The following is a 144,179-nucleotide window of genomic DNA, read 5'->3' on the forward strand; positions in this document are numbered from 1 at the left end:
TACAGTACCATTAATATTACACTTAGACATGAGTTTGTGTATGCAAACATTTGAATAGTGTAGGGCCAAGGATTCCTCCCTGTGGAGTTCTCAGAGCCAACAGCCTCTTTATAAGACGTTGGAAAGACGATTTGATAGGTATTCCCTGATTTATTGGATTGTAAGACCTGTAACTCAGATTTGTGTTAATATAGGATGATATCCCTGTTAGCAACATTATATATGAACTAAAGGTCTGGACGTGTTTGTTGACAGATTAGTCCTGACGGTAGACCACTTCATTCATGTATATTACCCATAAACATTTTTCAGTAGACATATTGCACATTTCATGAGCCGAGTTTAGAATATGAGGAATAATAAACACGCCTTAATTAATGTTCCAGGAAGTGTAGATGAGGAGAATCATCACCCGTGGCCCAGCCAAGTCAGAGGAACTCATCATTAACCCAAAAGAAACTCATGCCTCCCCAATTTGGGAATCTGGATATGAAGTTATTGTCATGAAGACTTCTAATAGAAATGAAGGTGAGAATACCAATTGTGAGTTAGAGTGGCCACCCCCTTGAGGGAGTTCCAGACTTCAGAGACACTGATTGATAGCTAAGCAACAGGTGATTGTTGTATTGGTTTATATGGTTTGCAACCTGGTTATTTTCCTTTTGAGAGGATGGGTGACCATTCAAGGTGAAAAGGTGAGACAGGTGAATTAAGCATAGGAGACAGTAGGGGATTTTTTTATCCGAATAAGTGTTGTTAGAGCATCTAGTTTTTTCATTGCTTTTGTGGTGTGAGGATTGGGAGTCATGTGCATGTCATATGTGGTGGAGATTTACAGAGAGGGAGGGGTTAACCATCCAGAAAGACTTGTGGGTTCACCATTTAGAAAGACTTATTGGATTCATGTCCATCAGGGACATAAAGAGAGTGGTGGTAGACTTTTGTGGTGATGCAGACATTCTGTTTTAGGTGAACTAGTGTTCTAGTTCTGTAATGTACTGCTACATGTTTACTATTACTTGGGCAAAGTTAGAGCACCTCCAGAAAAGCCTGTCCTCGTATAATTGAACATGATTATAGGTGGTTGAGCTAGACTGGTCGTGGTATGCCTATATTGCCTCTGTTCTAATGAATATAGAGTTCATTTGAAACATGATGGTGGGAACACTTTTACAATCATTTTCCTATTTTTCACTGCATTGTTTATGATCAGCATTGCGAAATTTAGCCTTGTTTTTATAAAAACTGCATTGTTTATGGTCAGCATTGCAAAATTTAGCCTTGTTTTTAATCTCGAATAACTTTTTTTTATTATTTTGCCTTGTCGCTGTCTCCCGTGTTAGCGAGGTAGCGCAAGGAAACACACAAAAGAATGGCCCAACCCACCCACATACACATGTATATACATACACGTCCACACACACAAATATACATACCTGTACATCTCAATGTATACATATATATACACGCACAGACATATACTTATACACACATGTACATAATTCATACTGTCTGCCTTTTATTTATTCCCATCTCCACATCGCCACACATGGAATAACAACCCCCTCCCCCCTCATGTGTGCGAGGTAGCGCTAGGAAAAGACAACAAAGGCCCCATTCGTTGACATTCAGTCTCTAGCTGTCATGTAATAATGCACCAAAACCACAGCTCCCTTTCCACATCCAGGCCCCACAGAACTTTCCATGGTTTACCACAGACGCTTCACATACCCTGGTTCAATCCATTGACAGCACGTCGACCCCGGTATACCACATCGTTCCAATTCACTCTATTCCTTGCACGCCTTTCACCCTCCTGCATGTTCAGGCCCCGATCACTCAAAATCTTTTTCACTCCATCTTTCTACCTCCAATTTGGTCTCCCACTTCTCCTCGTTCCCTCCACCTCTGACACATATATCCTCTTGGTCAATCTTTCTTCACTCATTCTCTCCATGTGACCAAACCATTTCAAAACACCCTCTTCTTCTCTCTCAACCACACACTTTTTATTTCCACACATCTCTCTTACCCTTACATTACTTACTCGATCAAACCACCTCACACCACATATTGTCCTCAAACATCTCATTTCCAGCACATCCACCCTCCTGTGCACAACTCTATCCATAGCCCACGCCTCACACCATTTTTGCTTTCTGAGATATTGTTCTCGACTTGCAAACATTCTTCAAGGCTCCCAGAATTTTCGCCCCCTCCCCCACCCTATGATTCACTTACGCTTCCATGGTTCCATCCGCTGCCAGATCCACTCCCAGATATCTAAAACACTTTACTTCCTCCAGTTTTTCTCCATTCAAACTTACCTCCCAATTGACTTGACCCTCAACCCTACTGTACCTAATGACCTTGCTCTTATTCACATTTACTCTCAACTTACTTCTTTCACACACTTTACCAAACTCAAGTCACCAGCTTCTGCAGTTTCTCACATGAATCACCCACCATCGCTGTATCATCAGCGAACAACAACTGACTCACTTCCCAAGCTCTCTCATCCAGAATAGACTGCATACTTGCCCCTCTTTCCAAAACTCTTGCATTCACCTCCCTAACAACCCCATCCATAAACAAATTAAACAACCATGGAGACAGACATCACACACGCCTGCCGCAAACCTACATTCACTGAGAACCAATCACTTTTCTCTCTTCCTACACGTACACATGCCTTACATCCTCGATAAAAACTTCACTGCTTCTAGCAACTCGCTCCCACACCATATATTCTTAATACCTTCCACAGAGCATCTCTGTCAACTCTTATCATATGCCTTCTCCAGATCCATAAATGCTACATACAAATCCATTTGCTTTTCTAAGTATTTCTCACATACATTCTTCAAAGCAAACACCTTATCCACACATCCTCTACCACTTCTGAAACCACACTGCTCATCCCCAATCAGATGCTCTGTACATGCCTTCAACCCTCTCAATCAATACCCTCCCATATAATTTACCAGGAATACTCAACAAACTTTTAACTCTGTAATTTGAGCACTCACTCTTATCCCCTTTGCCTTTTTACAATGGCACTATGCAAGCATTCCACCAATCTTCAGGCACCTCACCATGAATCATACATGCATTAAATAACTTTACCAACCAGTCAGCAATACAGTCACCCCCTTTTTTAATAAATTCCACTGCAATACCATCCAAACCTGCTGCCTTGCCGGCTTTCATCTTCTGCAAAGCTTTTACTACCTCTTCTCTGTTTACCAAATCATTTTCCCTAACCCTCTCACTTTGCACACCACCTTGACCAAAACACCCTATATCTGCCACTCTGTCATCAAACACATTCAACAAACCTTCAAAATACTCACTCCATCTCCTCACATCACCACTACTTGTTATCACCTCCCCATTAGCCCCCTTCACTGAAGTTCCTATTTGCTCCCTTGTCTTACGCACTGTATTTACCTCCTTTACCTTACCTTCTCCCTAAAATTTAATGATACTCTCTCACCCCAACTCTCATATGCCCTCTTTTTCACCTCTTGCGCCTTTCTCTTGACCTCCTGCCTCTTTCTTTTATACATCTCCCACTTATTTGCATTTTTTCCCTGCAAAAATCGTCCAAATGCCTCTCTCTTCTCTTTCCCTAATAATCTTACTTCTTCATCCCACCACTCACTACCCTTTCTAATCAACCCACCTCCCACGCTTCTCATGCCACAAGCATCTTTTGCGCAAGCCATCAATGCTTCCCTAAATACATCCCATTATTTTGAAAAGGTTAAAGTACCCAAAAAAGTAGTAATGTCTACACACCTTTTCCTTCTGTTCACAGAAAGAACAGAGGTATCCTTTAAAGTCTTCTTGGTTTTTAGTTATTATTGGTGAGGATTATTCACATTTCTGTCGGTCCTCAAAACAAATTGAGAATATAATTCCCTTAGCACTATCTAGAATACGAATGCTTATAAAATGTACAGTCATAAGCCCTTATAAAAGTTTATGGGAGCACGATGCAAGAGAACATGTGTTTTAGTCAGGTAAGAAATCTCATGTTGAGCAAGAAACTAATATATTCATGATGTTAGCTAGTCTATTAGGTATTAGGAAGTTTTCTCTGGTATAAATCTGGCCCCCCCTTTGAATCTATCAAGTTTTATTATAGGTATTGCATCCAAGGTTTGTGTCTCCTTCTTGGTTATTCCCTTGGTTTTCTTATGCTTCTGAAACGTATCCTATTTCTTTATTCTTAAGCAGATCACTAAAGCATAGAAGGTGTTGATGAATTTGTTAAAGCATCTGTCAACCTGTCGTAGCAAAAAGTATGGGAGACATTGATGTTTAAACAGAGAGCTTATGTCTGTGTCTCTTTTCAATGTTGCATTTGAAAATTCTCTGCATGCCTTCCCTTTATTTTGCTGAGTCTTTTTGGTCAGACTCCCTTTTTTTTTTTATATATATGGAACCAGATATTTAATTTTACATGAATGTGGTTTAAATTTCATTGTTTAGAAAAGGAGTGCCATTTCCAACAGTACCTCTAATGGTTCTCCTTTACAATGAAGAATTACTTTGCTGAACGTTCATTAGAGTTTATATCATCAGTTGTTGACATCCCTCTTCCTGAGATAAGGGTTGAGTGTCTTACCCTTTAGTTCCTCAAATTCCGTAGCTTCATTTTTTTTCATTCATGCCTCCAACTTGGCTTGGAAACTTTTCCTCTGCTGGTGGTACTCTGCCTCAATTTACACTTAGACTACCTCAATGTACTCTGAAGTAGTGCAAGTGAAAATAGATAATTACAAAATGGAAATAATCAGCAAAATTAAGTGTGACCCACTGGTGCTGATTAGTCAGTAAAATAGCCATTACATGAAGGTTTACAGTATGTTTGATTACAAGAATAGACTGAGTGGCAGAGTGTATGTACTGATCAAAGAGACAGATATTGTCAGCATAGCTAAGGACAGTATCATCAGCATCAAAATTGGACAGGGGTTTGTGTATGAGAACATCTGAATAGTTCAAGGCTGAGGACTTTGTGTTGATAATGGTGTAGAGATTGAAAATCATGTGCAGGTTATTTGCAATGGAGTTCTATGTAGAGGCAGGATAGATTCATGTCCAACAGGGACGTGAAGAGATTGGCATCAGACCCATGTGGTGATGCAAGACCTTCTATTTTAGGTGAACCAGTGTGCTAGTTTTCTGATGTACTGTTAGATGTTTGTTATTCTTGAAAGGCCCATTGTTTTTGATCCACCATTATTATATATAGGAGGTCAATTTGAGCTAGTGGTAAAATGCATGAATTGCCTGTGTTGTAATGGATATAGAGTTAGTATGAAACATGATAGTGGGAACACTGATAGAATCATTTTCTTAGTCCAGAAGACAAATTAAGTATATTAGTCCCTTAGCACTATCTAAGATGTAAATGCCCATAAAGTGTACAGTCAAGCTTTATATAAAGTTTATGGGAGCATTATACAAGAGAACAAGTTGTTTTAATGAGGTAAGAAATCTCAGGTTGAGCAAAAAAGATTTTTTCATGGTTACCTAGACTGTTAGGTATTGGGAAGTTTTCTCAGGTATAATTGTTGCCTCCCCTTTGCATCTATTCAGAGTGAGGTTTATGTTTTGCATGTACATATCAGAGAGTTCATAAAATGGGCTCCCACTTCATGGTCATTCCTTCGGTAAAGTTCATGAAACCTATTTTATTTCTTCACTTCTAAGCAGATCTGTAAAGCTTAATTTGTTTAAACAACTGTCAACCAATCGTAGCAAACATTATGGGTAATGTCAATATCTAATCAGAAAGCATATTTCCCAGCCCCTGTTCATTGGAATTGAATTACTTCCTTGAAATTCTTTTCGGTCACTCTCCCCTTTTTATCAAATTATGCGACCAGGTATTCTATTTACATAATTTTATTGTATTTGATTGCCATTTACCACGTCGGCAAGGTAGTGCCAAGAAACAAAGAACAGCTCATACACTCATATACAGATAAATGCCCATTTATATTTTATTTATTTTGCTTTGTCGCTGTCTCCCACGTTAGCAAGGTAGCGCTAGCAAACAGACAAAAGAATGGCCCAACCCACCCACATACACCTGTATATACATACACATCCACACACACAAATATACATACCTATACATCTCAACATATACATATATATACACACACAGACGATGCTTGTGGCATGAGAAGAGTGGGAGGTGGGTTGATTAGAAAGGGTAGTGAGTGGTGGGATGAAGAAGTAAGAGTATTAGTGAAAGAGAAGAGAGAGGCATTTGGACGATTTTTGCAGGGAAAAAATGCAATTGAGTGGGAGACGTATAAAAGAAAGAGACAGGAGGTCAAGAGAAAGGTGCAAGAGGTGAAAAAAAGGGCAAATGAGAGTTGGGGTGAGAGAGTATCATTAAATTTTAGGGAGAATAAAAAGATGTTCTGGAAGGAGGTAAATAAAGTGCGTAAGACAAGGGAGCAAATGGGAACTTCAGTGAAGGGCGCAAATGGGGAGGTGATAACAAGTAGTGGTGATGTGAGAAGGAGATGGAGTATTTTGAAGGTTTGTTGAATGTGTTTGATGATAGAGTGGCAGATATAGGGTGTTTTGGTCGAGGTGGTGTGCAAAGTGAGAGGGTTAGGGAAAATGATTTGGTAAACAGAGAAGAGGTAGTAAAATCTTTGCGGAAGATGAAAGCCGGCAAGGCAGCGGGTTTGGATGGTATTGCAGTGGAATTTATTAAAAAAGGGGATGACTGTATTGTTGACTGGTTGGTAAGGTTATTTAATGTATGTATGACTCATGGTGAGGTGCCTGAGGATTGGCGGAATGCGTGCATAGTGCCATTGTACAAAGGCAAAGGGGATAAGAGTGAGTGCTCAAATTACAGAGGTATAAGTTTATTGAGTATTCCTGGTAAATTATATGGAAGGGTATTGATTGAGAGGGTGAAGGCATGTACAGAGCATCAGATTGGGGAAGAGCAGTGTGGTTTCAGAAGTGGTAGAGGATGTGTGGATCAGGTGTTTGCTTTGAAGAATGTATGTGAGAAATACTTAGAAAAGCAAATGGATTTGTATGTAGCATTTATGGATCTGGAGAAGGCATATGATAGAGTTGCTCTATGGAAGGTATTAAGAATATATGGTGTGGAAGGCAAGTTGTTAGAAGCAGTGAAAAGTTTTTATCGAGGATGTAAGGCATGTGTACATGTAGGAAGAGAGGAAAGTGATTGGTTCTCAGTGAATGTAGGTTTGCAGCAGGGGTGTGTGATGTCTCCATGGTTGTTTAATTTGTTTATGGATGGGGTTGTTAGGGAGGTGAATGCAAGAGTTTTGGAAAGAGGGGCAAGTATGAAGTCTGTTGGGGATGAGAGAGCTTGGGAAGTGAGTCAGTTGCTGTTCGCTGATGATACAGCGCTGGTGGCTGATTCATGTGAGAAACTGCAGAAGCTGGTGACTGAGTTTGGTAAAGTGTGTGAAAAAAGAAAGTTGAGTAAATGTGAATAAGAGCAAGGTTATTAGGTACAGTAGGGTTGAGGGTCAAGTCAATTGGGAGGTGAGTTTGAATGGAGAAAAACTGGAGGAAGTGAAGTGTTTTAGATATCTGGGAGTGGATCTGGCAGCGGATGGAACCATGGAAGCGGAAGTGGATCATAGGGTGGGGGAGGGGGCGAAAATTCTGGGAGCCTTGAAGAATGTGTGGAAGTCGAGAACATTATCTCGGAAAGCAAAAATGGGTATGTTTGAAGGAATAGTGGTTCCAACAATGTTGTATGGTTGCGAGGCGTGGGCTATGGATAGAGTTGTGCGCAGGAGGGTGGATGTGCTGGAAATGAGATGTTTGAGGACAATGTGTAGTGTGAGGTGGTTTGATCGAGTAAGTAACGTAAGGGTAAGAGAGATGTGTGGAAATAAAAAGAGCGTGGTTGAGAGAGCAGAAGAGGGTGTTTTGAAATGGTCTGGGCACATGGAGAGAATGAGTGAGGAAAGATTGACCAAGAGGATATATGTGTCGGAGGTGGAGGGAACGAGGAGAAGAGGGAGACCAAATTGGAGGTGGAAAGATGGAGTGAAAAAGATTTTGTGTGATCGGGGCCTGAACATGCAGGAGGGTGAAAGGAGGGCAAGGAATAGAGTGAATTGGAGCGATGTGGTATACCGGGGTTGACGTGCTGTCAGTGGATTGAATCAAGGCATGTGAAGCGTCTGGGGTAAACCATGGAAAGCTTTGTAGATATGTATATTTGCGTGTGTGGACATATGTATATACATGTGTATGGGGGTGGGTTGGGCCATTTCTTTCGTCTGTTTCCTTGCGCTACCTCGCAAACGCGGGAGACAGCGACAAAGCAAAAAAAAAAAAAAAAAAAAAAAAAAACACAGACATATACATATATACACATGTACATAATTTATAGTCTGCCTTTATTCATTCCCATTGCCACCCCGCCACACATGAAATAAAAAAAAAACCCTCCCCTCATGTGTGCGAGGTAGCGCTAGGAAAAGACAGCAAAGGCCACATTCGTTCACACTCAGTCTCTAGCTGTCATGTAATAAGCACCGAAACCACAGCTCCCTTTCCACATCCAGTCCCCATAGAACTTTCCATGGTTTACCCTAGACGCTTGACATGCCCTGGTTCAGTCCATTGACAGCACGTTAACCCCGGTATACCACATTGTTCCAATTCACTCTGTTCCTTGCACGCCTTTCACCCTCCTGCATGTTCAGGCCCCGATCACTCAAAATCATTTTCACCCCATCTTTCCACCTCCAATTTGGTCTCCCACTTCTCCTCGTTCCCTCCACCTCTGACACATATATCCTCTTGGTCAATCTTTCCTCACTCATTCTCTCCATGTGACCAAACCATTTCAAAACACCCTCTTCTGCTCTCTCAACCACACTCTTTTTATTACCTCACATCTCTCTTGCCCTATTATTACTTACTCGATCAAACCACCTCGCACCGCATATTGTCCTCAAACATCTCATTTCCAACACATCCACCCTCTTCCTCACATCTCTTATCTATAGCCCACGCCTCGCAACCACATTACATTGTTGGGACCACTATTCCATCAAACATACCCATTTCTGCTTTTCAAGATAATGTTCTCAACTTCCACACATTCTTCAGCGCTCTCAGAACTTTCGCCCCATCCCCCACCCTATGATTCACTTCCGCTTCCATGGTTCTATCCGCTGCCAAGTCCACTATCAGATATCTAAAACACTTCACTTCCTCCAGTTTTTCTCCATTCAAACTTACCTTCCAGTTGACTTGTCCCTCAACCCTACTGTACCTAATAACCTTGCTCTTATTCACATTTACTCTCAGCTTTCTTCTTTCACACACTTTACCAAACTCACTCACCAGCTTCTGCAGTTTCTCATACGAATCAACCACCAGCGGTGTATCATCAGCGAACAAGTGACACACTTCCCAAGCTCTCTCATCCACAACAGACTGCATACTTGCCCTTCTTTCCTAAACTCTTGCATTCACCTCCTTAACAACCCCATCCATAAACAAATTAAACAACCATGGAGACATCTTACACCCCTGCCGCAAACCTACGTTCACTGACAACCAATCACTTTCTTCTCTTCCTACACGTACACTTGCTTTACATCCTCGATAAAAACTTTTCACTCCTTCTAACAACTTGCCTCCCACACCATATATTCTTAATACCTTCCACAGAGCATCTCTATTAACTCTATCATATGCCTTCTCCAGATCCAATAATGCTACATACAAATCCATTTGCTTTTCTAAGTATTGCTCACATACATTCTTCAAAGCAAACACCTGATCCACACATCCTCTACCACTTTTGAAACCACACTGCTCTTCCTTAATCTGATGCTCTGTACATGCCTACACCCTCTCGATCAGTACCCTCCCATATAATGTCCCAGGAATACTCAACAAACTTATACCTTTGTTTGTTGCCCATATGCACACATATACATAACAATATTTACATATGCATGCACAGACATATACGTATATACACATGTACATATCCATACTTACTTGCCTTCATCCATTCCTGGCACTTCCCTGCCCCACAGGAAACAGCATTGCTACCCCCTGCTTCATTAGGGTAGTGCCAGGAAAACAGACAAAAAAAGGCCATATTTGTTCACACTCAGTCTCTAGCTGTCATGTGCAATGCACTGAAACCACAACTCCCTGTCCACGTTCAGGCCCCGCAGACCTTTCCATGGTTTACTCCAGACGTTTCACCTACCCTGGTTCAGTACGTTGACAGCATGTGGACCCCAGTATACAACAACATTCCAATTTACTCTATTCCTTGCACACCTCACACCCTCCTGTATGTTCAGGCCCCAATCGCTCAAAATCTTTTTCATTCCATCTTTTCACCTCCAATTTGGTCTCCCACTTCTTGTTCCCTCCTCCTTGGACACATATATCCTCTTTGTAAAACTTTCCTCAGCCATTCTCTCCATATGTCCAAACCATTTCAACACACCCTCTTCTACTCTCTCAATCACACTCTTCTATTTCCCCACATTTCTCTTACCCTTGCACACCTCACAACCTCCTGTATGTTCAGGCCCCAATCGCTCAAAATCTTTTTCACTCCATCTTTTCACCTCAATTTGGTCTTCCACTTCTTGTTCCCTCCTCCTTGGACACATATATCCTCTTTGTAAAACTATCCTCAGCCATTCTCTCCTTCCACACATTTTTCATCACTCCTAAATGTCCAAACCATTTCAACACACCCTCTTCTGCTCTCTCAATCACACTCTTCTATTTCCCCACATTTCTCTTACCCTTTCATTACATACTCGATCAAACCACCTCGCACCGCATATTGTCCTCAAACATCTCATTTCCAACACATCCACCCTCTTCCTCACATCTCTTATCTATAGCCCACGCCTCGCAACCACATTACATTGTTGGGACCACTATTCCATCAAACATACCCATTTCTGCTTTTCAAGATAATGTTCTCAACTTCCACACATTCTTCAGCGCTCTCAGAACTTTCGCCCCATCCCCCACCCTATGATTCACTTCCGCTTCCATGGTTCTATCCGCTGCCAAGTCCACTATCAGATATCTAAAACACTTCACTTCCTCCAGTTTTTCTCCATTCAAACTTACCTTCCAGTTGACTTGTCCCTCAACCCTACTGTACCTAATAACCTTGCTCTTATTCACATTTACTCTCAGCTTTCTTCTTTCACACACTTTACCAAACTCACTCACCAGCTTCTGCAGTTTCTCATACGAATCAACCACCAGCGCTGTATCATCAGCGAACAAGTGACACACTTCCCAAGCTCTCTCATCCACAACAGACTGCATACTTGCCCTTCTTTCCTAAACTCTTGCATTCACCTCCTTAACAACCCCATCCATAAACAAATTAAACAACCATGGAGACATCTTACACCCCTGCCGCAAACCTACGTTCACTGACAACCAATCACTTTCTTCTCTTCCTACACGTACACTTGCTTTACATCCTCGATAAAAACTTTTCACTCCTTCTAACAACTTGCCTCCCACACCATATATTCTTAATACCTTCCACAGAGCATCTCTATTAACTCTATCATATGCCTTCTCCAGATCCAATAATGCTACATACAAATCCATTTGCTTTTCTAAGTATTGCTCACATACATTCTTCAAAGCAAACACCTGATCCACACATCCTCTACCACTTTTGAAACCACACTGCTCTTCCTTAATCTGATGCTCTGTACATGCCTACACCCTCTCGATCAGTACCCTCCCATATAATGTCCCAGGAATACTCAACAAACTTATACCTTTGTTTGTTGCCCATATGCACACATATACATAACAATATTTACATATGCATGCACAGACATATACGTATATACACATGTACATATCCATACTTACTTGCCTTCATCCATTCCTGGCACTTCCCTGCCCCACAGGAAACAGCATTGCTACCCCCTGCTTCATTAGGCTAGTGCCAGGAAAACAGACAAAAAAAGGCCATATTTGTTCACACTCAGTCTCTAGCTGTCATGTGCAATGCACTGAAACCACAACTCCCTGTCCACGTTCAGGCCCCGCAGACCTTTCCATGGTTTACTCCAGACGTTTCACCTACCCTGGTTCAGTACGTTGACAGCATGTGGACCCCAGTATACAACAACATTCCAATTTACTCTATTCCTTGCACACCTCACACCCTCCTGTATGTTCAGGCCCCAATCGCTCAAAATCTTTTTCATTCCATCTTTTCACCTCCAATTTGGTCTCCCACTTCTTGTTCCCTCCTCCTTGGACACATATATCCTCTTTGTAAAACTTTCCTCAGCCATTCTCTCCATATGTCCAAACCATTTCAACACACCCTCTTCTACTCTCTCAATCACACTCTTCTATTTCCCCACATTTCTCTTACCCTTGCACACCTCACAACCTCCTGTATGTTCAGGCCCCAATCGCTCAAAATCTTTTTCACTCCATCTTTTCACCTCCAATTTGGTCTTCCACTTCTTGTTCCCTCCTCCTTGGACACATATATCCTCTTTGTAAAACTATCCTCAGCCATTCTCTCCTTCCACACATTTTTCATCACTCCTAAATGTCCAAACCATTTCAACACACCCTCTTCTGCTCTCTCAATCACACTCTTCTATTTCCCCACATTTCTCTTACCCTTTCATTACATACTCGATCAAACCACCTCACACCACATATTGTCCACAAACACATTTCCAACTCATCAACCCTCCTCCGTACAGCCCTACATATAGCCCACACCTTGCAACCATAAAATATTGTTGGAACTACTATTATTATTTTTATTTTGCTTTGTCGCTGTCTCCCACGTTAGCGAGGTAGCGCAAGGAAACAGACAAAAGAATGGCCCAACCCACCCACATACACATGTATATACACACACTTCCACACACGCAAATATACATACCTATACGTCTCAGCGTATACATATATATACACACAGACATATACATATATACACATGTACATAAGTCATACTGTCTGCCTTTATTCATTCCCATTGCCACCCTGCCACACATGAAATAACAACCCCCTTCCCCCCTCATGTGGGCGAGCTAGTGCTAGGAAAAGACAACAAAGGCCACTTTCATTCACAGTCAGTCTCTAGCTGTCATGTAATAATGAACCAAAACCACAGCTCCCTTTCCACATCCAGGCCCCACAGAACTTCCCATGGTTTACCCTCAATGCTTCACTTGCCCTTGTTCAATCCATTGACAGCATGTCGACCCCGGTATACCACATTGTTCCAATTCACTTTTTTCCTTGCATGACTTTCACCCTCCTGCATATTCAGGCCCCAATCACTCAAAATCTTTTTCACTCCATCTTTCCACCTCCAATTTGGTCTCCCACTTCTCCTCGTTCCATCCACCTCCTTCAAAAATACCCATTTTTGCTTTCCGATATAACGTTATTTCCTTCCACACATTTTTCATCACTCCCAGAATCTTTGCTTCCTCCTCCACCCTGTGACTCACTTCTCCCATGGTTCCATTCACTGCTAAATCCACTCCCAGATATCTAAAACACTTAACTTTCTCCAAATTTTCTCCGTTCAAACTTGCATTCTAGTTAATTTGTCCCTCAACCCTACTGAACCTAATAAACTTGCTCTTATTTACATTTACTTTCAACTTTCTCCTTTCACATATTTATCCAAACTTAGTCACCACCTTCTGCAGTTTCTCACTCACTCAAATCAGCCACCAGTGCTGTATTATATGTGGAAACATCTGACTTGTTTCCAAGGCCCTCTCATCCTCGACAGACTGCATACTCGCCCGTGTCTTCAAACTCTTGCATTTACCTCCCTAACTACCCCATCCATAAACAGCTTAACTATGGGGACATCACACGTCCCTTCCACAGGCCTACCTTCACTGGGAACCAGTCACTGTCCTCTCTCTCTACTTGTACAGGTGCTTTACCTCCTTAATAAAAAGTTTTCACTGCTTCTAGCAGCTTACCTCCCATACCATATAATTTTCAGACCTCCCACAAAGTATCACTATCAACCACATCATATGCCCTCTCTAAATCCATAGATACTACATACAAATCCATCTGTTTTTCTGAGTATTTCTCTACATTCTTCAGAGCACACACTTCTGAAACCACACTGCTCCTCCCCAATCTAATGCTCTGTACTTGCCTTCACACTCTCAGTCAATACCCTCCCATACATTTTACCAGGAATACTCAACAAACGTATGCCTCTGTTGTTTGAGCACTCGCCTTTATCCCCTTTGACTTTGTACAGTGGCACCATGCATGCATTCTGCCATTCCTCAGACACATCACCATGAACCATACATACTTTGAATATCCTTACCAACCAGTCAACAACAGTCACCTATTTTCTTAATAAATTCAACTGCAATACCATCCAAACCCACCGCCTTCCTGGATTTCATCTTCCGCAAAGCTTTCACTACCTCATTTCTCATAACCAAACCATTCTCCTTGACCCTCTCACACGACCCCGACCAAAACACCCTACATTTTACACTTTATCATCAAATACATTCAACACACCTTTAAAATATTCACTCCATCTCTTTCTTACTTCATCACTGCCTTTTATCACTTCTTCCCTTGAACCCTTCACAGATGTTCCCATTTGTTCTCTTGTCTTACACATGTTATTTACCTCCTCTTGACCTTCTGCCACTTTCTTTTACACATCTCCCAGCATTTGCACTCCTTTCTTGTAAATTTTGTCTAAACACCTCTCTTTCGCTTTCACTAATCACTTTACTTCTTTATCCCACCGCTCACTACCCTTTCCAATCTGCCCACTTCTCACCTTTCTCTTGCCACATGTATCTTTTGCCCATGCCATCACTGCTCCCCTTTTTTTTTTTTTTTTTTTTGAACCAAATATAATGTTTTATGCAAGATGGATGTAGATTTCATTATTGAGAAAATATGGGACTTTACCAACAATGCATCTACTATACCCTTTTAAAGTTTCAACTTTTGTGTATGTTCAACCTGTCGCCTTGAATTACTTTTGCTAAACGTTCATCAGAGTCTGAAAGAGGGTAGGTTCACTCCTCTAGAACACCAATTGTTGCGACATCCCTTTCCATGAGATAATTCTGTTTGTGGTGCCTTACTTCCTCAGGTGCATATTTTGATTTTAGGGGATCTTTACGTCTGTGTTCAGGTGGTAGGAATTTTCTGTATCACGTATGGAATAGCTGACATCTACAATGCATTTTGCTGGAGACCATGCTGTTCTTCCCAGAGAAGAACCATATTTTGTTTGCATTTGGTGAAATGAATAATGTGGATTCTTAAAAATTATGTGGATGCCTGGAACATGTAAACAGTGGAAGGGATTCCAACTGTCACAGATCCAGTGCAGTTTATAATTTTACTCGAGACTAGGATTTCCATATTTCCTCTGCATTTCAGGGAAAAAATGCTATGGCAAGCTTTATATGCTGTGTGAATTCTAGCTTCTCAGACTAAAACCCAGATTATTTCTGTATAGTTAGAATGTTTGGAACAATTTTAGGTAGATTTGTTTGCCTATAGGGATTACTATGGAAAATCTACGTCAAGAAATAATTGCATGTCAGTTATTGTAGTACACAACTCATTAGTTCCTAAGATTTAGTTTTCAGTAACCTTGCTTGGTAGTGGTAGCATCCAGTTTGTGGTTTCCCATGACATTCAAAGTCCCAAAAAGATTAATCAAATCAGTTACCAAAAGTTGTATGACATCAACAAATAACTGGTAGTAGAAGTCTGGTTTAGTCTACAATCAGTAAACCTAGCTTACTTCGACATAAATCTAGCCTACCCTACCCCAAAGAATCTTACAGGTGATATATAGGAAAGCAAATAATGACGAAATGAAACTAATTGGCAAATAACATCTGACCCACCGATACCAACTATGCAGAATGACACTGCGTAAAACTGTGTTATATTAGTTTGCATACTACAATGAATTTACAGCGTATTAACGGGTCAAAGAGAATTTGAAGTCTCTCAGGTGTAGAGGTGCATAGCATAGCTAAATACAGTACCATTAATATTATACTTAGACATGAGTTTGTGTATGCAAACATTTGAATAGTGTAGGGCCAAGGATTCCTCTTTGTGGAGTTCTCAGAGCCAGCAGAAGCAAATCGATAATGGCGCCTCTTTATAAGACGTTGGGAAGACAATTTGATAGGTATTCCCTGATCTGTTGGATTGTAAGACCTGTAACTCAGAGTTGTGTTGATATAGGATGATATCCCTGTTTGCAACATTACATATGAAGTGAAGGTCTTGACGTGTTTGTAGACAGGTTAGTCCTGACAGTAGACCCCTTCATTCATTTGTATTACCTATAAACATTTTTCAGTAGACATATTGCACATTTCATGAGCCGAGTTTAGAATATGAAGAACATTAAACACGAGAACATTAAACACGCCTTAATGTTCCAGGAAGTGTAGATGAGGAGAATCATCACCAGTGGCCCAGCCAAGTCAGGGAACTCATCATTAACCCAAAAGAAGCTCATGCCACCCCAATTTAGGAATCTGGATGTGACATCGGTGTCATGAAGACTTCTGATAGAAATGAAGGTGAGAATACCAATTGTGAGTTAGAGTGGCCACCCCCTTGAGGGAGTTCCAGTTGGGTACAGGCTTCAGAGACATTGATAGATACCTAGGCAACAGGTGATTGTTGTATTGGTTTATATGGTTTGCAACCTGGTTACCTTCCTTTTCACAGGATGGGTGACCATTCAGGTGAAACAGGTGAATTAAGCATAGGAGACAGTAAGAGATTTTTTATCCGAATAAGTGTTGTGAGAGCATCTAGTTTTTTCATTGCTTTTGTGGTGTGAGGATTGGAAGTCATGTGCATGTCATATGTGATGGAGTTTTACAGGGGGGGGGTTAACCATCGAGAAAGACTTGTGAGTACAGGTTGGATTCATGTCCATCAGGGACATGAAGAGAGTGGTGGTAGACTTCTGTGCTGATACAGACATTCTGTTTTAGGTGAACCAGTGTTCTAGTTCTGTAATGTACTGCTACATGTTTACTATTACTTGGGCAAAGTTAGAGCACCTCTAGAAAAGCCCATCCTCTTATAATCGAACATGATTATAGATGGTCGATCTAAACTGGTGTTGGTATGCCTATATTGCCACTGTTCTAATGAATATGGAGTTCATTTGAAACATGATAGTGGGAACACTTTTACAGTCATTTTCCGATTTTCACTGCATTGTTTATGGTCAGCATTGCAAAATTTAGCCTTGTTTTTAATCTCGAATAATAATAATGCAATTTATTTTGAAAAGGTTAAAGTACCCAAAAAAATAGTAATGTCTACACACCTTTTCCTTCTGTTCACAGAAAGAACAGAGGTATCCTTTAAAGTCTGCTTGGTTTTTAGTTATCATTTGTGAGGATTATTCACATTTCTGTAGGTCCTCAAAACAAATTGAGAATATAATTCCCTTAGCGCTATCTAGAATACGAATGCTTATAAAGTGTACAGTCATAAGCCCTTATAAAAGTTTATGGGAGCATGATGCAAGAGAACATGTGTTTTAATGAGGTAAGAAATCTCATGTTGAGCAAGAAACAAATATATTCATGATGTTACCTAGTCTATTAGGTATTAGGAAGTTTTCTCTGGTATAAATCTGGCCAGTTTTTTCTTGGTATAAATCTGACCCTCCCTTTGAATCTTATCAAGTTTTATTTTAGGTATTGCATCCAAGGTTTGTGTCTCCTCCTTGGTTATTCCGTTGGTTTTCTTATGCTTCTGAAACGTAACCTATTTCTTCATTCTTAAGCAGATCACTAAAGCATAAAAGGTGTTGATGAATTTGTTAAAGTATCTGTCAACCTGTCGTAGCAAAAAGTATGGGAGATATTGATGTTTAAACAGAGAGCTTATGTCTGTGTCCCTTTTCAGTGTTGGATTTGAAAATTCTCTGCATGCCTTCCCTTTATTTTGCTGAGTCTTATTGGTCAGACTCACTTTTTTTTATATATGGAACCAGATTTTCAGTTTTACATGAATGTAGTTTAAATTCATTGTTTAGAAAAGGAGTGCCATTTCCAACAGTACATATAATGGTTCTCCTTTACAATGAAGAATTACTTTGCTGCAAGTTCATTAGAGTATAGATCATCAGTTGTTGCGACATTCCTCTTCCTGAGTTAATGGTTGAGAGTCTTACCCTTTAGTTCCTCAAATTCCTTAGCTGCATTTTTTTTTTTTTTCATTTGTGCCTCCAACTTGGCTAGGAAACTTTTCCTATGCAGGTCATACTCTGCCTCAATGTACACTTAAGTACCTCAATGTGCTCTGAGGTAGTGTAAGTGAAAATAAATAACTACAAAATGGAAATAATCAGCAAAATTAAGTGTAACCCACTGGTGCTGATTAGTCAGTAAAATTGCCATTATGTGAAACTTTTACATTATGTTTGATTACAAGAATAGACTGAGTGGCAGAGTGTATGTACTGATCAAAGAGAACTTGGAAGTCTTTCAGGTGTAAAGATGCTAAGACAGATATTGTCAGCATAGCTAAGGACAGTATCATCAGCATCAAAGTTGGACAGGGGTTTGTGTATGAGAACATCTGAATAGTTCAAGGCTGAGGACTTTGTGTTGATTATGGTGTTGAGATTGAAAATCATGTGCATGTTATATGCGATGGAGTTCTATGGAGAGGCAGGATAGATTCATGTCCAACAGGGACATGAAGAGATTGGCATCAGCCCTCTGTGGTGATGCAGACATTCTATTTTTAGGTGAACCAGTGTGCTAGTTTTCTGATTTACTGCTAGATGTTTGTTAGTACTGCTAGATGTTTGTTATTCTTGAAAGACCCATTGTTTTTAATCCACCATTATTATATATATAGGTGGTCAATTTGAGCTAGTGGTGAAATGCATGAATTGCCTGTGTTGTAATGGATATAGAGTTAGCATGAAACATGATAGTGGGAACACTGATAGAATCATTTTCAAACCCACCGCCTTATCGAATTTCATCTTCGGCAAAGCTGTCACTACCTCATTTCTCTTAACCAAACCATTCTCCTTGATCCTCTCACACCACCCCGACCAAAACACCCTACATTTTACACTCTATCATCAAATGCATTCAACACACCTTTAAAATATTCACTCCATCTCTTTCTTACTTCATCACTGCCTGTTATCTCTTCTTCCCTTGAACCCTTCACCGATGTTCCCATTTGTTCTCTTGTCTTACACATGTTATTTACCTGCTCTTTACCTTCTGCCACTTTTTTACACATCTCCCAGTCATTTGCACTCCTTTCTTGTAAATGTCTAAACACCTCTCTTTTCTCTTTCACTAACCACTTTACTTCTTTATCCCACAGCTCACTTCCCTTTCTAATCTGCCCACTTCCCACCTTTCTCTTGCCACATGTATCTTTTGCACATGCCATCACTTGTCCCCTAAATATATCCCATTCCTCACCCACTCCTCTCACGTCATTTGCTCTCAACTCTTTTCATTCTACACAAAATCTCTCCTGGTACTTCCTCACACAAGTGTCCTTTCCAAGCTCACTTTCGCCAATCTCTTCTCCCCAACATTTTTCTTCTTTTTTGAAAACTTTGCCTCCACAAGATACTGATCAGACATCCCACCAGCTGCCCCTCTCTGCACATTAACATCCAAAAGTCTTATCAGTTAACATGCAATCTGTTTACATAAATGGGGTGTTCTTTGTTGAGAAAAAACAAGGGCTTATGCTAACAGTCCTTCTACAGGTGCTCTTTTAAAGTGAAGTCAACAATGTTTAGATATGTTCAACCCATCATTTTGAATTACTTTGTTAAATGTTCATCAAAGTCTAGCTCACCAATTGTTGTGACATCCTTCTTCCCAAGATTATATATGTTTATGTAGGTCCTGAAGACAAATCAAGAATATTATTCCCTTAGCACTGTCTGAGATACAAATGGTCATGAAGTGTAGTCATAATCCTTTATATAAAGTTTATAGGAGCCCTATGCAAGAGAATGTTTTAATGAGGTAAGAACTTCCAGATTGAGCTAAAGAATATTCATGTGTTACCTGGTCCATTAGGTATCACGAAGTTTTCTGTGATACAAATGTGGCCTCCCCTATGCATATATTCAGAACGAGTTTTATGATATATTTTTCATCAAGTGCGTAAAATAGGCCTTCAGTCAAAGGTTGGTGACTCCATGGTCATTCCTTTGGTTTTCTTATACTCGTGAAAGCTATCATATATTTTCACTTTTAAGTGCAAAGGAACAATAGCCTGTCATAGCAGACAGCATGGGTAATTTTGATATCTAACCATAGAGCCTATTTTCATATCCCTGTTCATAGGAATTAAGGATTCTGTGCATATTTTCCCTTTGAATCATTTCTCTGCAGTTCTTTTTAGCCAGCATCTTTTTTTTTTTTTTTTTAACCAAATATGTTTTATGTAAGATGGATGATAGGGGAGAAAGGATACTTCCCACGTATTCCCTGTGTGTCGTAGAAGGCGACTAAAAGGGAAGGGAGCTGAGGACTGGAAATCCTCCCCTCCCTCTCTCTCTCTTTTTTTTTTTTTTTTTTTTTTTTTTTTTTTTGAAAAGAAGGAACAGAGATCGGGGCCAGGTGAGGATATTCCCTCAAAGGCCCAGTCCTCTGTTCTTAACGCTACCTCGCTAATGCGGGAAATGGCAAATAGTTTGAAAAGTATGATTTCATTAATGTGAAAATACGGGACTTTACCAATGCATCTACAATGCCCTTTTAAAGTTTCAACTTCTGTGTATGTTCAACCTGTCGCCCTGAATTACTTTTGCTAAACGTTCATCAAAGTCTGAAAAAGGGTAGGTTCACTCCTCTAGAACACCAATTGTTGCGACATCCCTTTTCATGAGATAATTCAGTTTGTGGTGCCTTACTTCCTCAGGTGCATATTTTGATTTTAGGGGAACTTTACGTCTGTGTTCAGGTGGTAGGAATTTCCTGAAATCAAGTATGGAATAGCCGACATCTGCAATGTATTTTGCTGGAGACCATGCTGTTTTTCCCTGAGAAGAACCATATTTTGTTTGTATTTGGTGAAATGAATAATGTGGATTCTTAAAAATTGTTCCTGCCTGGAACATGTAAACAGTAGAAGGGATTCTAACTGTCACAGATCCAGTGCAGTTTATAATTTTACTCGAGACTAGGATTTCCATATTTCCTCTGCATTTCAGGGAAAAAATGCTATGGCAAGCTTTATATGCTATGTGAATTCTAGTTTAGACTAAAACCCAAATTATTTCTGTAGTTAGAATGTTTGAAATAATTTTAGGTGGATTTGTTTGCCTACAGGGATTACTGTGGAAAATTTACGTAAAGAAATAATTGCATGTCAGGTATTATAGTACACTACTCATTAGTTCCTAAGATTTAGTTTTCAGTAACCTTGCTTGGTAGTGGTAGCATCCAGTTTGTAGTTTCCCATGACATTCAAAGTCCCAAAAAGATTAATCAAATCAGTTACCAAAAGTTGTTTGACGTCTACAAATTACTGGTAGTAGAAGTCTGGTTTAGTTTACGTTGTGTGCTTAGGGGCAGAAGATATTCAGATCAAGCGACCAAAATCTTAAAAAAGCTCATAGGATGTTTTTTCCATTTCCAGTTTGGTGAGCGAGCTGGGCCCTTGGTTCTGCAACCCTCAAATGCTGCATTACCCCTACACGTTCAGTCCAAGTAAAACTGGTACGTTATAGTTAATGATAGACATAATGATGATAAGCAAAAAACTCGTAAGCAATTTCTTACTTTGAATGTCAGTTGATCACAGAATTTGGAGCATTAGTGTCAACTTTTTCTTGTATACTAAAGCCCTTTTTTTCTCTCTCTCTCTCTCTCTCCCCAGCCAGCACTTCCAAAGAGACACTCATGTTTTTCAGTCCTTCACTCAATACAAGAAGAGCAACACTTCTCTCAAGGATGAGTAAATATTTTGAATAATCGGAGGAGCAGCTTGGAAGTGAAGTATCGTCAATATCTGAAGAAGAAGATCCCTAGTTTTGTAGCAGACTTATAGGCTTTTGATTTCGTTCTCCCACCCTTACCATTAGTTGCCACTAAGCATCTGTAGTGAGAGGGGAGGGGAGGATTTCCAGCCTTCTGCTCCCATCCCCTTTTAGCCACCTTCTACGACATGCAGGGAATACGTGGGAAGTATTCTTTCTCCCCCTATCCCCAGGGATAACTATATATATATATATATATATATATATATATATATATATATATATATATATATATTAAAAGGTGGGAGCAGGGTGCTAGAAATTTTCCCCTTTAGTTTTACATTTCCAGCTATGTTGCTAAAGCGAAATATGGTCATCATAATTGAATTTGTTTTGCTGAATTTTTAGTTTTGTAAAGCTTAGGTGTATGTCAGTATAGTATGAATGAAAAAATACAAATTGTAGTTACATTTTCTGTAAATGAAGACTATATATATATATATATATATATATATATATATATGTGTGTGTAAACCTTGCCCTATAGTTTTTCCAAAAAATTGGATCGAGAAATTTTTCCCTGCAAGGTTTGCTCACTTTTAAAATGCAAAAAAAATCAAATTCTAGATATTACATTGCCAATGAATACCTCCGTCTATATAAATATAAGGATGGGAACATGATGCTATAAACCTTACCCTCTAGTTTTACATTTCCAAAAATGTAGGCCAAGAATTTTGTTTTCCTTGAAATGATCAGTAACCTGTTCTTTAAACTTTCAGTAATGCAAAAATGGCCAATATGCATTCTATACATGTACACCATTCTAATTCTTAAATTTTACTTTCACTGGGTATGTAAAGCTACTTTGGTGTATATTACTATAGTACTTATTACATTATGAATAAATACCTAAATATATTTTATGTTGCACTTGATCACAGTATCCTATGTCAGAAAGATAGCAACCTATATATACATGACCCTTCTTAGGTGTATATTATCATGTCATTAAAAACATCAAATTACAATTGTGTTATTACATTCTTTGTGAATGAATACCTTTATATATATTTATTCAATATACTTTTTCGCTGTCTCCTGCATCAACAAGGTAGCACAAGGAAAAAGACGAAAAAATGGCCCAACCCACCCACATACACGTATATATATATATATTGAGTCCACTGAAAAATGAAACACAAGTTCCCAAGTGCACTTTAGATAATAATCACATAATTGGGATATAAAAGGAGAAATATAAGTCAATTAACATACTACGAAGAGACATAGCTAGGTGTCCTAGCTATGTCGCTTTGTTGTATATCAACTGTTATATTTCCTTCAGGTATCCCTGATGATGTGATTCTTACATAAGTCCACTTGGGAACATCATCTTCCATCTCCCCATGGACTCTGGAATATATGTGATCATGCACTCAATTGTAATCCTTTCCAGTATATATATATATATTTTTGTATTTATTTTGCTTTGTTGCTGTCTCCCGCGTTAGCGAGGTAGTGCAAGGAAACAGATGAAAGAATGGCCCAACCCACCCACATACACATGTATATACATACCTATACATCTCAATGTATACATATCTATACCCACACAGACATAGACATATATACCCATGTACATAATTCATACTGTCTGCCTTTATTCATTCCCATCGCCACCCCGCCACACATGGAATAACAACACCCTCCCCCCTCATGTGTGCGAGGTAGCACTAGGAAAAGACAACAAAGGCCCCATTCATTCACACTCAGTCTTGAGCTGTCATATAATAATGCAGTGAAACCATATATATATATATATATATATATATATATATATATATATATATTCCTATGAGTTCATGGGGAAAATGAAACACTATAAGTTTCCAAGTGCACTTTTGTGTAATAAATACATCATCAGGGGAGATACAAGAGGGAAATACAAGTCAGTTGATATACATCAAAGAGACGAAGCTAGGATGCCATTTGGTAAACATGTGATTGTCCAAAACAATCACATGTTTACCAAATGGCGTCCTAGCTTCATCTCTTCGATGTATATCAACTGACATATATTTCTCTCTTGTGTCTCCCCTGATGATGTGATTATTACACAAAAGCGCACTTGGAAACTTATAGTGTTTCATTTTCCCCGTGGACTCATATATATATATATATATATATATATATATATGATTTCAGTGCATTATTACATGACAGCTAGAGACTGAGTGTGAACGAATGGAGCCTTTGTTGTCTTTTCCTAGCGCTACCTCGCACACATGAGGGGGGAGGGTGTTGTTATTCCATGTGTGGCAGGGTGGCGATGGGAATGAATAAAGGCAGACAGTATGAATTATGTACATGGGTATATATGTATATGTCTGTGTGTGTATATATATGTATACATTAAGATGTATAGGTATGTATATGTGCTGTGTGTGGACATGTATGTATATACATGTGTTTGTGGGTGGGTTGGGCCATTCTTTCGTCTGTTTCCCTGCGCTACCTTGCTAATGTGGGAGACAGCGACAGAGCAAAATAAAAAATATATATATATATATATATATGTAAATGGAGTATATATATATATATATATATATATACTCCATTTACTAATATCTGGAAAGTACTACCACGGTGTTTCATACCAAACAGTAACATTTTATATACTGATACATACTATTCATAGCTAAAATGCAGAAAATTCTTTTGCTCTTTCAGATAAAAGTACTTCCCAATATCCTTTCAATAAATCTAATTCACATTTACAAATTTGACATCTATCTGATCATTACAAACATCACTTCTTGGAAGGATATAACTCAGTTTTAGTAACCTCATTTACCTTTCTGAAATCAGTGCAAAATCTACAATAAATACAATATATATATATATATTTCATTTTCTTTCATACTATTCGCCATTTCCCGCAATTAGCGAGGTAGCGTTAAGAACGGAGGACTGGGCCTTTAAGGGAATATCCTCACCTGGCCCCCTTCTCTGTTCCTTCTTTTGGAAAATTAAAAAAAAATGAGAGGGGAAGATTTCCAACCCCTCGCTCCCTTCCCTTTTAGTCGCCTTCTACGACACGCAGGGAATACGTGGGAAGTAATCTTTCTCCCCTATCCCCATGGATAATATATATATATATATATTATCCCTGGGGATAGGGGAGAAAGAATATATATATATATATATATATATATATATATATATATATATATATTCATATTTATTTCCATTTATTATACATAATCGGTTTCCCATGTCAGCAAGATAGCTCCAGAAAACAGAAGAATAGCCCATCCACTCATATACACATATATGTATGTATGTGGGCATTTATGCCCACATACATACATACATAAACATATCAATATATATATGTACACATAGCCAGACATTACATATATCAACATGTACATATTCATACTTGTTTTCCTTCATCCATTCCTGTCATTAACTAGCCCCACAGGAAAACAGCATTGCTATCCCATGCTTCTGCAAAGTAGTGCCAGGAATATAGACAAAGGCCCCATTTGGTCACACTGAGTGTCTAGCTGTCATATGTAATACACTGAACCCACAGCTCCCTAAACACATCTACACACGCACACACAATATAATTATTTATTTATGGGGAGTGGGGGAGGAATGGGATGTATTTAGGGAATCAGTGATGGATTGTGCAAAAGATGCTTGTGGCATGAGAAGAGTGGGAGGTGGGTTGATTAGAAAGGGTAGTGAGTGGTGGGATGAAGAAGTAAGAGTATTAGTGAAAGAGAAGAGAGAGGCATTTGGACGATTTTTGCAGGGAAAAAATGCAATTGAGTGGGAGATGTATAAAAGAAAGAGACAGGAGGTCAAGAGAAAGGTGCAAGAGGTGAAAAAAAGGGCAAATGAGAGTTGGGGTGAGAGAGTATCATTAAATTTTAGGGAGAATAAAAAGATGTTCTGGAAGGAGGTAAATAAAGTGCGTAAGACAAGGGAGCAAATGGGAACTTCAGTGAAGGGCGCAAATGGGGAGGTGATAACAAGTAGTGGTGATGTGAGAAGGAGATGGAGTGAGTATTTTGAAGGTTTGTTGAATGTGTTTGATGATAGAGTGGCAGATATAGGGTGTTTTGGTCGAGGTGGTGTGCAAAGTGAGAGGGTTAGGGAAAATGATTTGGTAAACAGAGAAGAGGTAGTGAAAGCTTTGCGGAAGATGAAAGCCGGCAAGGCAGCAGGTTTGGATGGTATTGCAGTGGAATTTATTAAAAAAGGGGGTGACTGTATTGTTGACTGGTTGGTAAGGTTATTTCATGTATGTATGACTCATGGTGAGGTGCCTGAGGATTGGCGGAATGCGTGCATAGTGCCATTGTACAAAGGCAAAGGGGATAAGAGTGAGTGCTCAAATTACAGAGGTATAAGTTTGTTGAGTATTCCTGGTAAATTATATGGGAGGGTATTGATTGAGAGGGTGGAGGCATGTACAGAGCATCAGATTGGGGAAGAGCAGTGTGGTTTCAGAAGTGGTAGAGGATGTGTGGATCAGGTGTTTGCTTTGAAGAATGTATGTGAGAAATACTTAGAAAAGCAAATGGATTTGTATGTAGCATTTATGGATCTGGAGAAGGCATATGATAGAGTTGATAGAGATGCTCTGTGGAAGGTATTAAGAGTATATGGTGTGGGTGGAAAGGTGTTAGAAGCAGTGAAAAGTTTTTATCGAGGATGTAAGGCATGTGTACGTGTAGGAAGAGAGGAAAGTGATTGGTTCTCAGTGAATGTAGGTTTGCGGCAGGGGTGTGTGATGTCTCCATGGTTGTTTAATTTGTTTATGGATGGGGTTGTTAGGGAGGTAAATGCAAGAGTTTTGGAAAGAGGGGCAAGTATGAAGTCTGTTGGGGATGAGAGAGCTTGGGAAGTGAGTCAGTTGTTGTTCGCTGATGATACAGCGCTGGTGGCTGATTCATGTGAGAAACTGCAGAAGCTGGTGACTGAGTTTGGTAAAGTGTGTGGAAGAAGAAAGTTAAGAGTAAATGTGAATAAGAGCAAGGTTATTAGGTACAGTAGGGTTGAGGGTCAAATCAATTGGGAGGTGAGTTTCAATGGAGAAAAACTGGAGGAAGTGAAGTGTTTTAGATATCTTGAAGTGGATCTGGCAGCGGATGGAACCATGGAAGCGGAAGTGGATCATAGGGTGGGGGAGGGGGCGAAAATTCTGGGGGCCTTGAAGAATGTGTGGAAGTCGAGAACATTATCTCGGAAAGCAAAAATGGATATGTTTGAAGGAATAGTGGTTCCAACAATGTTGTATGGTTGCGAGGCGTGGGCTATGGATAGAGTTGTGCGCAGGAGGATGGATGTGCTGGAAATGAGATGTTTGAGGACAATGTGTGGTGTGAGGTGGTTTGATCGAGTGAGTAACGTAAGGGTAAGAGAGATGTGTGGAAATAAAAAGAGCGTGGTTGAGAGAGCAGAAGAGGGTGTTTTGAAGTGGTTTGGGCACATGGAGAGGATGAGTGAGGAAAGATTGACCAAGAGGATATATGTGTCGGAGGTGGAGGGAACAAGAAGAGGGAGACCAAATTGGAGGTGGAAAGATGGAGTGAAAAAGATTTTGTGTGATCGGGGCCTGAACATGCAGGAGGGTGAAAGAAGGGCAAGGAATAGAGTGAATTGGAGCGATGTGGTATACCAGGGTTGACGTGCTGTCAGTGGATTGAATCAAGGCATGTGAAGCGTCTGGGGTAAGCCATGGAAAGCTGTGTAGGTATGTATATTTGCGTGTGTGAACGTATGTATATACATGTGTATGGGGGGGGTTGGGCCATTTCTTTCGTCTGTTTCCTTGCGCTACCTCGCAAACGCGGGAGACAGCGACAAAGTATAAAAAAAAAAAAAAAAAATTTATTTATTTATTTTGCTTTGTCGCTGTCTCCCGCGTTTGCGAGGTATCGCAAGGAAACACACAAAAGAAATGGCCCAACCCACCCCCATACACATGTATATACATACACGTCCACACACGCAAATATACATCTCAATGTACACATATATACACACACACACACACACATACACATGTACATAATTCACACTGTCTGCCTTTATTTATTCCCATCACCACCTTGCCACACACAGAATAACAACCCCCTCCCCCTCATGTGTGCGAGGTAGCGCTAGGAAAAGACAACAAAGGCCCCATTCGTTCACACTCAGTCTCTAGCTGTCATGTAATAACGCACCGAAACCACAGCTCCCTTTCCACATCCAGGCCCCACAGAACTTTCCATGGTTTACCCCAGACGCTTCACATGCCCTGGTTCAGTCCATTGACAGCACGTCGACCCCAGTATACCACATCGTTCCAATTCACTCTATTCCTTGCACGCCTTTCACTCTCCTGCATGTTCAGTCCCCGATCACTCAAAATCTTTTTCACTCCATCTTTCCACCTCCAATTTAGTCTCCCACTTCTCCTCGTTCCCTCCACCTCTGACACATATATCCTCTTGGTCAATCTTTCCTCACTCATTCTCTCCATGTGACCAAACCATTTCAAAACACCCTCTTCTGCTCTCTCAACCACACTCTTTTTATTTCCAAACATCTCTCTTACCCTTACATTACTTACTCGATCAAACCATCTCACACCACATATTGTCCTCAAACATCTCATTTCCAGCACATCCACCCTCCTGCGCACAACTCTATCCATAGCCCACACCTCGAAACCATACAACATTGTTGGAACCACTATTCCTTCAAACATACCCATTTTTGCTTTCCGAGATAATGTTCTCGACTTCCAAACATTCTTCAAGGCTCCCAGAATTTTTGCCCCCTCCCCCACCCTATGATTCACTTCCGCTTCCATGGTTCCATCTGCTGCCAGATCCACTCCCAGATATCTAAAACACTTTATTTCCTCCAGTTTTTCTCCATTCAAACTTACCTCCCAATTGACTTAACCCTCAACCCTACTGTACCTAATAACCTTGCTCTTATTCACATTTACTCTTAACTTTCTGCTTTCACACACTTTACCACACTCAGTCACCAGCTTCTGCAGTTTCTCACATGAATCAGCCACCAGCGCTGTATCATCAGTGAACAACTGACTCACTTCCCAAGCTCTCTCATCCACAACAGACTGCAAACTTGCCCCTCTTTCCAAAACTCTTGCATTCACCTCCCTAACAACCCCATCCACAAACAAATTAAACAACCATGGAGACATCACACACCCCTGCCGCAAACCTACATTCACTGAGAACCAATCACTTTCCTCTCTTCCTACACGTACACATGCCTTACATCCTCGATAAAAACTTTTCACTGCTTCTAACAACTTGCCTCCCACACCATATATTCTTAATACCTTCCACAGAGCATCTCTATCAACTCTATCATATGCCTTCCCCAGATCCATAAATGCACATACAAATCCATTTGCTTTTCTAAGTATTTCTCACATACATTCTTCAAAGCAAACACCTGATCCACACATCCTCTACCACTTCTGAAACCACACTGCTCTTCCCCAATCTGATGCTCTGTACATGCCTTCACCCTCTCAATCAATACCCTCCCATATAATTTACCAGGAATACTCAACAAACTTATACCTCTGTAATTTGAGCACTCACTCTTATCCCCTTTACCTTTGTACAATGGCACTATGCAAGCATTCCGCCATTCCCAGGGGATAGGGGAGAAAGAATACTTCCTACGCATTGCCCCATGTATCGTAGAAGGCGACTAAAGGGGACGGAAGCAGGGGGGTTGCAACCCTCCCCTCTTTATATTTTAACTTTCTAAAGGGAAACAGAAGGAGTCATGCGGGGAGTGCTCATCCTCCCCAAAGGCTCAGATTGGGGTGTCTAAATGTCTGTGGATGTAACCAAGATGAGGAAAAAGGAGAGATAGGTAGTATGTTTAATTAAGGAAAAGAACCCGGATGTTTTGGCTCTGAGTGAAACGAAGCTCAAGGGTAAAGGTGAAGAGTGGTTTGGGAATATCTTGGGAGTAAAGTCAGGGTTGGTGAGGGGACAAGAGTAAAGGAAGGAGTAGCACTACTTCTGAAGCAGGAGTATGTAAGAAAGTAAACTCTAGATTGATATGGATTAAACTGAAAGTGGATGGAGAGAGATGGGTGATTATTGGTGCCTATGCACCTGGTCATGAGAAGAAAGATCATTAGAGGCAAGTGTCTTGGGAGCAGATGAGTGAGTGTGTTAGTAGCTTTGATGCACGAGACCAGTTTATAGTGATGGGTGATTTGAATGCAAAGGTGAATAATGTGGCAGTTGAGGGTATAATTGGTGTACATGGGGTGTTCAGTGTTGTAAATGGAAATGGTGAAGAGCTTGTAGATTTGTGTGCTGAAAAACAACTGGTGATTGGGAATACCTGGTTTGAAAAGAGAGATATACATAAGTATATGTATGAAAGTAGGAGAGATGGCCAGAGAGTGTTATTGGATTACATGCTAATTGATAGGCAAATGAAAGAGAGACTTTTGGATGTTAATGTGCTGAAAGGGGCAACTGGAGGGATGTCTGAACATTATCTTGTGGAGGCGAAGGTGAAGGTTTGTAGATGTTTTCAGAAAAGAAGAGAGAATGTTGTGGTAAAAAGAGTAAGTGAGCTTGGAAAGGAGAACTGTGTGAAGAAGTACCAGGAGAGATTGAGTACAGAATGGTAAAAGTGAGAGCAAATGACGTAAGGGGAGTGAAGGAGGAATGGGATGTATTTAGGGAAGCTGTGATGGCATGCACAAAAGATGCCTATGGCATAAGGAAGGTGGGAGGTGGGCAGATTAGAAAGGGTAGTGAGTGGTGGGATGAAGAAGGAAGATTGTTAGTGAAAGAGAAGAGAGAGGCGTTTGGACGATTTTTGCAGGGAAGTAGTGCGATTGACTCAATGTATAAAAGGAAGAGGCAGGAGGTTAAGAGAAAGGTGCAAAAGCTGAGAAAGAGGGCAAGTGAGAGTTGGGGCAAGAGTATCATTAAATTTTAGGGAGGATAAAAAGATGTTTTGGAAGGAGGTAAATAAAGTGCGTAAGACAAGAGAACAAATGGGAACATCGGTGAAAGGGGCTAATGGGGAGGTAATAGCAAGTAGTGGTGAAATGAGGAGATAGAGTGAGTATTTTGAAGGTTTCTTGAATGTGTTTGATGATAGAGTGGCAGATATAGGGTGTTTTGGTCGAGGTGGTGTGCAAAGTGAGAGGGTCAGGGAGAATGGTTTGGTAGTGGAAGCTTTGCAGAAGATGAAAGCCAGCAAGGATGCAGGTTTGGATGATACCTGCAGAGGAATTTATAAGAAATGGGGGTGACTGTGTTGTTGACTGGTTGGTAAGGATATTCACTGTATGTATGGTTCATGGTGAAGTGCCTGCACTGCATGCACAGTACCATTATGTACAGGCAAAAGGGATAAAGGTGAGTGTTCCAATTACAGAGGTATAAGTTTGTTGAGTAGTCCTAGGAAATTATATGGGAGGGTATTGATTGAGAGGATAAAGCCATGTACAGAGCATCAGATTGGGGAAGAGCAGTGTGGTTTCAGAAGTGGTAGAGGATGTGTGGATCAGATGTTTGCTTTGAAGAATGTATATGAGAAACACTTAGAAAAACAAATGGATTTGTATGTAGCATTTATGGATCTGGAGAAGGCATATGACAGAGTTGATAGAGATACTCTGTGGAAGGTATTAAGAGTATATGGTGTGGGAAGTAAGTTGATAGAAGCAGGGAAAAATGTGTACGAGTAGGAAGAGAGGAAAGTGACTGGCTCCCTGTGAATGTCTGTTTGCGGAAGGGGTGTGTGATGTTCCCATGGTTGTTAGGGAGGTGAATGCATGAGTTTTGGAGAGAGAGGCAAGTATGCAGTCAGTTGTGAATGAGAGGGCTTGGAAATGAGTCAGTTGTTGTTTGCTGATGATACAGCGCTGGTGGCTGATTCGTGTGAGAAACTGCAGAAGTTGGTGATTGAGTTTGGTAAAGTGAGTGAAAGAAAGCTGAGAGTAAGGGTGAACTAAGAGCAAGGTTACTAGGTTAAGTAGGGTTGAGGGACAAGTTAATTGTGGGGTAAGTTTGAATGGAGAAAACTGGAGAAATTGAAGTGTTTTTGATATCTGTGAGTGTATTTAGCCACAGATGGAACCATGGAAGCGGAAGTGAGTCACAGGGTAGGGGAGGGGGTAAAGGTTCTGGGAGCATTGAGGAATGAGTGGAAAGCGAGAATGTTATCTTGAAAAGCAAAAATGGGTATGTTTGAAGGAACAGTGGTTCCAACAATGTTACATGGTTGTGAGGCATGGGCTATAGATAGGGGTGTGCTCAAAATCTTTTTCACTCCATCCTTCCACCTCCAATTTGGTCTCCCACTTCCCATTCCCTCCACCTCTGACACATATATTCTCTTTGTCAATCTTTCCTCACTCATTCTTTCCATGTGAACAAACCATTTCAATACACCCTCTTCTGCTCTCTTAACCACACTCTTTTTATTACCACACATCTCTCTTACCCCTTCATTATTTACTTGATCAAACCACCTCACACCACATATTGTCCTTAAACATCTCATTTCCAACAGATCCACCCTCCTCTGCACAACTCTATCTATAACCCATGCCTCACAACCATACGACACAGTTGGAATCACTAATCCTTCAAACATATCCATTTTTGCTCTCCGAGATAACATTCTCGCCTTCTACACATTCTTCAACATTCCCAGAACCTTCGCCCCCTCCCCCACACTGTGACTCACTTCCGCTTTCATAGTTCCATGCACTGCTAAATCCACTCCCAGATAACTAAAACACTTCACTAACTCCAATTTTTCTCCATTCACACTTACCTCCCAATTAACTTGTCCCTCAACCCTACTGAACCTAATAACCTTGCTCTTATACACACTTACTCTCAACTTTCTTCTTTCACACACTTTACCAAACTCAGTCACCAACTTCTGCAGTTTCTCACCTGAATCAGCCACCAGTGCTGTACATTAGCAAACAACAACTGACTCACTTACCAAGCCCTCTCATCCACAACAGACTGCATACCTGCCCCTCTCTCCAAAACTCTTGCATTCACCTCCCTAACAATCCCATCCATAAACAAATTAAACAGCCATGGAGACATCATGCACCCCTGCCGTAAACCAACATTCACTGAGAACCAATCACTTTCCTCTCTTCCTACTTGTACACATGCCTTATGTCCTTGATAAAAACTTTTCACTGCTTCCAGCAACTTACCTCCCACACCATATACTCTTAATACCTTCCACAAAGCATCTCTATCAACTCTTATCATATGCCTTCTCTAGATCCACAAATGCTACATACAAATCCATCTGTTTTTCTAAGTATTTTTCACATACATTCTTCAAAGCAAACATCTGATCCACACTTCTAATACTTCTGAAAACACACTGCTCTTCCCCAATCTGATGCTCTGCACATGCCTTTGCCCTCTCAATCAATACCCTCCCATATAATTTCCCAGGAATACTCAACAACCTTATACCTCTGTAATTTGAACACTCATCTTTGCCTTTGTACAATGGCACAATGCATGCATTCTGCCAATTCTCCATGAACCATACATACACTGAACATCCTTACCAACCAGTCAACACAGTCACCCCCTTTTACATTAAATTCCACTGCAATATCATCCAAACCCACCACCTTGCCGGCTTTCATTTCTGGAAAGCTTTCACTACCTCTTCTCTGTTTACCAAGCCATTCTCCCTAACCCTCTCACTTTGCACACCAACTCAACCAAAACACCCTATATCTGCCACTCTATCATCAAACACATTCAACAAACCTTCAAAATACTCACTCCATCTCCTTCTCACTTCACCACTACTTGTTATTACCACCCCTTCACAAATGTTCCCATTTGTTCTCTTGTCTTATGCACTTTATATACCTTCCAAAACATCTTTTTATTCGTCTCTTTCACCAACAATCTTACTTCATACCACCACTCAGTACCCTTTCTAATCTGCCCACCTCTCATGCTACAAGCACCTTTTGTGCAAGCCATCGCTGCTTCCCTAAATACGTCCCATTCCTCCCCCACTCCCCTTATGTCATTTGCTCTCACCTTTTTTCCATTCTGCACTCAATCTCCCCTAGTGCTTCCTCACACAAGTCTCCTTTCCAAGCTCATTTACTCTCATCACTCTCTTCACCCCAACATTCTCTCTTCTTTTCTGAAAACCTCTACAAATCTTCACCTTCGCCTCCACAAGATAATGATCAGACATCCCTCTAAATGCCCCTCTCAGCACATTAACATCCAAAAGTCTCTCTTTCACGCACCTATCAATTAACACATAATCCAATAATGCTCTCTGGACATCTCTCCTACATACATATGTATACTTAGGTGTATCTCGCTTTTTAAACCAGGTATTCCCAATTACCGGTCCTTTTTCAGCACACAAATCTACAAGCTCTTCACCATTTCCATGTACAACACTAAACACCCTATGTACACCTATTATACCCTCAATTGCCACATTACTCACCTCTGCATTCAAATCACCCATCACCATAACCCAGTCTCGTGCATCAAAGCGGCTAACACACTCACTCAGCTGCTCCCAAAACACTTGCCTCTCATGATATTTCTTCTCATGACCAGGTGCATAAGCACAAATAATGACCCATCTCTCTCCATCCACTTTTAATTTTACCCATATTAATCAAGAGTTTACTTTCTTACACTCTATCACATACTCCCACAACTCTTGCTTTAGGAAATGTGCTACTCCTTCCTTTGCTCTTGTCCTCTCACCAACCCCTGACTTTACTCCCAAGACATTCCCAAACCAATATTCCCCTTTATCCTTGAGCTTGATTTCACTCAGAACCAAAGCATCCAGGTTCCTTTCCTTAAACATACTACCTATCTCTCCTTTTTTCTCATCTTTGTTACATCCAAACACATTTAGACACCCCAATCCGAGCCTTCGAGGAGGATGAACACTCCTCGCATGACTCCTTCTGTTTCCCTGCTTCCCCTTTTAGAAAGTTAAAATACAAGGAGGGGAAGGTTTCTAACCCCCCCCCACTCCCATCCCCTTCTACGACAACATACATATATGTTGTGGATGAGAGGGCTTGGGAAGCGAGTCAGCAGTTGTTCACTGATGATACAGCGCTGGTGGCTGATTCGGGTGAGAAACTGCAGATGTTGATGAATGAGTTTGGTAAAGTGTGTGAAAGAAGAAAGCTGAGAGTAAATGTGAATAGGAGCAAGGTTATTAAATTCAGTAGGATTGAGGGACAAGTTAATTGGGAGGTAAATTTCAATGGAGAAAAATAGGAGGAAGTGAAGTGTTTGAGATATCTGGGAGTGGATTTAGCAGCTGATGAAACCATGGAAACTGAGGTGAGTCACAGTATCCGGGAGTGGATTTAGCAGCTGATGGAACCATGGAAACTGAGGTGAGTCATAAGGTGGGGGAGGGGGCGAAGGTTCTGGAAGTGTTGAAGAATGTGTGGAAGGCGAGAATGTTATCTCGGAGAGCAAAAATGGGTATGTTTGAAGGAATAGTATTTCCAACAATGTTATATGGCTGCCAAGCATGGCCTATAGATAGGGTTGTACAGAGGAGGGCGGATGCATTGCAAATGAAATGTTTGAGGACAATATATGGTGTGAGATGGTTTGATCTAGTAAGAAATGTGGTAATAAAAAGTGTGGTTGAGAAAGTAGAAGAGTGTGTTGAAATGGTTTGGACACAAGGAGAGAATGAGTAAGGGATGACTAACAAAGAGGATATATGTATCAGAGATGGAGGGAACAAGAAGAAGCGGGAGACCCAGTTGGAAATGGAAGGATGGAGTGAAAAAGATTTTGATTGATTGGGGCCTGAACATACAGGAGGGTGAGAGGCATGCAAGGAATAGAGTGAATTGGAACGATTTGGTACACTGGGGTCGATGTGCTGTCACGAATGAACCATGACATGTGAAGTATCTGGGGTAAACCATGGAAAGGTCTTTAGGGCCTGGATGTGGATAGGGAACTGTGGTTTCAGTGCTTTCCACATGACAGCTAGAGACTGAGTGTGAATGAATGTGGCCTTTTTTTTAATGTTTTCCTGGCGCTACCTTGCTTAAGCAGGGGATAGCGATGCCATTTTCCTGTGGAGCGAGGTAGCGCCAGGATCGGATGAAGGCAAGCAAGTAGGACTTGTATATATATGTGCGTATGTGGGCATTTATGTATATATACGTGTATATGAGTGGATGGGCCATTCTTCGTCTGTTTCCTGGCACTACCTCGTTGACACAGAAAACATCCATTAAGTACAATAACAGTAATAACATACATGTGTTATAGCTGCTTCCCAAATTCTGGCTTCAAATTTACAGTACTTCCTATTTTCATGTGAAAATGGCTAAGCCTACATAACATGAGCAATAATAATACTAAAATAATCTATTATCACATTATAATTCATCTAATTTTGAGTATAATTCTAAAAATGTAAAAGAGAAAAAATCAAAGTCTCTTTAAAATAAGAATATCGGTGAGCATTCCATAAAACCAACATATTATCTTCAAGACATCTGGATACTGACCTGTGTACGACCAGCATCCACTGATGTCCACAATTGTATATATCAGTATAATAGTAATTTTGCAGTTAAATTCTGGACATTGCTTTTCTCCCTTGCCAGATCCTGAAAGCTCTCCTTTTTAATTTATTCATTATCATATCTATTTATCTATCTTTCTAGCAATATCTCAAACACTAAACAATTTTATGATAGTATCATTTACCTTTAATTCAGTTATTTTCATTCTCATACACAATATCATCTACCTTGTCTGATTTACTTTTTGATACTCATCCCACTTTTATCTCTCATACTTCATTGTGTTTCACATGTGATCCACGTAAATCACAAAAATCTTTTAAAAACAATAAGCACAATTAAAGATACAGCCCTGAAATTTCTACAAGGACTTCAATACGTAAACTTCTACAAAATTTACATTTCTATCGTGGGAAGCTAACATTACCAGTTTCATGTCAGTAAAACCGTACAATTTAACAAAATAAACAAGGTTAAAGCTGAGCTTCAGCTATAAAACAGCAAGATATTCATCAACAAGATATCCAGACTCATTAGCAGAAGCTACAGATGCAAACTGTATCCTAATATTTATCACTTTCTTTCAGTACACAGTTAACCGCAATCTTTTCCCAAATATTTCAGAAGAGAATATATAAACAATGAATTTTACTACTTGAAAAATAAGAAAAAAAAATCCCAGAATTCTGGCTGAAAAGCAAGAAATTATAGAGCCATTATATATTCTATATCTCTTATGCCTGTTTTCTTCAGGAACTCCCTTAAGGGGGTGGCCACAGCAAAAAGCCCCCACGACTGATAAACTCGAGTGCACTTAATACAGAGATTTAATATATTTATTTTTATTATACTTTGTCGCTGTCTCCCATGTTAGCGAGGTAGTACAAGGAAACAGACAAAAGAGTGGCCCAACCCACCCACACACGCACATATACATACCTATACATTTCAACATATACATATATATACATACACAGACATATACATATATAAACATGTACATAATTCATACTTGCTGCCTTTATTCATTCCCATCGCCATCCTGCCACACTTGAAATAACCCCCTCCCCCCGCACGTGTGTGAGGTAGCACTTGGAAAAGACAACAAAGGCCACATTCGTCCACACTCAGTCTCTAGCTGTCATGTATAACGTACCGAAACCACACCTCCCTTTCCACATCCAGGCCCCACAAAACTTTTCATGGTTTACCCCTGATGTTTCACATGCCTTGGTTCAATCCACTGACAGCACGTCGACCCCGGTATACCACATCATTCCAATTCACTCTATTCCTTGCACGCTTTTGACCCCCCCTGCAAGTTCAGGCCCCGATCGCTCAAAATCTTTTTCACTCCATCCTTCCACCTTCAATTTGGTTTCCCACTTCTTGTTCCCTACACCTCTGACACATATATCCTTTGTCAATCTTTCCTCATTCATTCTCTCCATGTGACCAAACCATTTCAACACACCCTCTTCTGCTCTCTCAACCACACTCTTTTTATTACCACACATCTCTCTTACCCTTTCATTACTTACTCGATCAAACCACCTCACACCATATACTGTCCTCAAACATCTCATTTCCAACACATCCACCCTCCTTCGCACAATCCTACCTATAGCCCACACCTCACAACCATATAACATTGTTGGAACCACCATTCCTTCAAATATACCCATTTTTGCTTTCCGAGATAATGTTCTCGCCTTCCACACATTTTTCAACACTCCCAGAAATATTCCTTTCCAAACCATATTCTCAAATGTCTGTCAACTTGCTCTGCCCCTTTAAAAGCGTGCATTTCAAGAAAAAAAGTGCTAAAAGGATCTGTATGGATATATGCCAGTTTTCATCATCTTTCTAAGTCACGTTCAAGCACAGAGCTTTATCCCTTCAGAAACAATGTATCTACAAACATACCTAACAACAATGCAGGTCACTACTGGTCAATCATCATGCCAAAGAAAATCTTCCACATTGAAAATTTAGAAGAAATTATACAGTGGACTTAACATCTTGAGTGTCTTACAGTTCACAATATTAAATTCAGTGATTCCATCTGGTTCAATGACATTACTGTTTCATCTATAACATTCAAATTAATACTGTGTATGTCTAGTACACTGAAACAAAAAATAAATAAACTGAATATCAGGCTGAACAGGCAGTAATACTGTATATAAGTGACCATACAGAAGTTCAATGTAATAATGAAACAGTATTTCAAAACTCAAAGTATCTTGTGAAACAAATAGTATGTTTCTGCTACCTCTCTATCATTCAAATGGTTAGCATGTGTAGTACAGATAGTTTCAGATAAAGCATCTGTTTTGAGTATAACATTTACTACATACTTTTGACTTTAACATACAGCAATGTAAGTAACATTACAAAGTACATGCATACCCTTGTATTAATTCGCCATAAAAGAAGTATACAACTAATCTAGAAAAATGATGCATCATAATAGGTCTTCCTCATTCATTCCAGTTAATGTTTTATTCTTCAGTCATTCAAAAAGTGTGTCAAATACAACACATTATTGTTTCTAACCAACCTGAGCTTCAAAGCCCCAAAGCCATATGACTAGACAAGGACCCTAGATTTCACCCCACAGAATAAGGAAGGCCTTCATTTCTGACTGGTAGTCATTTGTACACTTGACTGCTGGCCTTTAGCTTCCCAGCAATTCAATAAAGGTAATACTTAAGGTTCTGAAGTTCACTGTATAAGCCTTTCAGCAAATACGGCTTACAAACTGGTAAACTTCCAAAGGTCAATCATCATGGATTCTCTGCATCATCCTGGTTACCTTCACTCATAACTTTGCCACATAAGGGTTTCCAAAGGTAACACTGTCAGGTGCTGTGGTTTGCAATCATAGTCTTATATTCAATGACAAGTCTTATATTCACATCTTTTTCAAACCTAATCAGATCTATTGGGGTGATTATTCTGATAGTCTTAAAGGGGAGTTAATTTACATATAGAATATGAGCATCATTATTTCTAAAGACTTATGATTTAAAAAATCACAGTATGAACTTTGAAATATATATAATCATCCAAAAAACTGCCTCAGATAATAGTGAACTTTATCTTTTTTTTCACGATCTTTTGGAACATTTTCTCAGGCCCTAATATCAAAATTCAGATCATGAACCAATCCAACAGCTATTTTTCAGACTTTTCAGGCCTGAATTTCAAATTATGCAAAAACCATGTTTCTTCCAATTACTGCGTACCCATACGAATCTTGTCTTCTTTGCCAGGGTAACTTGGTAAAAATGGAATAGTTTTAGCTTGTGCCAACCTGCAATCCTTGTATCTGTACCATGATTTGAGTTTCAGCCAATCTGTAAAATGAATGGGCCAACATAAGGTTACAAATTTCATCTGTAAATTAAACTATTTCTAGGATAAGTTAACATTCATGGAAATAAAACTTTTTTCTTTATTTCACCAAGAAAACAAAAGACTAAATACTGACTGCATACTGACTTGCATCTTTATTCTTACATATGTCAAATCTATATAAGTGTATTAGATAACTGTCTAGACACTCCTCAACTTACATAAGGGTTACATTTCCAATAACAGAGCATAAAATGAAATTTCCACAAATTGAAAGCCACAAAATTTCACCCAAAATCCCATCACATGGAATAGTCAAGCCTCCACTCCCTGCTAACTAGTTCATTTTCTCTGGTATCGCATAGTACAGGGACCTGTTTTCTATTGCTGTCATGTGCTGCACGCTGTACTATACTTGTCCAAGACACTTACAACATCCAAATTTTCAGACTACAATACCATCAAAACTTAAAACACCACCACACTGAGTGACAGAAATATGAGAAAGAAATTCTCTCTTATTCTCTGATGCCCATTCCCTAAAGGTACTCCATCAAGGAGGCAGCCATGACTAAAGTTTCTCAATTACTGGTGAACTCTAGTGCTACTTCTTAGCCTTTAGTGCCTAACACTTAACAGGCTACCAGCAAAGGGCAACTCTAATGGTGTTTCCAGAGGTTCCTATCTAATGTTCCTATTCACTACTTTTACTTATGAAATTCCTAACTACAAAAAAGCAACAAGAAAAGAATTAATTATGCTCATACTTTATGAAGGAGGCATTTTTGTGATGGATGACAAAGAACTTAAATGCTAGATAAAAAAGAAGTGAGTCAGTTGTTGTTCGCCGATGATACAGCTCTAGTGGCTCATTCGAGTGAGAAGCTGCAGAAGTTGGAGACTGAGTTTGGAAAAGTGTATAAAAGGAGGAAATTGAGAGTAAATGTAAAAAAGAGCAAGGTCAATAAGTTCAGTAGAATTGAGGGACAAGATAAATAGGATATAAGTTTGAATGGAGAAAAATTGGATGAATAGAAGCGTTTTAGGTATCTGGGAGTGGACTTAGAAGCAAATGGAACCATAGAAGCAAAAGTGAGTAATACGGTGGGGGAGGGGGTGAAGGTTCTGGGAGAGATGAAGAATGTATGGAAGGAGAGAACATTATCTCAGAGAGCAAAAATGGATATGTTTGAAGGAATAGTAGTTGCAAGGTATTTGCTATCAATACAGTTGTACGGAGGATGGTTGAGGTGTTGGAAATTAAATGTTTGAGGACAATATGTGGTGTGAGGTGGTTTGATCGAGTAAGTAATGATAGGGTAAGAGAGATATGTGGAAATAAAAAGAGTATGGTTGAGAGAGAAGTAAAGGGTGTGTTTGTTTTGACATAAAGAGAGAATGAGCAAGGAAAGATTGGCAAAGAGGATATATGTGTCAGAGGTGGGGGGAATAAGAAGCAGGAAACCAAATTGGAGGTGGAAGGATGCAGCGAAAAAGATTTTAAGCGATCGGGGCCTGAACATACATGAGGGTGAGAGGCATGTAAGAAATACAGTGAATTGTAACGATGTGGTATACCGGGGTCAATGTGCTATCAATGGATCGAACCAGGGCATGTGAAACGTTTGGGGTAAATCATGGAAAGGTCTGTGGGGCCTGGATGTGGGTAGGGAGCTCTGGTTTCAGTGCATTACACATGACAGTTAGAGACTGAGTGTGAACGAATGTGGACTTTGTAAGTTTCCCTTGCACTACCTTGCTGAAGCAGGGGGGTTCCAATGCTGTTTCCTGTGAGGCAGGGTAGTGCCAGGAATGGATGAAGGCAAGCAAGTATGAATATGTCTATGTATGTGTATGTATATGGTTATATTAATATGTATGTATATGTGCGTGAATGGGTGTTTATGTATATATATGTGTATATGAGTGGAAGGGCCATTCTTCATCTGTTACCTGGCACTACCTCACTGACACAGGAAACAGCGATCATGCATAATAATAATAATAAAAAATGATGGAGCAGAGGTTTTTAGAGGTTGTAGGTTGGAATGGCAGGTCTGAAGTTAAGAGGTGGATGGTTGAGACTTGGATGGAGCAGGCTATTCAATTTTCCCCACAAACCTGTCGAGAGATATAGTGATGAAGTGAGGAGAGGGGGGTGAGTATTTTGATTGCCTGCTAAATGTGTTAATGATAGGGTGGCAGATGGAGGGTGGATGGTGGCCCTTATTTCTCTTTGTATATTACTTTATAACTGGCCAGCATCTTAATTCCTGCCTACTTTTAAAAATTGTGAGGAGTCTCAGATCCATCTCAAACTGTGCCATTGCCAATGCTATTTCACAAAATGCAATAACCTCCTTAGTGCTGAATCGTAGTGATTTGATTCGTCAACTGGTTCATCTTCATCCTCCGCTGTACCCTGAGTCAACTAAGCTATTTTTAGAGTTCTCTAGAGGAAGCTAGCCCAAGCTCATGTCAGACTGAAGAGAGTGTTTGCCCGCTTTTGCACTTCTTTATAATTTCCATCTTCATCTCTAAATCAATCACTCTGTGTTTATGAGAAAGTCTTCTACTCTTATCATCACTTGGTCATTTTCCAGTTTTCCTTTCAATACGAGTCAGAATTTCGGGCAATATTTACACTAAAAATGATTGGGAGTTCTGAAACAATGGGGTAGAGATGCACGCAGTACAAATGTAACTGCATCACTGTGTACCAGGGGGAAAAGGCTGCACACCTACAGATCCCTCTAACATATTGCTTCATGTGCACTACGCATTTCCATTACTAAAGCAAAATTTTTTGGTTCTCAAAATAATATGGTCCTTCAAGTTATAGGAAACTTTGTGTAAAATCAGAAATCCATATATCAAATCTTTCGTAAATCGGGGAGTGTCTGTATAAATAATGATCTTACTCACTGGCTACTATCCATAACTTTCTTCTATCATTCTCTTTCTCTAAGCTTCAGATTCCCCTTGTCCAGCACCTTCATCTTCTAGGATGGGAACGATAAGATTGTCACGAGACATCAGGTTGTACTTAGTCACAAAAACAGTGAACCGACGACATAAAGTGGTTTCTGCCTGTGGAACGAAAAAAATAATTATTTCCAGTTCATAAATAGTTCATAAATCTATTAAAACTTTACAAGAGGATAAAAATTAACCTTTCTAATGAGATCTGTAGATACAAGTTAAAATAGTTAAAAAAGGATGTATGTCAATAACATTACTAGTTCACTGAACTATAACCAGCATCAAGTTTGTATTCATGAAATATAAACACAAATGAAAATAAAATGACTGTTAGAGACTATTACAATTTTCACTATGTAATAAAGTTTGGTTTATCATTTCTAATACATAAACACACAAAAAAGGAAGAGCAATAGTAATGAATGTAGTCACGATAAAAAAAGAGGCCTGTAATGAAACCATTGTCCTGCTGACACAAACCCTACACTTGTGAATGAGCACATCTGAGACAGAAAAGTTTAGAACCCTCTTCGCCCAATGAATAAATGAAGCAGTCAGAATGTTGCTAGATATGAGAGAGAAACAAAACTGAAGAGTAGGGTATATTTGGTTGCGAGCAAATGGTAATTCCAATGGGTGATATATGTAAATGATAATTCTGATGACTTAAGTCAGTAAGAGTACCCAAAAGATTCTCCATGGATCCCTAATTCATTTATTGCTAAGAATATATAAAAATACTAAGGAAATGAAGGATTCTTAACCTAGCAACCAATACAAATGACACTTCATTAATACATCATACCTCGAATTCATCAAAGATTTGTCTGTGATGAAAGTAAGCATGTGAAAATATCCTGTAAACCCGCCGACACACTGACCCTAACTTGGCCACTGATGATTCTTTGATGCTCACTCTGAAAAAGATTAAAAGGAATTTTCAAAACAAATGCAGTTTGCATACATGTATACAAACTGTCCTTTGATCTCTGCTCCAATGGAAATCAGCTTTGGAATAGGCAACATGAATGATGGGATAAATATCTTCTCCCTTTTCCTTCTTTGGTCTCATTCTCATTACAAAGTACTTGACAGTTTAATAAATATTCTCTAACGCCATACCAAAAAAAAAATATCTCTAAGCCATATCTCTAACATCAAACTATTAAATTCTTCCTCATTTCCACCATATCTTCAGGATTGAACCATACTTATGAAATTAGTTACATGTGTAGCTAAAGCCTTACGAAGTAGAATAGGAAATATCATACTTCTTAAAGCACACATTATACCTATATTTCATAAAAATCAAGACAACAAATAAATGTTTCAATTAATATTCTGAACTCCATCACACAGTAACTCATTTTCAATTCGACAATTTCTTTTATGCCTAGCTACCTTTCCCATTTCAATAAGAGTCAATTCATTTGCGCACATCCAGTTTTATGCTAATATATACATATATATGATGTACAAAAACAGGTACTACCAAGCAAGCACCAATCACAGACCGTGTGCCCTAAAAGGTTCAGCCAACTGACAGCACACTGCCCTCCATATACCATATCAATCCACTGTAAACCTCCTGCACTCTTGAATGCTTAGGCAGTGATACCCCAAAGCCTCCTCTAGTAAACTACATCCTGCAACTTCTCAGTCTATTCTCAGCGGAAGTGAGTCACAGGGTGGGGGAGGGGGCAAAGGTTCTGGGAACTATGAAGAATGTGTGAGAAAGAATGTTATCTCAGAGAGCAAAAATGGGTATGCTTGTAGGAACAGTAGTTCCAACACTACTATATAGTTGCAAGGCATGGGCTACAGACAGAATTGTACAGAGGAAATGAGATGTTTTGAGGACAATGTGTGGTGTGAGGTGGTTTGAGTAAGTAATGAAAGGGTAAGAGAGATGTGTGGAAATAAAGAGTGTGGTGGAGAGAGCAGAAGAAGGTGTGTTGAAACGGTTTGGACATGTGAAGAAAATGAGAGAGGAAAGATTGACAAGGAGGATGTATGTGTCACACATAGAGGAAACAAGGAGAAGTGGGAGACCAAATTAGAGGTGGAAATATGGAGTGAAAAAAATTTTGAGTGATCAGGGCCTTAACATACAAGGGGGTGAGAGGCATGCGAGGAATAGAGTAAATTGGAACAATGTGGTATACTGGGTCGACGTGCTAATAATGGACTGAACCAGGGTATATGAAGCATCCAGTATAAACCATGGAAAGGTCTGTGGGGCCTGGATATGGAAAGGGAACTGTGGTTTTGGTGCATTACACATGACAGCTAGAGACTGAGTGTTAAAAAATGTGGTCTTTCTTGTCTGTTCTCATGGCACCACCTCGCTGAAGCAAGGGTGTAGTAAAGCTGTTTCGTGTGGGGTAGGGTGACGCCAGGAATGGAAGAAGGCAAGCAAGTATGAAGACGTACATGTGTATATGTATATACACACGTACATACTCATAATTACTGCTTTCATCCATTCCCATCACCATCCCTCCACAAATGAAATAGCAACCCCCCTCCTCCAGCGAGGTAGCGCCAGGAAGACAAAAAGACCACATTCGTTCACACTCAGTCTCTAGCTGTCACGTGTAATGCACCAAAACCACAGTTCCCTCTCCATACCCAGGCCCCACAGACCTTTCCATGGTTTATACCAGACGCTTCACATGCCCTGGTTCAATCCATTGACAGCACATCAACTCCGGTATACCACATCGTTCGAATTTATTCCTTGCATGCCTTTCACCCTCCTGTATGTTTAGGCCCCAATCGCTTAAAATCTTTTTCACTCTACCCTTCCACCTTTGACACATATATCCACTTTGTCAATCCTTCCTCACTCATTCTCTCCATGTGTCCAAACCATTTCAACACACCCCCTTCTACTCTCTCAACCATTCTCTTTTTGCTAACACACATCTCTCTTACCCTTTAATTACTTACTTGATCAAACCACCTCACACCACATACTGTCCTCAAACATTTCATTTCCAACACATCCACCATCCTCTGCACAACCCTATCTATAGCATATGCCTCACAACCATAAACAATGTTGGAACACTATTCCTTCAAACATAACCACCTTTGCTCTCCGAGATAACATTCTTGCCTTCCACACATGTATATATGTGTGTATGGGCGTTTATGTATACACATGTGTATATGAGTGGATGGACCATTCTTTGTCTGTTTCCTGGTGCTACCTTGCTCACGCAGAAAATGGCAATCAAGTACAATAAATAAATAAATATAAACATAACATATTGAGGTGCCTGAGGATTGGCGAAATGCGTGCATAGTGCCATTGTATAAAGGCAAAGGGGATAAGAGTGAGTGCTCAAATTACAGAGGTATAAGTTTGTTGAGTATTCCTGGTAAATTATATGGGAGGGTATTGATTGAGAGGGTGAAGGCATGTACAGAGCATCAGATTGGGGAAGAGCAGTGTGGTTTCAGAAGTGGTAGAGGATGTGTGGATCAGGTGTTTGCTTTGAAGAATGTATGTGAGAAATACTTAGAAAAGCAAATGGATTTGTATGTAGCATTTATGGATCTGGAGAAGGCATATGATAGAGTTGATAAAGATGCTCTGTGGAAGGTATTAAGAATATATGGTGTGGGAGGCAAGTTGTTAGAAGCAGTGAAAAGTTTTTATCGAGGATGTAAGGCATGTGTACGTGTAGGAAGAGAGGAAAGTGATTAGTTCTCAGTGAATGTAAGTTTGTGGCAGGAGTGTGTGATGTCTCCATGGTTGTTTAATTTGTTTATGGATGGGGTTGTTAGGGAGGTGAATGCAAGAGTTTTGGAAAGAGGGGCAAGTATGCAGTCTGTTGGGATGAGAGCTTGGGAAGTGAGTCTGTTGTTGTTCGCTGATGATACAGCGCTGGTGGCTGATTCATGTGAGAAACTGCACAAGCTGGTGACTGAGTTTGGTAAAGTGTGTGAAAGAAGAAAGTTAAGAGTAAATGTGAATAAGAGCAAGGTTATTAGGTACAGTAGGGTTGAGGGTCAAGTCAATTGGGAGGTAAGTTTGAATGGAGAAAAACTGGAGGAAGTAAAGTGTTTTCGATATCTGGGAGTGGATCTGGCAGCGGATGGAACCATGGAAGCGGAAGTGAATCATAGGGTGGGGGAGGGGGCAAAAATCCTGGGAGCCTTGAAGAATGTGTGGAAGTCTAGAACATTATCTCTGAAAGCAAAAATGGGTATGTTTGAAGGAATAGTGGTTCCAACAATGTTGTATGGTTGCGAGGCGTGGGCTATGGATAGAGTAGTGCGCAGGAGGGTGGATGTGCTGGAAATGAGATGTTTGAGGACAATATGTGGTGTGAGGTGGTTTGATCGAGTAAGTAATGTAAGGGTGAGAGAGATGTGTGGAAATAAGAAGAGCGTGGTTGAGAGAGCAGAAGAAGGTGTTTTGAAATGGTTTGGTCACATGGAGAGAATGAGTGAGGAAAGATTGACCAAGAGGATATATGTGTCGGAGGTGGAGGGAACGAGGAGAAGTGGGAGACCAAACTGGAGGTGGAAAGATGGAGTGAAAAAGATTTTGAGTGATCGGGGCCTGAACATGCAGGAGGGTGAAAGGCGGGCAAGGAATAGAGTGAACTGGATCGATGTGGTATACCTGGGTCAACGTGCTGTCAGTGGATTGAATCAGGGGATGTGAAGCGTCTGGGGTAAACCATGGAAAGTTCTGTGGGGCCTGGATGTGGAAAGGGAGCTGTGGTTTCGGGCATTATTGCATGACAGCTAGAGACTGAGTGGGAACGAATGGGGCCTTTGTTGTCTTTTACTAGCGTTATCTCACACACATGAGGGGGGAGGGGGATGTTATTCCATGTGTGGCGAGGTGGCGATGGGAATGAATAAAGGCAGACACTGTGAATTGTGTGCATGTGTATATATGTATATGTCTATGTGTGTATATATATGTGTACATTGAGATGTATGGGTATGTATTTTTGGGTGTGGGGACGTGTATGTATATACATGTGTATGGGGGTGGGTTGGGCCATTTCTTTCGTCTGTTTCCTTGCGCTACCTCGCAAATGCAGGAGACAGCAAAAAAATAAATAAATAAATATATAACATATTGTCTTGAATGGTAATAAGTACCCTGCTGAATAAGCAAACTTATTCTCTCAATACAATATGAATACATGTATATACCCAGACATAAATTTTTCTAGCTCCCATAATTCTTTTACATAAAAGACATAGTTATAGACTCTCCGATAACAAATAATCCTATCATAAACAGGCTTTACATTTCACACATTACACTTAGACTTTCCACACACTAAATGAAGATGTAGTATCCAAATGGGTGTCAATAGTGCATTACTTTCAGGGAATATCTTAATTTAGCATAGGCAAAATTTACTTGCAAGAATATTAATCTGAAGAATAAAATGCAACTTTCCTCTCTCCTTCAACAATTCTGGAATTCACCTCTAAACTCAATGAACATAGTCAGTATTACTGTAACATCTACTCTATCTTGGAAAACCCCTCATTACAAAAATGGCTAAGTCTGCCTCCAAGAAACTGTGATTCCTGTTTATGTCAAAATTGCTTTTCTCCTGAGCAGTTGCTCCATTTATACAAACTATTGATCCATCCTCGTATGGAGTAATGCTCTCACATCTGGAGTGGCTCCAGTACTGCAAACTTACTTGGCAGGGTTGAGTCGAAAACAGTGAAACTGATAAACTCTCCCAGGCTAATTTCAAAACCTGACTCGCCCTATGCAGCAGGGTTGGTTTTTCTTCCCTCTTCTATAGGTACTACTTTGGTTTCTTCACCCAAGAGTTGCCTGCCCGTGTGCCCACACCACTAGCTAGACCACTGTTTCCTTCCCTACACCTTAAACCTTTGAAACTTTCTACCCTCTCATGTCTTTTCTGGTAACTATGACAAGGCACTTTCAAAGACAGGATTTTCACTTCCTCCAAAATTTGCAGTTTCCCTTGTCTCCTATTTTTCCCTTTCATCAATCCCTCTATATTTCAATTAAGGCTTGGTCTTGATATGGACTTTTGTCTGTGACTAAAGCATCCAACTTTAAAAAAATATTAAAGCTAATCTTTAATTAGGTTATCAGTTGAGTTTAAAAGATACCGATGAGCCTCAAAAAGACTGACAGAAGTGCTATAAAAGCACTGCAGGTCATGTGAGAATAGCCTACACTGAAATTGGTCACGATTGCAGAATACTTGCTTAATAGAGATCTAGTGAAATCACCAAGACACACAGGATGTGAGCAAATCTAACTGTATACCATAAACTTTTAATAAAATGACACCAACCTGCTGGGAAAGTATTTGTTCGAGTTGAGAAGACAGGCTGCTCCATCAAGGGTGTGTCGTGTGTAGTCAATAGCAGGGCATTCTTTTGGAGTTTTGTGAGCTGCACACAAAAATATCCACTGTTCTGTTGCTGTCATTTGTGTACAAGTGGATGGCTGACATTCTCCTTGTAATCGCACGGCTAAACCATTCAGTTCCATACAAAACTGCCTGAAAATATGACACTTATGACAAAAATTCATGCTTACACACAGAAACTACATATGCAGCATAATCATCAAGGATAACCATGAAATAAAACCATGAAAACTGTGTATTCACCACCAACTAGTAATTCAATGATATCCCTTTCCTCTTTATACACTCCTTAAAATGACCAGGAACTGAATCTGCAAGGTTCTGAAGTCATTTTGAGCCCATCTTTATCCAAATTTCATGAATGGCCACCTCCAGCTTAGGTAGTGACGAATATGTATAAGAGAAAGCAACAGAAAGTCAAGAGGAAGGTGCAAGGGTCGAAAAAGAGGGCAAATGAGAGTTGGGGTGAGAGAGTATCATTAAACTTTAGGAAGAATATAAAGAAGTTTTTGAAGAAGGTAAATAATGTGTGAAGGACTTGAGAACCAATGGGAACATCAGTGAAGGGGGCATGGGAGGAAGTGATAACAGGTAGTAATGAAGTGAGAAGATGGAGCGAGTATTTTGAAGGTTTGTTGCATGTGTTTGATGATAGAGTGGCAGATGCAGGGTGCCTTGGTCGAGATGGTGAGGGAAGTGGGAGGGTCAGGGATCATGGTTTGGTTATGAGAGACGAGGAGGTGAAAGCCTTGTAGAAGACGAAATCCAGAAAAAAGGCAGGTTTGGATGGTAACACAGTTGAATTTATTAAGAAAGGGAGTGACTGTGTTGTTGACTGGTTGGAAAGGATATTCAATGTATGTATGGATCACAGTGAAGTGCCTGAGGACTGGCAGAATGCATGCATAGTGCTACTGCAAAAGCAAAGGGGATAAAAGTGAGTGTTCAAACTACAGAGGTATAAGATTGAGTATTCCTGGGAAATTATATGGGAGGGTATTGATTGAGAGAAAGAGGACATGTGCAGAGCATCAGACTGGGGAAGAGCAATGTGGTTTCAGAAGTGGTAGAGGATGTGTTGGATCAGGTGTTTGCTTTGAAGAATGTATGCAAGAAATACTCAGAAAAACAGATGGATCTGTATTTAGCATTCATAGATCTGAAAAAGGCATATGATTGGGCTGATAGAGATGCTTTGTGGAAAGTCTTAAGATTATATGGTGTGGGAGGTAAGTTGCTAGAAGCAGTGAAAAGTTTTTACCAAGGATGTAAAGCATGTGTATGAGTAGGAGGATAGGAGAGTCAATGGTTCCCAGTGAAAGTTGGTCTGTGGCAGGGGTGTGTGATGTCCCCATGGTTGTTTAATTTGTTAATGCATGGGGTGGTTAGGGAGGTAAATTTAAGAATTTTCCTGAGAGGGGTGAGTATGCAGTCTGTTGTGGTTGAAAAAGCCTGGAAAGTGAGTCAGTTGTTGTTTGCTGTTGATAAAGCTATAGCAGCTGATTCAAGTGAGAAACGACAGAAGTTGGTGACTGAGTTTGGAAAAGTGTGTGAAAGGAGAAAATTGAGAGTAAATGTGAATAAGAGCAAGGACCTTTTATTAGGTTCAGTAGGGCTGAGGGACAAGTTAATTGGGAGGTAAGTTTGAATGGGGAAAACTGGAGGAAGTGAAGTGTTTTAGATACCTGGGGGTGGACTTAGCAGCAAAGGGAACCATGGAAGCAGAAGTGAGCCAAAGGGTGAGAAAGGGGGCGAAGGTTCTGGGAGCAATGACAAATGTGTGGAAGGAGAGAAAATTACCTCAGTGAGCAAAAATGGGTGTTTGAAATGTTGTATTTAAAGGATTAGTAATTCAAACAATGTTGCATAGTTGCGAGGCATGGGCTACAGATAGGGTTGTACAAAGAAGAGTGGATGTGCTGAAAATGAAATGTATAAGGACAATATGTGGTGTGAGGTGCTAAGAGAGAAGTGTGGAAATAAAAAGAGTGTGGTTGAGAAAGCAGAAGAGGATGTGTTTAAAGGGTTTGGATATATGGAGAAAAAAGTGAGGAAAGATTAACAAAGAGGATGTATGTGTCAGAGGTGGTGGGAACAAGAAGTGGGATACCAAACTGGAGGTAGAAGGATGGAGTGAAAAAGATTTTCAGTGACCTGGGCCTGAACATACAGGAGGTACTGTTTCCTGTGGGACGGGGTAGCGCCAGGAATGAATGAAGACAAGCATGTATGAATATGTACATGTGTATATACATATGTATATGTCTGCATATGTGTTTGTATATGTATGTATAAGTTCATATGTATATGTATGCATATTGCGTATGTGGGTGCTTATGTATGTATATACATATTTATTTATTTTATTTATTTTGCTTTGTCACTGTCTCCCGCGTTTGCGAGGTAGCGCAAGGAAACAGACGAAAGAAATGGCCCAACCCACCCCCATACACAATGTATACACACACACACGTCCACACACGCAAATATACATACCTATACATCTCAATGTACACATATATATACATAAACAGACACATACATATATACCCTTGCACACAATTCACACTGTCTGCCCCCATTCACTCCCATCGCCACCTCGCCACACATGGAATACCATCACCCTCCCCCCTCATGTGTGCGAGGTAGCACTAGGAAAAGACAACAAAGGCCCCATTCGTTCACACTCAGTCTCTAGCTGCCACGCAATAATGCCCGAAACCACAGCTCCCTTTCCACATCCAGGCCCCACACAACTTTCCATGGTTTACCCCAGATGCTTCACATGCCCTGATTCAATCCACTGACAGCACGTCGACCCCAGTATACTACATCAATCCAATTCACTCCATTCCTTGCCCTCCTTTCACCCTCCTGCACGTTCAGGCCCCGATCACACAAAATCTTTTTCACTCCATCTTTCCACCTCCAATTTGGTCTCCCACTTCTCCTCGTTCCCTCCACCTCTGACACATATATCCTCTTGGTCAATCTTTCCTCACTCATTCTCTCCATGTGCCCAAACCATTTCAAAACACCATCTTCTGCTCTCTCAACCACGCTCTTCTTATTTCCACACATATCTCTTACCCTTACATTACTTACTCGATCAAACCACCTCACACCACATATTGTCCTCAAACATCTCATTTCCAGCACATCCACCCTCCTGCGCACAACTCTATCCATAGCCCATGCCTCGCAACCATACAACATTTTTGGAACCACTATTCCTTCAAACATCCCCATTTTTGCTTTCAGAGATAATGTTCTAAACTTCCACACATTCTTCAAGGCTCCCAGGGTTTTTGCCCCCTCCCCAACCCTATGATTCACTTCCACTTCCATGGTTCCATCTGCTGCCAGATCCACTCCCAGATATCTAAAACACTTTACTTCCTCCAGTTTTTCACCATTCAAACTTACCTCCCAATTGACTTGACCCTCAACCCTACTGTACCTAATAACCTTGCTCTTATTCACATTTACTCTTAACTTTCTTCTTTCACACACTTTACCAAACTCAGTCACCAGCTTCTGCAGATTCTCACATGAATCAGCCACCAGCGGTGTATCATCAGCGAACAACAACTGACTCACTTCCCAAGCTCTCTCATCCCCAACAGACTGCATACTTGCCCCTCTTTCCAAAACTCTTGCATTCACCTCCCTAATGACCCCATCCATAAACAAATTAAACAACCATGGAGACATCACACATCCCTGCAGCAAACCTACATTCACTGAGAACCACTCACTTTCCTCTCTTCCTACACGTACACATGCCTTACATCCTCGATAAAAACTTTTCACTGCTTCTAACAACTTGCCTCCCACTCCATATATTCTTAGTACCTTCCACAGAGTATCTCTATCAACTCTATCATATGCCTTCTCCAGATCCATAAATGCTACATACAAATCCATTTGCTTTTCTAAGTATTTCTCACATTTATTCTTCAAAGCAAACACCTGATCCACACATCCTCTACCACTTCTGAAACCACACTGCTCTTCCCCAATCTGATGCTCTGTACATGCCTTCACCCTCTCAATAAATACCCTCCCATATAATTTACCAGGAATACTCAACAAACTTATACCTCTGTAATTTGAGCACTCACTCTTATCCCCTTTGCCTTACCAACCAGTCAACAATACAGTCACCCCCTTTTTATTTATTTATTTATTTTGCTTTTTATATTATTTATTATTTATTTTGTTTTGTCGCTGTCTCCCGCATTAGCGAGGTAGCACAAGGAAATAGACGAAAGAATGGCCCAACCCACCCACATACACATGTATATACATACACGTCCACACACACAAATATACATACCTATACATCTTAATGTATACACATATATACACACACAGACATGTACATTAATACACATGTACATAATTGATACTGTCTGCCTTTATTCATTCCCATCGCCACAGCACCACACATGTGTGCGAGGTAGCACTAGGAAAAGACAACGAAGGCCACATTCATTCACACTCATTCTCAAGCTGTCATGTATAATACACTGAAACCACAGCTCCCTTTCCACATCCAGGCCCCACAGTACTTTCCATGGTTTACCCCAGACACTTCACACGCCCTGATTCAATCCATTGACAGCACGTCGACCCCAGCATACCACATCATTCCAATTTACTCTATTCCTTGCATGCCTCTCACCCTCCTGCATGTTCAGGCCCCGATCACTCAAAATCTTTTTCACTCCATCTTTCCACCTCCAATTTGGTCTCCCACTTCTCGTTCCCTTCCCCTCTGACACAAATATCCTCTTGGTCAATCTTTCCTCACTCATTCTCTCCATGTGACCACACCATTTCAAAACACCCTCTTCTGCTCTCTCAACCACACTCTTTTTATTACCACACATCTCTCTTACCCTATTATTACTTACTCAATCATACCACCTCACACCACAGATTGTCCTCAAACATCTCATTTCCAGCACATCCACCCTCCTCCGCACAACTCTATCTATAGCCCATGCCTCGCAACCATATAACATTGTTGGAGCCACTATTCCTTCAAACATACCCATTTCTGCTTTCCGAGATAATGTTCTCGATTTCCACACATTCTTCAACGCTCCCAGAACTTTCGCCCCCACCCCCACCCTATGATTCACTTCCGATTCCATGGTTCCATGCGCTGCCAAATCCACTCCTAGATATATAAAACACTTCACTTCCTCCAGTTTTTCTCCATTTAAACTTACCTCCCAAATGACTTGTCCCTCAGCCTTACTGTACCTAATAACCTTGCTCTTATTCACATTTACTCTCAGATTTCTTCTTTCACACACTTTACCAAACTCATTCACCAGCTTCTGCAGTTTCTCACACGAATCAGCCACCAGCACTGCATCATCAGCGAGCAACAACTGACTCACTTCGCAAGCTCTCTCATCCACAACGGACTTTACAAAACTCTTGCATTCACCTCCCTAACAACCCCATCCATAAACAAATTAAACAACCATGGAGACATTAAACACCCCTGTCGCAAACCAACATTCACTGAGAACCAATCACTTTCCTCTCTTCCTACACGTACACATATATATATTTTTCTTTTCTTTCATACTATTCGCCATTTCCTGCCTCATCAAGGTAGCGTTAAGAACAGAGGACTGGGCCTCTGAGGAAACATCCTCACCCGGCCCCCTTCTCTGTTCCTTCCTTTGGAAAAAGAAAAAAAAAAATATATATATATATATATATATATATATATATATATATATATATATATATATATATATATATATATATATCTTTTCTTTTAAACTATTCGCCATTTCCCACGTTAGCGAGGTAGCGCTAAGAACAGAGGACTGGGCCTTTTTTGGAATATCCTCAACTGGCCCCCTCTGTTCCTTCTTTTGGAAAATCTAAAAAAAAAAAAAAAAAAAAAAAAAAAAAAAAAAAACGAGAGGGGAGGATTTCCAGCCCCCCGCTCCCTCCCCTTTTAGTCGCCTTCTACGACATGCAGGGAATACGTGGGAAGTATTCTTAATCCCCTATCCCCAGGGATAATATATATATATATATATATATATATATATATATATATATATATATATATATATATATATATATCAGCTGGTGGCTGATTCATGTGAGAAACTGCACAAGCTGGTGACTGAGTTTGGTAAAGTGTGTGAAAGAAGAAAGTTAAGAGTAAATGTGAATAAGAGCAAGGTTATTAGGTACAGTAGGGTTGAGGGTCAAGTCAATTGGGAGGTAAGTTTGAATGGAGAAAAACTGGAGGAAGTAAAGTGTTTTAGATATCTGGGAGTGGATCTGGCAGCAGATGGAACCATGGAAGCGGAAATGGATCATAGGGTGGGGGAGGGGGCGAAAATTCTGGGAGCCTTGAAGAATGTGAGGAAGTCGAGAGCATTATCTCGGAAAGCAAAAGTGGGTATGTTTGAAGGAATAGTGGTTCCAACAATGTTGTATGGTTGCGAGGCGTGGGCTATGGATAGTGTTGTGCACAGGAGGATGGATGTGCTGGAAATGAGATGTTTGAGGACAATGTGTGGTGTGAGGTGGTTTGATCGAGTAAGTAACGTAAGGGTGAGAGAGATGTGTGGAAATAAAAAGAGCGTGGTTGAGAGAGCAGAAGAGGGTGTTTTGAAATGGTTTGGGCACATGGAGAGAATGAGTGAGGAAAGATTGACCAAGAGGATATATGTGTCGGACGTGGTGGGAACGAGGAGAAGTGAGAGACCAAATTGGAGGTGGTAAGATGGAGTGAAAAAGATTTTGTGTGATCGGGGCCTGAACATGCAGGAGGGTGAAAGGAGGGCAAGGAATAGAGTGAATTGGATCGATGTGGTATACCGGGGTTGACGTGCTGTCAGTGGATTGAATCAGGGCATGTGAAGAGTCTGGGGTAAACCATGAAAAGCTGTGTAGGTATGTATATTTGCGTGTGTGGACGTATGTATATACATGTATATGGGGGTGGGTTGGGCCATTTCTTTCGTCTGTTTCCTTGCGCTACCTCGCAAAAGCGGGAGACAGCGACAAAGCAAAAAAAAAAAAAAAAAAAAAAAATATATATATATTATTAGTGAAAGAGAAGATAGAGGCATTTGGACGATTTCTGCAGGGAAATAATGCAAATATGAGGGAGGTGTATACGAGAAAGTGGCAGGAGGTCAAGAGAAAGGTGTAAGAGGTGAAAAAGAGGGCAAACGAGAGTTGGGGTGAGAGAGTATCATTAAATTTTAGGGAAAATAAAAAGATGTTTTGGAAGGAGGTAAATAAAGTGCATAAGACAAGGGAACAAATGGGAACTTCAGTGAAGGGGGCAAATGGGGAGGTGATAACAAGTATTGGTGATGTGAAAAGGAGATGGAGAGAGTATTTTGAAGGTTTGTTGAATGTGTTTGATGATAAAGTGGCAGATATAGGGTGTTTTGGTCGAGGTGGTGTGCAAAGTGAGAGGGTTAGGGAAAATGATTTGGTAAACAGAGAAGAGGTAGTGAAAGCTTTGCGGAAGATGAAAGCCAGCAAGGCAGCGGGTTTGAATGGTATTGCAGTGGAATTTATTAAAAAAGGGGGTGACTGTATTGTTGACTGGTTGGTAAGGTTATTTAATGTATGTATGACTCATGGTGAGGTGCCTGAGGATTGGCGGAATGCATGCATAGTGCCATTGTACAAAGGCAAAGGGGATAAGAGTGAGTGCTCAAATTACAGAGGTATAAGTTTGTTGAGTATTCCTGGTAAATTATATGGGAGGGTACTGATTGAGAGGGTGAAGGCATGTACAGAGCATCAGATTGGGGAAGAGCAGTGTGGTTTCAGAAGTGGTAGAGGATGTGTGGATCAGGTGTTTGCTTTGAAGAATGTATGTGAGAAATACTTAGAAAAGCAAATGGATTTGTATGTAGCATTTATGGATCTGGAGAAGGCATATGATAGAGTTGATAGAGATGCTCTGTGGAAGGTATTAAGAATATATGGTGTGGGAGGAAAGTTGTTAGAAGCAGTGAAAAGTTTTTATCGAGGATGTAAGGCATGTGTACGTGTAGGAAGAGAGGAAAGTGATTGGTTCTCAGTGAATGTAGGTTTGCGGCAGGGGTGTGTGATGTCTCCATGGTTGTTTAATTTGTTTATGGATGGGGTTGTTAGGGAGGTAAATGCAAGAGTTTTGGAAAGAGGGGCAAATATGAAGTCTGTTGGGGATGAGAGAGTTTGGGAAGTGAGTCAGTTGTTGTTCGCTGATGATACAGCGCTGGTGGCTGATTCATGTGAGAAACTGCAGAAGCTGGTGACTGAGTTTGGAAAAGTGTGTGGAAGAAGAAAGTTAAGAGTAAATGTGAATAAGAGCAAGGTTATTAGGTACAGTAGGGTTGAGGGTCAAGTCAATTGGGAGGTGAGTTTGAATGGAGAAAAACTGGAGGAAGTGAAGTGTTTTAGATATCTGGGAGTGGCAGCGGATGGAACCATGGAAGCGGAAGTGGATCATAGGGTGGGGGAGGGGGTGAAAATCCTGGGGGCCTTGAAGAATGTGTGGAAGTCGAGAACATTATCTCGGAAAGCAAAAATGGGTATGTTTGAAGGAATAGTGATTCCAACAATGTTGTATGGTTGCGAGGCGTGGGCTATGGATAGAGTTGTGCGCAGGAGGATGGATGTGCTGGAAATGAGATGTTTGAGGACAATGTGTGGTGTGAGGTGGTTTGATCGAGTGAGTAACGTAAGGGTAAGAGAGATGTGTGGAAATAAAAAGAGCGTGGTTGAGAGAGCAGAAGAGGGTGTTTTGAAGTGGTTTGGGCACATGGAGAGGATGAGTGAGGAAAGATTGACCAAGAGGATATATGTGTCGGAGGTGGAGGGAACAAGGAGAAGAGGGAGACCAAATTGGAGGTGGAAAGATGGAGTGAAAAAGATTTTGTGTGATCGGGGCCTGAACATGCAGGAGGGTGAAAGGCGGGCAAGGATAGAGTGAACTGGTCGCGATGTGGTATACCTGGGTCATCGTGCTGTCAGTGGATTGAATCAGGGATTGAAGCGTCTGGGTAAACATGGAAAGTTTCTGTGGCCTGATGTGGAAAGGGAGCTGTGGTTTCGGGCATTATTTGCAATGACAGCTAGAGACTGAGTGGGAACGAATGGGCCTTTGTTGTCTTTTACAGCGTTTATCTCACACACATGAGGGGGGAGGTGATGTATTCCAGTGTGGCGAGGTGGCGATGGGAATGAATAAAGGCAGACACTGTGAATAGTGGCATGGTGAATATATGTATATGTCTATTGTGTAATATATGTGTACCATTGAGATGTATGGGTATGTATTATTTGGTGTGGGGGACTGTATGTATATTACATGTGTATGGGGGTGGGTTGGGGCCTTCTTTTCGTCAGTTTCCTGCGCTACCATCGCAAATGCGGAGGAGACAGCAAAAAAAAATAAATGAATAAAATATATATACATATTGTCTTGGAATGGTAAAAAGTACCCTGCTGAAATAAGCAAACTTATTCTCTCAATACAATCTGAATACATGTATATACCCAGACATAAATTTTTCTAGCTTCCATAATTCTTTTACATAAACAGACATAGTTTTTATAGACTACTCCGATAACAAATAATCCTATCATAAACAAAGGCTTTACATTCACAACATTACACTTATAATTTCTCAACACAAAACTAAATGAAGATGTAGTATCCAATGTGTGCAATATTCATTCTTTCTAGGAATATCTTAATTGAGCATAGGCAAAATTTACCTGCAAGAAAATTAAACCGAAGAATAAAATGCAACTTTCCTCTCTCCTTCCAACAATTCAGGAATTCACCTCTAAAACTCAATGAACATAGTCCGTATTACTGAAACATCTACTCTAATCTTGAAAACCCCTCATTACAAAAAGCTAAGTCTGCCTCCAGAAACTGTGATTCCTGTTTAAGTCAAAATTGCTTTTCTCCTGAGCAGATTGCTCCATTTATAACAAACTATTGATCCATCCTCCGTATGGATAAATGCTCTCACATCTGGAGAGGCACCAAGTACTGAAACTTACTTGGCAGGGTTGAGTCGAAAACAGTGAAACTTGATAAACTCTCCCAGGCTAATTTCAAAACTGACTCGCCAAATGCAGCAGGGTTTGGATTTTCTTCCCTCTTCTATAGGTTCTACATTGGTTTCTTCACCCAAGATTTGCCTTCCCGTGTCCCACACCACTAGCTTAGACCACTGTTTCCTTCCCTACACCTTAAACCTTTGAAACTTTTCTACCCTCTCATGTCCCTTTCCTGGTAACTATGACAAGGCACTTTCAAAGACAGGATTTTCCAACTTCCACCAAAATTTGCAGTTTCCCTTGTCTCCTATTTTTCCCTTCATCAATCCCTCTATAATTTCAATTAAGCTTGGTCATGATATGGACTTTTGTCTGTGACTAAAGCAACCTATCTTATAAAAAAATATAAAGCTAATCTTTAATTAGGTTATCAGTTGAGTTTAAAAAGAACCGATGAGCCTCAAAAAGACTGACAGAAGTGCTATAAAAGCCTGCAGGTCATGTGAGAATAGCCTACACTGAAATTGGTCACGATTGCAGAATACTTGCTTAATAGAGATCTAGTGAAATCACCAAGACACACAGGATGTGCGCAATCTAAACTGTAATAACCAAAAACTTTAATAAAATGACACCAACCTGGCTTGGGAAAGTATTTGTTTCCTAGTTGAAAGACAGGCGCTTCCATCAAGGGTGTGTCGTGGTATCAATAGCTGGGCATTCTTTTGAGTTTTGTGAGCTGACACACAAAAATATCCACAGTTCTGTTGCTGTCATTTGTGTACAAGTGGATGGCTGACATTCTCCTTGTAAACGCACAACGGTAGCAAAACCATTCAGTTCCATCACAAAACTGCCCTGAAAATATGACACTTATGACAAAAATTCATTGCTTACACACAGAAACTACATATGCAGCATAAATCATCAAGGATAACCATGAAATAAAACCATGAAAACTGGTATTCACGCACCAACAGTAATTCAATGATATACCCTCTTCCTCTTATACACTCCTTACAAATGACCAGGAACTGGAATCTAGCAAGTGTTTCTGAAGTCATTTTGAGCCCACTTTTATCCAAATTTCATGAATGCCACCTCCAGCTTAGGTAAGTGACCGAATGTATAAGAAGAAAAGCAACAGAAAGTCAAGAGGAAGGTGCAAGGGTCGAAAAAAGGCAATTGAGGTTGGGGTGAGAGAGTACATTAAACATATAGGAGAATATAAAGAAGTTTTTTAAGAAGGTAAATAATGTGTGCAGGACTTGATAACCAATGGGAAACATCAGAGAAGGGGGCAGGGAGGAAGTTGATATACAGGTAAGTAATGAAGAGAGAAAGATGGAGCGAGTATTTTGAAGGTTTGTTGCATGTTTTTGATGAAATAGAGTGGCAGATGCAAGGTTGCCTTGGTCGAGATGTGAGGGAAGTGGGGAGGTCAGGGACATGTTTGGTTATGAGAGACGAAGATGTGAAAAGCCTGTAGAAGACAAATCCAGAAAAAAGGCAGGTATGGATGGTAACACAGTTGAATTATTAAGAAAGGGAGTGACTGTGTTTGTTGACTGGTTGGAAGGAATATTCAAAGTATGTATAGGGATCCATGAAGTGCCGAGGACTGCAGAATGCATGCATCGTGCTACTGCAAAAAGCAAGGGATAAAAGTGATTGTTCAAACTACAGAGGTATAAAGATTGGTAATTCCTGGGAAATTATATGGGAGGGTATTGATTGAAGAAAGAGGACATGTGCAGAGCATCAGACTGGGGAAGAGCAATGTGGTTTTCAGAAGTGGAGAGGATTGTTAGGATCAAGGTTTTGCTTTGAAGAATGTTGCAAAAATACTCAGAAAAACAGATGATCTGTATTTAGGCATTCATATGATCAGAAAAAGGCATATGATTGGGCTGATATAGATGCTTTTGTGGAAAGTCTTAAGATTATATGGTGTGGGAGGTAAGTTCTAGAAGCAGTGAAAAGTTTTTACTCAAGGATGTAAACAGTGTATGAGTAGAGGATAGGAGAGTCAATGGTTCCCAGTGAAAGTTGGTCACTGTGGCGGGGTGTGTGATGTCCCCATGGTGTTTAATTAATGTTAATGCATGGGTGGATAGGGAGGTACATTAAGAATTTTCTGAGAGGGTAGTATGCAGTCTGTTGTGGTTGATAAAGCCTGCAAGTGAGTCTATTGTTGTTGCTGTTGATAAAGCTATAGCAGCTGATTCAAGTGAGAAACGACAGAAGTTGGTGACTGAGTTTGGAAAAGTGTGTGAAAGGAGAAAATAGAGAGTAAAATGTGGAATAAGAGCAAGGACCTTTTTATTAGTTTTTCCAGTAGGGCTTGAGGACAAGTTAAATGGAGGATAAGTATTTGAATGGGGAAAACTGGATGAAGTGAAGTGTTTTATATACCTGGGGGTGACTTTAGCAGCAAAAGGGAACCATGGAAGCAGAAGTGAGCCCAAGGGTGAGAAAGGGGGCGAAGGTTCTGGGAGCAATGACAAATGTGTGGAAGGAGAAAAATTAACCCTCAGTGAGCAAAAATGGGTGTTTGAAAATGTTGTATTTAAAGGATTAGCAATTCCAACAATGTTGCATAGTTGCAGGCATGGGCTACAGATAGGGGTTTGTACAAAGAAGAGAGATGTGCTTGAAAATGAAATGTATACATGACAATATGTGGTGTGAGGTGCTAAGATAGAAGTTGTGGAAATAAAAAGAGTGAGGGTTTTAGAAAGCAGAAGAGAGTGTTTAATAGGGTTTTGGATATATGGAGAAAAAAGGTGAGAAAGATTAAAAAGAGGATGTATGTGTCAGAGGTGGTGGGAACAAGAAGTGGGATACCAAACTGGAGTAGAAGGATGGAGTGAAAAAGATTTTCAGTGACCTGGGCCTGAACATACAGGAGGTACTGTCCTGTGGGACGGGGGTAGCGCAGGATGAATGAGACAAGCCATGAATGAATCTGTACATGTGTATATACAAAATGTATTGTCTGCATATGTGTTTGTAATATGTATGTTAAGTACAAATGAATGTATGCATATTGCGTATGTGGTCCTTATGTATGTAGAAACATATTTATTTTATATTATTATTTGCATTGTCACTGTCCACCCGCTTTGCGAGGTAGCGCAAGAAACAACGAAAGAAATGGCCCAACCCCCACCCCCATACACAATGTATAACACACCACAACCAAAAACCGGTCCCACCAACACGCAAATACATACCTATACATCCTTCAATGTACACATATTATACAAAAACAGACACATACAGTATAGAACCCTTGCACACAATTCACACCTGTCTGCCCCCTTCACTCCCATCGCCACCGTATCGCCACATCATGAAACCATCACCCTCCCCCCTATGTGTGCGAGGTAGCACTAGAAAGACAACAAAGGCCACCATTCGTTCACACTCAGTCTCTAGCTGCCACGCAATAATGCCCGAAACCACGCTCCCTTTCCACATCCAGGCCCCACAAAACTTTCCATGGTTTTACCCAGATGCTTCACATGCCCCTGATTCAATCCACATGACAGCACGTAGACCCCAGTATACTACTTCAATCCAATCACTCCATTCCTAGCCCTCCTTTCACCCTCGCTAGCACGTTGAGGGGGCCCGATCACACAAAATCTTTTTCACTCTCCATCCTTCCACCTCCGCGCAATGGTCCCCACTTCACCTCGTACCCTCCACATCTGACACTATATATCCTCTTGTCAATCCTTTTCCTCAACATTCTCTCCATGTGCCCAAACCATTTCAAATCCACCATCTTCTGCTCTCCTCTCAACCACGCTCTTCTAATTTCCACAGCATTCTCTACCCTTACATTACTTACTCGATCAAACCACCTCCACAACCACATATTGTCCTCACACATCACATTCCAGCACTTCCACCCACCTGCGCACAAACTCTATCCATAGCCCAGCCTCGCAACCATTACAACATTTTTGGACACCACTATATCCTTCAAAATCCCCATTTTTGCTTTTCAGAGATAATGTTTTCTAAACTTCCACACATTCTTCACGGCTCCAGGTTTTTGCCCCCTCCCAACCCTAATGATTCACTTCCACTGCCATGGTTCCATCTGCCTGCCAGATCCACTCCCAGATATCTAAAACACATTACTTCCCATATTTCACCCATTCAAACTTACTCCCAATTGACTTGCCCTCAACCCTACTGTAACCTAAAAACCTTGCTCTAATTCACTTTACTCTTAACTTTCTTCTTTCCACACACTTTTACCAACTCAGTCACCAGCTTCTTGCAGATTCTCACATGAATCAGCCACCCAGCGGTGTATCATCACGAACAACACCTGACTCACTTCCCAAGCTCTCGCATCCCCAACAGACGTGCATACTGCCCTCTTTTCCAAAACCTTGCAGTCACCTCCCTAATGACCCCATCCATAAACAAATAAACAACCATGGGACATCACACATCCCTAGCAGCAAAACCTACATTCACATGAGAACCACTCACTTTCCTCTCTTCCTACACGTACAATGCCTAACATCCTCGATAAAAACTATCAATCTGCTTCTAACATTTCCTCCCACTCCCATATATTTTTTTTTTTTTTTTTTTTTTTTTTTTTTTTTTTTTTTTTTTTTTTTTTTTTTTTCTAGTACCTTCCACAGAGTATCTCTATCAACTCTATCATATTCTTCTCCAGTCCATAAATGCACATACAAATCCATTTGCTTTTCTAAGTATTCTCACATTTATTCATCAAAGCAAACACCTGATCCACAACACCACTACCAACTTCTGAAACCACACCTGCTCTTCCCCAATCTGATCTCTGTACATCCTTCACCCTCTCATAAAATACCCTCCACATAAAATTTACCAGGAATACTCAACAAACTTATACCTCTGTAATTTGAGCACATACACAACTTATCCCCTTGCCTTCCAACCTTCACAATACAAGTCCACCCCCTTTTTATATATTTATTTATTTTGCTTTTTTTATTATTTATTATTTATTTTGTTTTGTCGCTGTCTCCCGCAATTAGCGAGGTAGCACAAGGAAAATAGACGAAAGAAGGCCCAACCCACCCACATACACCATGTATAATACATACACGTCCACACACACAAATATACATACCTATACATCTTAATGTATACACATAATACACACACAGACATGTACATTAAACCACATGAACATAATTGATACTGTCTGCCTTATATTCATTCCCATCATCGCCACAGCACCAGAACACACATGTGTGCGAGTACACTATAAAGACCAACCGAGGCACAATGTTCACACTCAATTCTCAAGCCTGTACATGGTTAATACACTGGAAATAACCACAGCTCCCTTTCCACAATCCCAGGCCCCCCAGTACTTTCCCAAGGTTTACCCCCAGACACTTCACACGCCCTGATTCAATCCAATGACAGCACGTCGACCCCAGCATACCACATCAATTCCAATTTACTCTATTTCCTTGCATGCCTCTCACCCTCCTCATGTTCAGGCCCCGATCACTCAAAATCTTTTTCACATCCATCTTTCCACTCCAATTTGTCTCCCACTTCTCGTATCCCTTACCCCTCTGACAAACAAAATATCCTCCTTGGTCAATCTTCCTCACTCAATCTCTCCATGTGACCTCACCATTATCAAAACACCCTCTTCTGCTCTCCTCAACCACACTCTTATTTATACCACCCAATCTCTCTTACCCTATATTCTTACTCAATCATACCACCCTCACACCACAGGATTTCCTCAAACCTCTCATTTCCACACATCCACCCTCCTCCGCACAACTCTATCTATAGCCCATCGCCTCGCACCATATAACAGTGGTTGGAGCCACTATTCCTTCAAACATACCCATTTCTGCTTTCCGAGATAATGTTCTCGATTGTCCACACATTTCTTCAACGCTCCCAGAACTTACGCCCCCACCCCCCACCCGATGATTCACTATACCGATTCCATGGTTCTCTGCGCTGCCAAATCCACTCTAGATATATAAAACACTTCATCTTCCTCCAGTTTTTCGTCCATTTAAAACTTACCTCCCAAATGAACATGTCCCTCACCTTACTGTACCTAATAACACCTTTTTTTTTGCTCTTATTCCACATTTACTCTCCAGATTTCTTCTTTCACACACTTTACCAAACTCATTCACCAGCTTCTGCAGTTTCTCACACCGAATCAGCCACCCAGCACTGCATCATCAGCGAGCAACAACTGACTCACCTTCGCAAGCTCTCTCATTCCACAACGGACTTTACAAAACTCTTGCATTCACCCTCCCTAACAACCCCATCCATAAACAAATTAAACAACCATGGAGACATTAAACACCCCTGTCGCATAACCAACATTCACTGAGAACCAATCACTTTCCTCTCTCCTACACGAACCATATATATATTTTTCTTTTCTTTCATACTATTCGCCATTTCCTCTGCCCTATCATCGAAAGGTAGGCGTTAAGAACAGAGGACTGGCCCTGAGAAACATCCTCACCCGGCCCTTCTCTGTTCCTTCCTTTGGAAAAAGAAAAAAAAAAAATATAATAATATATAGAGTATATAATATAAATATATATATACTAATCTATATATATATATATAACTACATATATATAAAACTTTCTTTTAAACTATTCGCCATTTCCCGCTTAGCGAGGGGTAGCGCTAAGAAACAGAGGACGGGCACTTTTTTGGAATAATCCTCAACTGGCCCCCACTTTCCATCATTTTGAAAATCTAAAAAAAAAAAAAAAAAAAAAAAAAAAAAAAAAAAAAAAACAGATGGGAGGATTCCAGGCCCCCGCTCCCTCCCCTTGTTAGTCTCCTTCTACGACCATGCAGGGAATACGTGAAGTATTCTTAATCCCTAATTCCCCAGGATAATATATATATATATATATAATATATATATATATATAATATCTATATAATTATATATATATATATAATATATATCAGCTGGTGCTGATTCATGTGAGAAACTGCACAAGCTGGTGACTGAGTTTGGTAAAGTGTGTGAAAGAAGAAAGTTAAGAGTATATGTGAATAAGAGCAGTTATTAGGTACCGTAGGGTTGAGGGTCAAGTCATTGGAGGTAAGTTTATGGAGAAAAACTGGAGGAAGTAATTGTATAGATATCTATCTGGAGTGGATCTGGCAGCAGATGGAACCATGCGGAAGCGGAAATGGATCATATGAGGGTGGAGTGGGGCGAAAAATTCAGGGAGCCTTGAAGAATGTGAGGAAGTCGAAGAGCATTATCTCGGAAAGCAAAAGTGGGTAAGTTTGAAGAATAGTGGTTCCAACAATGTTGTATGGTTGCGAGGCGTGGGCTATGATAGTGTTGAGCACAGGAGGATGATGTGCTGGAAAAGAGATGTTTGAGGACAATGTGAGTGTGAGTGGTTTGATCGAGTAAGAAACGTAAGGTGAGAGGAGATGTGTGGAAATAAAAAAAAGAGCGGTTGAGAGCGCAGAGAGGTGTTTTGAAATGGTTTGGGCACATGGAGAGAAAAGAGTGAGGAAAGATTGACCAAGAGAGATATATTTGTCGGAACGTGGGTGGGAACGAGGAGAAGAGAGAGACCAAATTGGAGGTGGTAAGAATGGATTGAAAAAGATTTTGTGTGATCGGGGCCTGAACATGCAGGAGGGTGAAAGAGGGCAAGAATCCGAGTGAATTGGATCGATGTGGGTTATACCGGGGTTGACGTGCTGTCAGTGGATTGAATCAGGGCAATGTGAAGATCTAGGGGTAAACCATGAAAACTGTGAAGGTATTTATATTGCGTGGTGTGACGTATGTATAATACATGTATATGGGGGTGGGTTGGGCCATTTCCTTTCCGTCTGTTTCCTTGCGCTAAAACCTCGCAAAAGCGGGAGACAGCGCCAAAGCAAAAAAAAAAAAAAAAAAAAAATATATAATATATAATTTAAGTGAAAGAGAAGATAGAGGCATTTGGACGATTTTCTGCAGGGAAATAATGCAAATATAGAGGGAGGTGTATACGAGAAATGTGGCATGAGTCAAGAGAAAGTGTAATAGGTGAAAAAGAGGGCAAACGAGAGTTTGGGTGAGAGAGTATCATTAAATTTTAGGGAAAATAAAAAGATTTTGGAAGGAGGGAAAATAAAAGATGCATAAGACAAGGGAACAAATGGGAACTTCATGAAGGGGGCAAATAGGAGTGATAACAAAGTATTGGTGATGTGAAAAGGAGTTGGAAGAGGATTTAGAAGGTTTGTTTTAATGTGTTTGATGATAAGTGGCAGATATAGGGTTTTTTGGTCGAGGTGGTGTGCAAAGAGAGAGGTTAGGAAAATGATTTGGTAAACATAGAAAGGTAGTGAAAGCTTGGCGGAAGATGAAAAGCCAGCAAGGCAGCGGGTTATTGAATGGTATTGCAGTGGAAATTATTAAAAAAGGGGTGACTGTATTGTTGACATGGTTGGTAAGGTTATTTAATGTTGATATACCATGGAGGAGGTGCCTGAGGATTGGCGAATTGGCAGGCAAAGTGCCATTGAACAAAGGCAAAGGGGATAAGAGTGATGCTCAAATATACAGAGGTATAAGTTTGTTGAGTATTCCTGGTAAATTATATGGGAGGGTATTGATTGAGAGGGTGAAGGCATGTACAGAGCATCAGATTGGGGAAGAGCAGTGTGGTTTCAGAAGTGGTAGAGGATGTGTGGATCAGGTGTTTGCTTTGAAGAATGTATGTGAGAAATACTTAGAAAAGCAAATGGATTTGTATGTAGCATTTATGGATCTGGAGAAGGCATATGATAGAGTTGATAGAGATGCTCTGTGGAAGGTATTAAGAATATATGGTGTGGGAGGCAAGTTGTTAGAAGCAGTGAAAAGTTTTTATCGAGGATGTAAGGCATGTGTACGTGTAGGAAGAGAGGAAAGTGATTGGTTCTCAGTGAATGTAGGTTTGCGGCAGGGGTGTGTGATGTCTCCATGGTTGTTTAATTTGTTTATGGATGGGGTTGTTAGGGAGGTAAATGCAAGAGTTTTGGAAAGAGGGGCAAGTATGAAGTCTGTTGGGGATGAGAGAGCTTGGGAAGTGAGTCAGTTGTTGTTCGCTGATGATACAGCGCTGGTGGCTGATTCATGTGAGAAACTGCAGAAGCTGGTGACTGAGTTTGGTAAAGTGTGTGGAAGAAGAAAGTTAAGAGTAAATGTGAATAAGAGCAAGGTTATTAGGTACAGTAGGGTTGAGGGTCAAGTCAATTGGGAGGTGAGTTTGAATGGAGAAAAACTGGAGGAAGTGAAGTGTTTTAGATATCTGGGAGTGGATCTGGCAGCGGATGGAACCATGGAAGCGGAAGTGGATCATAGGGTGGGGGAGGGGGCGAAAATTCTGGGAGCCTTGAAGAATGTGTGGAAGTCGAGAACATTATCTCGGAAAGCAAAAATGGGTATGTTTGAAGGAATAGTGGTTCCAACAATGTTGTATGGTTGCGAGGCGTGGGCTATGGATAGAGTTGTGCGCAGGAGGATGGATGTGCTGGAAATGAGATGTTTGAGGACAATGTGTGGTGTGAGGTGGTTTGATCGAGTGAGTAACGTAAGGGTAAGAGAGATGTGGGAAATAAAAAGAGCGTGTTGAGGAGAGGCAAAGAGGGTGTATGAAGTGGTTTGGCACATGGAGAGATGAGTGGAGGAAAGAATGACCAGAGATATATGTGTCGGAGGAGGAGGGAACAAGGAGAAGAGGAGACCAAATTGGAGGTGGAAAGATGGAGTGAAAAAGATTTTGTGTGATCGGGGCCTGAACATGCAGGAGGTTGAAAGGAGGCAAGGAATAGGTGAATTGGAGCGATGTGGTATACAATACCTGGGTTGACGTGCTGTCAGTGGATTGAAGCAGGGCATGTTGAAGCTTCTGGGGTAAACCATGGAAAGCTGTTGTAGGTTATGTAAATTTCGTGTGTGGACTATGTATAATAACATATTGTATGGGGGGGGGGGGGGTATGGGGGGGGGGGGGGCCATTTCTTTCGGCTGTTTCCTGCCGCTACCATCGCAAACCGCGGGAGAAGCGACAAATAAAATAATAAATATAAATTATATATCTGGTTTTCTTAATATTCTTAATACCTTCCACAGAGCATCTCCTATCAACTCTATCATAAGCCTTCTCCAGATCCATAAATGCTATACATACAAATCCATTTGCTTTTCTAAGTATTTCTCACATACATTCTTCAAAGCCAACACCTGATCCACACATCCTCTACTCACATTCTTCTTCTGAAACCACACTGCTCCTTCCCCAAATCAGATTCTCTGTCACATGCCTTCACCCTCTCAATCAATACCCTCCCATATAAATTACCAGGAATACTCAACAAACTTATACTCTGTAATTGAGCAGAGGAAAAGTTGTTAGAAGCAGTGAAAAGTTTTTATCAGGATGTAAAGGCAGGAGTCGTGTAGGAAAGAGGAAAGTGCTTGGTTCTCAGTGAATGTCGGTTTGCGCAGGGGTGGGTGAATGTCTCCATGGTTTGATTAATTTGTTAATGGCTGGGGGTTGTTAGGGAGGTAAATGCAAAGTTTTGGAAAGAGGGGCAAGTATGAAGTCTGTTGGGGATGAGAGAGCTTGGGAAGTGAGTCAGTTGTTGTTCGCTGATGATACAGCGCTGGTGGCTGATTCATGTGAGAAACTGCAGAAGCTGGTGACTGAGTTTGGTAAAGTGTGTGGAAGAAGAAAGTTAAGAGTAAATGTGAATAAGAGCAAGGTTATTAGGTACAGTAGGGTTGAGGGTCAAGTCAATTGGGAGGTGAGTTTGAATGGAGAAAAACTGGAGGAAGTGAAGTGTTTTAGATATCTGGGAGTGGATCTGGCAGCGGATGGAACCATGGAAGCGGAAGTGGATCATAGGGTGGGGGAGGGGGCGAAAATCTGGGGAGCCTTGAAGAATGTGTGGAAGTCGAGAACATTATCTCGGAAAGCAAAAATGGGTATGTTTGAAGGAATAGTGGTTCCAACAATGTTGTATGGTTGCGAGGCGTGGGCTATGGATAGAGTTGTGCGCAGGAGGATGGATGTGCTGGAAATGGTGTTTGAGGACAATTGTGTGGTTGTGGGTGGTTTGATCGAGTGAGTACGTAAGGGTAGAGAGATGTGTGGAAATAAAAAGAGCGTGGTTGAGAGCAGCAGAAGAGGGTGTTTTTGAGTGGTTTGTGCACATGGAGAGGATGAGTGAGGAAAGATGCCAAGTGGATTATATGTGTCTGGAGGTGGAGGGAACAAGGAGAAGAGGGAGACCAAAATTGGAGTGGAAAGATGGAGTGAAAAAGATTTTGTGTGATCGGGGCCTGAACAGGCAGGAGGGTGATAAGGAGGGCAAGGAATAGAGTGAATTGGGCGATGTGGTATACCGGGGTTGAACGTGCTGTCCAGTGGAATGAAGCAGGGCATGTGTAGCGTCTGGGGTGTAAACCATGGAAGCTGTGTAGGTATGTTTATTTGCGTGTGGGCGTATGTTATATACATTGTATGGGGGGGGAGGGGGGGGCAATTTCTTTCGTCTGTTTCCTTGCGCTAACTCAGCAAACGCGGGAGACAGCGACAAAAGTATTATAAATAAATATAAATATAAACCTTAAAATATTGAGGTGCTGATGATTGGCGCATGCGTGCCGTAGTGCCATTGTATAATGGCAAAGGGGAATAAGCGTGAGTGCTCAAAATTCCAGAGGAATATGTTTGTTGAGTTTCCTGGTAAATTATCTGGGGAGGGTATTGATTGAGAGGGTGACGGCTTGTACCAGGCATCAGTTTGGGGAAGAGCAGTGTGGTTTCAGTAAAGTGGTAGAGGATGTGTGGATCAGGTGTTTGCTTTGAAGATTGTATGTGAGAACTACTTAGAAAGCAATGGAATTTGTATGTAGCATTTATGGATCTGGAGAAGGCATATGATAGAGTTGATTTTCAAGATGCTCTGTGGAAAGTTATTAAGACATAATTGTGTGGGCGGAAGTTGTTAGACGCAGTGAAAAGTTTTTATAGAGGATGTAGGCCTGTGTAGTGTAGGAAGAGCGGGAAAGTGATAGTTCTCAGTAATGTAAGTTGTGGCGGAGTGTGTGATGTTCCCATGGTGTTTAATTTGTTTATGGATTGGGGTGTTGGGAAGGTGATGCAAGAGTTTTGGAAAGAGGGCAAGATGCAGTCTGTTGGGCTGGAGAGCTTGGGAAGTGAGTCTGTTGTTGTTCGCTGATGATACAGCGGCTGGTGTGATTCATGTGAGAAACTGCACAAGCTGGTGACTGAGTTTGGTAAAGTTGTGTGAAAGGGAAGAAAGTTAAGGTAAATGTGAATAAGAGCAAGGTTTAATTAGGTCCAGTAGGGTTGAGGGTCAAGCCCAATTGGGAGGTAAGTTTGAATGGAGAAAAATGGGGGAAGAAAGTGTTTCGAATTGGGAGGGGGGGGAATTTTGGCAGCGGATGGAACCATGGAAGCGGAGTGAATTCCTAGGGTGGGGGAGTGGGGCAAAAATCCTGGGAGCCTTGAAGAATGTGTGGAAGTTAGAACATTATCTCTGAAAGCAAAAATGGGTATGTTTGAAGGAATAGTGGTTCCAACAATGTTGTATGGTTGCGAGGGTGGGCTTATGGATAGAGTAGTGCGCAGGAGGGTGGATGTGCTGGAAATGGATGTTTGAGGACAATATGTGGTGTGAGGGTGGTTTGATCGAGTAAGTAATGTAAGGGTGAGAGGAGATGTGTGGAAATAAGAAGAGCGTGGTTGAGAGAGCAGAAGAAGGTGTTTGAAATGGTTTGGTCACATGGAGAGAATGAGTGAGGAAAGATTGACCAAGAGGATATATGTGCGGAGGTGGGGGAACGAGGAGAAGTGGGAGACCAAACTGGGGTGGAAAGATGGATTGAAAAAGATTTTGAGTGATCGGGGCCTGAACATGCAGGAGGGTGAAAGGGGGCAAGGAATAGAGTGAACTGGATCGATGTGGTATACCTGGGTCAACGTGCTGTCAGTGGATTGAATCAGGGGATGTGAAGCGTCTGGGGTAAACCATGGAAAGTTCTGTGGGGCCTGGATGTGGAAAGGGAGCTGTGGTTTCGGGCATTATTGCATGACAGCTAGAGACTGAGTGGGAACGAATGGGGCCTTTGTTGTCTTTTACTAGCGTTATCTCACACACATGAGGGGGGAGGGGGATGTTATTCCATGTGTGGCGAGGTGGCGATGGGAATGAATAAAGGCAGACACTGTGAATTGTGTGCATGTGTATATATGTATATGTCTATGTGTGTATATATATGTGTACATTGAGATGTATGGGTATGTATTTTTGGGTGTGGGGACGTGTATGTATATACATGTGTATGGGGGTGGGTTGGGCCATTTCTTTCGTCTGTTTCCTTGCGCTACCTCGCAAATGCAGGAGACAGCAAAAAAATAAATAAATAAATATATAACATATTGTCTTGAATGGTAATAAGTACCCTGCTGAATAAGCAAACTTATTCTCTCAATACAATATGAATACATGTATATACCCAGACATAAATTTTTCTAGCTCCCATAATTCTTTTACATAAAAGACATAGTTATAGACTCTCCGATAACAAATAATCCTATCATAAACAGGCTTTACATTTCACACATTACACTTAGACTTTCCACACACTAAATGAAGATGTAGTATCCAAATGGGTGTCAATAGTGCATTACTTTCAGGGAATATCTTAATTTAGCATAGGCAAAATTTACTTGCAAGAATATTAATCTGAAGAATAAAATGCAACTTTCCTCTCTCCTTCAACAATTCTGGAATTCACCTCTAAACTCAATGAACATAGTCAGTATTACTGTAACATCTACTCTATCTTGGAAAACCCCTCATTACAAAAATGGCTAAGTCTGCCTCCAAGAAACTGTGATTCCTGTTTATGTCAAAATTGCTTTTCTCCTGAGCAGTTGCTCCATTTATACAAACTATTGATCCATCCTCGTATGGAGTAATGCTCTCACATCTGGAGTGGCTCCAGTACTGCAAACTTACTTGGCAGGGTTGAGTCGAAAACAGTGAAACTGATAAACTCTCCCAGGCTAATTTCAAAACCTGACTCGCCCTATGCAGCAGGGTTGGTTTTTCTTCCCTCTTCTATAGGTACTACTTTGGTTTCTTCACCCAAGAGTTGCCTGCCCGTGTGCCCACACCACTAGCTAGACCACTGTTTCCTTCCCTACACCTTAAACCTTTGAAACTTTCTACCCTCTCATGTCTTTTCTGGTAACTATGACAAGGCACTTTCAAAGACAGGATTTTCACTTCCTCCAAAATTTGCAGTTTCCCTTGTCTCCTATTTTTCCCTTTCATCAATCCCTCTATATTTCAATTAAGGCTTGGTCTTGATATGGACTTTTGTCTGTGACTAAAGCATCCAACTTTAAAAAAATATTAAAGCTAATCTTTAATTAGGTTATCAGTTGAGTTTAAAAGATACCGATGAGCCTCAAAAAGACTGACAGAAGTGCTATAAAAGCACTGCAGGTCATGTGAGAATAGCCTACACTGAAATTGGTCACGATTGCAGAATACTTGCTTAATAGAGATCTAGTGAAATCACCAAGACACACAGGATGTGAGCAAATCTAACTGTATACCATAAACTTTTAATAAAATGACACCAACCTGCTGGGAAAGTATTTGTTCGAGTTGAGAAGACAGGCTGCTCCATCAAGGGTGTGTCGTGTGTAGTCAATAGCAGGGCATTCTTTTGGAGTTTTGTGAGCTGCACACAAAAATATCCACTGTTCTGTTGCTGTCATTTGTGTACAAGTGGATGGCTGACATTCTCCTTGTAATCGCACGGCTAAACCATTCAGTTCCATACAAAACTGCCTGAAAATATGACACTTATGACAAAAATTCATGCTTACACACAGAAACTACATATGCAGCATAATCATCAAGGATAACCATGAAATAAAACCATGAAAACTGTGTATTCACCACCAACTAGTAATTCAATGATATCCCTTTCCTCTTTATACACTCCTTAAAATGACCAGGAACTGAATCTGCAAGGTTCTGAAGTCATTTTGAGCCCATCTTTATCCAAATTTCATGAATGGCCACCTCCAGCTTAGGTAGTGACGAATATGTATAAGAGAAAGCAACAGAAAGTCAAGAGGAAGGTGCAAGGGTCGAAAAAGAGGGCAAATGAGAGTTGGGGTGAGAGAGTATCATTAAACTTTAGGAAGAATATAAAGAAGTTTTTGAAGAAGGTAAATAATGTGTGAAGGACTTGAGAACCAATGGGAACATCAGTGAAGGGGGCATGGGAGGAAGTGATAACAGGTAGTAATGAAGTGAGAAGATGGAGCGAGTATTTTGAAGGTTTGTTGCATGTGTTTGATGATAGAGTGGCAGATGCAGGGTGCCTTGGTCGAGATGGTGAGGGAAGTGGGAGGGTCAGGGATCATGGTTTGGTTATGAGAGACGAGGAGGTGAAAGCCTTGTAGAAGACGAAATCCAGAAAAAAGGCAGGTTTGGATGGTAACACAGTTGAATTTATTAAGAAAGGGAGTGACTGTGTTGTTGACTGGTTGGAAAGGATATTCAATGTATGTATGGATCACAGTGAAGTGCCTGAGGACTGGCAGAATGCATGCATAGTGCTACTGCAAAAGCAAAGGGGATAAAAGTGAGTGTTCAAACTACAGAGGTATAAGATTGAGTATTCCTGGGAAATTATATGGGAGGGTATTGATTGAGAGAAAGAGGACATGTGCAGAGCATCAGACTGGGGAAGAGCAATGTGGTTTCAGAAGTGGTAGAGGATGTGTTGGATCAGGTGTTTGCTTTGAAGAATGTATGCAAGAAATACTCAGAAAAACAGATGGATCTGTATTTAGCATTCATAGATCTGAAAAAGGCATATGATTGGGCTGATAGAGATGCTTTGTGGAAAGTCTTAAGATTATATGGTGTGGGAGGTAAGTTGCTAGAAGCAGTGAAAAGTTTTTACCAAGGATGTAAAGCATGTGTATGAGTAGGAGGATAGGAGAGTCAATGGTTCCCAGTGAAAGTTGGTCTGTGGCAGGGGTGTGTGATGTCCCCATGGTTGTTTAATTTGTTAATGCATGGGGTGGTTAGGGAGGTAAATTTAAGAATTTTCCTGAGAGGGGTGAGTATGCAGTCTGTTGTGGTTGAAAAAGCCTGGAAAGTGAGTCAGTTGTTGTTTGCTGTTGATAAAGCTATAGCAGCTGATTCAAGTGAGAAACGACAGAAGTTGGTGACTGAGTTTGGAAAAGTGTGTGAAAGGAGAAAATTGAGAGTAAATGTGAATAAGAGCAAGGACCTTTTATTAGGTTCAGTAGGGCTGAGGGACAAGTTAATTGGGAGGTAAGTTTGAATGGGGAAAACTGGAGGAAGTGAAGTGTTTTAGATACCTGGGGGTGGACTTAGCAGCAAAGGGAACCATGGAAGCAGAAGTGAGCCAAAGGGTGAGAAAGGGGGCGAAGGTTCTGGGAGCAATGACAAATGTGTGGAAGGAGAGAAAATTACCTCAGTGAGCAAAAATGGGTGTTTGAAATGTTGTATTTAAAGGATTAGTAATTCAAACAATGTTGCATAGTTGCGAGGCATGGGCTACAGATAGGGTTGTACAAAGAAGAGTGGATGTGCTGAAAATGAAATGTATAAGGACAATATGTGGTGTGAGGTGCTAAGAGAGAAGTGTGGAAATAAAAAGAGTGTGGTTGAGAAAGCAGAAGAGGATGTGTTTAAAGGGTTTGGATATATGGAGAAAAAAGTGAGGAAAGATTAACAAAGAGGATGTATGTGTCAGAGGTGGTGGGAACAAGAAGTGGGATACCAAACTGGAGGTAGAAGGATGGAGTGAAAAAGATTTTCAGTGACCTGGGCCTGAACATACAGGAGGTACTGTTTCCTGTGGGACGGGGTAGCGCCAGGAATGAATGAAGACAAGCATGTATGAATATGTACATGTGTATATACATATGTATATGTCTGCATATGTGTTTGTATATGTATGTATAAGTTCATATGTATATGTATGCATATTGCGTATGTGGGTGCTTATGTATGTATATACATATTTATTTATTTTATTTATTTTGCTTTGTCACTGTCTCCCGCGTTTGCGAGGTAGCGCAAGGAAACAGACGAAAGAAATGGCCCAACCCACCCCCATACACAATGTATACACACACACACGTCCACACACGCAAATATACATACCTATACATCTCAATGTACACATATATATACATAAACAGACACATACATATATACCCTTGCACACAATTCACACTGTCTGCCCCCATTCACTCCCATCGCCACCTCGCCACACATGGAATACCATCACCCTCCCCCCTCATGTGTGCGAGGTAGCACTAGGAAAAGACAACAAAGGCCCCATTCGTTCACACTCAGTCTCTAGCTGCCACGCAATAATGCCCGAAACCACAGCTCCCTTTCCACATCCAGGCCCCACACAACTTTCCATGGTTTACCCCAGATGCTTCACATGCCCTGATTCAATCCACTGACAGCACGTCGACCCCAGTATACTACATCAATCCAATTCACTCCATTCCTTGCCCTCCTTTCACCCTCCTGCACGTTCAGGCCCCGATCACACAAAATCTTTTTCACTCCATCTTTCCACCTCCAATTTGGTCTCCCACTTCTCCTCGTTCCCTCCACCTCTGACACATATATCCTCTTGGTCAATCTTTCCTCACTCATTCTCTCCATGTGCCCAAACCATTTCAAAACACCATCTTCTGCTCTCTCAACCACGCTCTTCTTATTTCCACACATATCTCTTACCCTTACATTACTTACTCGATCAAACCACCTCACACCACATATTGTCCTCAAACATCTCATTTCCAGCACATCCACCCTCCTGCGCACAACTCTATCCATAGCCCATGCCTCGCAACCATACAACATTTTTGGAACCACTATTCCTTCAAACATCCCCATTTTTGCTTTCAGAGATAATGTTCTAAACTTCCACACATTCTTCAAGGCTCCCAGGGTTTTTGCCCCCTCCCCAACCCTATGATTCACTTCCACTTCCATGGTTCCATCTGCTGCCAGATCCACTCCCAGATATCTAAAACACTTTACTTCCTCCAGTTTTTCACCATTCAAACTTACCTCCCAATTGACTTGACCCTCAACCCTACTGTACCTAATAACCTTGCTCTTATTCACATTTACTCTTAACTTTCTTCTTTCACACACTTTACCAAACTCAGTCACCAGCTTCTGCAGATTCTCACATGAATCAGCCACCAGCGGTGTATCATCAGCGAACAACAACTGACTCACTTCCCAAGCTCTCTCATCCCCAACAGACTGCATACTTGCCCCTCTTTCCAAAACTCTTGCATTCACCTCCCTAATGACCCCATCCATAAACAAATTAAACAACCATGGAGACATCACACATCCCTGCAGCAAACCTACATTCACTGAGAACCACTCACTTTCCTCTCTTCCTACACGTACACATGCCTTACATCCTCGATAAAAACTTTTCACTGCTTCTAACAACTTGCCTCCCACTCCATATATTCTTAGTACCTTCCACAGAGTATCTCTATCAACTCTATCATATGCCTTCTCCAGATCCATAAATGCTACATACAAATCCATTTGCTTTTCTAAGTATTTCTCACATTTATTCTTCAAAGCAAACACCTGATCCACACATCCTCTACCACTTCTGAAACCACACTGCTCTTCCCCAATCTGATGCTCTGTACATGCCTTCACCCTCTCAATAAATACCCTCCCATATAATTTACCAGGAATACTCAACAAACTTATACCTCTGTAATTTGAGCACTCACTCTTATCCCCTTTGCCTTACCAACCAGTCAACAATACAGTCACCCCCTTTTTATTTATTTATTTATTTTGCTTTTTATATTATTTATTATTTATTTTGTTTTGTCGCTGTCTCCCGCATTAGCGAGGTAGCACAAGGAAATAGACGAAAGAATGGCCCAACCCACCCACATACACATGTATATACATACACGTCCACACACACAAATATACATACCTATACATCTTAATGTATACACATATATACACACACAGACATGTACATTAATACACATGTACATAATTGATACTGTCTGCCTTTATTCATTCCCATCGCCACAGCACCACACATGTGTGCGAGGTAGCACTAGGAAAAGACAACGAAGGCCACATTCGTTCACACTCATTCTCAAGCTGTCATGTATAATACACTGAAACCACAGCTCCCTTTCCACATCCAGGCCCCACAGTACTTTCCATGGTTTACCCCAGACACTTCACACGCCCTGATTCAATCCATTGACAGCACGTCGACCCCAGCATACCACATCATTCCAATTTACTCTATTCCTTGCATGCCTCTCACCCTCCTGCATGTTCAGGCCCCGATCACTCAAAATCTTTTTCACTCCATCTTTCCACCTCCAATTTGGTCTCCCACTTCTCGTTCCCTTCCCCTCTGACACAAATATCCTCTTGGTCAATCTTTCCTCACTCATTCTCTCCATGTGACCACACCATTTCAAAACACCCTCTTCTGCTCTCTCAACCACACTCTTTTTATTACCACACATCTCTCTTACCCTATTATTACTTACTCAATCATACCACCTCACACCACAGATTGTCCTCAAACATCTCATTTCCAGCACATCCACCCTCCTCCGCACAACTCTATCTATAGCCCATGCCTCGCAACCATATAACATTGTTGGAGCCACTATTCCTTCAAACATACCCATTTCTGCTTTCCGAGATAATGTTCTCGATTTCCACACATTCTTCAACGCTCCCAGAACTTTCGCCCCCACCCCCACCCTATGATTCACTTCCGATTCCATGGTTCCATGCGCTGCCAAATCCACTCCTAGATATATAAAACACTTCACTTCCTCCAGTTTTTCTCCATTTAAACTTACCTCCCAAATGACTTGTCCCTCAGCCTTACTGTACCTAATAACCTTGCTCTTATTCACATTTACTCTCAGATTTCTTCTTTCACACACTTTACCAAACTCATTCACCAGCTTCTGCAGTTTCTCACACGAATCAGCCACCAGCACTGCATCATCAGCGAGCAACAACTGACTCACTTCGCAAGCTCTCTCATCCACAACGGACTTTACAAAACTCTTGCATTCACCTCCCTAACAACCCCATCCATAAACAAATTAAACAACCATGGAGACATTAAACACCCCTGTCGCAAACCAACATTCACTGAGAACCAATCACTTTCCTCTCTTCCTACACGTACACATATATATATTTTTCTTTTCTTTCATACTATTCGCCATTTCCTGCCTCATCAAGGTAGCGTTAAGAACAGAGGACTGGGCCTCTGAGGAAACATCCTCACCCGGCCCCCTTCTCTGTTCCTTCCTTTGGAAAAAGAAAAAAAAAAATATATATATATATATATATATATATATATATATATATATATATATATATATATATATATATACATATATATATATCTTTTCTTTTAAACTATTCGCCATTTCCCGCGTTAGCGAGGTAGCGCTAAGAACAGAGGACTGGGCCTTTTTTGGAATATCCTCAACTGGCCCCCTCTGTTCCTTCTTTTGGAAAATCTAAAAAAAAAAAAAAAAAAAAAAAAAAAAAAAAAAAAAAAACGAGAGGGGAGGATTTCCAGCCCCCCGCTCCCTCCCCTTTTAGTCGCCTTCTACGACATGCAGGGAATACGTGGGAAGTATTCTTAATCCCCTATCCCCAGGGATAATATATATATATATATATATATATATATATATATATATATATATATATATATATATATATATATATATATCAGCTGGTGGCTGATTCATGTGAGAAACTGCACAAGCTGGTGACTGAGTTTGGTAAAGTGTGTGAAAGAAGAAAGTTAAGAGTAAATGTGAATAAGAGCAAGGTTATTAGGTACAGTAGGGTTGAGGGTCAAGTCAATTGGGAGGTAAGTTTGAATGGAGAAAAACTGGAGGAAGTAAAGTGTTTTAGATATCTGGGAGTGGATCTGGCAGCAGATGGAACCATGGAAGCGGAAATGGATCATAGGGTGGGGGAGGGGGCGAAAATTCTGGGAGCCTTGAAGAATGTGAGGAAGTCGAGAGCATTATCTCGGAAAGCAAAAGTGGGTATGTTTGAAGGAATAGTGGTTCCAACAATGTTGTATGGTTGCGAGGCGTGGGCTATGGATAGTGTTGTGCACAGGAGGATGGATGTGCTGGAAATGAGATGTTTGAGGACAATGTGTGGTGTGAGGTGGTTTGATCGAGTAAGTAACGTAAGGGTGAGAGAGATGTGTGGAAATAAAAAGAGCGTGGTTGAGAGAGCAGAAGAGGGTGTTTTGAAATGGTTTGGGCACATGGAGAGAATGAGTGAGGAAAGATTGACCAAGAGGATATATGTGTCGGACGTGGTGGGAACGAGGAGAAGTGAGAGACCAAATTGGAGGTGGTAAGATGGAGTGAAAAAGATTTTGTGTGATCGGGGCCTGAACATGCAGGAGGGTGAAAGGAGGGCAAGGAATAGAGTGAATTGGATCGATGTGGTATACCGGGGTTGACGTGCTGTCAGTGGATTGAATCAGGGCATGTGAAGAGTCTGGGGTAAACCATGAAAAGCTGTGTAGGTATGTATATTTGCGTGTGTGGACGTATGTATATACATGTATATGGGGGTGGGTTGGGCCATTTCTTTCGTCTGTTTCCTTGCGCTACCTCGCAAAAGCGGGAGACAGCGACAAAGCAAAAAAAAAAAAAAAAAAAAAAAATATATATATATTATTAGTGAAAGAGAAGATAGAGGCATTTGGACGATTTCTGCAGGGAAATAATGCAAATATGAGGGAGGTGTATACGAGAAAGTGGCAGGAGGTCAAGAGAAAGGTGTAAGAGGTGAAAAAGAGGGCAAACGAGAGTTGGGGTGAGAGAGTATCATTAAATTTTAGGGAAAATAAAAAGATGTTTTGGAAGGAGGTAAATAAAGTGCATAAGACAAGGGAACAAATGGGAACTTCAGTGAAGGGGGCAAATGGGGAGGTGATAACAAGTATTGGTGATGTGAAAAGGAGATGGAGAGAGTATTTTGAAGGTTTGTTGAATGTGTTTGATGATAAAGTGGCAGATATAGGGTGTTTTGGTCGAGGTGGTGTGCAAAGTGAGAGGGTTAGGGAAAATGATTTGGTAAACAGAGAAGAGGTAGTGAAAGCTTTGCGGAAGATGAAAGCCAGCAAGGCAGCGGGTTTGAATGGTATTGCAGTGGAATTTATTAAAAAAGGGGGTGACTGTATTGTTGACTGGTTGGTAAGGTTATTTAATGTATGTATGACTCATGGTGAGGTGCCTGAGGATTGGCGGAATGCATGCATAGTGCCATTGTACAAAGGCAAAGGGGATAAGAGTGAGTGCTCAAATTACAGAGGTATAAGTTTGTTGAGTATTCCTGGTAAATTATATGGGAGGGTACTGATTGAGAGGGTGAAGGCATGTACAGAGCATCAGATTGGGGAAGAGCAGTGTGGTTTCAGAAGTGGTAGAGGATGTGTGGATCAGGTGTTTGCTTTGAAGAATGTATGTGAGAAATACTTAGAAAAGCAAATGGATTTGTATGTAGCATTTATGGATCTGGAGAAGGCATATGATAGAGTTGATAGAGATGCTCTGTGGAAGGTATTAAGAATATATGGTGTGGGAGGAAAGTTGTTAGAAGCAGTGAAAAGTTTTTATCGAGGATGTAAGGCATGTGTACGTGTAGGAAGAGAGGAAAGTGATTGGTTCTCAGTGAATGTAGGTTTGCGGCAGGGGTGTGTGATGTCTCCATGGTTGTTTAATTTGTTTATGGATGGGGTTGTTAGGGAGGTAAATGCAAGAGTTTTGGAAAGAGGGGCAAATATGAAGTCTGTTGGGGATGAGAGAGTTTGGGAAGTGAGTCAGTTGTTGTTCGCTGATGATACAGCGCTGGTGGCTGATTCATGTGAGAAACTGCAGAAGCTGGTGACTGAGTTTGGAAAAGTGTGTGGAAGAAGAAAGTTAAGAGTAAATGTGAATAAGAGCAAGGTTATTAGGTACAGTAGGGTTGAGGGTCAAGTCAATTGGGAGGTGAGTTTGAATGGAGAAAAACTGGAGGAAGTGAAGTGTTTTAGATATCTGGGAGTGGATCTGGCAGCGGATGGAACCATGGAAGCGGAAGTGGATCATAGGGTGGGGGAGGGGGTGAAAATCCTGGGGGCCTTGAAGAATGTGTGGAAGTCGAGAACATTATCTCGGAAAGCAAAAATGGGTATGTTTGAAGGAATAGTGATTCCAACAATGTTGTATGGTTGCGAGGCGTGGGCTATGGATAGAGTTGTGCGCAGGAGGATGGATGTGCTGGAAATGAGATGTTTGAGGACAATGTGTGGTGTGAGGTGGTTTGATCGAGTGAGTAACGTAAGGGTAAGAGAGATGTGTGGAAATAAAAAGAGCGTGGTTGAGAGAGCAGAAGAGGGTGTTTTGAAGTGGTTTGGGCACATGGAGAGGATGAGTGAGGAAAGATTGACCAAGAGGATATATGTGTCGGAGGTGGAGGGAACAAGGAGAAGAGGGAGACCAAATTGGAGGTGGAAAGATGGAGTGAAAAAGATTTTGTGTGATCGGGGCCTGAACATGCAGGAGGGTGAAAGGAGGGCAAGGAATAGAGTGAATTGGAGCGATGTGGTATACCGGGGTTGACGTGCTGTCAGTGGATTGAAGCAGGGCATGTGAAGCGTCTGGGGTAAACCATGGAAAGCTGTGTAGGTATGTATATTTGCGTGTGTGGACGTATGTATATACATATGTATGGGGGGGGGGGGGGCCATTTCTTTCGTCTGTTTCCTTGCGCTACCTCGCAAACGCGGGAGACAGCGACAAAGTATAATAAATAAATATAAATATATATCTGTTCTTAATATTCTTAATACCTTCCACAGAGCATCTCTATCAACTCTATCATAAGCCTTCTCCAGATCCATAAATGCTACATACAAATCCATTTGCTTTTCTAAGTATTTCTCACATACATTCTTCAAAGCAAACACCTGATCCACACATCCTCTACCACTTCTGAAACCACACTGCTCTTCCCCAATCTGATGCTCTGTACATGCCTTCACCCTCTCAATCAATACCCTCCCATATAATTTACCAGGAATACTCAACAAACTTATACCTCTGTAATTTGAGCAGAGGAAAGTTGTTAGAAGCAGTGAAAAGTTTTTATCGAGGATGTAAGGCATGTGTGCGTGTAGGAAGAGAGGAAAGTGATTGGTTCTCAGTGAATGTAGGTTTGCGGCAGGGGTGTGTGATGTCTCCATGGTTGTTTAATTTGTTTATGGATGGGGTTGTTAGGGAGGTAAATGCAAGAGTTTTGGAAAGAGGGGCAAGTATGAAGTCTGTTGGGGATGAGAGAGCTTGGGAAGTGAGTCAGTTGTTGTTCGCTGATGATACACCGCTGGTGGCTGATTCATGTGAGAAACTGCAGAAGCTGGTGACTGAGTTTGGAAAAGTGTGTGGAAGAAGAAAGTTAAGAGTAAATGTGAATAAGAGCAAGGTTATTAGGTACAGTAGGGTTGAAGGTCAAGTCAATTGGGAGGTGAGTTTGAATGGAGAAAAACTGGAGGAAGTGAAGTGTTTTAGATATCTGGGAGTGGATCTGGCAGCAGATGGAACCATGGAAGCGGAAGTGGATCATAGGGTGGGGGAGGGGGCGAAAATCCTGGGGGCCTTGAAGAATGTGTGGAAGTCGAGAACATTATCTCGGAAAGCAAAAATGGGTATGTTTGAAGGAATAGTGGTTCCAACAATGTTGTATGGTTGCGAGGCGTGGGCTATGGATAGAGTTGTGCGCAGGAGGATGGATGTGCTGGAAATGAGATGTTTGAGGACAATGTGTGGTGTGAGGTGGTTTGATCGAGTGAGTAACGTAAGGGTAAGAGAGATGTGTGGAAATAAAAAGAGCGTGGTTGAGAGAGCAGAAGAGGGTGTTTTGAAGTGGTTTGGGCACATGGAGAGGATGAGTGAGGAAAGATTGACCAAGAGGATATATGTGTCGGAGGTGGAGGGAACAAGGAGAAGAGGGAGACCAAATTGGAGGTGGAAAGATGGAGTGAAAAAGATTTTGTGTGGTCGGGGCCTGAACATGCAGGAGGGTGAAAGGAGGGCAAGGAATAGAGTGAATTGGAGCGATGTGGTATACCAGGGTTGACGTGCCGTCAGTGGATTGAAGCAAGGCATGTGAAGCGTCTGGGGTAAACCATGGAAAGCTGTGTAGGTATGTATATTTGCGTGTGTGGACGTATGTATATACATGTGTATGGGGGGGGGGTTGGGCCATTTCTTTCGTCTGTTTCCTTGCGCTACCTCGCAAACGCGGGAGACAGCGACAAAGTATAATAAATATAAATAAAATATATCTGTGTGTATATGAGTGGAAGGGCCATTCTTCGTCTGTTACCTGGCATTACCTCGCTAAACCACAGCTCCCTTTCCACATCCAGGCCCCACAAAAATTTCCATGATTTATCCCAGATGCTTCACATGCCCTGGTTCAATCCACTGACAGCATGTTGATCCCGGTATGCCACATCATTCCAATTCACTCCATTCCTTGCATGCCTTTCACCCTCCTGAATGATCAGGCCCCAATCGCTCTATATTTTTTTCAGTCCATCCTTCCACCTCCAATTTGGTCTCCCACTTCTCCTCATTTCCTCCACCTGACACATATATCCTATTTGTCAATCCTTCCTCACTCATTCTCTATGTGACCAAACCATTTCAATACACCCTATTCTGCTCTCTCAACCATGCTTTTTCTATTAGCACACATCTTTCTTACCCTTTCATTACTTACTTGATCAAACCACCTCACACCATATATTGTCCTCAAACATTTCATTTCCAACACATCCACCCTCCTCCACACAACCCTATCTATAGCCCATGCCTCACAACCATATAACATTGTTGGAAACACTATTCCTTCAAACATACCCATTTTTGCTCCCCGAGATAAAGTTCTCGCCTTTCACACATTCTTCAATGCTCCCAGAACCTTCACCCCTCCCCCACCCTGTGACTTAATTCTGCTTCCTTGGTTCCATCCACTGCTAAATCCACCCCCAGATATCTAAAATACTTAACTTCCTTCAGTTTTTCTCCATTCAAACTTACCTCCCAATTAACTTGTCCCTCAACATTAATGAACCTAATAACCTTACTCTTATTCACATTTACTCTCAGCTTTCCTCTTTCACACACTTTACCAAACTCAGTCACCATTTTCAGCAGTTTCTCACCCAAATCAGCCACCAGCGCTGTATCATCAGCGAACAACAACTGACTCACTTCCCAAGCCCTCTCATCCACAACAGACTGCATACTTGCCCCTCTGTCCAAAACTCTTGCATTCACCTCCCTAACAACCCCATCCATAAACAAATTAAACAGCCATGGGGACATCACACAGCCCTGCCAGAAACCAACATTCACTGGAAACCAATCACTTTCCTCTCTTGCTACTCATACACATGCCTTACATCCTCAATAAAAACTTTTCACTGCTTCTAGCAACTTACCTCCCACACCATATACTCTTAATGCTTTCCACAGAGCATCTCTATCAACTCTATCATATGCCCTCTCCAGATCCATAAATGCTACATACAAATCCATCTGTTTTTCTAAGTATTTCTCACATACATTCTTCAAAGCATACAACTGATCCACACATCCTCTACCACTTCTGAAACCATACTGCTCTTCCCCAATCTGATGCTCTGTACATGCCTTCACCCTCTCAATCATTACCCTCCCATATAATTTCCCAGGAATACTGAACAAACTTATACCTCTGTAATTTGAACACGCCTTTATCGCCTTTACCTTTATACAGTGGCACTAAGCATGCATTCCGCCAATCACTAGGCACTTCAACATGAACCATACATACACTGAATATTCTCACCAACCAGTCAACAACACAGTCACCCCCTTTTTTAATAAATTCCACTGCAATACCATCCAAACCCGCCACCTTGCCAGCTTTCATCTTCGGCAAAGCTTTCACTACCTCTTCTCTGTTTACCAAACTATTCTCCCAAACCCTCTCACTTTGTACACCACCTCGACCAAAACACCCTCTATCTGCCACTCTATCATCAAACACATTCAACAAACCTTCAAAATACTCACTCCATCTCCTCACTTCACCACTACTTGTTATTACCTACCCATTAGCCCCTTCACCGATGTTCCCATTGGTTCTCTTGTCTTATGCACTTTATTTACCGCCTTCCAAAACATCTTTTTATTCTCCCTAAAATTTAATGATACTCTCTCACCCCAACTCTCACTTGCCCTCTTTTTCACCTCTTGCACCTTTCTCTTGACCTCCTGCCTCTTTCTTTTTTACATCTCCCAGTCATCTGCACTATTTCCCTGCAAAAAATCATCCTAATGCCTCTCTCTTCTCTTTCAGTAACAATCTTACTTAATCCCACCACTCACTACCCTTTCTAATCTGCCCACCATCCACCTTTCTCATGCCACAAGCATCTTTTGCGCAAGCCATCACTGCTTCCCTTAATACATCCCATTCCTCCCTAACTCCCCTTACATCATTTGCTCTCACGTTTTTCCATTCTGCATTCAATCTCTCCTCGTACTTCCTCACACAAGTCTCCTTTCCAAGGTCACTTACTCTCACCACTCTCTTTACCCAAACATTCTCTCTTCTTTTCTGAAATCCTCTACAAATCTTCACCTTCGCCTTCAGAAGATATTAATTAGACATCCCTCCAGTTGCCCCTCTCAGCACATTAACATCCAAAAGTCTCTTGCACACGCCTATCAATTAACACGTAATCTAATAACTCTCTCCAGCCATCTCTCCTACTTACATATGTATACTTATGTATATCTCTCTTTTTAAACCAGGTATTCCCAATCATCAGTCCTTTTTCAGCACACAAATCTACAAGCTCTTCACTATTTCCATTTACAACCCTGAACACCCCATGTACACCAATCTTACCCTCAACTGACACATTATTCATCTTTGCATTCAAATCACCCATCACTATAACCCGGTCTCATGCATCAAAGCTGCTAACATACTCACTCAGCTGCTCCCAAAACTCTTGCCTCTCATAATCTTTCTTCTCATGAACGGTGCACAGGCACCAATAATCACCTCTCTCTCTCCATCCACTTTCAGTTTTACCCATATCAATCTAGAGTTTACTTTATTACACTCTATCACATACTCACACAACTCCTGCTTCAGGAGTAGTGCTACTCCTTCCTCTGCTCTTGTCCTTTCCCCAACCCCTGACTTTACTCTCAAGACATTCCCAAACCAATCTTTCCCTTTACCCTTGAGCTTCATTTCACTCAGCCAAAACATCCAGGTTCCTTTCCTCAAACATACTACCTATCTCTCCTTTTTTCTCATCTTGGTTACATCCACACACATTTAGACACCCCAATCTGAGCCTTTGAGGAGGATGAGCACTCCCCGCACGACTCCTTCTGTTTCCCCTTTTAGAAAGTTAAAATACAAGGAGGGGAGGGTTTCTAGCCCTTCGCTCTTGTCCCCTTTAGTCGCCTTCTACAATACATGGGGAATGGGTGGGAAGTATTCTTTCTCCCTTATCCACATCCAGGCCCCACAGACCTTTCCATGGTTTACCCAAGACATTTCACATGTCCTAGTTCAGTCCAATGACAGCATGTCATATTCACCATTTCCCATGTTAGTAAGGTAGCATCAAGAGCAGAGGACTGAAAATTATAGGGGGGAAATCCTCACTTGGACCCATTCTCTGTTCCTTCTTTTGGAAAACTAAAAACTGAATGGGAGGATTTCTAGCCCCCTAGCCTGAGCAAGGTACCCATTTTATACCTGTCTGCCATTTCTCACATTAGCGAGGTAACCCCAAGAACTAAAGAAGAAAAGGCTTCAATTGCTCATATCCATTCTCTAGCTGTCTTCCGTAATGCACTGAAACCACAGCTCCCTATCCGCAAGGCCTTATGGACCTTACCATGGCTTCCCCTGGCTGCTTCATATGTCCTGTTTCAGTCTAGTGACAGCACTTTACTCCTTTATACCACATAATCCTTAAAACTGAAATCGTTTTGGTAGCAATCAACCACAGAGTTTCATTGATATCTAACAAAAAAGCAGCAGCCATACCTGAGATGCTCATACTTCCAAACTCCCTCATCTTGGGTTTCTGGTGCATTAAGAATAGTGTCAATATTATTGTGGTCAAGGCGAATGGTTTGTTGTATATACTGTTGCACTACAAGAGTTGAGTCCATCTCTTCATAGGCCTCATCACACCAGCGGTAAAAGTTCTGAAATCAAATGTTAATGATAAATATTCCACTATGGAGTAAATCATCTTTTCTGTGTCATTCTCATTTGTGCTTGATGTGTTTATGCCTCTTTGGTACAGCTAAGGTTGTACTATCTTAAGTGTGAGTTTACCAATTAACTGATAACAAATGGCTAGCTTGCCTGCCTATAATGACATGAATACCATTAACTTTTTGAATTTAGAGTAAAATCATTCATTATTGCTGTGAAGCTTTTTTTAAATTGTATCCAACAAACCACTGCACATAATAACAAAGACATGATTTGACAGTTGATAGCCCTATAACATTCTGGGAACATATCCCACGTTTCACTCTGTATCACATGTCCACACTGTCTCTCAACCATAATATAATAATGTGGCAGTCTCTTGTACTACATATTTTTCCTATGAGACTCTCTGAGATAAATTACGTATTTCTGAAAAATTGAAAGCATGGCATGTAACAATGCATGTGACAGTTTCATACACCACAATTTTCTTTGCCTTTCAAGCTCTGACATATTTTGTCAAAAAAATCTATCAAATATAAGACAGGAAAATGTCATATACCTATTAATCGATCATCTAAACAGAAACTATTATCCCTAAGAATCTCATTTTCTTACTTCACAAATAACACTGTAAACAAAGATTTTGTCCCATGGAAAAAAATATGTTTCGTAAGTATTTCTACTTGCTGAATCTAAATATGTATTCAGAATTACTCTATCACCCATTTTTTTTGTTTAAGCATACTTGCATATCACTACATACTGCATATATGTAACAGTGCTCTACAGAGCATCTGAAACAGAGAGTCTAACAAACATGGCTATTTTCAGTTTGTGAAGTGCAATAGCTTCTTTTTGAAAGCACAATCCTAAGGAAATGACTCACCAGTGGCCTGCAGAAACACAACTGGAAATGTGGGGACATTCAAACAGTGTCCACTCCTGAGTAGCAGTTCTCTGTTAGTTGCAGGCAAGAACTCAGTGTGTAAACATGTGTCTTTTCCATTCTGTTGCCAGATTGAGCTTTCGTGTATTTAAAAGCTGTGCTGATACCCCCATCAACCATTATAATGCCAAAAACTGTGTAAACAGTCCGAAGTCTTACACTACATCTGCAGTGAACTGACATTCATAGTGCAAAAACTTTCTTTCACACACCTCATTAAAAAATGCTATGAGCATTACTTTGTAAAGCACGTGACTAGGATAACAGATGGGTTCCCATGTTTGCTGTGCCACCTATGTCAGGCTTCTCACAGCATGGGCAAAAGTTCATGCCATATGCCTTTTGCCATTACTATGGTGTGGACAGAACCCAATGATCACGCTTCAGATTGCTACCTCTGCCAGACAAATATAACTGGTAAAACATCAAAAGCCTAGCGTACTGTTAAATATCCAAATTTACCACCTGCTCTGAGGCCTCACAGTCAGGAATTACCTGTGCCAGAGCCTCCAAGAAACATGATACTGAGTGACGAGTCTGTGAAAAGAAAGTAGATCAAGTAGAGGACAATGTGGATCCAACATTTGACACAAGCTGTTCTTGAAGTGAACAATATTTGCTGAGTCAAGTAGATCTTAATGATCTCGTCCATGATTTAAATTTGTCCAAAAAGAAAGCTGAACTTTTGGGTTCCAGGTTAAAGGGCTGGAATCTTCTCCAGATTGAAAGTAAAGTTTGTTTTTATCTTGATCACCATGTCATTTTCAAAGCATTTTTCTCCCTTGAAGATGGTCTGGTGTTTTGCAATGATGTTCATTCTGTTATGGAGGCACTTGGCCACGAATATAAGTTTAGTGATGAGCATGGCTAAAGATGTCACCTGGACATTTTGAGCATGGAAAAGCGGTACTAAGGAAAGTGGAGCCCATCTATGTTGGCAGATTACTGCTGGACACTAAGTAGGGATGTTCCCGAGGCCAAATATAGCCAAAAATCGTAAACATTTAAATCTAAGAGGTAAGTCTTTTAAGTGTAATGCCAGATTTATTTATGAATGAGCACTATACACTTATATTAGAATTTAATTGCTGTCACTTAAAAACCATGCCTAATAGAAAAATTATAAAATCAGATTCAAATTCAATATAAAACGTACTATAAGCTCCATCTATTTCAATATGTGAGACAAGAAAGAGATAAAATTTTGTTGACCAGCGTAACTAAACCCTTACCTAAACTGCTGAATATATTTATGTGTATTGGAGTTTGGAGAATGCAGTTGCACTTCATTAAAAAGGACATCTTTAACATTAATCTAGTCAAAGAGAAAGCAAAACAAATGAAAGCAAGACTCGGGAGATAAGGGAAAAAATGGTTTACCAAAACCTAAATAACCAAAACAACTTAACCTAACCTACAGAAGGATAGTTTCCTTTAACCCTTTAGGGATTCCTCTAATCATAAATACACGGATTACTGAAGCAGGACTCTTAGATGTATTTGTATTGATGTCCCCTTCCCACTCCATTTAAACCAGAAGACATCCTTTATCAGTATACAGAGATGTATTAAGTCACAAACAACTACGATTAGCATGCGAGCTATTGTAAGGTGTAGTAAAGCTAACAATCTGGGGACTCCACCCATACTTATATGGTTTGCCTTTTCTTGCCATCACTTAAACTGAAAGGTGCACAAATGGGGAAGCGTTTCCTAACTCCACCAGGGGAATAATTTTTAAAACAAACAAACACCTACAGTGCAATGAAATTTTAGTTTTTTGGACCATGTGAGAGCCCCGCTACCTCTGGGAAACACTGCACAGGATTGCCCTCTGCCAGTGGCCTGTCAAAGGTGAGGCACAAAGGCTAATATGCAGCACTGAAGTCCACCAGTCATGCTGAGAATTAAAAGAGATGAAAGACAAAGGATGATGGCTCTGAATGTTAATGGGATGACTGGTGAGAATAAAAGGCAGGGGCTTGTCAAGAAATTTAAAATTTACAGTCTGGAAGAGCTGGAGACTGGCTAAACCCATATCCTTGGGCAAAGTGTATGGGGTAAAAATGGAAATGATGTACACAAGTTGTGGGAGGGTGTGGAAGGAGTGGCATGGATGAGAATGAATATAAATGTATTAGGGAAGAGGGAAAGAAGATTATGCAATTGAGCTATCACTAAAAGCATAGCATGGGAAGAGGTTACAGAGCATCGATGGAATGGATCAAGAATAATGTGGGTGAGAGGAAGGCCGAGAATTGTAAAGTATGCATTGGTATGTCTATAATTGCCTGAGGAAATGAAGACTGTGAGGTAAGGATGAAATGAAGCATTTCTGAAGAATTTAGACTGACTGTATAAATGAGTTTGTGAAGGAGAGAAAGTTAGTTGTAATGAATGCGAAGGTAGGATGTGGTGATATTGGTATATTGCTGATAAATGGGGAGAGCCTGGAATAAATGAGAATGGAAATTATTTTGTGGATGTCTATGCTGAGGGGTTCATTCTTTTCAAATACCTTATTACAGCCCAAGATGATCCACAGATATCAGTGGACGAGCAATGATGGAAGAGAAGAACAACAGGTCTGATTGATATGGGGCAGTTGATGAAAGGTTGAGAAGGATTGCGCTGGATGCTAAAGTTGTGAGGGAATTCTTTGGAGATTCTGATTAGTTTGCAGATATTGTGATGGGTCGATTAGGGAATTTAGAGGTATCAAAGGCAGCTGTGGGAGGTAAAAGTGTTGCCAAGCAAGAAGATGAATAAGAAAAAATACAAGGAGTATGAAGAAGGAACACAGAAAGTTTAGATGACAATGCAGTATATGTAGGGATGCAATCATGTACGAAAGAAGCATTTAAAATGTTTAGAGAAAGACAATTAAACGTTGAAGAATTAGTAGTTGGATACAAGGTTGGGAGATCTAAGATTAAAAGGCAAATGGATGAGACAAAATGGGAAAATGAAGGAAAGGTTAAGCAACAGAGGTGGTTGGTGATGTCCTTAGCTAAAGCCCTAAAAGACCTATTATTGGATGAAGGGGAGAGGCTATCACCCTGCCTCCGAATAGAGAGCTTTGCTTCACAGATACTGTACCTGCAAAACTTATGGAACTAATAAAAGTTAAATTGGAACTGGAGGAAGGAGAGTTTTCCAAACCCAATATGCCTGATCCCTTGCCTGAATGGCCTTAGAAATGGAATGACTGAACCATGTATTGGAAGAAGTGGTCATCTTAAAGATGTGAGAAGCTTCTATGAAAGGTTACGTCCGGTTTTTGCAATAACACTTGTATTTTCAAGTCGTTTCTCGCCCACTTTTACACTGAATAACTCCATACTTACCCTGATATATATATATATATATATATATATATATATATATATATATATATATATATATATATATATAACCCTCCCTACAATCGCCTCATTTGATATAATATAATAAAGCAAATGCTCTCACTGTATTATCAAGACACTACAACACTGCAAAACAACATTTTTCAACATCCAATGTTAGTCTTGATACAAGGGTAAACAGGCGATTTACCAAGTCACTTACTTCGCTAAGATTGAAAATAGTAGTGGAAAATTGACTAATCGGCAATATAACATTTAATTCACCAGTGTCAACTACTCAATCCAGTCAAATACTTAATTCTCCAAGGACCATCGAATACATACTTCCCATACTTAGATAAAAAGGCCTACAAGAAAAACATGACTTACGAACCATCATACCAAACACTTTAAACACTAAGTCTTGGGGAATTTTCACCATATAAAGACTCCTAACGTATCATGGTATATACAACTTTCCTTACAATACACATATATAAATGTTTTTACCTCAGCTTTGGTCCCAGGCCGATTCCTCCGTAAAACGACAGTTTGATCCGCCATCTTCATCTCCACTATTATGTTCGAATGTCTCGATTTCTTAATATCCAATCAAAAAAAGTCTATTGATCGGTAAGAGCGCTTAATGATAAACATACGATGTGCAATTCTTTGCTTTTACTTTAATGTTTTAGTTATTTGTTCAAAAGTAGAAAAATAATGGAATGAATTTATTTTTTTGCTGAATTTCTCTCATTTCGGCCAAAGAATCGGACTCCAGGAAAGGAAACCAAAACATGACTAGGTCTGACATCTGGTGGCCACCCGGGGAACCTTGACTCCACTAGTCTGTAATCACTGATCCTTCTGTTAAAGATCGATGGCTTAGATACGGTATCTTAGATACTGAAAAAAAATTATCTAGAAAAAAACTGGTAACGTTGTAAGAGAGAAATTTTGGCACGGGTTATTTGAAGATAAAAAGATTTGAATCAGTATTCTTTTCCCAGATGGACATAAATAAGGCTCCTTCATCCACTCATATGTTATTATCCGACATTTCATAGCTGAAGAATCTTAGTTAAGTGGAATTATGTTAGAAAGAAGTTATTTCACCGTGTTATAGGTCGCCAATTAAATAGAAATCAGCGTAAAACCCCTAATACGTAAGAGGGGTCAGTGCCATGTGCGGTAAATTCTAAGTTTTGTCGAAATTGATATTATAAAGTGACATTTGGCTAATTCTACTGTGTTCCTTCATGTGAGTTAGGAGATACTGTGGCCAATCAAAAAGTTAGCAACGTACCAGGGAAGGGGTGGGGACCACTTCAGTGGCTGTAAAGTTCTCCTCCTTGGCCCAGTTTCCCTTTCCAACAACAGTACTCCTCCTATTTTAAGATACAACGGTACCATGGTTTTTATGAATTAGGTCAAGGTTGGTATCGCTATCTCTTTGATGCAATGATGGCTCTGATTACGAATGGCATAGGAGTCTATTGCCCCTCCTCTGAGTAGTACACCTTTCTTATTCTTTGATAGCATTTCAGCAATGTAACTTTAACAATGGCTATGTGTGTTTTTGTGGCTTTTCCTCTGGATAATTCACCCGTCAAAGTGGTGAAATCTGAGAATGGATACATTTGAGCATATATCCAATTTTATATCGGGTATGGACTCATAATCAAGAAGTTATTAGAGATGGTACAGATAGTAAAATTTATCCATTTATTTATTTTCATCTTTCAATGGACCAGTGGTTAACATTTGTTCTAGTCTTTGTGGTGTATCGGTTAGATTTCCTTGATTGTGAAGCTTTCACGGGCTTCCTAAAGCCGAGCGTATAGATTTGGATCATATATATATATATATATATATATATATATATATATATATATATATATATATATATATATATATATATATATATTACCCCTGGGGACCTGGGGATAGGGGAGAAAGAATACTTCCCACGCATTCCCTGCATGTCGTAGAAGGCGACTAAAAGGGAAGGGAGCGGGGGGGGGGGGGGGGAGCTGGAAATCCTCCCCTCTCGTTATTTTTTTAATTTTCCAAAAGAAGGATAAGAGAAGGGGGCCAGGTGAGGATATTCCCTCAAAGGCCCAGTCCTCTGTGCTTAACGCTACCTCGCTAACGCGGGAAATGGCTAATAGTTTGAAAGAAAAAGTATATATATATATATATATATATATATATATATATATATATATATATATATATATATATATATATATATAAGTTTTAGCCGCATGATCGCTTCTTCTTGTTTGTGATGATGGGTAAGAATTGGAACTCGTGCTACCGCATTTAGTTGTTGTGGTGAGGGATATGTTCATGGTGTCGTCAAGAGATGGGTGGCCTGAAGGTGTCAGAAGGGGTAACAGGGGCGCCATTGCCATAATACAGTGGCTGTAACCTTATCTCTATGTATTACCTGAGTATATGACTGTATATAAAGAAACTAATGGATAATAAACACACACACATATATATATATATATATATATATATATATATATATATATATATATATATATATATATATATATATACATATATGTTTCATTTTCCTCGTGGACTCATAGGAATATATATATATATATATATATATATATAGTGGTAGAGGATGTGTGGATCAGGTGTTTGCTTTGAAGAATGTATGTGAGAAATACTTAGAAAAGCAAATGGATTTGTATGTAGCATTTATGGATCTGGAGAAGGCATATGATAGAGTTGATAGAGATGCTCTGTGGAAGGTATTAAGAATATATGGTGTGGGAGGCAAGTTTTTAGAAGCAGTGAAAAGTTTTTATCGAGGATGTAAGGCATGTGTACGTGTAGGAAGAGAGGAAAGTGATTGGTTCTCAGTGAATGTAGGTTTGCGGCAGGGGTGTGTGATGTCTCCATGGTTGTTTAATTTGTTTATGGATGGGGTTGTTAGGGAGGTAAATGCAAGAGTCCTGGAAAGAGGGGCAAGTATGAAGTCTGTTGGGGATGAGAGAGCTTGGGAAGTGAGTCAGTTGTTGTTCGCTGATGATACAGCGCTGGTGGCTGATTCATGTGAGAAACTGCAGAAGCTGGTGACTGAGTTTGGTAAAGTGTGTGGAAGAAGGAAGTTAAGAGTAAATGTGAATAAGAGCAAGGTTATTAGGTACAGTAGGGTTGAGGGTCAAGTCAATTGGGAGGTGAGTTTGAATGGAGAAAAACTGGAGGAAGTGAAGTGTTTTAGATATCTGGGAGTGGATCTGTCAGCGGATGGAACCATGGAAGCGGAAGTGGATCATAGGGTGGGGGAGGGGGCGAAAATTTTGGGAGCCTTGAAAAATGTGTGGAAGTCGAGAACATTATCCCGGAAAGCAAAAATGGGTATGTTTGAAGGAATAGTGGTTCCAACAATGTTGTATGGTTGCGAGGCGTGGGCTATGGATAGAGTTGTGCGCAGGAGGATGGACGTGCTGGAAATGAGATGTTTGAGGAAAATGTGTGGTGTGAGGTGGTTTGATCGAGTAAGTAACGTAAGGGTAAGAGAGATGTGTGGAAATAAAAAGAGCGTGGTTGAGAGAGCAGAAGAGGGTGTTTTGAAATGGTTTGGGCACATGGAGAGAATGAGTGAGGAAAGATTGACCAAGAGGATATATGTGTCGGAGGATATATATATATATATATATATATATATATATATATATATATATTCCTATGAGTCCACGGGGAAAATGAAACACAATAAGTTCCCAAGTGCACTTTCGTGTAATAATCACATCTTCAGGGGAGACACAAGAGAGAAATATAAGTCAGTTGATATACATCGAAGAGACGAAGCTGAAATACCGTCACAGTAGTGGTATTTTTGTGACGGTGTTGGGATTTAGATAACTATGAATTATTGGCATCTGATGTGACGGATTATCTCCATGAAACATGTTGTGCCACACATATATAGATAAATTACATGTTCAATAGAATTATATGAACTATTGAATTATAAAGGTTACATGTTCAAATGAATTATATTAACTATTGAATTACGATATCACCTTCATAAATATATATATATATATATATATATATATATATATATATATATATATATATATATATATATATATATTAGGGGGATCCCCAGGGGCGTCTCACCTATCGTACCCTGCCCCCTGGTGGGTAAGCTCCCGCCTGATAGGTTTCAGTGTGCGTCTGAGAATTGTTGAGATTAGACGCACCGTATCAGAGCTCAGGCAGCGGCACGTGACCCTTCACCGAGCAGCTGCTGCTGCCCTCTGCTTACTGACGATGAGGGACACTACATAAATAGCATCCATCTTCTCCCCTCTCTCCTTCCGTGGTAAGTGTCAGGCTGGGAATATCTGATTCTGTTCTCCTTTACGCCTTGAATTTTTTTTAAAGTTTTAATGTAAGAAGTGTTAAGGCAGACTTGACGGACCTTGAGACGATATACAAATACATCAAAAATCTATGTTCAGAGAACAATTGGCGTAGATATTACGCTACACCCGTTTATTACAGATTTAAACTGAAGTTTGCTACAGATTACGATAACGTACTGACGAATGTATAATGTTATTCAGTATTGGGAATAGGAATATATCTGAAGCAAAATATTTATGAATATACGGCTTAGTCACCCGTCATTCCTCCTGAGGTCTTCCTGTATAAGTCCCTTCCTCTCTGACTCCATGACGTAAGTAGCCAGATGGTTACCACTGTAGTCCTGGTGCCTTTGTGTAAGTAAGGACAAAGGTGAAATGTGTACCCGAGGCGAGTGTTTATAGACTGGCGTTCAATCGTGGTGTCAAACTGGTGTGCAGCTGATGATGATAATATATATATATATATATATATATATATATATATATATATATATATATATATATATATATATATATATATAGTTTCGGTGCATTACACATGACAGCTAGAGACTGAGTGTGAACGAATGTGGCTTTTGTTGTCTTTTCTTATCGCTACCTCGCGCGCACTTGGGTGGGGGGAGGCGGGTGTCATTTCATGCGTGGCGAGGTGGCAGCGAAATGGATGAAAGCACCATATATATATATATATATATATATATATATATATATATATATATATATATATATATATATATATATATATGTCTGTGTATGTACATGTATGTATACCTTGAAATGTATAGGTATGTATATGTGCGTGTGAGGGCGTTTATGTATATACATGTGTATGTGGGTGGGTTGGGCCATTCTTTCGTCTGTTTCCGTGCGCTATATTTAACGAATGTTTTTGGCCGGCCGGAGGAAGTACACTGAGGGGTATAACGAACGCAAGTGACGTTGTTTTGGGTAAACAAAGAGTCACACGATTCTTGCGTGGCTACTGCCATTTCGTGGGCTAATATGATCTCTCTTTCCACACACCGTTGACCTTCGGCACTCTATACCCTCTCACGTCTTCACTGAGAGATATCTTCTGACCTGCTCCTCAAATGCAGGATTTTAACTTCCTTCAAAAGTCTTAGATTAATGTTCCTCTTCTTTAATTCGCAATCTTCTAGAGCCCTTTTTATTTTTTCATCTAAGGCCTGATAGCAGCGAAGACTCAAGTCTGTGACTGGAGCCTTTTAGCATAATGAAATACGTATTTTTTTCTCCTTCCAGCAGCAGGCGGGTCCTAAAGTCCGTCTGTCGAGATTCCCTGGGTCAGCCTCTTCCATTTACAATGGTCTTTACCCGGTTCTCGTTCCTTCTCCACTTCTCGCTCCTTCCCTGTGGTGGCTACCGAGTTCTTGCTCCTTCTTCACTTCTCCCTCCTTCCGTGTGATGGTTACCGAATTCTTGTTCCTCATCCATGGTCGTTTACCCAGTTCATGCTCCTCCTTGATGCTGAGTGCAATCTCCTTTGCGTATCTCTGACTATATAATGACTGGTTCACTAATGTCAGATATGTGTACTAGACCTCGCCGAAGTCTCCGTCAGCACTTCATAGTACGTAACTGATTAAAAACTAATATGTTAAAGGAGAGGGTTTCTAGCGTGTGTCAAGGCATACGCACTCATTGCCAGGAGAACCTTGAACCTTATATAAACGATTGTAGTAAGTAGATCAGATTACATTTCGTAGTACTCAACACTCTTGTACTCTGCCCAGAACTCAGGGTCGAGAATGTTTTATTTTTTTTTCGAGGGTGGCGATAAGACAGGAGTGCTCTGCCCTTCGCACAGTATTAGTAGCTTAGATTACATTTCGTAGTACTCAACACTCTTGTACTCAGCCCAGAACTCATGGTCGAGATTGTTTTTTTTTTTTTTTTTTTTGGAGGGTGGCGATAAGACAGGAGTGCTTTGCCCTTCGTACAGTGGTGGTAGAGTTCACGCCTCGATTACCAGGGACGTGAGACTTGCTGTGGAATTTGAGCCCTGTTTTAAGCAGAGGTAGACCCCATGTAAACACTGGGAGAAAATTTCCCGTTTTCTACAAGTACTAGATCCAGTAAGTGCAGAACACTCATACGAGTTGTACATATCTAAGGTCAAGTGTACATTCGTGTGATGTACAGACGGCCCACTTGAAGGTACATTGCACAGGTTAGCCAAAAAGTGTACAATGACCAATGTATATAGTTACTGTATTTATATAGTAACTAATATTGTATAAAACGAATGTAACCTCAATGTAAGTGCATACAGACGAATGTAATGTGTGTATCAACCAATGCTCAACGTTGTAAATGTATTGTGATGTATAATGTGTATGATAACCAATATACAATATTGAATGAGAATAAAAGATCAGCTCATCCTTTTTATTTCATGTTGGAGGCTCCAGTCACGAACTGGAGTCCACATCAAGGCCAAGCCTTAATTGAAATGTTGAGAGAATTATGAAACGTAAAAAGAAAAGACAAGGGAGAGTATTTACGAATTTTTGTCTAGTGTATTTTTTTCTATATTATAAGTAAAGATTAACTCGAAACTCTTGACCAAGGTCAGTCAAGTCACAATTGGACGACGTGTACACCGCTTCGATGGGGTTGGACCGACTTAGTTCAACTAACCAGATCAAGTTTATCCATTTCAGGTGGATGAACCTGACGCAGTCGAAGAATCCTGTCAAAAATAAATAATATAGGGAGACGGACCAGGGACATATATGAGTGTAGACGAGTCCAGTGTTTCCTAAACTGAGGGAGTGAGGTGGATATAGGAGAGGGCATGAAACTATGGACTGAAAATTACTATTTTTGTTTAAGAGATGATAATAGGAAAACTCCGAGTTTATATCATTCAAGAAAAATCTTTCTAACTGATTAAACTTGCCACACATTCTTACAAAATCAAAATATAGCTGTTGCTCTTGCCACACATTCTTACAAAATCAAAATATAGCTGTTGTTCTTGCTCTCTCTCTCTCTGATCATTACATTCCTCCTCACGCGTCTTGTACACGTCATAGATAACACACTGACTCACTCCTCTTTCACAACACCAGCACCGAACCATCTTCCCTCACCCTCACATATGTTAGGATTTATCTCATGGCCCTCATTGTGTGTTTTACTCTGGTTTTCCCCTCTTATTTTCTATATGGATTTTGCTTGTATCTATGGCATGCTGTGCAATACCCAGTCGTGGACTCATGAGGAAGCTTATGGTTTCTTATTCAATCCACCTGTGTGGTGTATGCCTGTGGTTTGGTGTATGGCCATGTGGCGTGTAACTGCGGTGTGGTGTATGACTGTGTGGTGTGCGCCTGTGGTGTGGTGCATGACTATGTGGTATGTGATTGTAGTGTAGTGTATGTGTGATGTGCGCCTGTGCTGTGGTGCATGAGTGTGTGGTGTGTGGCAGTGGTAGGATGTATGACTATGCGGTATAGTGAATAGCTTCTTTCACCTTTATCCACTTATCCAAAGATAATTCAATTACCAGTTAGCTGATCCTCAACAGTACTAAATCATATATAACACGAAATGTAAAATCTATTGAAATAAAAGATATGAAGGTTTGTGTGAGGGTTTCGTGAAACCAATAGGGGAGTGTCATGTTAAAAAGTTTGGGAACCACTGGTGAAGACAAAATGTTATGTGGAAAAGGGAGAATCTAAGTTCGTCCAGGAAGAAAGGGAAGGGAGAAAAGGGAGATTGATAGAGCAAAAAGAAGGGCGAACTAGATGAAAAGGGAGTGAGAGTAAGGAGATAACAAGGAGTCCCTGTGATAGTCGATAAGATTTATCGCCTTAGCTAAACCTGACATGGTACTGTTATTTCGCACAGTCTGGTGATCACAAAAACAGATAAGCGTGCCTCTGATAACAGCGATAAGAATATATAAGGATGATATTTCACAATACCTCGAAACGAAGTCGGTATTGTATCGGTTCGATGTCTCATAATGGATTATATAATGAGCCTTGTTGGCACAACAGGCAGACAAGGGACAGATAAAGCCATATCTCGGGGACGATATGTATCTGTCGGTAGTTCAAGTGTATTAGGTGGTAAACATCAGCTCCTGATGGCCATTCTTGGAAGGCTGATTTCTACCATAAATCTAAGTGTTCATTGGTCTTGACTCTCCTGTATATGTGTGTGTGTGTGTGTGTGTGTGTTCTGAGTTTGTGCTTCTGTTTTGCTTGGGTGTCCCTCATTCACACGCACACACACACACACTCTCTCTCTTACTTTTCCCTCTCTCTCTCTAGATATATATCTCTTTGAATCTCTCCATCAGTATATCTCTACACCTCTCTCCACCACATCATACCGAGAAGCACTCATCATCGACTCCACTACACTATAGAATTTCACGTACAGTCTCAGACCCTGACGCAGACCACTGTGTGATCGACTGATATCACTGCTTTTTCGTTCCCAGGTCGTCCACCTCCTCCACGACGCCACGACCCTCCCTCATCTGATGCTGTTGACTGGACAGTCGTGCACCAGGCGTCGCCTCTGTCGACCAGGGATTGGCAAGACTGAAGACACTGGGAGGCCTACGAAAACATGTGGATGGCGAGGAACTGTCCACCACTGGCTGAGGGCATTGTGGTTCACCGTGTATCACCTGCACTGAGGAAATGTTCAGTGTTTTAAGCTCAGCTGAAGGAGGGATTGCCAGTAATTTCCCCCGACTAGTAAGAGAGTCTTTGATAGGTAATCCATCCTTGAAAAAACATGTTAATTACTGGGAAAACCATAAGTTGTCAGAAAATTTGTGCCCGCACAAACAATCTGAGAACAGTCACAGGTATTGTGGACGTACTGGAGACCTGCTGAAGTGTCGGCAGGAGTGAATAGCGAAGTAGCTTACCTAATATCTAGAGAGTTCTTTATAAGATCTTGTGATTAACGAGACGTACAATTTGATGATTGCTGCTTAAGAGAGAGACTTAACAAGTACAGATATGTACATAAGTAGATACATAGGACACATGATATATATATGTACGTTAGACACACGTACACAGAGTAAATAACTACTGGCCCGTGGCGAAGTTATCTGGTGAAGACCGCGTATATTTTCCTTTTCATTTCTATCTCATCAACGGTAGTTACGTGCTGGAAATAATCATCAAGCGACTTGTGAAGGTCCATGTTGATAGTGTACTGATGACAGAAGTAGAGTATAGTGAAGGCAGTATAATGGTGACGGTTCAATGGTGATGTGCTGGTCAGAACAGCTCAAGGATGACCAAAGATGGTTACAGCAGAGTGATGGTGACATATTTCAAGAAGACAGAGTAGAAATGGTGATATAAACATGAAAGAACAGTGCTATGGCGTCATTGTTATTGTGGTGAAAATATAGAGTTCATAAAGTACGTAAAGCTGACGGTACTGAGGATCGAACCCTCCTTTCCATTGTTTTTGTGTCATGCTGGTGGTGCAGGTGTCTGAGGCGGAGGCGGTAAGTGGAGGAGGACATCATCCTGCTCACACCTTCCTCGTTTTCTTTTACCTGTTTCTCTCCCTCTTGCTCCTAAGTCTGGAGGTCACACATGTCCTCCGCTCCTCCCTGACCCACAGACTCATCCTTACGGGGCGGTCCGCCTATCTAAGGTAGCGCCGTGGTCCGCAAGCAAGTAAGACGGACCACGAATATGTTCCGTCCAGGAGGGGGCTCTGGACCCTGGACCGTCAGACGAAAAATATTTTGCGGTTCGCATCCCCCTGTGTTATGTTTGGAATGGACCGAGCTACATCAAGTAGCAAAATATAGCAAGTTACTAGCTCAGAATTCAGCATAGCAAGCCCAAGTACAAGACATACCAAGTCCCAGGTCAGTGCACGATATAGCAAAACTTTAACGCATGACACAACATAAGCAAAGGGCCAGAGCAGGACAGAGCATAGAAAGCCCCAACTTAGAGCACAACATAGTAAGCCCCAACACAGGACCCGATATAGCAAGCCCCGATGTAGGACATAACTGAGCAAGCCTCAACACAAAGTACAATATAGCAAGCTCCAACACAGAAAGCAACGCAGCAAGCCCCAGTACAGAACACAATATGACATGCCCCAACACAGCAGAAAATAGCAAGCCCCCAACAGAACACAACATAGCAAGCCCCGGTACAGAACACATGGCATGCCACAGAACACAACATAGCAAGCCCCAGCTCAGAACACAACATAGCAAGACCCAGCTCAGAACACAACATAACAAGCCCCAACACATCACAATATAGCACTCCCCAGAAAAACCGACCTTCTTAGATAACCAGGCGAAAGAGACGTGTGTGATCATGTGTTTGGTACCAGTTAGGATGCGAGTAATGAATTGAACAAATATTGAAAAGAGAGTCAAAAACATTGGGGTTCGAGAGGTACCACGGTTGAATGAATAATATCAGCTGAACATATCTAAAATAAAAGAGAAAATGTACAAGAAAATGTGTATTCTTTGAGGTTTATATGTTAGCTGTTACCTTCATTCTCAAAGGTTTTTCAGAAACTGTACAAGAACTTGTAAGCATAGATTAACCATTTACCTCATCTAGTCTTATACTGTGTATGTAGAGGTTTTATATTTAGAATTCCGTGAAAAACTAGATTATATGACCTTACGTATATTTTTGTTATAGTTTATACAATGTCTGTGATTTGTGTGTCTGATGTTCCTCTGCTCAATGTGAAGCTCAGTCTAGTGTGATGAATAAAAACTTGGCTTTATCTTTCTCTATCTTATCTCCATACATTTAAATACTTGTCAATAATGGTAACAATAAACAGGTGTAAACCCTCTTTATATATATATCAAGCAAAGGAATTGATTTTACCAGTGATTTCTCAATACTACGGAAAATCTTAAGAGATTCATGTCAAATCAGCGGTGCTCTCTTATCCACTGGATAAAAAGGGTACTTGCGCTGGCCCCAGCCACTAACTTATCCTCAAGTGCTTGGGCAAACAGCAAAATTCCGCAGGCAGTGCACGCGATCTCCTTATCATGGATCCGTTTTGTGAATCTTAGGGACATAGCTTTTGAATTTTTCTTACAGACTTCCTGAATAGTAAATACGCGTCTTTCACATGATTGTTATGTATGATATTAGATTTATGCAGTCAAAATGGCTTTCGAGCAGGGCATCATGTTTTACATCTTTCACAGCCTTAAAGATATATCTAAAAGGAAATTTAAGTCCAAATAGCCACAGAGGTTGGCTTTAGTTCCCATTTAATTCATTTTAGGGCGATGAAATGTCCCATTCTCGGCCTATGATATGGCAAATGACGACTTACATTTAACTCGTATCGATATTTTGAAGTCCCATCAATTCCATTTTCTTTGAATTTTCATGACACAGAGAACGTTTAAAGGGTAACTTAGGTATTCTTATGGTAGTGGTGACGTTCAAGAATGACACTCAATGAAGCAAACTAAAAACAGTATGTATTAGAATTCACAGTACAAATATTTCTTTTTCGCCGAGTTGTAATCTATCTTAATGAATGATTATAGTCCCCATTCAAGTCCACTTTCTTTGAAACACTATGTTACAGAGAATGATAATGGGAAACAAAATATCCTCATGCTATTAATGAAAACATTCATGAACTATCTAAATAATGGAAATAGAAATTGGGTGTATCACAGATAATCGTGAATAACATTACATACAGCAGAACCAATTACTGCGTAATGCGAACCCGAGATTAAATTTCAAACCACAATGAGCCATTGACTTTTTTTCGCTAAATATACATTCCTGTCATTTAAGAAAATATCTCTCTTAAGGATATCATATACGTTTACCCTCTGAGTATGTACAACCTGTACGTTTGGCCTAAAAAATAGCAGAGGGAAAAAATCTCGGTTGGCTGATCCCTCAGGACGAAAATCTTCATTCAAGGCAAACCAGTTTTACAACATTCTAGGTAGGTAGTTTCGCAGGTTTTATCTTTTTTCTGCAAATTTACGGCGAACGGTGGAGCAGGGACGTGTAGGAATCTGGCCACTGATCATTCAGATCACTAAAAGGAGTTTGGAAAGTGCGTATACGAGTCTCAGCGACTAGAGAATCAACAAACGAGCGGAAGATGCTATTTGGCAACGCTATTTGATACTGCCATCTTTATTTACATCAAATAGTGTTTGGCTGACGAGTTTATTGTACTGTATAATAGGTCAGAGAGTAACCTCAGGCTAGAGCGTACTGGAAATCGCATCCAGATTATATGTGGGATTAATATGGACTCCTTCTCGAGCCAAAAAACGATCCAGGAACGTATATCATCAGCCAAGGTTAGGCCACAACCCATTAGAGTTCCGTTGCTTTGTGGGGCTGGCCTTGTCCCACGCCGTGCGGCTGTGTGATACAGCAAATTATCATGACCACTTTAAGTACGCGAAAGATATCTTGCCAGTAAGAATTCATTACTGATCATATTTTCTCCACATATTTACGATTCCTTTCCGATGAACTCCTTTTCCCGTGCTAATGGATAGGTCGTGTGCGTGTTGCGATGATTACATCGATCAGCCGCTAGTGTTTCCCTCGCCTTCCACTGTACAGTAAATATACATTTCCGTTGCCTCTACCTGCGCTCAGATCACACCCGCCCTCCGCTGCTAATTCACGTCTTCCGCATTCTATCGGTAATTCTAGATATAAATCAGAGTGCTGATAGATGTTATTCTCTCTCTCTCTCTCTCTCTCTCTCTCTCTCTCTCTCTCTCTCTCTCTCTCTCTCTCTCTCTCTCTCTCTCTCTCTCCTGTTCACATGGATTCTATATATTATACTTTTCATCAAACATTTTTCTGATTCTGTCACACTCCTCACTTCCTCCAAACATTCAAAGATACCGAACAATTTTTGGGGTGGATAATCTAAATATCTGTATCAGACTCTGAACAACAACTTATCATTAATTGCTCTAATTAATAGTGGGAAGGCGTAGATATCGATTGGTTACATGACTAACCATGATCATACTGGGCTATCGAGTCTGTTGCCATAGTAACAAGAGATGCGTCCGTTTACGTTCAGGCGAACGCAGTGGGACTGACTGACAGTGCGAACGTATCGTTAAACATCGCCTTTAAGTGAAGTTTTAGAGGTCACTTAAGTGAGTTTATGTGTAGGCAGGATATTCAAAAGGAAGATCCATTAGTTGCCTATCGATACTACTCATCGGCTGCGGATCACAGGCTTGAGGAGGGTTGACGGCATGGAATAGAGAGAGAGAGAGTGGTGGGAGAACCTTGGCTATCTGTCGCTTTTCCCGTGTTCGTCTGCAGTGGAGGCCAAGCGAGGCAGGTATCTGTTTCCTTAGGTTGTTATTTAGTTTGTTATCAGGTTATGTGTGTCCAAACTTACTCAAAGTATCTAAATGTATAAGCGATAGGTGGAGAATATCTGTGGCTATATGAGCATATGTGATCAACTATTTGCGCCGGAGGGGAAAGGAGTCTTACACTCGCGAGGCCCCCCATCTCTTCAACTTTCTCCGTCACTTCGCTTTCCAAACTTTCTATAAGCTAGCCGCATTCACACTGTTTTGTCGCTTAGTTGATTCCATTCATCCGCTGCTCTTATACTATAAAAATATTGCATTATATCATAAGCTGATATTCTTGTTGCATTAATTTTCAGATATCGCTTTTGTTTTATATTTGTGTCGTCTTTCGAAGATCTGTTCACTGTTGACCTGATCAAATTGGTTATAGTAACCCTATAATCTTCTCTCTTCCAAGTTGTATAAATCTATAGCCTTTCACGGTTCCCTTACTTTACGTTCTCTTGACTGGTGTAATCTTTGTGGCCCTCCTCCTCTGGACTATATCTATTTGTCATCTGTGCTTCTGTAAGCGTGGCAACCGAACATGAAAAGTGTCCTCTAATTTTGTCCTAATACACGACGTCAAAAGTTAGCTGAATCTATCCTTATCTGGATACTTGGGTGTATTCTTAACTGGATACTTGGGTGTATTCGTAATTGTTGATGACCACAATATATAGAAATCTATTAAATAGTATCAAATTCTGATATATCATCAAATTACCAGGTGATGCACAAAACAAAAACTAAGTAAATGTCTGAACAACTTATCATCGAAAACTGCCAACCCACCACTCAGCTTTAAAGCATGAAACAAACCATATACATCATATACACAGATAACTATATACATAATATACACAGAGTATGGAACAGAAAACATGTTTGGAAGTGGTGGAGACTAAGACGTCATCAAGGAACAAAATAACAGAGAAGACTTACCTCAATGACAGCTCGCCCGCTGCTCACTGCGTGGGGGTACGGGCTGCATTCTACCACCACATTACTTCTCATCCCACACCACAAAGTCGAACCATCGTCGGTTCGGAACCAATAACATTACTTCAAACATCATACTAACAGTGATCTATACTTCCAGCATTGGAAGACGTACATGATACAAAATACGATATGTTATTTTAATAAAAGCAATGATATGAAAACATAACGTAGCACAGTAACGTAACAGAACATAGTAACAAGCTCGAAGCTTTGGATCTTCCCACTTGGACTGACGGACGCTCCACCATACGTCATGATCCTGGGAAAAACGTATAGAAACAGACACTCATCATAAGCACATTGTCAACTCCTAAGTCGTTTTCACACACAGGTTTCCACAGCTCATTTCCTGCTTGGTGATATTCATATCGAAGCCTCCATTCACTGTATCCTATCCCCATTACTTTTCATCAACATGGGGTCGAATTCATTCATTTACGTAACAGACAAACTTCAGAGTTTGTCTAGGTTCCCTTGTAAATTGATACAATTCTCATCACTCTTTGCCTTCCTCATGACCATGGCATCTTCCACAAACATGTTCAGGTATAAGTCAATTCCCTCTGGCAAGGTATAGTATGCATGTATAGAATAAAAGCAGTTTCCATGATAAATCCAGCCACGCGGCACTGACATAGCCCCTTGCTCCTTTCCACTAAGGGTATGTTCTCTCCACTGAAGAAGCCTCCATTCATTCCTTCCTGAAGATTCAGCTTCTTTGCCAGCATCCTGTATCAAATGGCTTCTGGCAGCCCAGATACGCACAACCCGCTTGACATTATATGCCTGAAACGGAGCCCAATGTCTCACAAACGTTTGGGACTCTTATTAGACAACGACCACGTTTTCCTAAGACCTTTTTGTCTTTCGCTTAGGCAGTTCGTGCTTGTGTGTGTGTATTTATAAGCTTTCTTTGCGTGTGAGTGTGAAATATCTAGTCATATATACATGCGTGTAGCTGCTACATAACCTGTACTATAAGTGTTGTAATCCACCAGCAGGTAGATAACAGCCGGGGTGAGGGAGTGTGGGAGGCTACATCGTGAGCATGAATAATAATCCCTGGGTAGCAGCGACACCAGCGGACGAGGTCCACCTCCAGCCATCCCACGTCGCTGCTTTTCTCAGCAGGCAACTACTCAAGAAGAAAGAGGAAGAGGCAGACAAAGCAGCGGAGAGATCGAAAAAAAGAGAGTACGTTGTGAAGGAGAGGAATTACGTGACTTATAACTATGTCGAGGCCGAAGAATCGGACGCTGGTGAGATCGGCGACAACCCCCTGTCAAGCATCCTGGTCAGGGCCATGCAGAGGAAGGTCCGCAGGCAGGAGATAGAAGAGGCGATGAAGATAAAGAGACTCGAGGAGTCGAAGAGAAAAGTGGAAGAGGAGAAGCGACAGTGCGAAGAGGCGAGGAGGAGACAGCGTGATAAACTGAGAGAAATGAGGGAAAACCACAGACTACGGCTAGTGAAGGAGGAGCAGTGGAGGGCGCGGGAGGCGAGGCGAGCCAGACATAACAAACTGGCCGATGATTTTCGCAAGCAGAAGCTCCTCCGTCACTACTTCGGAGCTTTTAAGAGGCTCGTGAAAATAAGTAGAGAAAATAAGATCAGGGCCAGGAAGCACTACCGACAGAAGATCTTGCAAAGAGCTTTCTTAAATCTACGAATCCACCGAGATAATCGGCAACGGTGGAGGGATCAAGTGGCCATCAGGTTCCACAACGAGTGCCTCCTCCGTAAAGCCTTCACCCACTTGAAAAAGGTAACCTATTTGTGTACACGAGCAGAGCTCAAACACACGCCACTAACACAAACACTTCCACTGCTTCTCATGTTTCTTTCCCATCCTCACAGTTCGGCTGGAGTGTTATGTAAAACGTCCCTTAGTTGAACGCAAGTTTTCGTTGCTCTTCTGAGTTACGAACTTAACTGGTTGAACTTGGTGAAATATCTGCGAAGCTTAGAACATATACTTAACTCCTTTGTTATTGGTACATACATACATATAACACACACCCGGTAGACTTATAGAACAATAACACACTACCTGTACTGTGTCACGCGCGTGACCTGACCACAGGCAGTGGCAGCACGAGAGGAGCAGGTGGCCAGAGCGGTGGAGCATCACCGTCAGCTCCTGCTGCATCGCCATGTGTGGCTCTGGCGGTGGGCAGCGCTGGACCTGCTGCTGGAGAGGAGGGCGGGCATACAGCGGGCCAAGGAGCACTACCACAGGTGAGTGACGCGCCACAGTGACCGTTGTTTTGGTGGTGGTTGGGCTGGCAGCTCTGCCATATGCTATCATGTATATTATGGATCCCACACTCTTATTTCTAAGGCACCCTTTTCTCGACCTATCAGCATTCGGACCTAAGCGCTCGAACCCCGTTTGGCCCATGAATGCGTCAGGCTCAGCCATGCTAACCACTAAACCAAGGCGGAGGCCTTTACAAAATAGATACATAAATGAAAAACTAACATAGAGAATTATCATAGCTAAATCCTTTATCCTTATACTAATGGAGCTTCTGAGATCAAGATTTAACGCTATTGACATTAACAGACAGACTCTTCTCTGTTTCGTGTCTATGAACAAACGACTCACTCCGCCCCATTTGTTCCCAGTGAAACCAAAATGTTGATTCCTACATCATCATTACTGCACTGCTTCAGGTAGAGGGGGTGTCCCTTGCCACACTGTGTCACGGGAATTACCACCACTGAGTCAGCATCCAACACGATTGAACTAATAGGAAACTTCCAAACATCTTGACGACAATTATCTCTCGTAATCAAAGCTAGACAGTTCAATAACTCTTGCTCCGAGAGTCTAAAGGTCCAAAAGTTATGCGCACCCAGTTCCCTGACTGATCAAGAGTGTTATCTCTCCATCAGGAAGGTCCTCCGCCATGCACTGAGCCGCTGGAGGAAGTACTTGGAGGGCAAGAGGACGAGGCGGCAGCGTGAAATCGTGGGGACGCGTCTTCGGTTCCTCGTCAAGGACATCATCCCAGACTTCTCTCCTGCCTCCTCTGAAGACGACGAGGACGAGGACGCCCTTCGGAAGGACAGTAGATGGGAAGATATGCTATCAGTGCTAACTGTGTGAAGACGTTACAGCCAGCAGGGGTATTGGAGAGAGAGAGAGAGAGAGAGAGAGAGAGAGAGAGAGAGAGAGAGAGAGAGAGAGAGAGAGAGAGAGAGAGAGAGAGAGAGAGAGAGAGAGTTTAAGGCCGCCTATGCACTGAACACTGGTGAGATGTCTGTGTCTGCAACTGTGTAGCCATTTATAGATACAACCTCGACTCGTTATCAGAATTTAAGAACACAAAACTTTGCCCCTCCACTTCTGAAAGACTCCAAGCTCTCTCTCCCTCCTTGGGCACAGTTTATGCATTCCTGCAGTCTGTGCAGCCCTTTCAGAACGAGAGTCCTGATTCATGATGATCATGTAAGGAATGTTTCTAATGATCGACTGATCGACGTAACATATAAACCCACTCAGGTATCGATGGTGGTGACCTTTGTGATCCACGAGCTAATGTGTCTGGCCTGTAAACTAGACTCATTGGTATACCCTTCCCTTTCCGTGCCTTCAGAGGCGAGAAGGCTGGTGTAAATGCGTTGAGATTCCTATGAGCTTTGGCCCACTGTATGTACGATGTATCATCATCAATTATGATATTCATTTATCTACAGTTGATCCCCAACTTGCTCGTTTCCTTGCTGTTGTTCGAGGGAAGTCTGTGAACCGAATGGTAAAGCTGGTGAGGCTTGTGCTATTTGTAGAGCTAACATCATCCCAATTCCAGGAAAAAGAATAATTCAACACTTAATCCAACTCCACTCACTGTGAACTGTGTGGAATTCATATGGTGCTAAATTACATCGCTCATTTCCGAGTTCATGCTGTAGGCTTCCCTGAATCCATCATCAGCTCTTGCACCGCTCTCATGGGAGGGTGCTCTGCTCGATCTTATTCCTTCCACTTTTTATTCCCTCCCTACTGAAGCCGATGATACTGCCTTGGACATCCAGTTTAAATGGATACCCCTCTCATGTTGGACACAAGCTTCATGACCATGTTAACAGCCTTGTTAAAAGTGCTTGTCCGCTCTTAGGACCTTCCACCAGTATTGGTCTAACTAGAACTGTAGTCCATATAGTCCTATTCGCTACGTGCTGCGAGAATTTTGGCCTCCAGGGAGGTGCTGAAAGACCAGGTCACTTCAGTGCTAGATATGATCGCTGTAGGTTTAGAAAACGCCTGTATAAGAGCAGAGAACCTGTAGTAGTGTGCTATTGTGGCTGCCAGGACACTCCTGGTTCATAGGTACGTCTTGTAATTGAGGAGAAATTGTGACCCTGGGTTATTCCAAGTGCTGACTCTGCACCTGATGGGGTTTCCCGAAGCCCCAAGGCTGCGCTCCACACTGGAGGAGGGAAGTGATGGATTCCTTTGGAGTGATAAGTTCCTTAATGAGACTGTACACCTTTCCGTCCACTGACGATGATAGAGCCTCGCCAAAGGTGTCCTTTTATCCCTTACTCGCTGTGTAAATTACTTACAGGCGGGTTCCCGGAAACGACTCTGCTTAGATATACGTATCAAGCATTAAAACAGGAATATGAACGAGAGAGATCACTAGAGAAGCAACAGAACGATGTACCTCCAACAGAAATATGGTTAGACTAAGAAGAAGGAATTAAATCCCATTGCTAATACACCCGTCCAACCTTACGGAGGGAGGGAGGGAGGAAAGAGTGTTCAAGCAAAGGTGCTCCCGCTAGAGGGAACGACCCCCATGGTACACACCGGTACCTGCAGGGGTCACAGTGTCGCCTCCCGCAGGAGGTGACGGTGGCTTCGGCGGCGCCATGGTCTCTTCACCACGTACTAAGATAGTAACACCTGAGGAAGAGTTGGAAGAGCTGGGTTGAGTCTGAACGTCACCAGGAAGAAGCAATGATTGATTTCATATTGCTTTTGTTGATATGTCTGGTCACTGCCGAGAGCTGCGTGTAAACAAACAATAAAGTTTGACAGCAGTCCATTCACTTTCATAAACAAAGACTTTACCACTTACCACCATCCTCCCGTTTTCTTCCAGTCGACAGTATGCATCTTTCCCTCCACTTTACATTTTCTTCTGTCTAGAAACTCGATCCGTATACGAGAGTCTATGGGACAGACATGGTCCTCAGAAATGGCAATGGTTAGAAAATATTGGTTTTTATATAAAACAACAAAAAAAGAAGTAATGGTTTTTATAAAAACACAAAAAAAGACGAAGTAATTCATGGCTCAGCAACCGTGTTTGTACGTATGTTGCATCGTGAGGTCGTGACGTTAGCCCAAGTCCTGGGACAGGACCCCAGCTTGCTCGCCGCTTCACCGAACACAGCACTCACCGCCCGCGCCACGCAACGCTCACCACGAGCGCCGCCGAACAGCGTTCACCACGCGCCACACAGCGCTCACCAAACACACCACACACCACTCACAACGCGCCCCACACAGCTCTCACCAAGCGCCTCACACAGCGATCAACGCCCGCGCTGCCTAGCGCTCACCAAGCGCGCCACACAGCGCTCACCAAACACACCACACAGCACTCACCACACCCCACATAATGCTCACCACACAACCCTTGCCATAGACTCCTCCTGATTCGCAAGATATACCCGCATCTGATCACCAGCATACCACTTCAGGTATGCGGAGTATCAGAACTCTTTCCGCCCTGTATTCTTGGGATTCGGCGTTCTGTGGAACACTTGAAGTGAAACGCCAGAAGGAGATGGCTCAAGGGGCGCCTCCAGACACCACCTCGACCATAGGGCGCCTTCAGACACCACCCCGACCATAGAGATGTTTAGGGAAAAGAGTTATGAAGAGTAGGAACCAAACCTGGGTTGTTTGGGCGAATCAGTAGGGGATCACCGTCCTTGTTCGATGATTCACATCGTCAGGAAAGACCTCGTCTTGACTCCCTTTCCCGGGACGCACTCGCGGGTTGGTTATTTTTTTTTTCTTTTTTTTTTCCCAAAAGAAGGAACAGAGAAGAGGGCCAGGTGAGGCTATTCCCTCAAAGGCCCAGTCCTCTGTTCTTAACGCTACCTCGCTATCGCGGGAAATGGCGAATAGTATGAAAAAAAAAAATATATATATATATACTTTTGTTCCTCGAGGGAGACTAGACTCAGTTGTGTTCAACAACTGCCACATGATTGTTTCCCAACATGACTGTAGTGCGAGTTTTAACCTTCCCTGTAACGTGTGGTTAGAGCAGTGGACGACTACGTACAGCAAACGAAGATGAATTCCCGGATGATTTCGCATAGCCGTGCACTGCCTGTATACACTGCCCGTATAGACAGGCAACTAATGTACAACTGAGACTTCTTCTAAACAAAGCTATTAGAACACACAATCACTGCTCTACGCATCATACATGCCATTCTAATCAGCTGGCGAACTCCTTGGACCCCACGACTTCGAGATCTGAGCGTTCATATTCCCCAGCTACCAAACCTTCTCATTCATCAAATATCATCTTCAAAAGTTAGATAATATCACTACGAGAGAATGTAGGCAGCGAATAGGCTTCACGAAAGTGTCCTTTCGCTGCCACCTCAAAGCTGGTCTTTAAATATAAATGTTTATTCCCCACTCTTAACGCCTTCCAGACACGGAAGGTGTTTGGTTCTACACTGCACCTGTGTGCTATGAGGCGACCTTGAGGACCGCGTACTTCTTGTGCGGTTTGGCAACTGTGGACTAACCTTACCAGCTCTCTCGCCTTCTACCGGCCCTCCCGGCTCCAGAACAGGTAACGGTGCTTTAAACGCCACAGCCCCGGCAGCACGAAGCCCTAATAGGAAACAGCTGTGATGGGGATGAGGTCTGGTAGAATTGAGCTCTGATATGTATGAGCTATGGTAAGAATGATCTTTGGTAAGGATGAGCTCTGCCTGGAATGAACTCTGATAAAAGATGAGCAGAGGCCTCAGGAAACAGGTCGTGGGTGACGTCAGGACACTTTCTTGCATAATTGTCTCGGGGTAATTGTAAATAAACGAGATAAATAGGTAAATGTTTGTATAAGTTTATATGACATCTTTCATACTTGATCGCCGTTTCCTGTGTTAGCGAGGTAACGTCAGGAACGTGTAATGTACCGAAATCACAACTCCTTATCCACATTAAGGCTACATAGGCCTTTCCCTGGTTTATCTCAGACGCTTCACATGCCCTGGTTCAGTCCAGAGACAGCTTGTCGACCCCAGTATACCACATCGTTTCAATGTACTCTATCCCTCGCTGGCTGCCACTCTGGTACCTTCAGCAAAACATGATAACTTATCCAACACGACGATACTACCCATAGCTCAGGTCACAGGTCATGTCTTCACACCCACGAGTAGTAATCCTGGTCTCAGGATTCGAACCTAGGTACTCGAGTGTTGTTTGTCGATTTCATTAACCGTACTATCATGTACAAATATGACCCCTTTATGATAGCGTGAGTCAAATTTTACTTGAATACGCATCGATACAGACGCATTGTTCAAGTGATATAAGTGCAGAGAATCCAGTCAAATGCATCGTATATTTGTGAGCATATGTGGGCTTAGAGAGGAGAGCGTTACGCGCGGTGTCGCGTGTGGGAGGAGGGAGGAGGAGCACGTCGCCCGCCCTCCAGCAAGCCTTGTCTCCACTCGTTAGCCTGAGACAGCTTTCTTGCGTTGGTTATTTACCTTCGTTAGTATACTATTATCAGTAAGGGGGTAATCATTAATCCTTAGTGTGTGTGTGTGTGTGTGTGAGTGTGTGTGTGTGTGTGTGTGTGTTCGTCTTTCTATCTCTCTGAACTTCGACCCAAATCGCTTTGAATGTCCTGATAACTACAAAACTGACTCACTAGAGTGGATACGAAAGATTCAAGAACTTTACGACAGAATTGCATGATGGTTGAATCAAAGTGTCTGCTTATATCCTGACGAAGGTCTGTCCTAACGTCAGGAGACTAGGAAAAAAAGAGAGATATTGTTTTAAGAAACCAATCGATTCCAACTCTTTTAAGTGCATTCAAATGCTAGTGAGAGCCAAACCCTTAAATTCTGAGATACCAGCACGTTACAAATGTATGTTCTGTATGCAAATTCTTTTACCGTGAATCAGGAATAAGGAGTATAAGGTTCCTCTCCCCCCAAAAAAAAGGAAAATTCTTATTCTGTATTGGACTTTCCCTTTAGTTTCCCCAAGTCATGGTCGTTTCCCTGCAGCGACGCACGCGCTCCCAAGTACACCCCTTTCCCTCTCGCCACAAGGCTCACCCTTTGCTGTCCTCCAGTACTCACACCTTCCCAGCTCACCACACACTTCGTCTGGGCATAAGCTACTCAGCAATCGCAGGTGATCTAAACTTTCACACGCCCAGAACAAAACTCCCGCCTGGCGACAGTTCCTAGTTAGAAGCTGGAAGCTTAGATGATTGTACACACCCTAAACTCTCAGCTTAGAAGAGTTCCTAGGAGCATAGAGCATCCCGAGACTTGAAGCAACCATTAGGCAAGAGCCTTAAACGTTGGCTATAATAAAAGTGCCAAGTGGACGCCTTACGGGGCTCCTGGTTGGGTAGGTGGCGCTCCCAAGCGAGGCACAAGGTCGGCAGCAGACGGAGATGTGAGACTCGGAACAGGTTTGGTGAGTGAAGTAGGTAGGGAGGGAGGGAGGGAGGCACTTCACTTTCACTAGTTTTGCTATGCATTCCGGCCGAAGAGATGGGTGTGTCTTGGCATGGAGAGCGTTGAGGGAAAGAGATAGACATGTATACATAATCAAGGGGGGGATAACAAGCGTGTATGGGAAGGTGAATCTTCCGTATACATTGACAATAGTATGCTAAGCCTAAATGGAGTGGTTCGAGTTGGTAAGACCAGCAAATTTACTCACAGAGGCAGTGGTCAGTTATATAGTTAGTGGAAATGAAAATGGAGGGAGGACCTGGGGGACGGGGTGTAAAAGGCTATTATTCTAATAAGCTGTTCCACTAGTGCTCTGTGTGTGTGTGTGTGTGTGTGTGTGTGGGGTGAGTGTGTAGATTCGTATGTTTCTGAGTATACTTGTACTTATGGGTAGTATGAACACCTTAAGCACATAGGTACACCCTTTTTAGCACAAGAACACGACCCATGGGTAAGAAGGCCTGACCGTTGACCTGATCCTTTAAAGGCAGGTTAAAGTCCAGGTTAATGCAGTACACCGGTCTAAGTATCACTGTTTCTATAAAGAGTTCAATTACATATATATATATATATATATATATATATATATATATATATATATATATATATATATATATATATCACACAACACCCTCCAACAGTCAGGATTCGAACCCAGAACTCATAATTAAGCGTGGTAGGTGGGGTCGCGCAGCGATAGCGTTCCCGCCTACCACGCATAATGTCCTGGGTTCGAATCCTGGCTGTTGTAGGGCATTATGTGTTCTGTGAAAGTGGGCGTTCATATGGACTATATTCGTTCATATATATATATATATATATATATATATATATATATATATATATATATATATATATATATATATATATATATATATATATATGTATATATATATATATATATATATATACATATATATATATATATATATATATATATATATATATATATATACATATATATATATATGTATATATATATATATATATATATACATATATATATATATATATATATATATATATATATATATATATATATATATATATATATATATATATATATATATATATATATATATATCCTCAATCTGGTGCTCATACACCACACACACACACATTACTTCACAATCTACTCTTCGCCAAAGTTCTGGGGAGATCATAAAGATGGTAATCAATTTATTCACTTTTATTCAAGAAAAATAACAATCAGTAAAAAAAAAAATTGAACACGCTTGATCACTCTGTAACGAGATGTGAAGTGCAGTGACATCACCAGTGAAGCGCTCCAGGCAAGCCAGTGACTGCGCGATCACTGTTTGTGATGTCACTGCCATTAGAACTGGCAAGGTGTGATCTATATTGTGAATGAAGGGGGAAGGGGGTTACAATATGCTATGATCATTCTTGTGGTCGCGTAGTATGGCGTTATTTCACTGTATGTTACATGGTCTGGCCCTACGGTATGTGGTGACGTCAAGCACCAGGCCAACTGCTGACATCAGTGATCGGTATGAATAAGTGAGTGAGGATTGGGTGGTGGGGTGGTGATGACTTCATAGTGTCGTCATGGCCATGTCGTCATGTGTGACGTCATGATCACACGGACTATGTATAACAGGCGGTGACGTCATGATTGCCGGTAACAGGGAGCAGTAGGTGTGACATTATGGGTTGATATAGGCTGGGAACTCGTGGTCAGTGCATGTGATGGGTTGTGATCGTCACGATCGGTGTATTGTGACGGGGGGTCGACACAGCTATGTCACTGTATGTGACCGGGTGACGGGCCACGATCACTTGGTGTGACAGGTGGTGACGCCATGGTCACTGCATGTAACAGATGGCGACGCCATGATCGCCGTACGTGACGGGTGGTGACGGCCACGATCACTAGGTGTGACGGGTGGTGACGGCCACGATCACTAGGTGTGACGGGTGGTGACGGCCACGATCACTAGGTGTGACGGGTGGTGACGGCCACGATCACTAGGTGTGACGGGTGGTGACGTTTCCTTTCAGTGCAAAGAAGCATAACAACCTGAGGCGTAATGTTTGATGGGATGTGTGACTAGATATATATAAATATGTTAGAGAGAGAGAGAGAGAGAGAGAGAGAGAGAGAGAGAGAGAGAGAGAGAGAGAGAGAGAGAGAGAGAGAGAGAGTGTGTGTGTGAGTGAGTGTGTGCGCGTGAGTACCGGCCTACGATGAGATTCTGTCATGTGTCAGACCTGTTAGGCCATTTCCTTGCACTGCTCTACACACACACACACACACACAAACACACACACACACACACACACACACACACACACCTATACACACACCTATACACACATACACCTATACACACACACAAAACAACAACAACAACAACAATAATACAGTCTCCCTCACCTACAGGGAAAAAAATGACTTTCTGACCAATTCTTCACAAAATATTCAGTTCATTTTGGCACACACGTGATACTAATTCACTCAGCATATCACTCGGTGTAACTAGCACTTGGTATGACAAGGGGGTGGGAGAAGGTTATATGCCGCTCAGCTAATCACTTTCTCCAATTTATAGTGACGTTGGGCGAGACTTTTCCAAGAAATTCGGTTGGGTCGTAATCGAATAAGTAGAAGTCATCTTTGTATACATTCACAATCAGCTGCAGGAGCTTAGGGCCAAGGGCGGAGTAATAAGAAATTAGGAGTTCCTTCGTGTTGCCATGCCCCTTGTGACTGTTCCTCGTTAAAACGCTCAGGTCGGCTGCCTCGTCCAGCCCACTCATCCTGTAGGGTAAGAAGGGACGACAGCTAAGGTCACTGGGATTAGGGGAAGAAGAGAGAGAGAGAGAGAGAGAGAGAGAGAGAGAGAGAGAGAGAGAGAGAGAGAGAGAGAGAGAGAGAGAGAGAGAGAGAGAGAGAGAGGGCGTCTTGGTGACACCAAAATGATTAGGTTAGGTTAGGTTAGGAAGTAGGTCACCCACTGAGTTCAGGTTAGACCATTCAAAGAAGGTAAATATATATAAAGGCCATTTGACCCATTTAAGGTCAGGATATATCACTCAGGGAGAAGAGCAGGTAAAGGCCAATTTATGTACGGGTGTTAGAAGCCAAATTAAATTACCCAAGGTGAAGAAAAAGTTGGGCCACCTGTTTATAAAAGTTTATAAAAGGGAAGTAGGCTTGTGACCTAGATGGGAGCGCTTCTGCTGAGGTGCAAAAAAAAAAAAAAAAGAATGAAAAAACTCCAAAGATTGTTATAGTCATGTGTGAAGCGAGAGAGCCATTACTGAGTCACCATTGATTACGGAGGACGGCGACTTGATTCAAAACAATGAAGTCATGGCAAAAAAAAAAAAAAAGAGAGAAAAAAGACTTTAGATGTTCTAATCTTCGATGAGTTAAAGCCTAACTAATATGTAGGGAAAAGACCTCCCTTATATATGCCATATATCATTAGGGAAATGACGACCCTCCTCCCCCCTTGCAACTTACGCGAAGACGTATTTCAAATCCGTGAGGAAGGTCTCCATATGGACGATGGAGGTGTAGTTGACGTAACAGACTTCGCAGTGGAGAGAGATAGGCTTCCAGTGAGAGTCGTACTCCAGGGCCGGCTGATCCACCAAGAATCTCACGAACTCCGTGAAGGTGGGCATGATCTTGATGGTCCCGTTGATGAAGAACATGTCTTCATGGGAGAAGCTGGAAGGACCAGTGGTGATACATGAGTTCACAGATACACACATGTTATGGCTAGACTTCCCGTCGGGAGGAGGGTGGGGGAATAATAGAATCGTGATAGGCTACTGTAAATGTAATTTGCCGTCGCAGTAAACTTGTGTCGTAATGAGCTACCACGGTAAATGAACTCAGACAGACTTTTATGTGTAGTGACACTTATATGTAGTAATGCTTATGTGTAATGACACATGTGTAGCAACACTTATGTTTAGTAACACATATATAGTAATACTCGTGTACTAGCGTTAACTTATGCGTAGCAACACTTGTGTGTCGTAACATTTACGTGTTGTAATACTTATGTGTATTAACACCTATGTCTACTAACACTTGTGTGTAGCAACACTTATGTGTAGTTACACAGGTGTTGTGAGACATCACTTTAGAGACGAAACACATAACAGAAGGAGAAACAGGGTGGAAAACAATGCTTTACGAGACAGCAAAGGACGAAATGTATGGCTCACCTTTAAAAATCGTCTGTTCTCATACGCAGAATATTTCGAGATTCACTTTCACACCCCTACCTCCACCTTAGGCCACTTTTACTTCTACTTAAACGCATTGTCGAAGAAAGTAGACGTTTGTTCCGTTTTTCCGAAAGTACTTTCTCAGGCGTCTCTGCTGGGAAGGTGACTGTCGCTACGATATGCTGAACCTATGCCACGTATGAATGAACCAGCATGACAGCCACATTCCCAAGGCAGCGAGAAACGAGACACTCCAAAGAAAAAAAATGATAATAATATGTACTTCCTCCAAAAGGGTGCTTGAGTTAAGAATAAAAAGGGAACTTGAATTAAAAATATATCCTGGAATAATCCACTTAAAAATACGGTGCTCAAGCAGTGTCAGCTGGTTACTATCAATCAAAGTGCAAAAAAGAACATATTAGTCTACGTTCGATAAGATGCTGACCTCACGTAAGAGATCCGTTCATGACTCTCGTCTGTGCCAGTGCCTTGCACGTACTCTTGGAAACAGATGTAGCCCATGATGTAAAGCTGGCCTTATGCCATGGGAACTGGGAGACTGGAGTCCTTAGAGCGAAGGTTTACAGAACTTGTTACTTTCACATGGCGGCCTCGAAGATTTTACTCTGGTCATCCCTTTTTACCCACTATAGTTAACCTAGTCTCATTCGTATACCTGCCATCACCATATGCGAGAGAAACTAGGAGTCGCCACGGGCCTAATGTTTACCATGTCAAAAACTGTTTTTCGTGCGAGGAAAAAAAAAAAAAAAAAGGCTTGGACCTTAAAATTAGATGTATTTAGGCCTCCCGGCAGAAGCACTGGTTACCCTTGTGATGCAAAAATAAAGTAAGAAATCTAAGTGTATTCTCCTGAGCACGACTTTGCGACCTTTGAGTACGACTGGACTTCCCTTGAACACGACAATGCGACCCTTCAAACACAAAGTTTACGACCTTTGAGCACTGTCCCCGAATATAAGGGTACGACGATTGAGCACGACAGTACAAAGCCTTGAGCACGTAGGTGTGAAACATGAACACGAAGATTCGTACCTTGGTTATATCGACCTGATCCGTAAGAGCCAGGTCTCGTACCATGGAATAAAAGTCGTACCGTCGTGGTCACTGATTGCACCATTATGTTTAAAGGTCGTAACGTCGTGCTTAAGGGTCGTACTGTCGTCTTCGAGGGGGTCAAATGACTCTGAGCAGATTTATCCTCTTCCGAAACTGTCGCATCGGAAACACAAACTCAACACCATCGTCAATATCCAATATCTTATGCGTGTCGTCTGACAGTCACTTTTTCTTTCGTCATCGACATTTTGCAAAACACGTCTACGCTTGATAGATATTCTTTGACAACTGTGTCTGTGCTTGCACATTCTTCCTCACGAATACCTGTGACATTTGTTGATCTCGGAGCATCAAAATCTCGAGTCAGAACGGGACTTTTAGAAATATTTCCTTCCTTAAGGAAAAAACTGGGTGTTACAAGATAGAGACAACAGCTTCTTCATCGAGAGATTACGGATGAAGGATATTATTGCACAATTGCTAAGTTCGTAGTGAATAAATCTTTAGATTGTAAGAATTATCACAGTAACAATTAATGTATCAACGAAAATGTATCGAGTGTGGAAAAGTGAAAAAGTGAATTAGTGGAGCAATTAACCAAGGAAACTGATATAATTGCCTTGGTATTACAACAAATGGCATCCTACATTACATAGAAAACAGAGACAAGGGGGTCAGTGAGTATCCAACCACCCGAGAGACGAGTTTGCCCAGCCACGGGGAGAATAACATTAACATTTACCAGGAATCCCGGGCACCAGTAGGGGCACTAGTTCGTGTCGTGCCGTGCACCAGTAAGGGTCGACCAACAGTGGCGGTCGTGCCGTGCGCTAGTATGGGCCTAAGAAGAATCTTAGCAGTGTGTGGATGGAAACAGTGAGCTGCACCATGGATGTACGCTGGGCGCATCGTGCTTTATGTGAAAAGTGCACGTACAAGCTGATCTGACCTGGGAAACGATGGCCGGTGCTAGGCGAGGACTGCCGCGCGCCCGGATCCTCCGTGCGCGTACAGACCAACCTGACCGGAAGGACATGTGTAACCAGTTGATGCTCCCTTGACACCGGAGACTGAGAAAAACCTCGAGTCAGGATTATGCTGAACGGCAGGAATTACAGTGTGTTGCTTGCATTGAAATATTCAAGTGCATTAAATTTCCCTTGCCCTTGTGAATTAGGCATTTCAGTTATTACTAGCAGGTATGATAGGTTGCTTATTATTTCTACCGCTGTCTTTAGAATATCAAATGTAATGTTCTCATTAAGGGGTTTACTTAAACCATGGTTTATGAACCCCCGAGAAATGTCACAACACCTTATTGTTAATAACAAGATACCTGAAATTTTAAGCTTGTATCCACTTTTTGCATCTAGTCGGTGAAATCTTACCATATGAAACTATGTGATGTATACACTGAAATACGAATTGTAACATGCAATGTCAACCCACTGGGGTCTCTGAGTAAGACCCTCTGTGACCCCTGTCATCCTTTTCCGCTACCGCTCACAGGATGAGCATAGGATGCACATAAACCCTGCCAGAGACACGGACACAAATCAACTATGATAATTTTACTTGATCATCTTTAACTATCAAGGAGTAACAACATTTCTCCTTTTTTTTTATATATATATATACCCCTACAATTAGTAGCACATATACATCACATAATGCCTTCCAACAAACAGCAAGAAGTCAAACTCAGACTTTTTGCGTGGTTGCTGGGTACGCTAAAAAGGTCCGGGTTCGATACCTTGCTGTTGCAGGGCATTAAGTGGTCTATGAAAGTGGGCGTTCATATGCACTATATTCGCTTGTATATATATATATATATATATATATATATATATATATATATATATATATATATATATACGAACATAGTGCATAGAAACGCGCACCTTCATAGAACATACAAACCTCCAACAGCCAGGATCAAACCCGGGACCCCTGTGCAAGAGGCGGGAATGTAACCGCTAGGCAATGGCCCAATAGCCTAGCGGTTAGCATTCCCGCCTCTTGCACAGGGATCCCGTGTTCGATCCTGGCTGTTGGAGGTTTGTATGATATATATATATATATATATATATATATATATTCATATGAGTCCACAGGGAAAATGAAACATGATAAGTTCCCAAGTGCACTTTCGTGTAATAATCACACCAGGGGAGATACAAGAATGAAAATGTCTGTTGATATACAACGAAGAGACGTAGCTAGGACGCCATTTGTTTACAAGTGATTTTCCATGATCCTTGGAGTCATAGGAATATACTTGATCACGCGCAAAATTGTGATCCTTTCCAATATATATATATATATATATATATATATATATATATATATATATATATATATATATATATATATATGTATTATCTAATTATCTTCATTATACTTTGTTGCTGTCTCCCGCGTCAGCGAGGTAGCGCAAGGAAACGGACGAAAGAATGGCCCAACCCACCCACATACACATGTATGGTATGTTTTGGGCAATCACATGTTTACCAAATGGCGTCCTAGCTTCGTCTCTTCGATGTATATCAACTGACTTATATTTCTCTCTTGTGTCTCCCCTGATGATGTGATTATTACACGAAAGTGCACTTGGGAACTTATCGTGATTCATTTTCCCCGTGGACTCATATATACATACACGTCCACACATGCACATATACATACCTATACATCTCAACGTATACATATATATACATACACAGACATATACATATATACACATGTACATAATTCACACTTACTGCCTTTATTCATTCCCGTCGCCACTCCGCCACACATGAAATGACAACCCCCTACCCCCGCTTGCACGCGAGGTAGCGCTAGGAAAAGACAACAAAGGCCACATTCGTTCACACTCAGTCTCTAGCTGTCATGTATAATGCACCGAAACTACAGCTCCCTTTCCACATCCAGGCCCCCCACAGAACTTTCCATGGTTTACCCCAGACGCTTCACATGCCCTAGTTCAATCCATTGACAGCACGTCGACCCCGGTATACCACATCGTTCCAATTCACTCTATTCCTTGAAAGCCTTTCACCCTCCTGCATGTTCAGGCCCCGATTGCTTAAAAATCTTTTTCACTCCATCTTACCACCCACTTCTCCTCGCTCCCTCCACCTCTGACACATATATCCTCTTTGTCAATCTGACCTCACTCATTCTCTCCATGTAACCAAACCACTTCAATACACCCTCTTCTGCTCTCTCAACCACACTCTTTTTATTACCACACATCTCTCTTACCCTTTCATTACTTACTCGATCAAACCACCTCACACCAAATATTGTCCTCAAACATCTCACTTCCAACACATCCACCCTCCCCCGCACAAGTCTATCTATAGCCCACGCCTCGCAACCATATAACATTGTTGGAACCACTATTTCTTCAAACATACCCATTTTTGCTTTCCGAGATAATGTTCTCGCCTTCCACACATTCTTCAACGCTCCCAGAACTTTCGCCCCCTTCCCCACCCTGTGACTCACTTCCGCTCCCTTGGTTCCATCCGCTGCCAAATCCACTCACAGATGTCTTAAACACTTCACTTCCTCCAGTTTTTCTTCATTCAAACTTACCTTCCAATTGACTTGTCCCTCAACCCTACTGTACCTAATAACCTTGCTCTTATTCACATTTACTCTCAGCTTTCTTCTTTCACACACTTTACCAAACTCAGTCACCAGCTTCTGCAGTTTCTCACCCGAATCAACCACCAGCGCTGTGTCATCAGCGAACAACTACTGACTCACTTCCCAAGCTCTCATCCTCAACAGACTGCATACTTACCCCTCTCTCCAAAACTCTTGCATTCACCTCCCTAACAACCCTTTCCATAAACAAATTAAACAACCATGGAGACATCACGCACCCCCTGCCGCAAACCTACATTCACCGAGAACCAATCACTTTCCTCTCTTCCCACATGCACACGTGCCTACACCCTCAATAAAAACTTTTGACTGCCTCTAATATATATATATATATATATATATATATATATATATATATATATATATATATATATATATAGATGATGGCTCTCTGGGAACTGAAAGTAAGGGAAAAAAGGGGGCGGGGGAGTTGAACATACCTTCTGCCACGGGTGTATTTGAGGATAAGCGGTGCGAAATAACGTGCATGCCAGGTCACTATGGTCCGGTCTAAGATGCGATCCCTGTACGCCGACAAGAGACGCTCCAGCGGATCTCGAACCACCAGGAACCGCTCGAACTCGCTGGACACAATTGCTTCCCTGTACCTCTCTATTGTTGGCTTCAGGTACGTGAACATACTTGACCCCAGCAAGTGCAGAGAGGAGAGAGAGAGAAAGAGAATAATAGGGTTTATGACCTCAACGCTGATGATGGTTGATATCAACATTTCTGAAGAAAAAAAAAAAACATCGTAATCCTAACGTAATCATAAGTGACTACAAGGAACATGTGATCACTAGTGTATTAACAGTGATTCAAAATATGTGTCCACTGTAATGTATCTAACTTTGTACTCTTGAAAAACTAGTACAAAAAAGAAATCTAAAACAGCAGCTGTTTCTCCCAACTGCTAAGCAGACTGAGTGTGTGTGTGTGTGTGTGTGTGTGTGTGTGTGTGTGTGTATGCGTTGAAGATGATATACTAGGATCGGGAATGGCACTGTCTCTTGCCAGCCCATTCTGTGGTGCACCATCAACATCTCACGTTACGGAAATGACTTATACGATTTCTACAAGTGAGATAATGACTGGCCAACTCTCTGCCTGCCTCTACGTATGATTTCGAGTGAGACATGGAACATGTAATGGTACAATGACATGCAAAACGATGCCTCTATCATCACAACTATTATCTCAGAGCAAACGTGTCTGTGGGAATGTTATCTAGGACTCTCATATACCTGGAACCTTCCCGAGAGAAAGGATTGAGAGACTAAAGTGAAAGGTAAGGAGAAAAGGAAAAAATGAATTAATCCAGTACACTTACTTGGGTAAGTCCTTTTCTACCCTAAGATGAAAGCCTTTGTCGTAGATACTGGCAAGGAGTGCATTCCATGCTGTGGAACCCGCCTTGTGCACCACGCATACCAACAGTCGATTTTTCTCCAGCAGTTGGCTCCTGCCGGTGAAAAGGTGTCAGTATCCAGTTACAGCTCGCTGGTCTGGGCGCAGGAAACACACACACACACACACACACACACACACACACACACTCTCTCTCTCTCTCTCTCTCTCTCTCTCTCTCTCTCTCTCTCTCTCTCTCTCTCTCTCTCTCTCACGGAAATCTTTATTCCTTCTTTATGAATTAATCTTCTCATTGACACCGACAGATGGAATGGATGTTGACTTAGCTCCTACAGTGCTACCGAAATAAGAGCCGTAGCCATTTTAGAATCGGTATAGCAAGATATATCAAAGGAGCCAAGCGGAAAGAATTCTTAATTCATAAAGTTGAAAATTAGGCTTATGGTCAAGAAATCTCACCCTTGACCACCCACTTCCAAGGAATCTGAATGAGAAATCGAGAGAGGAATACTTATGAGAATATTCATCAATATTAGAATAGTGAAGCAACAAACTTATGCTTTGATTTGTAGATCATACATACATAGACGGTTTAGGACACACCATGCGTACACATACACACATAAACATACCTATACACGCTCTCCCTCTCATACACATGTGTAAGCGTGTATGAGAGGGCACAGGTGGGCGTGTGTATAGATCTGTCTACATGAGTATGTAAATAAACATGTCAAGAGTGCTGACCTGGTGGCGAGAAGGATATCGAGGGATTTCTTCTTCAATTGACTGGGTTGGGTGAAATTGGCACACCTATTCCTCAGCCTCTCCACCCGCTCGACAATCCTCCTCTGAAGAAATAGCGTGTGTTAACAGTCCCTCTCTATACATCACTGGAGAGAGAGAAATCCCTTTACCTTCGTTAGCTGGTCTGTGGGTTTACTGTCCTTGTCATCTCTCGACAGTTTTCTGTTTCTTTACATCGATATGGTAATCCTTTTCCTACTCTTACATTCTTCTTTTGAAAGAAATAAAAAGAGAGAATAGATAGGTCTTAGCACTGGGGGGGTTGGGCAGCGGTGCAGATTAAGGGCTGGGTAGAGTAATGCAGTCTGGGGTCCTGTGTAGTGGTACAGGGTCGATGTGTGTGTGTGTGTGTGTGTGTGTGTTAGAGATTGGGTAGTGGTACAGGCTATGGGAGTGGGTGGAAGTGTTGCAAGCTGCAAGGTGGGGATGAGTTTGGCGGGGATGTCTGTCTGGGTTGTGGCACATGCGAGTCACAAGCCAAGCGAGGAGGTCATACGTTCTCAGCGAACGTTATCGTCTTTCGTCAAAGACCCTTCGCTAAACATTGGTACGAAGAGGGGAAGTACCTCACGTGTTTTACTCTACCAGAAAGCCAGGAACTTATGTAATTCCTCTCAGCGCACGCCATAGACTCGGTCATCTGTTGTACCATGTGTGTGTGTGTGGCAGTAAAAACATGGTGTCCGTACTCAGAGGTAGAGGACACCTTTTACGAGTACCGGTTGTGGAGCGGTGAACAATACTTAACTTCCCTTCATAGACAGGGACCTATAGTTCACTGTGTGCGTGTGTGTGTGTGTGTGTGTGTGCGTGTGTGCGTGTGTGTGTGTGTGTGTGTGAGTACTATCTACCTATTTTTCAGCCTCGACGCACATGTATATCCATTTCAAACCACTCATTCACGCCTCCATGTACCTCTCTATGTACTAAATCCATTACACGAACCTTGAGGATTATTCATGGGTCCTTTCTGTACATCATTAAGACTCAGAACTCCAACTTCCTTTACCATTTAAGGGCTGCAAACATCACCTTCAAGTTCCAGTTGAATTTTTTCCCCCCACTCCTGGCCTACATCGGGTCTAAAAGTATTTTCCTCTTACAAGATTCAACTTAGTCTTCTCTTACATGAGGATTACACACACACATACACACACACACACACACACACACACACACACATACACACGCACACACACACACTCATGCATCTCTATTATCTACATATGAATGTATGTGTGTGTGTATATATATATATATATATATATATATATATATATATATATATATATATATATATATATATATATATATATATATATATATATATATTATCCCTGGGGATAGGGGATTAAGAATACTTCCCACGTATTCCCTGCGTGTCGTAGAAGGCGACTAAAAGGGGAGGGAGCGGGGGGCTGGAAATCCTCCCCTCTCGTTTTTTTTTTTTTTCTAATTTTACAAAAGAAGGAACAGAGGGAGCCAGGTGAGGATATTCCAAAAAAGGCCCAGTCCTCTGTTCTTAACGCAACCTCACTAACGCGGGAAATGGCGAATGGTATGAAAAAAGATATATATATATATATATATGTAGTGTCACTCCGTCTATTAATCAAACTGTAATCTTTATACCAGGCCCTCATGTATGGTATGGAAGAGCTGCAGTAAACAATGTACTCTCTCCAACAACATAAACCTCATACTTCTTATGTATGGGAAAACAAACCTGTGCGAAATGCTCATTACTTTTCTCCAACCGATCTCCCTCACAGAAGGAATCCAATGCATTCTTCCTCAGATTATGTAGCTGCTCTACTCTAATCATCACCGAAAATATATAAAAAAAAAATCCCTTTTGATTATAAAGAGACTTTTTTATATCAGTTTTACATATCTTTGCTCATTTTCCTTTAAATTTCTACTCGGCTGTAACCTTTTTAAATCTCATAACGGAACGTAATCTATTGTATATCAGTGAGTGGTTACTTTTCATTTATGTCTAACCTTTGGTGATGCTCCGTCCTTCTTCTGATTTCTTCTTTTGCAATACCATATAAATTTCTGTTTTAAAAAAAGAGAGAAAGTGTACACCACAGAAAGTAACTCCTTCCTGAGCTATATGTTATGTTCCAGTGGCCATATATATATATATATATATATATATATATATATATATATATATATATATATATATATATATATGTGTGTGTGTGTGTGTGTGTGTGTGTGTGTGTGTGTGTGTTGCAATCGGGTACATATGTCACATGCCTTACCTTGACTAGGTAGAACTCGTCTGTTTCCTTAAACTTGATGCTCGTCTGTGGGCGAGGTGGTGGCAGCGGCGTGGCTACCACCGCAGAGTGTTCAGTCGATGGTGCCTGTAGGAAAATGAAAGGAATCTGATGGTTTAAGAAAAGCACGTCACCGTCCCCTTCCTTCTCACCACAATCCACCACCCCTTCCTTATTCTATCACCCTCCCTGCCTAGGCCTAGTGGTCCACTTATTTGGAATTACGAAAGTAATCAAGAAAGTGTGTTTGCGCGCTGCTGTACCTAAACACTCAAAACCCTTCAACTATATAGAAACCCCAGGATATGGGTTGCCCCACCCACACACACACACACATACACACACGCACATACACACGCGCGCGCGGACGCATCCACCACCCCGCCACCCGCCTAACGTCCCTCATCCCCATGCTGAAGTTCGACACCACAGACACATCAAAGCCCATGTAATCAGTGGATAGCATTCTAGTAACCCACCTTCCCGTGCATGTAAAGACTATCGAACACAATAACTTTTGACAATACCTACGTTTATCCAGATTCGTATATCAGATATTCATTCACAGGAGTTCTGAGACCCCTAGCTATAAAGTGTTGATGTTCCTATGTTACAATGGTAGCAGTTGCAGCGAGTTATATGGGGACTGGTACCATGTTTTCTCTGTTTATTCTCCTTGGGTGCATTACACATGACAGCTAGAGACTGAGTGTGAACGAATGTGTCCTTTTGTCCTTTCCTAGCGCTACCTCGCGAAGGTGGGGGAGATACTGTTTCATGCGTGGCGGGGTGGCGATGGGAATGAATAAAGGCAGCAAGTATGAATTAGATACATGTGTATATATGTATATATATATACGTATACGTTAAAATGTATAGGTATGTATATGTGCGTGTGTGGACGTGTATGTATATGTATGTGTATGTGGGTGAGTTGGGCCATTCTTTCGTCTGTTTCCTTGCGCTACCTCGCTAACGCGGGAGAGCGACAAAGTATGATAATAGTATTATCATTCTGATTATCATCGTTATCATAATCATGATTATGATGCATATCATTATTATTATCGTTATCATTAATGTTATTATTTGATTATTATTATTATCATTATTATCATTATTATTATTATTATTATTATTATTATTATTATTATTATTATCATCATTATTATTATCATTATTATAATTATTATTATTATTATTATTATTATTATTATTATTATTATTATTATTATTATCATCATCATTATCATTATCATTATTATCATTATTATCATTATTAGTATCATTGACGTTATCATTTTATCATTATCATAATCATCATTATTATCATCATTATTATTACTCTTTTTCTCCCCCTCTCACATCCAAACACACAACCAGACACCAAAACATGAAATCAAGAGAGAAACTTGTTAGAGAAGACGGGGGAAAAAAATATTGCTATTATGGTCGTGTATGGACGGGATAGAATGAGTTATGAGGCATTAAAGTTGTGTGTTGAGGATTGGACTTGATTCCAAGGGAGAATCATGTTCCTGGGTGAACCTTTATAACCCTATACATAAGATACTCTATCATAATTCCTGTGGGATCTGATCCTCCTTGTCTCTGTATCCCCCTTCAGTATCACTTGCCCGCTTTTCTCTCCTTCCCCTGTTCACCCTGTCGCCGATCTGATTCCACGAACAGAGAACCAAATGCGACGTTACAGCAGAAAGCTTCGAGTATAGAGTATGCGTGTGAGAGTATGAGGAGGGGGCGGGGATATAATGAGAAAGACAAACATCAGAAGACCTGACGACTCATGTCGAAGTACAGTGACCCTGCGGTCACATTCATATCAATGGGAAAAAAAAAAAAACAGGAGAGTAAATCAAAGGGTATCTCCCCACCCACCGCTCCCTCCGGCTCAACGGGAGGCAGTGTGGCAGTCAGAAGAAGGAGGAGGAGGAGGAGTAGGTAGAGTGGAGAGGAGGACTCGCTCTGCCTGGTTGATATGTAGGGCAGATGTGGCAACGCACGGGTCGAGCTCAGTGGTGAGGCAGACCTGGACATGGATATATTACATAAGGGTTGAGGAAAACACTTCCTCACGTATAACATATTCAGACAGTATATGTGCATGGGTGTGTGTGTATACGGGTGTGTGTGTGTGTGTGTGTGTGTGTGTGTGTGTGTGTGTGTGTAAGAGAGAGAGAGAGAGAGAGAGAGAGAGAGAGAGAGAGAGAGAGAGAGAGAGAGAGAGAGAGAGAGAGAGAGAGGGGGGGGGGGGTGAGGGTGGTGGAGGGAGCTGACCAACTCATACCTAAAGAACACTCCTCTCGTAACAAGAGAGTACCGGCCAAACACCACCTCCTCCCATGTGTTGATGTGTCTCACACTCACATGATCTTTAAACCCAAAGTCGCGAGATGACTTGTCGCGTCACTGCATAGATCCACAAGCATCATTCATCTTATGGATTTAGTGACACACAAGATATTCCCATTCTCATCCACCAGCAGGTGATGCTCACCTGCTCCGCAGTCTTGTTTCGTGCTGAAATACTCATAGAAATTCGTAAAATATAGTGTGTCAGTATACCTTTCAGTGCCTTCCGAGTGTTATCAAAAGACCTGTGGTGTTGGGAAACAACACACGGAAATATTTCCGTTATTCTTAAGTTCATGGCGAGAGGTCAGAGACTGGCCACTTGATGGCGCAAGATGCTGTACTTCGCTGAGTTACGTGGGCAATATCTACCAGGGCAGTTTGTAGTATTAAACACTTGTCAAATACTGTCTAAACTCAGACAATCAAAAGAGCATCTAAGTATACAGTCATGCATCCTTATACTTAATGCTATGTCCTGCCCCCCCACACATTTATCATTCGAACCCAAACTATATCATAAAACACGTAGCAACTACGTTCATACAATCATCCAAGTCCAAAATATGTCGTAAACTATCGAGAGTTTGCTGTGTTCTACTCTCACTTTGTCATTAGAGTCCAAAGCATGTTTTGGTCTATAGACAGGCTTAATGCCGTGGTCCACATCTGTCATACGGGTCCTATTGCCCTCGCAGGTTGCAGGAGTGTGGATGCACCTTTGTGTCGTTGAGTTGCACCAAGGTTTTGGTGAGTGTTGGTGACGCCAGCCACCTCTACGCAAGTTGGCTCGGATGGTGCCCAACAGGATTTGGCGTTTTAGCTCCGTCTCTTCATTGTAATATCGACTGACTGTTCTATTATCTCATTCTTGCATGTATCTCCCCTGATGATGTGATCATTGCACGAAAGTGCTCTTGGGAACTTAACGTGTTTAATTTTCCTGCAGAGAGAGAGAGAGAGAGAGAGAGAGAGAGAGAGAGAGAGAGAGAGAGAGAGAGAGAGAGAGAGAGAGAGAGAGAGGGGGGGGGGGGGGGGGGGGGCAGTCAGTGTACTTACGGACGGAGCTACGTTCATGCGTCTGGCGGGGAAGAGGAGAGCGATGTTGGCCATCAGAATTGCGATGAGGAGGGCAGGCACAAGGACCCGCTTCATCAACCACCAAACATGCGACAGTGTGATCATCATGCTTGCACTTTCCCACACGGATCCTCCTCCTCCTTCTCCCTCGCTTGATTACGGGTGTGCCTGCAGGGAAGTGGACAGAGGAGACGGTGTTAAACAACAGACTTGAAGATGGCACTAATGCACACCACGTAACATGACTATGTAAGAAAGATGGTTAACAGTAAGAACTAATAGGTTCACGTTAGACTAATCTTCTGCGTATGTCGACTTTATCCTAAAGGTCTCAAGACACTACGAAAATCCCATCCCAAGACAACGGTGGGTCTGCGGGGAAGCATTAGATTGGAGGAAAGAATGAGAAGCCCCGAGTTAAGGCTTTGTTACATAAAGCGTTAAGGTTAAGAAGTGAGAGTTATTTTCTTCAGAGGAGAAATAATGTTACGTATCTTTTCTATGTTGGTTGAGACGGCATGGGTAATTGAGGTAGGGCCTAATCAAGGCCATCCCATTAAATACATACACACACACACACACACATATATATATATATATATATATATATATATATATATATATATATATATATATATATATATATATATATATATATTCATGTACATATATACCTTAGCCTTAGCTAGGTAACCCATTTCATCGACCAACGCTTAGTGAAGGATGATGAACAGCTGGGTTGACTGTGGACCAACTGCTGCACAAACCCTTTTGGAACTTCAACCACAAAATGAAAAAGTGAGACTTATATATACATAAAAAAAGAATAAAAAGTAGACTTAGATCCAATATGATATGGTGAAAAATAAAGAAATCAACAAATTTGATAAATATCATAAATAAGAATAATAGAATCAATAAGATAGAGAGAGATAAAGATGCAGAGAGACAGATGGGATGAAAACAAAAATAATCATCCGTTTTCTTTACAATAAATTCTCACAGTCTGTCCTGCAGCTGATAACGTTAAGTGGGCATTCTCTCGTTCAAAGAGGCAATAAATACAACATCCCGATTAAGCCCGAGGTTCTATTACTCCCTCACTTTTCCTGTAATTTTCCTAACTCTCTTTTGGTCGCCCTACTGCCAGGAACCCGTAAATAGACCCGCATCCCAAGCTCGTTCGGCTTGTAAAAAAAAAACTCGTCCTTCCTGTCCGCCTTGAAGATAGATATATTCAGTGTTCCATCTCCAGCCACCTGGACTTGGATCTCTCAGCTGCAAACGAGTATCAGTGTCTTGCTTAAAGATTCCCATCCCATCATTAAGGTATTTCATGGACGGTCAGAAGGCACACTGTAAAAATGTGGAGTTATTAGAAGAATAAAGATAGGATTTTAAGGATCACATTCATCTTGGTTAGGTCGTGGAGTTCATCCCTGGCGTATCTGAGGGAATATCTTAAACATTATCGACAGGAGGATCTTCCTCGGCTCTGCAACTCCGCCACAATTGATGTAAACAATTAAAAGGAAAGGAGGTTTGGAAGTATCCCTCCACGAGTAGGGTCTGACTACTGCCAGAGACTAGAGAGGGTGATAAGAGATTAAGATAAAGGGGTAGAGGAGAAAGATGAGGAGGAAGGTGAGCGGGATATGTCAGAGCGAGGAAGGTAAGAAGAATTCAGGAGAAACAAGAGGTGGATGAACTGAACTGCAGGAGAATAGAAATGAAGATAAGGAGGAGGAGTTAGAGGAGGCGAAGGAAGAGGAGGAGGAGGAAGAAGAGAAGGTAGAGGAGGAGGAAGAAGAGAAGGTAGAGGAGGAGGAAGAAGAGAAGGTAGAGGAGGAGGAGGAGGAGGAAGAGGAGAATGAACAAGGTCGGAGTAGGGGCATGTCTAAAGGGATGTACATAAACAAGTTAGGAGGTCATAATACAATCCATTGTCTTCACAGAATTACAATGTGGCACTGCTTTCCTGCTGAAGGATTCCTCCTGCTGCCTCCGCAGACAGACACTCTCACCACAGATTAATTACCATCATCATGAACGCTACGAGTGGAGGAACTCAGGAGCTCCAGCCCTGTCCTGCCTGTTGGCTTTAGAAATAAGCATTTCATGGAGCTATTTCGGCTCTGTTTCTGGATGTTGGCTTTCAGCACTGCGGCCTTCAACATGGCACACTGCAACGTCTCAACCAAGGCCGACTACAAGAGAAGCTGTTTCCACGACGGTCCCTTTTTTAGCACACTAGGGTGGCAGGTAGTGTACAGTAGGAGGAACTGTCTGCAGATGTTCCTCTCAAACGAGGGCGAGAAAGCAAGCACTGGGGCACCTGAGGAACACCAGGTATATAAGAACGGAAGAAAAGAATTGAATGATGCTTTCTACGAGTTCCAATCGTATTCAAAGCATCGCGCACGAACGTAATTCAGGTGGCTGGAGGTACATATGCATGTCTTTCTTGACGGTTCACTGGAGAGGTAGGTTTGAGGAAGAGAGGGATGGTACAGGCCTCCTTATGGGGTTCGCGGGGGTGATGAACAAAAACAGTAGGAGAGTCATGGAGCCAAGGATTCAGTCAAGGGTGCTGTGTTTTTCAGAGAGTCAGCGTTTGATCTGCTCATGTCTCCGCTTGCTATACCCCACCAGGTAAATACTTGCCAGAAACCACATCTTTTTCATTATCAGGGACCAGTCTTCTCTTCTAACACCGATCCTGACGCTCAGTCCCTACCATTCTAAGCTTCAATATAAACAAACACAAATATAGCGAGACCATTATATCATGACAGCCTTTACGAGATATAGCCATCTCCACAAAATTCCTTTTTGTAAGTATTAGTTTTCACGTGAAGGCCTGTTCAACTGAAAGGTTTGTAATATCTGTATGTTCGAAGTAAAATGCTAAGTTGAAATCCTAAAGTCATGCTTGATCAATTGATGTGTCTTCGAACACCTACATCACGAATGAAATACATGTCTCCTCTTTACGTCAGATAACTGGTGGCTATTAAAAAATTATCTATTTCATTTGTAATGATATCAAAAGCAGAAATGTTTGAGTAGCTGTGGCTTTTAGAAACTCGCATCTTTAAGGTTCGTTTAACAGCAGCAATGTAAGCGATGTTGGTAAGAATTATATGAATGAAATGAATACTACCGTCTCACCAAAGAGATTATCACTGTCTTCATCCTCTAATTCAAGGTCTGCACTAACGCAGGCAGCTTTGCTTACGCATTGTAGGTGTAGACACTTCTGGCTTTCGAAGTGGGATTATTCTGTCTTTGCTCTCTCTCTCTCTCTCTCTCTCTCTCTCTCTCTCTCTCTCTCTCTCTCTCTCTCTCTCTCTCTCTCTCTCTCTGTTAGTCAAAAGTTTTCTTACAGTACCGTTTGATCACTGAGTTATCATAAGGTCAGGTATCTTGTCTTGTCTTATTCTTCAGGAATTCAGAAAGATGCATTGTCGTCGCATTGGAGGCCAGGTATGAGTGGAATTGCATCTCGTTGAAAGTTTCAGATCCACTCACGTGGGAGGGGTCGAGATGCTGGTAGTAAGAATGAGACTTAGAGGTACATATGACTGCAATTTCTGGTTGCAGTCATCTGGCCAAAGGAGTTGGTGCGCCCAAGCGGTGTTTGGTCTGCACCGAGTCCATTACGCTAAAATGATATACTAAAATACTATACCGTCATAGAAATCGATAGAAATTGTGGGGGTATCGTCTACATGTATTATTTCATTTTTCGACCGAACATATGTTCGTGCTCAATGTACGTTAAGCATATGATCGTTCAAATGTATACCAGTGAATATCTGATTTAGTCACATTTGTAACACATGCTCTGCGCGGTGCGTTCAATGATTGTTTCACTCATGTACGCGAAGTGAAGACTTCAGGAATATCAAAGGAAATAGACTGGATAACTTGGGTAGACAAATGGTGACAGTTATGTTAACTGATGTCTGGTCAAACTAGTGATCAAGCAAGGTTACGGATGAATGGGGTCCTTCGAACACTACCTTGCGTGTGGTGTCTGCATGCGTGTCCAAACCCCTTAAGACCCCCGGACTCATAGCGAGCGACTAGCTGCTTCCCCCTAAAGTGTGGAGACCAACCACTCGAGGGGTGACCGTTATGAGACCTCCTTCTCACTCTTCGTACAATTAAGCGTGGAATTGTCCTCCCTTATTTTTGTGTCTTTCTTCCTATGACATTTTCTTCCTTTAAAAGCCAGGCGTATTTCCTATTGTAGTTTTCGCATTATCTTATATTTCATCTGAAATTGTTACGACTAGGGCGTGCCTTTCTTTACCCATGCCTCGTCGGCAACTACCGAGAAAACGATACATATATGCTTCCGCTGCATCTGGTCAAATGCGGTACTTTAATCCAACCTTTCGTACTCAACGATCCAAAGCTGCCTACCGTACGAAGGAGACCAGCCAAGGGCAAGCTGCTGAACTGACAGACAGCTTAGACTTGTTGACCCGTCCTTGAAAAAGAGTTTCAGATATCTTACAATGCACAAAATATCCAGGCGGACGTAAATCACGGGGGTGAAGTGTCGCTCTTTCTCCCCTTGTTGTCTTTGTTGATTATTTGCAAATCGAAGGTAGTGTCCAGCGCGACTCCTCAACAGAGAGCAATATGTAGAAAGATCACAGCTCATTACTGAACAAAATCAAGCGTCGAATCATACACGTGTATACCCTGACAAGGGGATCCGGTCATTTCGCCCATATTATGCAGTCCTTTCGCCCATAGGTCAATTTCCCACACAATGAAGGCATTTCGCCCACATTAGCACCACATTCGTCCATACTTCAGGTGTTACGGAAAGCAAACAAGTACACAGTCAGGATGATCACGTCATAACGAAAGAGGTAGTTGGAAACTGTTCCGATATCAGTTTGTATGTAGGTTCTGTCATTGAACATGGCCATGGCAGGCAGATCACTATACGTATTCGGTGCGTTGTACCTGTACGGGCAAGGGAAGAAGGTCTGCAATGCGATAGGTGTGGGAGGCTGCAGCACAGATGTGGTACTGGTGTACTACGAGCTGGTTACTGGGTAGCTGTGAAATCCAGTATCTATACCGAGTGGAATTGTAATTCGTGCACCTACAGTGAAGAACTAGCCGCTCCTCCTCTACATTTGACGACCCAGCTGCCCCACCAATGGACCTAGAGTCTAAAATTGAAGATCCGGCCATACCAGACACTGAACTGCAACCAGAGTGTGAGGTTGCGTTCCAGCTCACTGAAGAGGGTACAAAACGTGGTCGAGCCAAGCCCACTGACAGTCTAGGGTACACGTGTTAACATAAGAATGCGACGGCCAAATGTAACATATTGGTTAACCCATGCAAAGCCGCACTTACCCACAGAAACGGAACATTTGTAAAGAGCAGCCTATGCCATACCCATCCAGCATCAACCGGCTCAGCTACCACCACTACAGTAAAGTCCCAAGTAAAGAAACTGTCGGTACAAGACCTATTCAAACTAGAATTTGCTATAGTCGATGAGGTGATAAGTCTGTTTACAATATGCCTATAGACACGATATACCAAACAACAATCAACTTTAGGTATTTACTCATAATAGATAATTTTACGTTTAGGTGTTTAATAGTTACATTCTGTTTCATATAGGTTATTCTACTTGAGCTGGGAAACACACCATGCCCAAGTCTGCCATTGCCTTAGCCCGAGCACTTGGCAAGAACGGCGAACAGGCAAAGATAGAAGTTAAGACCAACGGAGGCGAAACACCTGGAATTTGAAATGGACGAAACTCACATTCCAAATGACTTCCTCAGAGCTAACGTTAGGGTCAGTGGACGCCCGCCACTTGATCTTCGCCACAGCGTAGCATGCATGACATATAACCATGGCAAAATTATGTTACATTGATGGCGCATTTAAGCTGTGCAGGCACCCATTTACACAACTGATGACAGTCAACGCTTTTGAGCGAACAGAGGATTATGCAAGACAGGTGGCCCTATTGTTGGTCATAATGTCTGGTAAAAAAAAAAAAAGAGTGATGGCCGAAAGGTCTTCCATGAACTTATAGCGAGTCTTCCAAATGAGCCTTCGATTCAACATGTAACAATCGACTATGAAAAAGCTTTTTGGAAAGACTTGCCAGAGTATTTGCTTAACGCCAAGATCAAAGGGCGCGTTTTTCACTATACACAGGCTATATGGAGGAAGGTTAGTCAAGTCAGATTGTGTTTTATATGTGCATGCCTCGTCTTTAATTACGGCCTTCCAATATATAATGCGCCCACCACTGTATATAGGGAAATATTTCCTTGTTTCAATATAGGCGTAAGAGGTTGGTCAGCAACATGCCTACGCACATGATGACGGTACATACGAGTACCTGCGTAAAGTTATGGAGCCCTTTCGTGTCTGCCGGAGGGAGATGTAGTTCCGATGTTCGAAAGTCTCTCTCGCCAAGCCACCACCACCGCCCAGTTACAAACTATGGTAGGCTATATTTCGAAAAAATGGCTCTACAGCTCCACAAGGCCACTTTCCAGCGTATTAATACTGAAGGATGAGCACAACCGACTAAAGATATATACGTGTTGCTATTAGATGCAACCTCCAAACCTTCTTATAAGCCTTCTCCACAAAGAGGGCCAAATTAACATCTGTATGCATAAGGCTGGAATCCCGAAAAAAAAAAAACTCCGAAGGATCCACCGAAAAAAAAAAAAAAAAGAAGTATAAGGACTTGCAGGTTGAAATATTCGCTCTTTGGTGTGGGTAAATGTGGAGTGGGAGGTCATTATACTCATTATACTAACTGTTCAAATCTTGTTGATCTCAATGGCCCAGTCAGCAGCTGATAACTTACGTGATCATTTCAATTCGGCGAATTCTTTGAATCTTAATCTATGCATAAGTTTATGAAAATCTTCAACTTCATACGTATTTTATAGGTTTTTATATTTGTAGCACATGATACTCTGTGTATTAGATAATGTTCAGTATTACATGATTTCTACAATTAGCCCATGAATAAACACACATAAAACTTGTGGGAGAATAGACTCTAAATTTGGGCGAAGGGGCTCGTTGGTTAAATGACATGTAGGCCAAATGACCGGTAAACCTGACAAGCAGAGAGTCATTCACGAGGGGGTTTCTTTCTCTCTAAATGAACGCTTGTGATCGTACACAACACCATGGCTTCGAGCGATAAACTTCAGCACACACACACACACACCGAAATGTAAATTCTCTTTAGATCAACAAGAAGTTTAAGTTCATAACTTACAAAACAACACGACGAAGTCTTAGGACGTTAGCTCTGAGCGACTAACGCCACTGACCTAGTCGTTACAACTTCGCTGAGCCGCTAGCGACTGGTCGTCCGTGTAACGGCGAGGGAGGCGTCAGTTGCAAGAGGGTGTTAGCCGGGAGCCGCGTATAGACACGTTCACTCCGCAGAGTCGACGACGACACTGACTGAACCGCCCGCGCCCGCTCGGAAAGCAAGTCTAGCAATGTGCAGAAAGTAAATAATATCTACAATGTGTCTGCATGACTATCTTGATTTATTTATGTATGCATATCTGTGTGTGTGTGTGTGTGTGTGTGTGTGTGTGACTAAATGTATATCTACTTTTATATGTATACACACTCGCACAAATACCTAGAAACATCTGTACACACACACACACACACACACACACACACACACACACACACACACAATATCTATACACACAATATATACACACAGAGTGCATACATTTCACAACGTTTCAGGAACAACCCCTCGAATCGTTTGTAGACTCTAGAAAAAGAAAATATCGTGAAGTATTTAAACGTTACGAACAATATTCCCCCCCAAAATATTCCTAGTCTTCTGGAGAAATATTGGCACTCAGATCTAACGCAGCCGTCAGTGGATCGGCGCTACTTTCACCACCACCACACACACACTCACACACACACACACTCGCACCTCATGATAAAAGGTCATGGCTCAACACTAGTGACACTTTATTTTTGGCTGTTCTCTACTTCTCTCCCCCTGTCTCTCAGGTTTGTCTCTAGAGCAGAAGTTGTTAGCCTGCCAGTTCGTCATGTTTCTGCAGCCCCTGTTACACTCGCTAGCCCCCACCCCTCTTCCACCACCCAATTACATAATGAGGAACCTGTCCGCCAGGAGGGAGGAGGTAGGTCGCCCTTCGGACGTTAGCTGCTGCAAAGATCACTCGCCACACGCCAGCCGGACACTGACCTATCCAGGAATGCATTATCCCAGGCGGCTCTCAGCTCTGTGTCCCTGCAGACCCGGGGAGAGCCGGCCGGCCCAAGGCGGAGGTGACAGACAATTCTGGTTCCTTTGCGACCCTCAGTGTGCACACGTACCCACGATACTTTTCAGAATATTCCATCATGTTTCGGAGAGATTCACGCTTTTTTTTATTACTCTTACGAAAAATTCACCTTTGGGGGAATCTGTGTTCTTAATAATATAGAAACATTAGAGAGAAACTGAATGAGGATTTTATTTTTCTCAAATTCATTTATCCTCAACTTCCTTGCTAATGATGTGTATCCCTTATGGTGTATACAGTCAACGGCAGATCAGGTTACTAACACTTGCAAGGACAGCCTTACCTGAGGAGTTACACACCATCTTGGGAGTGTATATCATCGCTCAGTTTACTTACCAGATGCGAACGAGTCTCTTTTTTTTTTTGGCGAATGATAAACACAGCCATGGAGTCTGACATCACCAGTGTCCTCTTCAAGTACACTGAGGCAATAGTCGTGCGAAAATGATACGACAGACGGTGCCACGTATCCTAAGTTGTTGAAGAGTAGCAGATAAATAGATACAGTCCTGGTGTTCGTCGTCCACGTTAAAAGATATAGGAAAGGAATTGCAGAGGAGAAAAAGGCCAATGTTGTCACTGTCCTGTCTTTGTCTTTGTCTGTCTGTCTGTCTCTTGCACACACCTAGAGCGAGCAGACAGCAAGACCCTCTAAGTCTCTTAACAGCCATGTTGAAGGAGGTAATTCACCCCACCCCACCAAGTCTTCCCCATTTCTAATGAGTTATTGATAACCTGCCGACAGGATGTATTCATCTAGTCTCCATGAATGACTCTATTGTCGTTACATCCATGACACTGGGACGGGACTGATTCCCTGTTCTTAATAACTATATTTTTGTGGAAGAAAAAAAAACAGACATTTCTCTGTACCAGAATGAAACCTCTCGTCTCCAAACTCCAAATTGTACTTTGAGTAATTCGTTCTTATCAATTGTATGAGATGTCGTTAGTATATTCAAAACTTATACTGAGCCACAAAAGAGCTGTTGTCTCATATGACAAATTGGCTTTATCTTCTCAATGCATTGTGGAGTCTCTTAGAATTAATCTTGATACCTTATCCGGACTCTCGCAATCACCTCTGTCCTTTTTTTTTTTATAATAGGGAGACCAGCAATGTCCCCCGTCATTCAAGCTGTGGACTCGCCAGAAAGCTGTAAGATGATCAACCGAGTGTCTGATGTTTTGTAGTGAAAGTTTCTTGTGCTGAAAGGCAATACCCTGTTTACTTTTGAAGTTGTAACGAAGTATTATGAAAAAAAAGATATGATATCAATGACACAAGATTAATCATTCTTTTTGTCTTGGATCTCTACAAGCAAATGTTCATATATATATATATATATATATATATATATATATATATATATATATATATATATATATATATATATGATGTGTAAATCTAATAAGTCTACACATAAATCTTGATAAAATGAAACAAAAGCTAATGAGGCAAAAAATCCAATAAAACGTTGAAAACTATTTAGAATATCAAACATGGTCTACTAGATTATAGATGTAAGGTAAATGTCTAATGCCAAAATAAAATGATTCATGTGAGCTAAATAGAATAAAAAATATATATATTTTAACATCCGAGTTTTGAAACAGACACAAAATTGTCTGAGGTAAGAATATGTCTCACCAAACCTAAGCTTGGAAGCATAAAAGCTTATCAGAGCCCTGATGTCTTATAGTCGAAAGCTTATCTCTTTAAGTATATTATCCTTCCAAGATCAGGAGGTCGTGCTACCACGTATTGCTGCTCAGTACTGCAAATATGGGCACTGACTTGTGGGTCCTGATTATCTTCCAGCGAGTGATTCCTAATAGACAAAAAATAAAGATGGTTTAGTGGTACAAACACCCATTTCTGCCGAATGACCAAAGCGTTCAGGTATCCGGATTTTTTATGCCTATTGATTTCACCGATCCCTGGCAGCCATCACATCTAAAATGACAAGCAAGGGGCACGGAAACACACTACGAAAGATATGTAAAAAAAGGGGAAGA

At 41.4% G+C, this 144,179-nt stretch overlaps 4 protein-coding genes and 1 long non-coding RNA gene across 15 annotated transcripts in view; 3 read left to right on the forward strand and 2 right to left on the reverse strand.

Annotated features, from left to right (window-relative positions):
• Positions 1 to 23,633, forward strand: part of LOC139747513 (uncharacterized) — a 1,014,963-nt gene extending 991,330 nt beyond the window's left edge. For all 11 annotated transcript variants that reach the window (XR_011712405.1, XR_011712406.1, XR_011712407.1 and 8 more), the window contains 4 exons: positions 387 to 528; positions 16,518 to 16,658; positions 21,739 to 21,818; positions 21,979 to 23,633. The gene's annotated coding sequence lies outside the window, so the exon portion shown is untranslated. The remainder of the gene's footprint in view (positions 1 to 386; positions 529 to 16,517; positions 16,659 to 21,738; positions 21,819 to 21,978) is intronic.
• Positions 23,634 to 36,966: 13,333 nt separating this feature from the next.
• Mob4 (MOB kinase activator 4) lies at positions 36,967 to 94,012 on the reverse strand. Its single transcript, XM_071660216.1, has 6 exons — positions 93,857 to 94,012; positions 88,877 to 89,040; positions 74,255 to 74,464; positions 43,873 to 43,984; positions 43,011 to 43,175; positions 36,967 to 40,087 (listed from the first exon to the last, which is right to left on the reverse strand). The coding sequence occupies exons 1-5, from the start codon at positions 93,914 to 93,916 to the stop codon at positions 43,050 to 43,052; spliced, it is 672 nt and encodes a 223-aa protein (XP_071516317.1). The 5' UTR covers positions 93,917 to 94,012; the 3' UTR covers positions 36,967 to 40,087; positions 43,011 to 43,049.
• Positions 94,013 to 97,546: 3,534 nt separating this feature from the next.
• LOC139747541 (uncharacterized) lies at positions 97,547 to 104,337 on the forward strand. The gene is made up of 2 exons (XR_011712411.1): positions 97,547 to 97,703; positions 102,230 to 104,337. It is a non-coding gene; the product is annotated as an uncharacterized lncRNA (long non-coding RNA).
• A 4,813-nt stretch (positions 104,338 to 109,150) lies between these two features.
• Positions 109,151 to 113,272, forward strand: LOC139747531 (uncharacterized). The gene is made up of 3 exons (XM_071659933.1): positions 109,151 to 109,910; positions 110,229 to 110,383; positions 111,044 to 113,272. The coding sequence occupies exons 1-3, from the start codon at positions 109,194 to 109,196 to the stop codon at positions 111,255 to 111,257; spliced, it is 1,086 nt and encodes a 361-aa protein (XP_071516034.1). The 5' UTR covers positions 109,151 to 109,193; the 3' UTR covers positions 111,258 to 113,272.
• Positions 113,273 to 118,072: 4,800 nt separating this feature from the next.
• On the reverse strand, positions 118,073 to 141,280 carry LOC139747581 (carbohydrate sulfotransferase 11-like). Its single transcript, XM_071660015.1, has 8 exons — positions 141,089 to 141,280; positions 133,768 to 133,956; positions 130,318 to 130,422; positions 127,985 to 128,088; positions 127,200 to 127,331; positions 126,310 to 126,510; positions 120,390 to 120,599; positions 118,073 to 119,681 (listed from the first exon to the last, which is right to left on the reverse strand). Exons 2-8 carry the CDS (start codon positions 133,894 to 133,896, stop codon positions 119,453 to 119,455), a joined length of 1,110 nt encoding a protein of 369 aa, XP_071516116.1. The 5' UTR covers positions 133,897 to 133,956; positions 141,089 to 141,280; the 3' UTR covers positions 118,073 to 119,452.
• Between the last annotated feature and the right edge of the window lie 2,899 nt (positions 141,281 to 144,179).

The sequence above is a fragment of the Panulirus ornatus genome, chromosome 69 (genome assembly GCF_036320965.1).
Source record: "Panulirus ornatus isolate Po-2019 chromosome 69, ASM3632096v1, whole genome shotgun sequence".
Lineage (NCBI taxonomy): Eukaryota > Metazoa > Arthropoda > Malacostraca > Decapoda > Palinuridae > Panulirus > Panulirus ornatus.

What these genes read in the sequence shown, in the direction of transcription:
- Mob4 (XM_071660216.1), bottom strand. Translation starts at nt 93,916, where the DNA reads ATGAAGATGGCGGATCAAACTGTCGTTTTACGGAGGAATCGGCCTGGG. An exon ending in GGCCTGGGACCAAAGCTGAG is followed by an intron (nt 89,041 to 93,856) that starts GTAAAAACATTT and finishes ATTTGATTTCAG; the next exon opens with AACTTTTACCGCTGGTGTGA. An exon ending in TGGAAGTATGAGCATCTCAG is followed by an intron (nt 74,465 to 88,876) that starts GTATGGCTGCTG and finishes TCATATTTTCAG; the next exon opens with GCAGTTTTGTATGGAACTGA.
- LOC139747581 (XM_071660015.1), bottom strand. Translation starts at nt 133,896, where the DNA reads ATGATGATCACACTGTCGCATGTTTGGTGGTTGATGAAGCGGGTCCTT. An exon ending in GTAGAAAAGGACTTACCCAA is followed by an intron (nt 126,511 to 127,199) that starts GTAAGTGTACTG and finishes GCTGGGGTCAAG; the next exon opens with TATGTTCACGTACCTGAAGC. An exon ending in AAATACACCCGTGGCAGAAG is followed by an intron (nt 120,600 to 126,309) that starts GTATGTTCAACT and finishes TGGTCCTTCCAG; the next exon opens with CTTCTCCCATGAAGACATGT.
- LOC139747531 (XM_071659933.1), top strand. Translation starts at nt 109,194, where the DNA reads ATGAATAATAATCCCTGGGTAGCAGCGACACCAGCGGACGAGGTCCAC. An exon ending in CCTTCACCCACTTGAAAAAG is followed by an intron (nt 109,911 to 110,228) that starts GTAACCTATTTG and finishes ACCTGACCACAG; the next exon opens with GCAGTGGCAGCACGAGAGGA. An exon ending in GCCAAGGAGCACTACCACAG is followed by an intron (nt 110,384 to 111,043) that starts GTGAGTGACGCG and finishes TCTCTCCATCAG; the next exon opens with GAAGGTCCTCCGCCATGCAC.